The sequence below is a fragment of the Camellia sinensis genome, chromosome 6 (assembly GCF_055761805.1).
Source record: "Camellia sinensis isolate YWXY chromosome 6, ASM5576180v1, whole genome shotgun sequence".
Taxonomy (NCBI): domain Eukaryota; kingdom Viridiplantae; phylum Streptophyta; class Magnoliopsida; order Ericales; family Theaceae; genus Camellia; species Camellia sinensis.
The window spans coordinates 170,993,247-171,137,425 of NC_138966.1; the positions used below are offsets into that span (position 1 = coordinate 170,993,247).

At 36.7% G+C, this 144,179-nt stretch overlaps 5 protein-coding genes and 1 long non-coding RNA gene across 7 annotated transcripts; 4 read left to right on the forward strand and 2 right to left on the reverse strand.

Annotated features, from left to right (window-relative positions):
- Nucleotides 1–6,616: 6,616 nt before the first annotated feature.
- Nucleotides 6,617–10,965, reverse strand: LOC114311169 (uncharacterized). The gene is made up of 3 exons (XR_014333528.1): nucleotides 10,253–10,965; nucleotides 9,817–9,965; nucleotides 6,617–7,127 (listed from the first exon to the last, which is right to left on the reverse strand). It is a non-coding gene; the product is annotated as an uncharacterized LOC114311169 (long non-coding RNA).
- A 7,367-nt stretch (nucleotides 10,966–18,332) lies between these two features.
- Nucleotides 18,333–20,759, forward strand: LOC145793809 (uncharacterized). Its single transcript, XM_082876679.1, has 3 exons — nucleotides 18,333–18,660; nucleotides 18,769–19,814; nucleotides 20,121–20,759. The coding sequence occupies exons 1-3, from the start codon at nucleotides 18,333–18,335 to the stop codon at nucleotides 20,757–20,759; spliced, it is 2,013 nt and encodes a 670-aa protein (XP_082732805.1).
- On the forward strand, nucleotides 20,760–21,788 carry LOC114316623 (uncharacterized). Its single transcript, XM_082876680.1, has one exon. It carries the CDS (start codon nucleotides 20,760–20,762, stop codon nucleotides 21,786–21,788), a length of 1,029 nt encoding a protein of 342 aa, XP_082732806.1.
- A 20,748-nt stretch (nucleotides 21,789–42,536) lies between these two features.
- Nucleotides 42,537–51,995, reverse strand: LOC145789076 (chaperonin CPN60-2, mitochondrial-like). Of its 2 annotated transcripts, none has more exons than XM_082875329.1 (19): nucleotides 51,736–51,995; nucleotides 51,622–51,646; nucleotides 51,445–51,509; nucleotides 47,715–47,760; nucleotides 46,748–46,880; nucleotides 46,360–46,535; nucleotides 46,131–46,226; nucleotides 45,859–45,966; nucleotides 45,618–45,731; nucleotides 45,450–45,530; nucleotides 45,245–45,325; nucleotides 45,087–45,155; nucleotides 44,787–44,864; nucleotides 44,516–44,611; nucleotides 44,048–44,147; nucleotides 43,855–43,958; nucleotides 43,499–43,604; nucleotides 43,316–43,394; nucleotides 42,537–42,882 (listed from the first exon to the last, which is right to left on the reverse strand). In XM_082875329.1, exons 1-19 carry the CDS (start codon nucleotides 51,771–51,773, stop codon nucleotides 42,849–42,851), a joined length of 1,629 nt encoding a protein of 542 aa, XP_082731455.1. In that variant the 5' UTR covers nucleotides 51,774–51,995; the 3' UTR covers nucleotides 42,537–42,848. The 2 variants fall into 2 exon arrangements, with proteins under 2 accessions (XP_082731455.1, XP_082731454.1); XM_082875328.1 differs by having other exon boundaries at nucleotides 46,748–46,904.
- Nucleotides 51,996–56,645: 4,650 nt separating this feature from the next.
- On the forward strand, nucleotides 56,646–60,882 carry LOC114311106 (uncharacterized). Its single transcript, XM_082875330.1, has 2 exons — nucleotides 56,646–57,364; nucleotides 60,274–60,882. Exons 1-2 carry the CDS (start codon nucleotides 56,793–56,795, stop codon nucleotides 60,287–60,289), a joined length of 588 nt encoding a protein of 195 aa, XP_082731456.1. The 5' UTR covers nucleotides 56,646–56,792; the 3' UTR covers nucleotides 60,290–60,882.
- A 40,268-nt stretch (nucleotides 60,883–101,150) lies between these two features.
- On the forward strand, nucleotides 101,151–104,796 carry LOC114285384 (NADH dehydrogenase [ubiquinone] 1 alpha subcomplex subunit 13-B). The gene is made up of 3 exons (XM_028228425.2): nucleotides 101,151–101,540; nucleotides 104,039–104,110; nucleotides 104,242–104,796. Exons 1-3 carry the CDS (start codon nucleotides 101,326–101,328, stop codon nucleotides 104,384–104,386), a joined length of 432 nt encoding a protein of 143 aa, XP_028084226.1. The 5' UTR covers nucleotides 101,151–101,325; the 3' UTR covers nucleotides 104,387–104,796.
- The last annotated feature ends 39,383 nt before the right edge of the window (nucleotides 104,797–144,179 follow it).

A 144,179-nucleotide genomic window follows, 5' to 3' on the forward strand; every position in this document is an offset into this window, starting at 1 on the left:
AGGAATACAGCAAAATGATACATTTCTAAATCTGCTGGCTGACTTAACCCTCTGCAGGGGCACGTGGCAGCGGCTGGTTGGTGCTACACAAAAAGGTGGCTGAGTGACAAGACAAAACTATGACAAAGTGTGTTCAACAAGTAAGATGGCATGGGCACTTCGGTAGGCAATGATCTCGGCTAAAAGCAAGGCATCGACAAGTAAGGGAACAATGACCTCGGCTAGGAAGGACAACACTTGACTAAGCTGTGCCACACCTTGGCCTAGATGTGCCACACCTCGGTCTAGGTCGTACCACTCCGGGACAAGATCACTTAGGTGCAAAGGTAACATCTCGACCTAGATGATACACACCTCGGCCTTGGTGATGAACACCTCGGCCTAGGTAATGACATCTCGGCCAATATGTCAGGGCGAAGGTGGAGGTCAAACAAAGTGGTTCCAAGGTAATTCTAGACTGAAGACAACCTCGGCTAAACTCTCACCAAGTAAGGTACAAAACATGCTGTAACAAACGAACAAGGACAAGACTTGAAACGCAAGCTTACAAGACAGAATCACATGAATGCATATAAGTATGGTTAGGTTCGCGTGAGGGTTATTACATTAGTAAACGTGCTAGAACCTCAAAATCTTTTGGTCCAGATTTTCTAACATTTTTGTTAGAAAATAAGCCCTTAACTTTTAAAGAGGCTATGTCCAGTCCCAAGGCTCATTTATGGAAAGAAGCTGTAAACAGCAAAGTTAAATCCATCTTGCAAAATCACACTTGGGAATTGGTGGATTTGCCACCAGGTTGTAAACCTCTTGGGTACAATTGGATTTTCAAAATAAAAATGAAAGCGGATGGATCAATTGACAAATACAAGGCAAGACTTGTGGTCAAAGGTTTTAGACAAAAAGAAGGTCTTGATTACTTTGACACATACTCACCTATTACTAGAATAACATCCATTAAAATATTAATTGTTATTGCATCGTTGTACAATCTAGAAATTCATCAAATGGATGTGAAAATCGCTTTCTTAAATGGTGAGTTAAATGAAGAAATTTACATGAAACAACCAGAAGGATTTTCTGTTCCAGGAAAAGAAAAGAAAGTGTGTAAATTAGTTAAATCATTATATAGTTTAAAACAAGCTCCAAAGTAACGGCATGAGAAATTTGACAAAGCAATGATGTCAAATAGATTGAAAATTAATAAGTGTGACAAATATATTTATATTAAAAACACAAACAAAGGTTATGTCATTGTATGTCTTTATGTGAATGATATACTCATCATAGGTAGTAATAATAACATGATTAAAACTACCAAGAAAATGTTGAATAAACATTTTGACATAAAGGACATGAGGATTGCTGATGAAATTCTTGGTATGAAAATTACCAAAATATCAGAAGGTTATACTTTGTTACAATCTCATTACATTGAGAAAATACTTGACAAATTCAGCAAAGATGATGATCATCTTGTTAGAACACATGTGGATGTTAATTTGTTTCTTTCTAAGAATGTACAAGAAAGTATTTCTCAATTAGAGTATGCCCAAATTATTGGAAGCTTAATGTACTTGATGAACTGCACTCGCCCAGATATAGCTTATGCAGTAAGTAAATTAGTAGATATACGAGTAATCCAGGAGTAAAACATTGGAAAACAATTATAACGGTTTTACAATACCTTAGGTTTACTCCTAACATTGGGCTGAATTATACTAGATATCCAGCAGTACTTGAAGGGTACTGTGATGCGAACTGGATATCGGAAACTAGAGACTCAAAATCCACCAGTGAGTATGTCTTTAGTCTTGGTGGTGCGGCTGTATCTTGGAAATCTTCCAAACAGACTTACATTGCTAGGTCTACTATGGAATCAGAATTCATAGCTTTAGATAAAGTTTGAGAAAAGGCAGAATGGCTTTGCCATTTCCTTGAAGATATTCCAATGTGGCAAAAATCGGTGCCTGCTATATGCATACATTGTGATAGTCAATCAACAATAGGTAGAGCACAGAGTCATATGTATAACGGTAAGTCACGACACATTCGTCGTCGACATAACACCGTAAGACAACTACTCTCTACTAGAATTATTTCCATTGAATATGTAAAGTTTAAAGATAACATGGCAAATCCACTAACCAAAGGGTTAGCAAGAGAGTTAGTTGAGAATTCATCGAGGGAAATGGGACTTAAGCCTATTAAATAAGAGTTACCACAATGGAAACCCAATTTAGTTGATTGGAGATCCCAAGATCTAAGTTCAAAGGGACAACCGAGTTGTGTATGACTCATAAGGATCACTGGGGAGTCAAACGCCTACCCATTTCTATGAAGAAATAGTGATGTCTGCAGCGTTTTAGATTAAGTAATACTTTTAATGATTCTTATATCTAGGTATACCTAGTGGAGTATGGTAGGATACTCTTCATAAGAATCACCTATATTAGTATGAATTGGGCCGGTTCTATGAGATTTGTGAAATGATACAATTCTCTAGAACACTTATGAAAGACCAGGTTGTTCAGGGGCCAAAATGAACACAATAGTGAGAACTAAACTGTGTCTGGTAATATACTGTGTGAGTTCTATTGTCTTGGTTTACACAAACGGCTGAACAGTTCAAGATATCATGTTCACTAGTTAGCTAGTAAATCCGATAGTGTCTCACAAGGAAAGGTTCAAAACCAAAAGCTACCTATCATTTGCATAATATTTTCAATTTCTATACTCTCTGTAATTAGATCATGTTGTTACATTTTCTCTCCGTCAAATTCCATTCATGTGGGGGATTAATGGAAATCTTGGTTTTTATAGGCTTACTTTGGGCCAACTGGCCCAAAATTGAGCGGGGTTCATACGTCTTTTGAGGTGAGTCCAAAGAGATGACGTGTTCCTTTCTGCATGGCAAGTCACACGGTGAAGACGGGTCGTCAAAATCATTTATGAGTGAATGAGAACTTGACGTCGTTTTCAAGTTCGTGGAATGGACATTTAAAGAATTAAATGTGAGTTTTCTTAAAATCGGTTATCCCATATTGAAACGTTAAGAGAGCTTTTGTGAGTATATAAGCTCTTAGTGTACTAACTTGGGTTGGGCCCCAAAGGGCACCCCAAGTTTGTAGAAGGAAAGAGTTATGGACAAAGTGAACCTTAGCCCAAACCACCACACGCACGTCGCTGCCGTTCCTGCCGCTGTCCGTCTGACCAACCGGCCGTGCCGGGCGCGGTTGTGGGTCGGGTCGGTTTTAATATTAATTTTTTGGACAAAATTTATTTGAATTTTTAATGAAATCAAATTCAAAATTTGTGCCAAAAATTGAATTAATTTTCTGTCCATTTTTATCTCCTTCAGTCTGAAATTTCCAACAGGTTAACTGCTGGAATCTACTCATAGTTATTGCAGTTACACAGATAGAAACTACACAATTTGGACAGATTTGTTGAATTTTGGACTGCATCTGTTCATTCAAAATCTGCACCTGTTCGGGCATATTATTTTGCCTATAAATACCAGCATTATTCCAACAATTTGGACATCCGAAAATAATCTAAAAGTTTCATTTTGCTGTCCAGTTTTGCTCCTTTGCATAAATACTCTTCATATTAGTTTTTAGGAAAAAATTAAAGAGAGTATAGAACGCAAGGTTTTTGTTCGCCGTACAAATTGTTTGAAGTGCTACTACAATTTGTGAAGATCATTGTATTCTGGAAGATAGACGCCATTTTTTCATAAGCACCGTAGCGGGACAAATCTATCTTAAGGACAGACTATTACACACTCGACTTGATCTTTCAATATTTATTCGGTTTGGTAAAATAAATTTGGAACGTAATTTATTTATTTGTTTGATTTGTTTCAATTTATTTATTTTACACAGAAGATTTTTCCAACACTATACAGACAAGTCTATTGTGAAGAACTTCTCATCAAACAAAAGTAGAAAGTGAAATAAAAGAGCATCAGTGTTTTGGAGGTGTGGGGTTCCAAGATTTAGGGAGTAGTAGGCTAAAAGAGAATTAATATTCTTCTTTCAACTTCATAAAATTTTCCCAAGTGCTATGTTAATTTACATGTCTTGTGTATGTATGAAATGCTGGTATGCTTGGAAATGGGATGTAAGTTTAGGTGTTAGTATGAATAAGTGATGCTACCTTATATTTTCTGCTGATTTCATGATTATCACTCTTGGAAAAATATCAAACTTACTTCTATTTTAAAACTGAATGTAGGGGATGATCTTTGAGGTGTTTAGAGCATGTGAAATTTTTGGTAGCCCCTAATTAGACGTTTTTATAGTCTAAACAATTTTCTTAAACAATCTAACCCTGTGTTTCTAGAAAGCAGACCATTTTCGTGTATTTAAAAAAAAACAATTCTAGAAAAATCATCTTAGGTTGGTTCTTATGTCAAAACTTATCATTTTTAGTCCTCTTTCCAAAAAAATTTATTTGAACAAAAGTTATTGGGTAGATTGAGAGAAATGCTCATTTTCCTAAAACTGTGTCAAATCTGGACAGAATATGGCATGTGGCCTATAAATAAAAATTCTGGTTAGGTTATTGGGAATGAAAGTAAACTTATTATTCTATGTTTCAGTTAATTTTCAGAACCTAAAACGGTCCAAAAGTATTTTTACCGACCCAAGCCTTTGGCTCCTACTAATCTAAAATCTGCTAAAAATGTGTTACTTTTTGTGTTAAATGTTCCTGAGTGCTCAAAAGCATACCAAACGTTGTTTACTTTCCTTACCATACTTGTATATATTAATTTGTTATATTTCATCCCATATACTTGCCTCACATTCATGTATATTATCACAGTTAGATGTTGGTTTTGATGTTGAAATACTAGGTGAGCAAAATGGCATCTTGATATTTGAGGTTTTTTTTTTTTTTTTTTTAATTATTGTCATGCAGAATTTTGGTGTTGTTCTAAAGATAATAGATGTCTTGAAGCTAAACAAATAAAGTAGAAGTCTTCTAGGAGTCCACATTTTGGTACATGTGTTTTGGAATGGAAAACTTTCCCTTAATCACTAATTTCTTATTTTTTGTTTTGAACAACCAAGAACACTAAATTTGGAAACCCGGATTTTTTTTCTTATTAGGTTTCTTTTATAAGACAAAACATCAAATAATGTTAGGAATAACATCTGCTTGACAAATTAGAAAGCATATTTTTTTTATAGCATAACTATTTATTCTAACATTGCCAGAAAAGAACAAATAAGAATCTAAAATGTTTGATTAGTTCTCTCTTCTGTTGATTCTCTTTAGGTATTCAGATCTTCTATTCTCAGATATCATTAAATTTGGCCATGATGCAGCTGTGTTATGGCCTGAAATGTAGGATTGTTGCAGGGAGCTATTTGTGACTGCTGCATCTGATGCTGCTGTCTGCATTGCTAGAACTGTAAATCCTGCTGGAGTTGTGCAGTTGGTTGCTGCTGTTGTAGCTGGTGCAACTGGTTGCTAATATATTTTTTTGTGTATGGAGGACATATTTTGTATGGAATTATTATTTTAGGTTGGAATATATTTAATTTGTATGAAATTTGACATTAAAGTGATTTCTTCAGAGCATCTCCAACAGTGAACCAAAATTTTCACCAAATTTGAATAAAAAAAAGCCAATTTTCTCAATCTCATACGGCTTGCTCCAACCGTGCATCAAAAAGGAAGTCGTCGACCGATTGGTTGACCGGCCGATCGACCGGTGAGGCAATTATTATTTTTTTTTTACCTGTTTAAACCTTTTTGACCGATTTGAACCTACCTATTTGAAAGGGAACCGGTCGACCGGTTGGCCCATCTCAATGGTAACGCACAGTGAAATGGTGAAATCTGAAGCCTATTCTCACTTTAATGAATTTTTTGTTCCATTCTCATTTTAATACCAATTTGGTGAAACCATTAGAGCTCCAAAAAGTGACTTTTTTACCAAATTTCAAATCTGATGCAAAATTTAGTTCACCATTGGAGATGGTTTTATGGATGGTTGGAACTGAAATGGTTGAAAATTGTGAAATGATTGATAATATATGTATTGGTTTATTTATATACATGGTACATGTTGCACGGAATATATACAGGTTGTGGACAAAATAATTATAAAAAAATAAAATCATGTTTTTTGCAACTAAATAATTGGTAACCAAAAAGGAAGTAAATATTTTTAGCGACTAAATAGTTAGCAGCTAAAAAATAAAAATAAAAATAAAAATAAAATGAAAAAAACTTTTTAGCTACTAAGTATTTAGTAGCTATAAAAAAATCAGATTTTAAGTGACTAGACTTTAGTAGTTAAAAAAAAATAAAATGAAAAAAAAAGTTTAGCGACTAAAACTTTAAGTAGCGAAAATGACAATTGTTGTAGTGGTAATAAAAATGGAAGAATAGGTGCCCTCCATTCACCTTTGGAGTGCAAGGCTCTATACATTTTTCTTAGAATAGACATCTAAAATTTTAAATTTCACAATTTATATAAAAGAAATCACACTAACTAAAAGAAATTAAAAAAATTCAATAAATTTTATCCATAATGAAAGAACTAAATAAAAATAAAAAATAAAAAATAAAAAATAAATTAATAAATTCAATTTGACGGATATTTGGTACAAATAAATATTTCTTTTTATAAATAAAATTTTTGTTGGTTAAAAATGAATACTTTCAAAACACATGCCACAAAATTGTAATAATATGTCAATAGCAAAACACAAACATTTTAAATAAGCAAACTCACGTGAAAAGTCTCTAAAATATCAAAAACCCTTTAAAACATGTTTAATCACATCAAAAACCAATTAAAAAAACACATTGATAATGATTGTCTGAGCTGCTGCTACTTTGGTGCCTGTGTCTACTGCTATTCTGTTCGTTTGGTGTTTTTGTGTACCTGTGCTGTCTTGCTTTGGTGACTGAGTCGCCTACTACTACTTTGGTGCCCCTGTAACTCCTGTTCTGGTGCACTTTTGCTAACAAGTCAGCAGTATGAGAATCTGCTAATCTGGTGCATTTTGATAATCTGGTGCCTCTGTACCTGTGTGATGGTTACATAGTTGCTTATGTTTGGTGCATGTTGATAGCTTTCCAGGGATTCAAAATTCTATGGAACAGATCTAGAAAATAAAAAATAAAAAGAACATGAAAACACAAGGACAAACTAAAAAAGAAATTGAAGTTAGCTTTCAAATTTTCAAAATTAGGAAGCAGTACTTTTTTTGTTTTTCCCTATACACATTGGACAACATGTTAGCATCAAAAAAAGGTGTCTTCCAATAAAACAAAAACATGAAATATGTTCGGTAATGATGAGTTCTAAAACTAGTGTAAGGTGCACTTATTGCAAAAACAAAATCTTCTAGCCAGAAGATTTTTTTTACCAAATACATGTACCAAAGAAAAAATTAAGCAATGATAGGACTACCAACCAGTAGCCCAATCCAAAAAATAAAAAGATAAATAAATAATAAAACTTTGAATGGTTATGGTGTCACCCCAAAAATTGGTAAACTTCAAACAAGTAATGGTGATCGAAACACACAGAACCAATCCTTTGATGATTGGGTATTATGTAACATTATGCCAAACTAATTTTAAAAAAAAATTCCATATCACACTATATATAGTTGTAGTGTCCAGATGTAGTTCACATAATCAATTAATGACAAATTAGTGAACATCGATGGACACCCTCAAGAGAAATGAAACAGAGTGCTGAGCACCTAATTTCAATCTCTTTCATTTCTTTCCAGACATTCAACGGTCCCCACAATCATGCCTGTGGTGACACCTGCCATTTGTCTGGTCAAATTCTAACAGTGACAGACCACAGTAGGGGAAAAAATGGTAAATGGCATGCATCCAGCCACTCAAAAATCATGTACGAACAAATCTAAAGGAAAAAAGTTCAGTAAACCACATTAACATACTATATTTATGTGCACCACATTTGCTTGCTAAAATATGATGACGCTGTGAACTTTGAAACATGAAATGAATTTTTAATTGAAAATAGGCATAAAACGCATGAATTGTTGGTGACAGTTATAGAACTTACCCAATGTTAATATTACAAAGGGGGAAATGCAAGCTCTAATTTCATGAAGCATTATCTGAATATCTCCTAGTTAGTAACTAACATATAAAAGCACATAGAGATGTAGGGCCCATATGTAGCTCGACTAATTATTGTTGCATATTATCGGGCAAGGATGGACTCCGTGACGAGATTTCTGAATGATTGATGAGAAACCCATCCATCAATTTTCCATCTCTCCTTTTCCTTTTCCAAACTTGTAACAGTTCAAACCACAAGGTTTAAGGTAGGAACATGACTAAGTCTGGCATTTGAGCCTTTGGCCCTTGATGAGTAAGAAATTTCCAGACATTGAAAATTACACAGAATAGTTTTAGAAAATTAAAAAAGAAAAAGAAAAAGGAAGGATAAATTAAGAACCAAATTGAAGTTAGATTTCCAATTTTCAATTTTTAAAATTAAAAAGGAAGAATGATTTTTGGACGACATGCTAGCATTCAAAAATGTGTAATTCAATAAAACAAAAACATGAAAGATGTTCAGTTATGATGAGTTCTACAACTACGTTCAAATGTACTCAACAATTTTGTTCAACAAATACATGTACCAAAACAAAAATTAAGCAATAATTGGACTAGCAACCAGCAGCCCAATCCCCCGAAAAAAAAAAGAAAGAAAAAAAAAAAGAGTAAGAAAAAAAGATAAATAAATAATAAAACTTTGTATGGTTATGGTGTCACCCCAAAACATTGGTAAAACTCAAACCAAAATTATTTTAAATGCACATGGACAAGTAATGGTGATTGAAATGCATAGAATCAATCCTTTGATGATTGGGTTTTATGTGACATTATGCCAAACTACTAAAAGTTTTGTTTCTTCCTATGAAGATATATATAGTTGTAGTGTCCAGATGTAGCCCACATAATCAATTAACGGTAATTAGTGAACAACGATGGACACCCTCAAGAGATCTCTTTCATTTCTTTTCCAGACATTCAACGGTCCCCACAATCATGCCTGTGGTAGACACCTGCCATAGTCTGGTCAAATTCCAACGGGTCAGAAACCACAAAAGGAAAAAAGAAATGAAAAATGCCATACATCTGGCTACACATAAATCATGTATGAACAAATCAAATGGCAAAAAGTTCAGTAAACCACATTAACAAATTATGTTTGTGTGCATGAACACCAACCCCATTTGCTTGCCACACTGCCATAACGTGAATTTTTAATTGGAAAATAGGCATTAAACACACGAATTGCTAGAGTTGGTTTTATAACTAACCCAACATTAATATTACAAAGAGGAAATATGCAAGCTCTAATTCCATGTAGGGCCCAGATGTAGCTCGAATAATTATCAATTGCAAATTATCGGGCAACGATGGACTCCATGAAAAGATTTCTAAATGATTGATGAGAAACCCATCCATCAACTTTCCATCTCTCATTTTCCTTTTCCAAACTTGTAACAGTTACAACCACAAGGACTAAGGTAGGAACTTGACTAAGTCTGGCATTTGAGCCCTTCAGCTCTTGATGAGTAAGTACTTTCCAGACATTGAAAACTTTGTGGAATAGTTTTAAAAAATAAAAATTAAAAACAAAACAAAAGGATAAATGAAGAAAGAAATTGAAGTTATTTCTGGGTTTCCCTATTATTTTTCTTTCCCTTATTAAATAACTCTACCAATCCATGATCCAAACACAACCCAAGAAAACAATAAATCGATGAAAGATCTAGGGATTTCAATTGAGTTTACATCTGATGATGCTAGGGAAAGATCTTTATGCACTTTTGGAATACAAGCAGAGACCAAAAAAGATGAGTTCTTTTTAATGCTTTTAGCACCATAAAAGACGTTTCCTTCAGAATAAGCATTGAGAGATTGAAGGGGTTTGGAATACATAACTGCCAATTACAACAACACAGTTGCAAACATCAAATCCTTACCTTTAAAATTCTATCAAACTCAACCCTGATATTAAATGAAACACTTTCCATAAGCACTATTGCATTTTAGAAAAAAACCATTCATAAAAATGCTGCATTTTTTAGACGAAATCGTGATTTTCAAAAACTAATAATTTAATTTTATCTCAGTCTCAAACTTCAATTATAATTATTAAAAAAAAAAAAAAACTTTTTTATGTTTTATGAAAACAGAAAAACAGAAACTGAGAATGATAGGCTCTAACCTTTTCAATAAGTCTGGCACTTCCAACTAGCAGACAGCAAAGGGAACGATGGGGGTGATGGTATAGAACTTGGAAGAAAGGAGGGCGGAGGAGAGAGGCTGCAGTCGTTTATATAAGGTTGATAAGGAATGCTAGGGTTTCATGGGGGTAAGGGAGTAATTTACTAGTTTATATTTAAGATTACACTCATATTTTATATTTATATATATATTTTTATTTAAAATAAAAAAATAAATAAGTAGAGTTGAGGCAAACAGTAAATTATTCAATATTAACTTGAAATGAGTTATTAATGTATTGAAAACAGAACTGAGTTCAACTAATTTTATTTTATAATATATATATAAGTTTATTGAATCAAATATTATATTATTTAAATTTAATTTAAAACTTTAATAATTTTAAAAATATTTTTAAATTTGACTTTTTATCTCAACTATGTTTTTAATAAAACAAACACGAATAGTTTGATACATACCCAAGATGAACGTATGTTTAAATTATGATCAATATAGATAAAAATAAAAATTTTAAATTTTAAAGAATGTAATAAAAAAAAATAAAAAGAGTAATTGATTTTGTAGTGTAAATACAGATATTCAAAAAAAAATTCAAACCTTGAAGTGCAAATAGAGATATTTAACAAAATGGAGGATAAAATTAAAACCAAATTATTATGGCAGATTAACAACTTTGTTAACTGTAACTAAATCACAATACATGTAATTTTAACCTATTAGTTGATTTAAGAATAATCTTAAATAAATATTAAGTATTTACATAATACTAATTTGCATAATATTTTTTTTATATATATATAACACTAACTGATTTTATTAACACTAATTTGTTTCAAATTTTACATCTCAAATCTTTTTTAAAATGATTTTTACTTTGATATTTATATGCTCCCCTTAGGTCTTAGATTCAAATTTCATTAGGAGCAATCCCATGCTCGCGCGTTCTGTGCAAGATTTACCCAATCCACATAGAGGGTGCGCTTTGCATGAATCTTGAGATTAGTTGATATGTGTGTAAACTAATCCGAACATCTGATCATAAAAAAATAAATAATAAAAAAAAAAAAACTATGATGAGATAGAATGGTCTTGAAAGTAAATTATAAATTTCAAATCGTAAATCAAACCAATAAACATTTAGTGGGTAAAATCGATGTAAATTAAACAATTTTAACAAATTAAATAATATTTTTACATAGCCCCTGAACTTAACATATACCCAAATTAAACTTAACATGTACACACACAAAAAAAAATGGTGAGGCGGATTCTCGTTTCCTCCCTGTCAACTTTGCCCTAGCAAAAAATAATTTGAATTTTATACAGTCTCTTGGAGAGACAGTGGTAAAATCCATTCCACAACTTTATGCGAGGAAAATAAATAGTATTAAAATCATTAATCTCTCCAAAAAAATTAACAAATTTAACACAATTATATTACACTATTTTAAAATTTTATTTTTCGTAACACTTTGTCCTCATATTTTCATAACATGATAACGTTTCCATTTTTTTTTTACTTTGAAATTATGTTTTACATTTCGTTTATGTCTATATACTATTTGGTAAGTTATATATATGTATATATACTAGTAGGTGACCCTTGCAATGTATGAGAATTTATTTTTAAAATGAAAAATTAATTTTGAATCTTAATATTTTATGTGTATAAAATTTTAACAATTGAAAGTCAAATACAAACAGATTTGCTAATAGCTGATGAAAATTGTTGTCACTGTGTATGATTCTATATAAAATAAGCTCATAAAAATAATTTCTTTCAAAATTTTTTTTTTAAAAAGGTATGTTCTCAACCTAAAATCAAATTTTCATTTGTATTAATCAAATTTATCAAAAATCATAAATTCCACTTGTATCAAAATATTTTTTTTCTAAAAAAAATAAAAAAAAAATAGAAAATTCTATAATATACAAATTATGACTTGATTATAACTCATTGTGTATTATTTTAGTTATTAATCGAAAATGTATTTGCTAATTTCTTATATTTTTTGTTATGTCTAAAGTGGTGTATCGGTCTTTAATTATACTTCAAATGGTGTTTGATTATGATCTATTATAATATTTTTTTATGACAATATTTAAGTATTTTACTGCACGAAAAAGAGCTTAAAGTGGGTTAACTCAATGTAGGATTTATGCTTATATCAGTAAAATTATAACGATTCTAGTTTAAACCTGATCCGTTCATTGTTTTGGATCCGAAATTCCTTATCTTATTTGGTTGTTCATATCTTTATTCATCTTATTCTTAATTGAGTTTGGTTATTAGAGTGTCTTGGTTGCGTTCAAAACAGGTTGGAAGTTAGTTTTTCAAAATTGTTGCTGCCCAGATTTTGGCTTGTTTGCTCGAGCAAACTTTTTTGCACTCGAGCGAACTTTGAGAACTTCTAGTACCTTTGCAGGTCTGCAAAACTACTAGAAGTATGGCACTCCTCGCTCAAGCGGTGTTTCTTGCACTCGAGTGGTCTTTAGGAACTCTCAGTACTTTTGCAGGCCTACAAAAGTACTAGGAGGGTGGTGTTCTTTGCTCGGGCGGTCTCTCTTTTTGTGTATGGTTGCTCAAGTGGTGTTTTGATTGCTCGAGCGATCTGCACATATATTAGTTCCGAAAAGTCACTATTTGAGTCACTTTTTCGTACCTCTCTCTCTCTCTAAATATTTCAAAATCTCATATCTCTCTCTCTCTCTTTAGAAAACGTCTTTAAACCTCAAATACACCTTGATCTAGTGGTTTCTTAGCCCTTGTCCTTTAGAGAAAAAGGTAGAACTCACCTATAGCTTTCATTTGATCGGAACAAAGTCCATTTTCGACTTCATTGAAGTTTCAACCTTGCTCTTGCTTGTCTTCTAACTTGAGGTAAGAATTTCTCCACACTTTAGTATGATTTTTACCTTGGTTATTTGTCTTTCAAATAAGCCATAGGATTTGGAGATTTTGGGTAAAAATTTAGGTTTTGAAATCAAAAGGGGGTTTTTCAAATGGATTCATGAAAATGGTTGTGGAATTGAATATGTAGTTGAGTTGTGATAAAATTGTGGGTTTTATCAATGAAATTGATTTATAAAGAAAAAGGGATTTTGCCCTAAAATGTAAATATTTGATTTTGTAAAAGAGGAAATGAAACTGATATTGGATTTTGTGGAATTGAAATGATGATGACGGGGGAGTTAGATATGTATTATCGCTCCCATCTTGAGATTTGGAAAGTATATCTGTCACGATCCAAACCCGCCCTTATAAGTTTGGCGTCGTAACCGGCCAATAATTCGAGATTATCAAAGGCCTTCCTGTACAATCAAAAATAATCGGGCCTAGCAGAAGCAATATACGAAAATACCAATGGTCCAATGAGCTTTGCATCTATATGAATAGATATGTAACATATAAACATTAATTTACCCACATAATGATATATAACTTATAACATAATATATATACAAAACATATGCACGTGTCGAAAGTGTACATCATGATCAAAAGCTTGACAACAGCCTTCCAGGCCTAACCCCAACTCGGAGGCACTCAAACAACTAGGTAGGCTTCAAAACGATGGCTCGACTAAAGCTCCCTTCTAGACTTGTCCTCCAGAACGCTCACCTATACATATACATAAAAACAGTGAGCTAAAAGCTCAGTGAATAACATTAAAGTAAAGGGGTTGGTGAATGAATTCCTAATATAACATATTCGTAAAACAAATCATGACACAATCATTCATATCAGTCTCATATCAGAACATAACATAATAGTACATCCTACAGAACATATCACATATCGTCTTCCGACTATAGTAATTGGTTTCGGATACCGATTATACATAGATCACCACAATGAAGTGGCTAATGAGCTCTCGTATCACATATATGTCACGGACCCGCATCTACATGTTGTCCCCCATGACTTGGGACTATCTGTGGATGTCATAATAGATTCGCAAATAGGACATTCGTTCACATGATCAAAATAGCATTTCAGAAGTTGTAACTTATCAATAACAGTTAAAACATGAGTCATATCAACATATCTTTACAAAAATGTTACTCACAGTGGGCTTCCAAAACCAGTTGTTCGGTCTTCAAGTCTTAACCTACAAACACAAACATTCACAGCACAATTTCTCAATACATATTCGAGTCATTCAGTTGATTCTTAACCTTATTCGGTTAACCGTTACTTGTTCGCTCAGTTACTTCTATTCTTATTTTAATTTCTTTCATGCTTATGAGATGCTTATGGATGTAAATTACACGTGAAAACCAAGTGAAGGCTCGGAAGTCAAAAAAATAGAAAGGAAACAAAATCGAAAAAACTACCCCGTTGGACTGCACGTGCGGTGGTCTTGGCCGCATGAGCGGTAGTGAAGCAGTGTGCAATTTAAGCCAAAAGAGGTCTGGTCGCTCGAGCGGTGGCCTAGGCCACTCGAGTGGTGTGGGTGTAAAACTAGTCCGAAAATCTACTTTTGTAGTGAAACCCTTCCATTTCAAATCCAACTTCAATTTATACAAAGTAATGCCCAATACCCTTTAAAAACATGTCAAAATTAATATGTCTAACTTCATATACAAATCAGACATGCAAAACAAAACTTAATTTGTACTTAAAAATGAACAAAAACTTGACAATATGCATTTGAGGGTTCCAAGCTCAACTTCCATGGAAATTCTTGGCAAAACTCAAGAGCTATGCATGAAAAACAAGTTGCTACAAATTACTTCATGAATTGATGCCATGTATGCAAAGATTAAACATTTTCTGAGCAATAGACATACAAAGCTTCTATATAATCCATAAATCCACCTCTATATCTCATGATCTTCAAGATTAAGAGTTAGATTCTTACCAATAACCTTGAGTTTCCTCTTTCTCTTCTTCATTTCTTTTCTTTTCCTCTCACACTCTCTAGAGTTTTCTATTCCCCTCTCTCTCTCTCTCTCTCTCTCTCTGATTTGTTTCTCTTTAAAGGATAAAGTTGAGCTCAAAAATGAGCTTTAAGTCCTCTATATATAGCTAGCTCTAGGCTTAATGCAATAATGAGAGCCAAACACAACTTAATGAATCAGACGGAATCAATTTTTAATTAAAGTCCCAAATGACTCTAAAAACTCCCATTAGCGTATTCATGTACTCAATTTCAGTTTCTGAACTCATTAAGGTCGTCAATTTCAGTTCTGAAGTCATAACCCCAATAGATATTTTCCTAAATCAAACAGATATTTCCAAATTAAATCATATTAATTCATAATTACATAACGATCATCGTGACACGCATTTTGGGGCTGTTACAATATCTTTATTAGAAATTATTTATCTGTTTAAAGATATTTATTATGAGTTATCGATGAAGAATAGCTAAGATTGTTGTAGAAATTGTATGAGAATTAGGCGAATTGAAACGAATTTTTCATCCCTTTGCATTGAGCATTGTTACACACTTAACACATTGAAAAATGTTTATTGTTTAGAGAAAAACGGGTGAATACCTTGGTGAATCTGGGTAGGGAGTGTAGTTGTAGTATTAAGTTGGCTTGTGTGTCGTTGGTAAAAGTCTAGAAACCCGCGAGGATAGGTGCCAAGCCTTCCAGTTAATACCGGTAAAAATGGAAATAGGTAGTGCTTGTATTGCCTACTTGCAGACACATCCTAGAGATTCCCAATGTTGTATCCACTGCCTTATTTTCTATTGTAAAGGAAATGATTTCATGAATTGTGATATAAACTTGGCATTGAATGGTTTTGGAAAGAGATATAAAAGGTTTTGGCATAAGCATTGCATATGCATTCACCTTATGTAAGAGTATCTCTACTGGGTTTTGGCTCACCCTATGTGGAAAATCATTTTCAGGTGTTGATAATATGCCTCCGCTAAGGCCGTAGCTTGGAAGGACTTGGAACTGAGAGCTGCTTATTTTATTTTTTTTGTATTTATTTTGTTCAAGCCTAGGACTTTATTTGTATTGAGTTCAAACTCACTTTTGTTGTAACTAAGTATCATCTTGGAAAGTTGTAGCTAATAGAGCATTACTTTGTTTAACTTTTATTTCATATTGTTTACTTGTAGCACATGCTATAAATTCAGGGTTACGACTTATGAATGTATAATTGCATGTGTTACCTTTTTGTACAATGGAATCATATGAATGGAAGGGTACTTTATTTAGAACTGTATTGTTATTTAATAACTGTCTTGGGTTGAATTATAGTTATTATTTCGGGGCATTACAAAGATTGTAAGAGTTATTCACATTATACATAAAAAATCATAAATTCAAATCACAAATAGTATCCTCAAATGGAATCAGACACAAAATCTCTATAATCTTAATAATTTCAGTTCTCAAAGGAGTTCTAATTAATTATGTGACACATCATAATAATCGTAAATTTTTTATTTCAGCCAAATTATTTTTGCATATCTTTTTTGGTAGAGCTCGTGAAGGTGCATTATCAATAATATTATGAATTCAAATTTTTTATTTAAAAATTATTCAAGAAACATCAATAGGTGCCTTAAATATACACAATCATTTTCAATGAATCATTATTCTTTAATAATAGTCCACCCTATGTGTCATTTGACAATTGTCAATTTATCTTCTAAAAAGTTAACAAAAACAGTATTGAGTTCCATTATTTTAATTAATTAATATCAAATTGGACACTATACGTGTCTGTAAATCACTTCTAGAAATATGATGTCTTGCATAAAATCACAATGGATTAAATTTTTATTAATGTAATGATATTTTATACTATGATATATGTTAAAAAAGTATAATATTAATTTTAATTTAAAATAAAATTTAAATTTAAATTATTTATTTTAATAATTTTGGTCTTATCGTTTTATAAAAGTATTACTTAAATACTTATATATAATAAATTTGGTTAAATTATTTGTTTATTTTGATCATTTTACTTCTATTGTACTATAAAAGTGCAATTATCATATAATGATTTCATATGATATACATTAAATTATAAGATAATAAAATAAACACTCATTTTAATATTAAAAATAAAAATTAAATCAGAAAGAGAATTAATAATATAAAACTAAAAACGGTTCTAATTATTTATTTTTATTTATATATTTATTTAGAAAATAAAAATATGTAGAAATAAAACTACACAAAATTTATTTAAAAGATTAAATATAAATATGTTGTGATTGGATTAAGAAAAAAATACATAAATTAAATATGTAGAGTATTATTTTTTTTAAATATTCTTTTTGAATTATTCATACATATTTTATATACGTATATAAAATTTAAATGAAATATAAATGTTTTGTAATAAATAATTTAATGTTAAATAAACAATTAAATATAAATTAATATTATGACATCAATAAAATAGACAAAAAAATATAAAATATAAAGAAATTAATTTGATCCGTGCGATGCACAAAATTAAACCCATTCTGTCTTATTTATTTATTTGTATATCGAAATAATTTTTTTTTCAAATATCATAATAATTAAATTAAAATGTCAACTATATAAAAGAAATTTGATAACGACAAAACTAAATAGAAAAATATATGAAAAATAAGTATTTTTCAGATAGAGTCTATATAAAATTGGTTATTATAATTGAAATTGAGTTTATGTAGAACTTTATATATAATGAAAAAGGTATGCTGCTGTGGCTTTTTTTTTATAAAAAAAATAAGTCTTTAAAATGTGCCACCTAAGTAAAGAAAAGACGGGATTCGTGGGAGTTGCTACGTCGCTTGGGCGGTTTAGATGATCTACCTTGGTTGGTGGTGGGAGATTTCAACAAGATTTTGTTGCCTTCGAAAAATGTGGGTTTGGGAGACCGAAGCAGAGGCCAGATTGACGCCATCCAACATGCTCTTTCGGATTGTTCGTTAACTGATTTGGGATTTTTCGGGCCCTATTTTACGTGGTGCAATAATCGGCCATCTGGGTTGGTACGTGAACAATTAGATCGTGGAGTGGCTAATGATGCTTGGTTCGGCATTTTTCCGAAGGCTAGGGTGGTTCATCTCACCTGTACGACGTCGGACCACATGCCAATTCTGGTTGACTTATTGGGGTCGCAACTGTATCCGAGTGGGCAGAGGTGGAGACAACGTATCTATCGTTTTGAGGCGATATGGCTCCGTGATGGTAAGTGCGATGAGGTGGTCAAAACTAATTGGGTTTGTGCTCAAGAGGGAAGTGTGGCTGGATTACGGCTTACTGTGGAGAAGACAGGTTCTTGCTTAACCCAGTGGGGGAGGACTACGTTTGGTCATGTCCAACAGTTATTACGGTCTAAGTTGAATGAGGTGCGGCGTTTGGAGGGTCTGTCCGTGCTCTCTCGGGACGAGTATGGAAAGCGCATGCAGTTATGTCGTGAGATTGATGAACTCTTGGAGAGAGAGGAGACTTTGTGGTGCCAAAGAGCGAGAGCGAATTGACTGAAAGAAGGTGATCGGAATAACTCTTTCTTCCACTCCAAAGCGTCGCAGAGGCATAAGAAGAAGAGGATTGATGCGCTTCAAGATGATCATGATAGATGGTGGTCTAAACCGAAAGATTTGGAGCAGATTGTCGTGGGGTATTTTGCGGAGCTGTTTGATTCGAGGCAACATCGCGATATTGGGGAAGTTTTGGATTCCATTCAAGCTGTCGTTCCGCCCGAGAGGAATGTGGAGTTAGCTCGACCATATACCGCAGAGGAGGTGTCATATGCTTTATTTCAGATGTATCCTACGAAAGCCTCTGGCCCGGATGGCAAACCAGCGCTATTCTATCAACGGTTTTGGCCGATAGTTGGGGCACAAGTTACACGGGCTGTGTTGGGCGTTCTTAATGATGGCAAGGCGGTGACGGCTATGAATGACACATTTATTGTGTTAATTCCAAAAGTGAAGACACCCAAACGGATGTCTCAATTTCGGCCAATAAGCCTTTGTAATGTGGTCTACAAGCTGGTAAGCAAGGTGTTAGCCAATCGAATGAGGAAAATATTACCCGAGATTATTTCGATGAATCAAAGTGCTTTTGTGGCGGGGCAGCTCATTAGTGATAATGTGCTTGCCTCTTTTGAGATATTCCATTTTTTGAAGAATAAAAGGCATGGAAAAGAGGGACATTTCGCCTTAAAACTCGATATGAGTAAAGCATACGATCGGGGTGAATGGAGTTTCCTACGAGGGGTCATGGAGAGGATGGGTTTCAATCAACATTTTGTGGATACAATTTTGCATTGTATCTCATCAGTGTCATATTCGGTCCTTGTGAACAGGAGTCCGACGAAGAAATTTGTTCCTACAAGGGGGCTGCGACAAGGGGACCCGATCTCTCCGTATCTGTTTGTGTTGTGCGCGGAAGGTCTTTCTTCTTTAATTAAAAGAGCTGAAGGTGAGGGTAAGCTTACGAGGGTGGCGGTGTGTCGAGGTAGTCCACGGGTGTCTCATCTTTTATTTGCGGATGATAGCTTGTTGTTTGGAGCTGCGAACATGCAAGAACTAGCGGTGGTTCAAGATATATTAGGAAAATTTGAGGTAGTTTCAGGCTAGAAAATCAATCTTGAGAAATCGACTATCTATTTTAGTAAGAATGTGGGGATGGATATTCAGGCGGGTTTGCGGAATGTGATGGGGGTTGGTAATTTGGTGGATTCTGGAAAATATCTTGGGTTACCTTACATTGTGGGCCGCTCTAAATGGGGCATATTTAATTCTGTTAAAGATAGAGTTTAGACTCGGGTGAATGGGTGGAAGGAAAATTTTTTATCAGTGGATGGTAAGGAGATATTGTTTAAATCGGTGGCACAAGCTATCCCAACGTATATTATGTCCTGCTTCCAGTTGCCTGAAGGAATTTGTGAGGATATTGACTCTATGGTGCGTAACTATTGGTGGGGTGAGAGGGAGAACAAGCGGAAAATTCATTGGAAAAATTGGCGAACATTGTGTGACCCAAAATGGGTGGATGAGATGGGGTTTCGTAGCTTGAAGGCCTTTAACAAAGCATTGTTGGCCAAACAGGGGTGGAGGTTGCTTTCGGTGCCGGATTCTTTGGTGGCCAGAATTTTGAAGGCTAAGTATTACCCTCACACAACATTTCTTCAAGCTAATGTTGGGTCGAATCCCTCGTTCACATGGAGGGGCATTTTTAATGCAAGAGCGCTTTTGGAAGCGGGGTTGAGATGGCGAGTGGGGGATGGTCGGTCAATACAGATTTGGGGTGACAAGTGGGTGCTGCGGCCTCATTCTTTTCGGGTTTGTTCACCACCTTCACCACAGTTACAGGGTGCTTTGGTTAGCGACCTCATCGATGAGGATAGGCATTGTTGGGACGTCAATGTATTGCGAGAGAATCTCTTGGAGATGGACGTAGAGGCAATCCGGCAAATCCCTATTTGCTGTTATGGCATTCCCGACAAGTTGGTTTGGCACTATACGAGGAATGGGATGTTTTCGGTTCGCTCGGCGTATCATTTGTAAATGAATATTAGTGGTCGGGAGGTGCGCGGGTCTGGGTCTGGGTCTGATGTGCAGAAGGTTAGTTGGTTTTGGAAGCAAGTATGGAGCCTTCGCATTCACAATAAGATTAAGGTCTTTGCGTGGAAGTGTTGTTCCAATATTCTACCGGTTAAATCAGTTCTTCGGCAGCGGCATATATTGCAGGAGGATAGGTGTGATGGCTGTGGGGATGCAGCAGAAATGGTAATGCACTGTTTATGGGATTGTATGAGGGCACGGGAGATCTGGAATCAAAGCCCGATATCGTTTGTGCTTGATCACGGTGGTGGTGGTGACTTTATGGGTTGGGCATATGGTATTGGACGTCGGGCGGATAGTGTCACACTGGGTTTGTTTTTCGCTCTTTGCAGGGGGTTATGGTCATCGCGAAATCAAGTTCTTTTTAGTAATGTCATTCACTCGACTGCTGCGACAATTCAGATGGTGTGTGAGTTAATGCGAGATTTTGAGCGGGTTCATTCCAACGTGCGTGGGATTCCAGTGGCTCACGGAATTGTGAAGTGGAGACCGCCGATTGGAGAGATTCTTAAAGTGAACTTTGACGGGGCCATGTTCATGCGGCAGAAGGTCTGTGGGGTAGGGGTGGTGATTCGTGATCTCAATGGCATACTTATTGCAGCTTTATCGGAGCCAATTCCACAATGGATGGAGATTGATTATATTGAAGCTATTGCTGCTGTCAAGGCTTTGGATTTTGCAGCAGGGTTGGGCTTAACAAACATTCATTTGGAAGGTGATTCCCTTACTGTGGTCAAGGCTATGCGAGAGGATGGTTATCTTAATGCTTCGTTTGGTCATTTTGTACAATATGCCATTGATCGTAGTAAGCAATTTTCGAGCTTCTGTGCCTCGCACACGCGATGGAGTGGCAATGTTATGGCTCATCATCTGGCTCAAATGGCTAAGGAGGATCCGGAGAAGCAAGTTTGGATGGCTGGGGTTCCTGAGCATTTAGTGCAGGTTTTGTTGAATGATGTTCCTATTTTGTAAGGGGTCATGACCTCCACTTTCTAAAAAAAAAAAAAGTAAAGAAAAAACATTACTTTTATATATACTAATTGGTGACCCGTGCGATAATTTATTTTTAAAATGAAAATTGATTTTGATTCTTAATACTTTATGTTTAGAAAATTTTAACAATTGAAAGCCAAATACAAACAGATTTTCTAATGGTTGGTGAAATTTTTTGTTACTGTGTGTGTGATTTTATGGAAAGGGCTTATAATAACAATTTCTTTCAAAGTTAAAAAATGAAGAAGAGTGTATTCTCAACCTAAAATCAAATCCTCATTTGTGTTAATCAAATTCACCAAAAATCATAAATTCCACTTGTATCAAAAAAAGAAGAAAAAAAGAAAATTGAAAAAAAAAGGGGAAAATTCTATAATATTTAAATTATGACTTAGTTAAAACTTGTAGTGTAGTGACCCTAATTTTTCGCAAGTCATTATTATTATTCCTTTATTTTATTTTTGGCTTTATTAATTGTTTGGATATATGAGAATTTGATGTGGTATTTAATTAATTTAATGTGATATTTAATTATATATAAGTAATTCGAATATTTATATATTTTTTATATAAAAAAAGTGTTTTATATATTAATAAAATATATATCATATTTATTTATGTTATATTTATGTTGTATTTGTATTATATAATATAATATAATAGCTATTAGGTTATATAATAAGTGATTAGGTTATAATCTAAAGAAAAGAGAAAAGGGCCTTGAGAAAAGAGAGAGAGCATCACAAGGCGAGAGAGAGAGAGAGAGAGAGAGAGAGAGAGTTTAATTAGCAAAGAAAAAAAAACTGAGAGGGAGAGAAAGAGAAAAGAGAGACGATGGGGAAGAAGAGGAAAGGAGAAAATATAATAGTTAAGGTTTTGTTTTGGTGACTCCATTAATTATAACACCCCCATTTTCATGCCCAAATGGTAATGCAATAGTCATGGCTCTATAAAGTAAAACTAATAACAAATCCTCATACTTGCATTACTTGATGTAAATAGTCTTCATGTAATAATACAATTAACCCAACAACCATTAATTAAACAACAAATACCCTCAAGGGTTTTCAAGTTCCAAGGCCTGAGCCTGGTTATACAAAACGGTTATTCAAACCCATACATACAAAGCCCTTGGCTTACAATCAGAGTCACAGCAAATGAGCACATTATACTCTCAGCACATACTTCCACGCCTTCAGTTAGACGGAATCACAACATCATTTCCTGCACAAAAATCCCATAGGGTGAGCATAAATCCTAGTAGAGAATTCTTAACAAAGTATATACGTTTTACACAAGTCTCAAGGAATGGAATGCTTATGCTATGCCATGCCTTTTTGAAAATAAAACACACTTTCATCTTTTGAAAACCAATGCTCAATGATGTCATGCCATTTCAACTGCTCAACATTTATCACATTTTATTCGAGAGGCGGTAAATACAACTTTGGTAATCCCTAGGTTGGTATCTACAAGTAGACTATATAAGTACTACCAAATTGTCATTTTTACCAGTATCATCTGGAGGGCTCGACACCCATACTCTTTCATTTTTACTAGTAACATCTGGAAGGCTCGACACCTATCATTTGTCATTTTTACTAATAACAACTGGAAGGCTCGACACCTATCATCTACACTACCTGTCAAGACCTACCACCGTATTTACCCCAAAAACATTTCATGAAAACTCATTTCTTAACATTCTTTTCTCAATGCAAGTTTTTAAATCAACCGTCAAGTTCAATGTAATCAAATGAATTGATATGCCAATGCAATAATAATCAATACATTACAACAATTCTTTCATTTCTATTTATTTCACACAATACTACCATTGTGATCAAAATTCTCATTTCTCTTTTCAATGCAATTTCACAAGATGAATAAGTACTTTTATTTCAATTCATCCAAGGAATAACATAATCCCCACTTTTCAAACATTTCCAACAACCTAGTCATTTCAAGACTAAATCAACATTTTGACTAACAATTTTCAAAATGAACTACATTTCTCATGCTTCTCAAAATTTATCATTTAAACAATATAAACAAGAAATTTTCCAAACATCTCTTATTTTGACATTCAAAATAAAGATAAAAATAACAACCATGAGTTTTTAACTTCTCTTTTAAAAATTCCCAATTTGTAGGTTTTCTCACCAAAACCATCCATCTTCAAACATTTGAGAAAAAACTCACCAAAATCCTCTTTCTTCAATTAACATAGTTCAAAACTCCTAATTTGTATTTCAAAGGATTAAATAGTAAACCCACTTTGAAAATCACTCTCTTTCTTGAATCAACAACAAATCAAAGGATGATTTCGAAAATCATCTTGATCTTGTAAAAACATATATATAACTCAAAGAAAATCCCTACCTCAAGTTTGAAGAAGAAAGGAGTTGGAAATCCCAAAATCAACGACAATGAAACTCGATCTCCACTGCACACAACGTAGCTCTTGTCTAGACAACCAACTTTGATGAAGGACTTAGATCTAAATCCCAAGGGGTTTGAAGAAATCAAAGATCTTGTGAGGTTTTTGGTAGGAAATGTAGAGAGAATGAAGAGAAAATGTTTCTAGAGAGAGAGAGATATAGAAAAGTGACACTAAACCAGCACAAAAGGGGAGAAAAGAGAACAAAAATTCGGATCTACCTATCTCCCGTACGTGCGGAGCCTAATCCCACACGTTCCCGCACGTGCAGCCTCCTTCCCCCGCACCTCACCCCGCACCTGCTTATTTAGCAGTGTGCTGCCCAGCTTTCCCCTGAAATCTGTATGTGCGGCCTCACACCCGGCACGTGTGGCCCTCTCCCGCACGTGCGGCCCAAGGCCCCTACACATGTGGCCCTAACTCTCAGCCTAAAATTTCCTCAGTTTAACTCGCGATGCTCTGAACCGACCTCGGACAGCTCGACCCCTGTTAGAGCGCTACCCTTGGACCCGCCAAGGGGCGCTGCCCCCTGGACCCCCGCGAAAGGACGCTGCCCCCTCGACCCCCGACCGGCCCAGTCAAAGTGGCAAATGATAAAAGGAGGATCGAAACCAGGATCGCTACATTAATTCTTTAAATATTTCTTTGATCTTCAAAAAATAATTGTGAGTACAAAATCCACTTCTCTTGATTTATGTTTAATTCGTCTTTTTTATTTATTTATTTTTATTTATTTGATGTTAGTTTGATTTTGTATTTATATGAAGATGATAGATTGATTTTAATTATTTTGATTAGTTGTGTATGTCAGGTTTAGGGTTTTTATATGTATTTATTTTATGGTTGTAATCACACTCATGGTTATATGAAATTAAATAAACTTAGAACCCATAGATAAATTCCTTGCACTCCACCATGACTCCATGGATTGTTATTTTATTTGAGTGTTGGTGAGAAGAAGTGTATAAAAAAAAAATGAGGATTTTGAGATTTATTTGAATGCCTTAGGTTTGGCATTATTATGTTTGTTCTCATGAGTAGATGAGAGATTATGTATATATGTATATATATATATATATTGTTGCCTCGTTCTCACTAGTAGACGAGTGCTTTGATTTACGCGCGTACATATATGCTAACCACCCGGGGAGTGTGGATCAAACTCGGGACGATATCCCCGTGCAAGTTTGGCTTCGGAGCAATGTTAGGTATACGGGAGGTACATGAGATATATGTGTAGGCTGGAAGTGAAGGGCCGAAGTGGTGGAGTTAAGGTACAAAGAATTAAATATGAATTTATTGGTATAGTTTGAATTGTATTGATTTGTATATCTTGAAAAATAGTAAACGATCTCGTTAAATTACAAAATTTGGGCTAAGGCATGTATACATAATTCTAGACAACCTTTGTGTTTTAACTTTTTACTAAAAAGATCGATTAGAACTTGTAATTGGATTATCTTGGTTACAACAGTTTTTGTTCATTTTAGCAATGCAGATTTTAGATGTTGTTTTAACCCACGAAACGAGCTCATTTTTATTGATTTCTAATAATTTAAAGTAAAACATTATTCTCAACACTTTTCGTGTTTTAAACTTTTCCGAAAAAAATCATCTTAGGGTAGTTTCTTTTCGTTTTCAGCTTCAGATTTTTCGATTTAATTTTGTCTAGGCTCTTCTATTAAGTTTTTCTCTCAACCTATTCAATTTCTACTAAATTCGTTCTCATTGTCTTTTAGGAAATTTGATTCTGTACAACTTTTGTTCTTTGAGTTTTGGTCAATTCGAATTATTTAAGCATGAAACGGTGCATTTTTATACTTCTTCAACAAGTTACTTATGATTAAATTATACTAACTTTATTTTTTTGCAGAATGGTGGGTCTTACTACTTTTATGCAGGGCTGACCCACCATATTTATATTTATATTTTTATTTTGTTTATTTCATACTCAATTTTATATTTCGTTGTGTACGGGTAAGAAACTAAATGCCACCGTATCTCAGGAAACTACCCATTCGTCTCGGTGTAGATGGAATTACTTGTCTTGTCCTATAACAAGAATTAAATGTATTTTTGTTTGTGTCTGGTGGACACGTGGGTGTCAAATATTAGTACTCATACCAGTATACTTGTATACGAACCTGTTTTGTCTCTTAACATCTCGGGTGCGTTCTGTTTGAGCGCAGCCGAGCTTCCTTTGCAGGATTAGTTGAGACTATGGTGGTGAAGAGAAATAACTATAGTTGTTGGACATGTTGTTTGGACTTTTTTGTTTTCTTGAGCTTAGGATTGATAGTAGTTTATGTATTTATTATTTTTTTTATGACCTTAGTATTTTGATAATTTGGCATGGTTTGTAACTTTACATTATTTAAGTTGTTTTGATTATTTATTGTTACTTTAATGTTGGAGGTATTGGTTAGTTATGAAATTGTGGTGCATGGTTTGGTTGGCATTTTATTAGTTTTTTTTATCCCTTGTAATATTTTGAGGATGGAAATTGTATGAGGGGTTCAAGGTTAGAGAGGTGATTAGAGAGGCAAAACTATGCTAATGGTCCAATAATGGTGGAATGGCTGGAGAATGAGTAACAGCAACTATCTGGGAGTTGGAGAGTGTGTAACTGGGTGAGGGTGAAACAAATGGCTCAAAAAGAAGTGTATGACAGTACCAAAATGGGCAGCATCTTCCCCAAATCTCCAAATTCTTTCTTTGAACCTTGGGAAATGGGTCCTATTTATATGCTTTTCCTTGGTGCCAAGAGGACACCAAGTGGCCAAATAGAGAGAAGACATGTGTCCCAGAGGGTCACATGGAATATTCTACCTTGAGCCACCAGGCTGAAAGTGCCACATGTCCCTCTACATGTACTGTGTACTATCTGTTTGCCTCCACAACTACCTTTTTTGAGCCTCGACAAGTGTAGTTGCGACGGGAGTGTTTGTTTCTACACTTGCTTTCTCAGCTTGAACCTCAGCAAGTGCACTTACAGCGGTGAACCTTGCCGCTGAACTTGCCTTCTCAGTTCTGTTTGGCCAGTATATGCATTCTCAGGACTCCATTAGTCTGCTATCAAATATGTTCGTGCCCACCTCAGTGAAGTCTCCACTCTTAGCCACCTAACTACAAACTCCCCAGCTTCCCAGGTTGAAAGCCACAGCCAAGCCTGTTATCAGCCATACTGTGCCTTAGTACCAAGCCCAAGGGGGCTCCTTTAGTCCTGCCTGTGCGACTAAGGCAGGTCTGTGACCTGGGTAATGGAAATGAAGTCCCTTATGTTCGAGCTACCCTGCTCCCATCTTCACAGGATCCCCGAAGTAAACTGGTAACTCTGGGCCTACTATCAGCTTCAACCAGTAAGTCTTGGGGCCTGTTATCAGCGCCAAGTTAAATGGACTTTGGAGGGGGGCCTGCTATCAGCCCTGGGCTAGTAATGCCTTGGGGCCTGCTATCAGCACCAAGCATTAGCCTCTAATTGCAGAGGGAAACTTCTCTCAAAGGCTGCTATCACCTTGGCAGGATATTCCCTCTGCAACTTAGTTGTTGTGGTCATAGTAGCTACAGTAACCATTTCCCGCGGCAAGTTCAAATGGCAGAACCGAGAATATTAGAGATGGCGGTGCCGACATAATGCCTCCGCAACTTGGGCACTGGAAGTGATGCCTCTGCAACTTAGTTGCTTTGGTTTTCTCCTTTCCTCAGCAACTCCAGATGGTTGTGGTTCTGACATTACTTGGAATGGCGGCGGTACCGAAGATACTTGGAATGGCGGCGCTGAGACAAAGTGCCTCCGCAACTTGGCCGTCGCAAGTGTTGCCTCTGTAACTTAGTTGCGTCGGCTTTCTCTTTCCCTCAGCAACTTCACATGGCGGTGGAACCGAAAATATTAGAAATGACGGCGCTAAGGCAAAATGCCTCAGCAACTTCCCCGCCACATATGTTCCCTCCGCAATTTCACCGCTTCAGGTGTTCCCTCTGCAACTTGACTTGGGCATTTTTTCTTTGTGGAGTCCATTTAGAGCCCTGATGGATAGAACCTGCTTCGGCCCACTGTTGGCCCATTTCCCTTAGGCTTTAGCTTATGCTCCTATTTTCATTCATGGTCGCCTCTTTGGGGCGACCTTACCGCTTAGGCCTATACTTAGTTTAGGGTTTAATTTCTGACCCTCTACAGAAATTTACTTAAACCCTTTGGAGACGTGAACGTTTAGATTTTGTTGCACCCCTAGGATTTTGATGATAGAATATTGATTGGGGTTTAATCCTAATTTAATATTTAATTGTCCAAATTGTGGGGCGTGACATGTAGCATATTTTTTGGTTATTAATCAAAAAAACTCTATACTAATTCTTATATTTTTTATTATATCTAAAGTGGTGCATTGAGTCTTTAATTATACTTCAAGTGGTGTTTGATTATGATCTATTATAATAATTTTATATGACAATATTTAAGTATTTTATTATACGAAAAAAATGCTTAGAGTGGGTTGACTCAAATGTAGAATTTATGTTTATATTAGTAAGATCATAAGAGTTATATGAATTAATGCATAAAAAATTATGGGCAAATTGCACTAATAGTCCCTATAGTTTAGGACTCGTGTCACTTTAGTCTCTAACTTTTCAATTATAACACATTTGACTCTGAATTTTGAATCTTATTTCCAATAAGGACAATTGAATATACCATCGCTTAATTTCAAGGGCAAAATTGTCAATTTGATAAAATATAAACTAATTTGACAAAAATAAATGTCAAAAATATATTTTAAAAATTTTAAAAATTATTTCTACCCACCAAAGATAAAATTATGTAAAATTGATAAAAAATAATAAAAATTACATGATTAATTTTTAAAAACTAATTTTACATGATTATCATCCAAATACATAATAAAAATTAATTTGGTAAAAAAAAATGTCTAAAAGATTTATCAATTTTATATAATTTTATCTTTAGTACAATAATTTTAAAAAATTGAAAAATAATTTTTTGACATTTGTTTTGTCAAGTTAATTTATATCTTATCAAATTAACGAATTTGCCCTTGAAAAATCCACTAGTATCTTCAATTGTCCTTATTTGGAACATGATTCAAAATTCAGAGTCAAATGTGTCACAATTGAAAAATCAAGGACCAAAGTGACGCAAACCCCAAACTATAGGGACCGTTGGTGTAATTCACCAAAAAATTATAAACAGTGTCCTCAATGGAAATCAAACACAAAATCTCTATAACTTTAATAATTCAATTCTTAAAGAGATTCTGATTAATTATGTGACACATCATAATGATTGCAAATTTTTCATTCCAACCAAATTATTTTTGTATATTTTCTTACAAAACTCGTGAAGGTGCATTATCAATAATATTATAAATTCAAAATTTTTATTTTAAAATTATTCAAGAAACATCAATAGGTACCTTAAATATACACAATCATTTTCAATGAATCATTATTCTTTATTATAATACTCCACATTATTTATCATTTGGCATTTGTCAATTTATCCTCTAAAAACTTAACAAAAAATATTGAGTTCCATTATTTTAATCAAATATCAAATTGAACGCTACACGTGTATGTAAATCATTTCTAGAAATATGATGTCTAACATAAAATCACAATGAAGTTAACTTTGATTAATGTAAAATGATATATGTTACAAAATAATAATATTAAGTTTAATTTAAAGTAAAATTTTAATAATCTTAGTCTTATTGTTCTATAAAAGTGTTATTTGAATACTTATATATAATAAATACAGTTAAATTATGAGCGCTGCTATTAGCACCCCATCAATTATTTTTGACCCCCACACTTATAAATTGTAAAACCTTTAAAATTTCTTTTCTTCTCCCAAATAATACCAAAATTATCCTTGTAAAAACATTTCACTCATTCAAATGCAAACCTCCACACACCCCAAAAGCCTTTCTCCCAAAACCTTAACAAAACCAATGACGGTGGAATCTCCCAAAACCAGTGGAAAAAATTTCGGTGATTAAGAAGTTTTTTTCTCAGTTTCATTACGAGATTTGTCAATCTGCTTTATTTATTTATTATTTTCTATTATCTCTTTTCACATACACAACACAATCCACTTTCATGCTTCTCTGGCTGATTTTTTGTCATTCATCCAGAGTCTCACTATACTTGTATGCTTTCTGTGTCAGCAAAACTGGGCAGGATTTCACCCACCGGTTGACCACCCAAGGGTGGTCCAACCTTCTTTGTTTTCCTACTTTTGTTGCTGATTCAGTTATCTGTTCTCGAATAAATAAGAAATGTTTGGTTACCTATTCTTGAACAAATAAATAATGTTCGACCATGTGTTCCCAAATTTTGGTCATTTGTTCGGAGTTTAATTCTAAAAAAATGATGGACTGTTTTTATTATTTTTGCCAATTTTTTCAAGAAACTTACCTTTACAAGCCCAATCTCCTCTAAGCTAAGAACACCTTCAAAGTTATGAACCTCTTTTGAGTTTTTATTGTTATATTCCTCTTGTCTTATGGAGTTGTGGCTGTCGTAAAAACTTCTACTCATTGTTATTGTTATTGTCGAAGAAGTGTATATAATCAAATGATTGACATCGTCGCCGTTAGAATATTACAACCAAAGGATTTTTAAAGTTTTGAGGGTGTAGAGGTTTTGAAGGTGGGATTTGGGAAAGATGAATGGGTGGTGATGGAGGTGAGTGCTTTCATAAAGCCTAACTCATGATGTAGTGGATGTGTAAGCTTAATTGTGAGATGGGGTATCCCCAAATTATTCATGTCATTTTTAGTAATTTCATTTGAGGTTATTATTGTAATAAAAAAAAGAGCTATAAAATGAGGGTCTAAAATAAATGATGGGGTCCTAATAGCAGCACTCTAAATTATTTGTTGATTTGGATACTTTTAGTTCTATAGTGTTGTAAAAGTGTAATTATCATATAATGATTTTATATGATATATATTAAATTATAAGATATAAAATAAACACTTATTTTGATATTATTAAATTGGAAAGAGAATTAGTAATATAAAATTAAAAATGATTCTAATTATTTATTTTTATTTTTATTTGGATAATAAAAATATGTAGAAATAGAATTACACAAAATTTATTTAAAAGATTAAATATAAATATGTTGTGATCAAATTAAGGAGAAAACACATAAATTAATTATGTAAAGTATTGATTTTTTCTTTAACATTCTTTTTTAATTATTCATACATATTGTATATATAGGTATATAAAATAAAATAAAATTATATATATCATTATAATTAAATTATAACGATATATATGAAAAATAAATATTTCTCAAGTAGAATCTATATAAAATTTGTTATTATAATTAAAATTGAGTTTGTGTAGAATTTTCTAAATGCTAATGTGGCTTTTTTTAGAAAAAAAGTAAGCCTTTAGACTGTGTCACCTAAGCAAAAAGAAAACACTACTTATATATATATATATATATACACACTAGCAGTTGACTCGTGCAGTACACGTAATTTTTTTTTTTTAAAATATTTGATAGTACAATGTGTTTTACAAGAATAATTTTAATTTTAATTTTAATTAAATTAAAATTAAAGTATGATTTTAATTATTTATTTTGATTTTATTGGCGCTATTTTTCTATAAAATTATTTCTTGAATACTTATATATATATATATATATATATATTAATTTTAGTTAAATTATTTGTATATTTTGATAATTTTAGTTCTGTCATATTATGAAAGTGTAATTATCATATAATAATTTTGTATGATATATATTAAATTATAAATTAGTAAAATAAATACTCATTTTGACCTTAAAAATAATAGTTAAATTAGAAGAAGAATTAGTAACATATAATTAAAAGTAATTCTAACTATTTTCTTTTCTTTATATTCATTGGAAAATAAAAATATGTGGAAATAGAAATTATACAAAATTTATTAAAAAAAGTAAATATAAATATGTTATGGTTGGATTATCATATAATGATTTTATAATATATATATATATATATAAAATAACAAAAATGCATGGTGTCTCGAGAGATAGAGGCGCGAATGGCTTGAATGGTCCTCTCTATTCATAAAATACGTGTGGCCTCTCTCTTTCTCTCTCTATCCTCTCCTCTATTCAAACCAAAAACTGAAGCAGCTCTCTCTCTATTCTCTCCTCTATTCAAACCAAAAACTTAAGCAACTCTTCTCTCATCCCTCTCGAAGCAGCTCAGGCTCTCTCTTCTCTCATCCCTCTCGTCCTCTCACTCTCTCTCTCCATCGTCTTTTATCAAACCATCGGAGCCCTCCTCACCGCTGCTGTCGTCGGTGGTTTGGACTCTCATCATCTACCAGGAAAGTATCTTTGTCTCTCTCTCTCTGGTAAGTCCTGACATTGCAGTACCTAGGATTTGGATTTTGGCCTTGCAAATCAGAAATTGGGACTTTTTATATCAGTTTGGATTTGAATCTGTAAAACATAAATTGGATTTGAATTTATATATCAGTTTATATTTATAGTATCAGTTTGGATTTCAATTTGTGAATGAGAAATTGCGGTTAGTTTGTATATCAGTTTGGAATTCAATTTGTGAATGAGAAATTGGGATCAGTTTTTATATCAGTTTGTATTTATATCAAGTTGGATTTCAATTTGTGAATGAGAAATTGGGGTAAGTTTGTATATCAGTTTATGAAAAGTTTGCTGTTAATTTGATTACATATTAATGAGCATTTGTGTCATACTAAATTTGAATATAGCTGTTGTTGAAGATTTTAATTGATTACATATTGATGAGCATTTGTATCACATATGTGCTTGAGTCATTTCATGTTTATGTGTTGAATCCAGCTCTTGTTCTCTGCATGTGTCCCATTCTACCAGAAAAGGTGATCTTACCACTTATTTAAGTGCATACAAAACACACCTGATATGTGAAGTTAACAAAATTCACTTAGAAAATGGCCTCAAACCCACAGAATACATCAATGCATCAATACACACAGAATGTGTTAATAACTAAACAAAATCTTTCTGTTAGGTTTTATTCTTGGCAATCCCGTCTGACAAAACTCCTTTCAGTTGTACTTGTTTTCGCACTTTTTATTTCAGTGAGACTATGAGTGTTTAGATGCGATTCCAACCCGAATTGTGCCTTGCAGAGCAATTTGTGATGTTCTTTCATGATTGCCACTTCGCTGATTATGACGGGGATCGAGCTGCCCGGTCAGCTCGCGGGGGTCCAGGGGGCAGCGCCCCTTGGTAGGTCCAGGGCAACGCCACGGCGGGGTCGAGGGGCAGCCCCCCCGAAGCAAAATGCAAAAATGCATTCCAAGTTGCCTATCCGCTCCAGCGGACATTCCCCCGCTCGAGCGGAGAATACTGAGTTCCAGAAGTTTATTCGCCTGCAAAAATACTGGATGTTGTTTTTTCCCGCTCGAGCGGAACTTTCCGCGCTCAAGCGGCCAATTTGACGCTCGAGCGGAGATCGCGGGACAGTTTTCTATAAATACGTGTTTCAGTCCAAATCTAGGATAACTTCTCCAGATCTTCTTCTTGGATATTAAGGTTTATATCTGGGGATATTTTGCTGGTTTTCTTTGATGTTTTGATTGAGTATTCAACTCATGGTTTAAAGAGTATACATCAAAGGATTATTTGTTTATTCTACACAAAAGAGAGAGTTGTTCTTCGGTAGATTCTGAAGAATTCGAGCCTGAAGCTTTGGTGGATTCCGGAGTGGCTCATCATCAAGACAATTCTGAGGTGAAGACGGGGTTGGAAGAGACACATAGAGGTTGGTTCAATTCGGGCGTGGATTCACTAGGTAATTGAGAGTATACCTGTGTAATTCTTTTATATCTTCTTAGTGGATTGTTTTGTGGTTGTTGCCCGTGGTTTTTTTATCACAATTGGAGGTGTCCAATTGTGGTTTTTTCACATAAAATCGTTGTGTCGATTTGTCTTGATTGTTTGAATGGGATTGTTGTTTACTGCTTAAAATTGATACATAATCACAAATCAATATCTAGGAGATTTCTAGATTTTTCACTTTCTATATAGACTTTCAACAAACACATAGAATGCATCAATATAGAAACACCAAAACCATGTTTGAAACAAATTAAAGGGTCTGGAGATATGAAACAAACAGGAACAAAATCATGGACTAAGAAGATTTCAACAAATGTAAAGAAAGGTATATGTTTGAAGAATACCTCAGTAGTGACCCATGAATCAGTTGCTTCTTCGTGGGTGGAGGCCAAAATTTTCAGAGAACCTAGAGGAATTAGAGAGTGGTAGACCGTGGTTGGTGGTCAGTGGTGGTCTTCTTCGTCATCGGTGGCCACCCAGGTCGTTGTCGCCATCGTCAGGGTCAAGTCCTCTCTCTCTTTCTCTCTCTTTATCTCCTAGATACGCTGATTTGTTTTCTCTTCAGTTTTTAAGGAGTGTGAAATCTACACAGGGTTTGGTGCAAGTGGCCGACACGTGCAAGAAGGGACTACCAGCTCATTTGAGCCATTCGCGACAGACTTTATTCGAGGCCTATAGTGGAACTGATATAACAAATTATAAGATTATAAAATAAAACTCTTAATTAAATTAAAATATCAACTATATAAAAGAAATTCAACAACGACTAATCAAGAAAGAATCACATAACAACATCTAAACCCAAAAAGAAAAAATAATGAAAACATCTAAATAATAAATACAATGATCAATGTGTGAAATGATTAATCATCTTTAATATGATGTCAAAACATAAAAGAATTTACTGTTCAACAATTGAAAAAGTAACTCAAGTAGTAAATCCAAACTTTAGAGGTTTCTCGAGAGTATCATTGTTGTGCAAGTTTTTTTTCCTGTGAGTTATGATTATATAAAATAATGTAGGAAAGAAAGTATAATTTCATATAGAATAACTATAAAATTTAAACGACAAATCCATAATATAGAATAATACAAAATTGATATTGGATATAGAATAATGCATAGGAAAACAAGAAAGAAAAAAAAAAATTAGCATTAAAAAAAAAATCCTAATACCCATGAAAGAATTAAGAAGAAAAACGTGAAATCCAAAATTGGTATTGGGTTTGTGGATTATCTCAATTTACCAAATATATGGAAAATAAATATTTGTCAAATAGAATCTATATAAAATAGGTAAAGTTAGTATAATTTAAATTAGGTTTGGGTTTGTGTAGAACTCTATATGTAATTAAGAAAATACATGCTGGTGTGACTCTCTTAGAAAAAAAGTAAGCTCTTATAATGTGCTACCTAAGCATAGGAAAAATATTATTTTTAATAATATATATGCAATATATATATATATATATATATGATGTGAAAAAAGTATAATAAAATCAATTGGTAAAGTATTTTAGTATGTATAATTCTATTAGGTTTTGTTTAGAAGAAATTTTTTTAAGATTCCTCATATTAAGATTTTATAGCATAAAAGACATGAAATATTTCATAGTAATTGGGGCCCCTCAAATATTTACAAAGAAATTTTGATTGAGAGTATTTTCAAAACACAGAGAAATTTGTCTGAAATTTGTCTGTGTTTTGAAATTTCTATGATTTGCTCAATTTCTCTATATTTTTAAATTTTCTTTAAGTTTTTAAATTTCTCTAGTTTATTCACAAATTTATCTGTGTTTTGAACAAACCAAAGAAAATTAAGCTACTCAGAAACCAAAAGCAGATAGACCAGAGAAAATTGAGCTACTTACAAACCAATTTTCTCTGTGTGGTTCTAAAAAAAAATTAAACCCTATATGGGATCTTTTGTTATTTGATCCTCTCTTCTCTTTGCCTCTTTATCTCTCTCTATAAACAAAATCAAAATGGAGGCTTACCCAGAGCCCTATTACCCATTAATGTACCTAAGATATCTCCACATAGTACTCTAATTGGCAAGGGCATCACACATGTCCTCTCTCTCATATTGCCCACTTGCGTTCTCACACTTTGATCATTTTCATCAACCTTCAACCCATACCTCACCAGCCTCTTATTCTCATCTTAGCTCACAAACATCATGCTCATCTCATCCTTGCAACCTTGAAAGCCAAAAAGACTTACTCGGGTGTAATAACCCCAGTCCATAATTTGCTACTAATCCTTAAATAAGAATGCTTAATGAGTGTTTAAGATGGGATTATGTGTTAATTGTACATTTTGTGTGTTAATTGCATTCCTATCTATCTGTCGTAGGATTATCTATTTAGAATTCTGCTTTGATATGAGAGTTGAGAGCATTATCAGCATTCGAACATGAAATTGACTAGGTCAACGAGTTATTTAGAATTTTTAGAATTTTATGGTAAGTTTAATTAAAAACTGATTCAGAACTAAATAATTAGAATTAAATTAGCTTAATTAATCTTAATGACATTTAATTAAATTAAGTTAATCAAGCCTATAAAAGGCATGTATGAGCTTATGACATCATTTCTATCATCTTGTTAAGCCAAAAACGTGAGAGAGAGAGAGAGAGAGAGAGAGAGAGAGAGAGAGAGAGAAATCAAGACTTAGAAGAGGAAAACTTGAATTGAGAAGGGACAAAGGGAGAATTAGAGAGAATTTAAAAGATTAAAGGCTTGTTTGGTTTGTATCTCAAGATACAATTTTTGAGAAAAAATTTCAAAATTTTGTTTGGTTCAAATTTTTTGATTTTTTTAAAAAAAATCATTTTCTCTCTCTCATATATCAATCAATCAATTGTTCTCTCTCTTCTCTTCTTCTTAATCAGTTTTTCTCTCATACACATCTACTCTCAACTACAACAAAATATTAAATCATCCCAAACTCCCAAATTCCAAAACTATTTTCAAAATATATAACCAAACAAACTAAAAAAATTTCTAAACTCACTCCCCAATTTTTTTTAAAAAAATTTATCTCAAAACACAAACCAAACACACCTTAAGCTTTCACACCTCAAAAATTCAAGGCTTAAGGTAAGAATTCAACCATTTAATTGTGTATTTGAGTTGTCTAGTGTATGAACTCAAGAGAAATAGGAGATTAAGCATATGAATTAAGCCAAGAATGTAGAGTTGAAGATAATCCATGCATGCATGCATAATTCACCAAGTTTTGAAGTTAATTTCCAAGAATTCTTACATGCAAAAGTTTATTGTTATTAAATCATGAGAGTTCACCATGAATTCACACTTAAACACTTCATTTGTCCATGTTTTAGAAGTTTAGAATTCAAACCATTACATGCATGAAAGTAACATGAAGTATAGAGCATGAGTTTGAAAAGCTGACATGGTTTTGGGCCTTGATTTTGGGAATTAATCTTCAAATCATGTTTTTACATAAGTTTCCCAATGTTTTCTAAGTTTTGGTGCATTGAAATTGAGTTTTGAACTTGGAACACAAATTTGAAAATTCTAGAATTCTGCCTTACCGCTTGAGCGAACAAACCTTCACTCGAACGCACTTTGCGAGCTCTCAGTACTTTTGCAGACATAGCAGTTAGCTCGAGCAACCAAAGCTTCGCTCGAGCGAACTCACTTTTGTTTAGCACTTGGCTCGAGCGACCAAAAGTTAGCTCGAGCCTAAAATCACAGTATCCAATACTTTTGAAGGTCTTGCAGACCGCTCGAGTGACCAAAGTTTCGCTCGAGCGAACTGTCCTGTTTTCTGAAATTTTGCAAAGTGTTTCTAAGTGCATACATTCATCCTCATTCCATTTTATGCATCCTTAAGCCATGGTCTAGACCTCAATAAAGAGGAAATGAATTAGAAACACACTAAAAAGAAATGATCGTTCAGCATTATATGAAATATGTGTTTCAATGTATATCTGCTATGTGTTTGTGTAGGTCACGCACCACTATCCATCTGATCTGTCTCTGGAGCTATCTGTGAGTAACAACCTTGTAAAGATATGTTTAATTACAAGTATTTTCTGAATTATAATTATGCTCTGTTTCTGAATGTTATTTTCTGAATAAATGAATGGTTGTCTAGTTTTCTAAAATGTATCGTGGCATCCTTAGCATCTGTTATCTGATATCTGTGATTTGTTACTTGGTACCAGGGATATATGTGGGTTCCAATCATGGAACTATTTGTGAAGATTATGCATAATCATCTGTTTGATATGAACAGGTCTTAAAGATCATCTGCTCTGTATATGGGTCTTAATGACCATCTGCTCTATATAAGGGTCTTATATGACCATTTGTTCTGTTAGCTAATGGATGTATCACGTAGAACTAAATGCTAATATGAATATGTGTACGAATTTGTTTCTTATATGAATTTTGATTTCTGAATTTGTTATGGGACGTCATTCATTAAAAAAAAACCTTTACTCTGTTGTTATTCACTAGGCTCTAGCTCATTATTTATATTATGTATGTAGGTGATCAGGCCCGTGATTAGGCTTAAGACATCCAGTCTGGACTTTGTTTTTGCCAGCCAACCTATGTGCCTCCCGTGGAGGTTCCGAAATTGTGGTGTGATTAAGTTTTGTGATCAAGACTTAAGCTTTTGTTTTCCTTTGTTAATTTTGAACAAGTTTTCTTTATTTTGTAAATAGGGCTAAGACCCATTTTGTTTTATATATATATGTGATTACGTAAGGATGATGTGTTAATATATGTATATAAAGTTTTAAATTTCTTTGTCTCATATAAGTCTACACAGCTCAATGAACGTTGTATGTTTATATATTAATTTCGCCAGCCCCTTATTTTGTGAATCTGTTAAGAGGCCTTCGGTAATCTTAGGATTACTGGCCGGTCATGACGCTAAACTTATAGGGGCGGGTTTGGGTTTTGATATCGGGTCCCTGAACCGGTTCGAACCTGAGCTCGGCGGACTCTGCCAAGAGGTGCTTGGTACCAGGCAAGGGGTTATGGTAGTGGTCCTGGCACTTAGGGTTGATATATGACTCGATCCATTGGGAGATCCAAAAGTAGTAGTTGGATTGGAGGTTGAGCACAACGATTTTGAAGAGCACAATAGTCATACCTTGTCGGAGTAGGAAGAATTGGAGTGTATGAGATCTGAGGGACCTTGGGCTACAAAAAAAAAAATATTGTGAACCTCTCCTATTATCAAAAGTTGAAGAGTTGTGTTAGACTAAACAACCCTTTTGTTTATGGGTAATTTAGAAGTAGAATTATTTTTAATTTTTAATTTTTTTAAATAAAAAAAATTGGTAATTTTTTTTTATATAAAATTTAGTTCAATTATTTATATTTTTGAATATATAAAATATCTAAAATAATCATTAAATTGGAGAGAGAGAAAAAAGAAACAATAATCTAAAATTTAAATAATAATTCTAATTATTTATTTTAATAATTTTAATTGTATCGTTCCATAAAAAAAAGTTACTTAAATCAACACATATATTAATTTTATATAAATTATTTATATGTATTTTAATAATTTTATCTCTATCGTGTTATTTATATATATATATATATATATATATGTATGTATAATAAATTTCATAAAAATAAATATTTTTAATATTTAATTTTTTTAAAAAAGTGAAAAAGTAAAATAAAATTAATTGGTAAAATAGCTATAGTATGTATAATTCTATTAAGTTTTTGTTTATGGGTAATTTAGATTAAGTAGAAGTGTTTTATATATTAAATTTTAGAAAGAATTTTGGTAAGGATATATTGACCAGAAATTTTAATTTTAAAAAAATGAAAAAAGAAAAAAAAGAGATTATGGGAGATTAGAGAGGGAGAGAAGTTAAAAGTCAACAGTAGTTTTTTATTTATTTGATAATATTAGTCTTATCGTTTTATAAAAATGTTATTTAAATGAAATATTTACTAATAAATCGCACCTCACAAATAAGTACTCTAATTAGTCTTAAGTTTTTTCTATTGATCTGTTAAATCCTATTAATGGAGAATTTCTTTCCGTATGGTCCTATTTTTTATTTTGATAGTGTTTTGGTGGATAGCTATACCTTTTTATTAATGTAACAGGTATGATGTGATACTCCAATGTGGTAGGTATTAATATGACACTTTAAAAAAATTAAAAACTCTTTAGTGTATTTTTCTTAAATGTGACAACGTGACGGATATGATGTGACACTCTAAAACTTTTACTCCAAAAAAAATAAAAATTCTTTGGTGTGCTTTTCTCTAATGTGACAACGTGACGGGTATAATGTGATACTTCAAAAAAAATACTCCTTAGTGTATTTTTTCCTAACATGACAACGTGACAGGTACGATGTGACATTCTAAAAAAAATTAAAAACTTCTTAGTGTACTTTTCTCAAATGTGACAACGTGACGGGTATGATGTGATACTCTAAAAAAATTAAAAACTCTTTAATGTACTTTTTTCAAATGTGACATGTGACACTCTAATATGACGGGTGTGATGTGACACTCTAAAAAATTAAAAACTGTTTAATGTACTTTTTCTAAATATGACACTCGAATATGGCTGGTAAATTAGTCATTATAAATCCAAAATAACTAAATGGATCACAAGAAAAAATATAGGACTATGGATTACAAGTATAAAATATAAGACTTATTAGTCAATCTCCCTACCTAAATTAACACATAACAATTTTAAATAAATAAATTATTCATATATATTTTAATAATTTTAGCTCTATTATATTATACAAATATAAATTAAATAAATATTTATAATAATTTTAAATTATATTAAATTATGACGCAATGAAAGAAATATTCATTTGATAATTTTAACATTTCGTGCTACAAAAATATAACTTAAATAAGTATATATAATAAATTTATATGATATTAAATTATAACTTCATATTAGAAATAATTGTTATAAAATTAAAAGTGATTCTAATTATTTAAAAAATTCAATATAATTAATATTATAACTAAGATAGACATAAAAATAAGAAATAAGAAATATTTTTAATAGTTTATTTTTAAAAAAGTGAAAAAAAAAGTATAATAAAATTAATTGATAAAGTATTTTTAATATGTATAATTCTATTTGGTTTTGTTTATGGATAATTTAGATTAAGTAAAAATCTTTTAAATATTAAACTTTAAAAAGAATTTTGGTAAAATGATATATTGATGTGGCATTTTAATAAAAAAAAAAAAAAAAAGGAGAGATGTACCACATAGGAGAGAAAAATTGAAAACAAACCCTACTTTTAATAATATATATATATATATAAGAACCGCTTAGTTGTTTGAAGTTCATAATTTCTTTTCGATTTTGCCCTTTCATTTTGAATAATTTACTAATGGTGACCTATATGTTGAGTGAAGGTTTTTTCATAAATTCGCAAATATTTTTAGTCAATTATGCAACTGGTTTTTTCATAATTACGCGAACATTCTTGGTCAATGAAGAAACAAGTTTTTCTGTAATTAGTCAAACATACTTTGTAAATTATGAAACATAAATCTTTTATTTTTTAACAAATTACAAATTACAAATACACTCATAAAATTTGTTTAAAATATGAATCAATCCTATAATACTAAAAATATAACTATCGTTTGTAATAACTTTTAATTCAACACAATAAAAAAAAATTCTCCTATGCAATAATAAATTATCAAAATTATTTATTGAAAATTAAAAATCGTTAATTGACTTAATGATTTTTTTTTTCCTGAGATAGCGTACGTATGTTAATGTAGTTAGATTACAACTAAAAGACCACCGTTGCTCCATCAACTCGAACCCTTAACCTCCTACTCATTATTATATCCTAAAATGTAATTACTAGGCCATTGGATCACACCCCAATGTCTAGCATGATTTATTTATTAACAAAATGATTAACTGAAATTTTTTCATCTCATTAAAAATTATTAATTTACTTAATGATTTACTTGTTAATAAGATTGATAATTTGTTATGCGAATATGATTTATGTATTAATAAAATTAATCATTTGTATATATATATGTATTTTCTTTTACTTTTATTATTAGTTCAATGAATTATCTTAATAATTTTTTTTTTAGATAGAAGAATTATCTAAGTATTTATTTTATATTTATCTATTGAGAAAAACTACCCACCATATTTTTTTTATAATAAATTAGTAAGGAATACATCATTAGGTGTATAACAAATTAAAAAATAATACATATCATATTATATATCTAATGATTTATTCTGTTCAATTTCATAAGATAATATTTCAATTTTAAAAAAATTATCAAAATATAAAACTTAAATATACCGCTATAATATTAATATTGTAAACGGCCTTTTCAAACTAGTATATATAGCATATTAATTTACCGATCAGTTTAATTTACCCAAAAATTAAATTATTTCTCAATTGCCAATTATGCAAGAGTGGTATTTCTTATCCAACAAAATATGGTGCTGATCCTTCCTCAAACTTGCTTTTGTATCCTACAAATAATCTCTCACTATGTTTACATTTTAAGTTTGGCTCCACAAATGAATGGCAATAGGCGAAAACGCTAATGCTTATTTTTCAAGTGTGGAAAACAATGTCAGGATCAGTGCGCCATAATCAACTACGATCTTCAAAAATCCATGCCGCCCATGCTTCCACCTATTTGCCGGAACTTCCTTCTTATCCTTGGGAAGTTCAACGCCAAATGTCTTTGGTTGGCATTAGCACGCTGCAAGCAAGGTAACCATAAGGATAAGACATAAACGTCTTTTTTTCACCAGAAAACGATTTTTAATGTTTGGTTGCAACCTTAAAACTAATATACTAATAAATGTATTATTGGTGATGATGGCAACAACAGCGAGGGGGGCAGTGATGATGGGGATGGTTGTGGTGGTGAGGTGGAGGTGGTAAGATCATAGTTGGTGGTGGTAGTGACAATAGGGGTGGTTGTGGAGGTGGGGAGAAGGTGGAAAGATTTTAGCCAGTGATGGGGGTGGTGGTCTGGAAAATGTTTTTTGTTATTTCATTTTTTGTGTCCCAAACATCTAAACATGTAGAAAATATTTTCTAAAACACGTATCCTGCCGAAAGAAACTGAGCACAAATGTAGAGCCAAAATCCTAGAAAATCAAAACCCATGAAAGAGTTCTTCAACTTACCTGCTTGCCACGCTCAAAGCGGTCGTTATTACTTTCAATGGGTCAATAATTCCAGCCTTCACCATATCTACATATTCACCTGATCGTGCAACAGAAACAGAAGCTAATCATTTTACTACAAGCTGAAAATAACATTCGCAGTCATGTGGTGAAACAAGATGATATGCAAGGTGGTCTACGGACCTTTGGCTGCATCATACCCAAGATGAGGGTTGTCTTGCTCCAATAGCTTCCTGACAACAACAGACCCCTCAACTCCAGCATTCGAAGCTATTGTATGCACAGGCATCTGCAATGGAATTGAACCGTTTGTATGGAAAATTGGTTGGTATTCAAAGCTGCTATCTTTTGATTACAGGTTTGAAGCAAGAAGAGGCTCATTAGTTTGCGATAATACAAAATGAGTGATCTAGAAATGGCTGCTTTTGAGTATTTCAATGAGACCCACAACACACGGAAAAATAAATAAATGAATAAATAAAAAATAATTCTAAAAGACCTTTCGGTTTATTAATGGTTATAAACGAAAACTTTCAGACCTTTAGTGCATTCTGAATAATTTGAACACCAATCTTCTGATCAAAGTTGGCTGTTGGCAGTTTGTCCAACTCTTTTGATGCGTAAAGAAGAGCGACTCCGCCACCTGTAAACAAAGTGTTTTTTGTCAATCTTTTTATCCATTTACGATAAACTAGAGATTCAGAGAACGACAATTAAAATGAAGCTCCCTACCCGGTACAATTCCTTCCTCTAGTGCTGCCTTTGTGGCAGTTAGAGCATCTGTTACTCTGTCTTTCTTCTCACCAACTTCAGCTTCACTTGCTCCTCCAATCTGTGCAATCAAACAAACAAGTTTATAATTGTGTTTATCATGGGTACTGCTTCACTTGCAATGATAACAGCATATGAGAATTAGAAACTTGATTGGTTGCGTTTTTGTTTTCATATTGTGTTTTCTGAAAAAATTGTTTTCAGGAATTTTTTTGAAAACAACCCATTTTTACGGAAACACCAAAAAGATGTTCTCGAAATTTTTTTAAAATGGTCTTTGCACAAAAATGAAAACAATGGAGGTTTTCGAACTTTTCATTGTTTTTGTTCCTGAAAACACAAAATCAAAACAAAAAACAAAAGCAAAAACAAAACCAAACAAGCAGGCACTTAGCTAGCCTGAGAAGTTTGCATGGTAGTGAGGCAGACCTTCAATACCGCAACACCACCAGAAAGCTTAGCTAATCTCTCTTGCAACTTCTCCTTGTCATAATCAGAAGTGCTCAAATCAATTGCCGACCTAATCTGTAATTACAAATGTAGGTAGCATAATGAAGTTAGGATCAGAAGAATTTTTTTATTTTTTACTTTTTTGCTATTGCTTTTCAATTAAGTAATGATCAATCAATCACCAATAGTTCAAGAATAAACTCAACAGGCAAATAGGGCTTCACATTTCGAAGAATGAAGCAACATATACCTGTTCACATCTCTCTTCCAAGGCCTCTTTGTCACCAGCACCGTCAATAACAACTGTGTCATGATCGGTTATTATGGCCTAAAACAACCAGCATCTTAATTACACGAAGAATATATAAAAGAAAAATGTGACGTTGAGCCGACATTACTATAGCTCTTTTCTTTTTCTTTTTTTTCTTTTCTTTTTTTTCTTTTCTTGGTAATTTGGTATCTGCCCTAAGGACCGACTTATCCAGGGGACCAAAGTTGAAAAAAACAAAATAAAAAGATATTCCTCTTCAAAGTGGTAGTAGAGTTTTACCTTTTTACATGAGCCAAGCATATCTAAATCCACATTCTCCAGATTCATACCAAGTTCTTCAGTTATAAGCTAAAAGGCACAAGATAGATGCATTAATTTAAGGAGTCATGCAATACAACATTGTGAATAAGAAAACATAAATAGGACAATGAACCTACGTTGCCTCCCGTGAGAACGGCAAGATCCTGCAGACTGGCCTTCTTGTTCTCCTCAAACCCAGGAACAGTTATGGCACAAAACTATAGAGATACGAAATACACGTAATAAACATCTAAAAGGGACAAACAATTTAAAGGAGAAACTAAGAAAAGAACAAAAAAACAAAAACCACTCCATCAAAATCCAATTAGACAACGCAAAAACCTTGATTCCATCACAAAGCTTATCTAGATTAAGACTTGCTGGATTTGCCATATCCGTAACAATCAACAGGGGCCTTTGTCTCTGAATACAGACAAAACAGTCTTGTCATTTAAAAATTGTATGGAACGAAAGATCCTTGAGGAATTTAATGGCTAACAAGCTTATTACCTTCAACGCCAACTCTATTACTTTCACAATGGCATTTATACTTGAGATTTTCTTCTCATAAAATAAAATTAGAGGATCTTCTAATTCGCGCCAGTATAAATGATAACTGTAAGGCTGAAGTGAAAATTATTAAGCTGGTGAAATGTACACAATTAGCAACATATTTTCTTGATTGTGTGTGTCATGACAAGAAAAACCAATATGCTCGAAAGTCAAATTACAATGATACAAAAGTACTTACACGTTGGTGGCACTTCAGGTTGGTGATGAAATAATGGAACCTGTAATCCCTGTAATCCAATTTCATCCCCTTGACAACTTCCAATTCATTATACAATGTCTTACCATCCTGCAAGAGTTTATGTAGTCAGGCCTATGACCTGAGGATAGGACTTGGAACAGAAAAATGACTAACCCCTACATAAAACTGGACCAAAGTATGTTATAGGCTCTAGCTAGACCACAAGCAGTAATCATTAACATGACAAGACCAAGATGTCAACATGAACATACTGCAATTGTGATGGCTCCCTCCTTGCCAACTTTCTCCATAGCCTTTGCTATCAGCTCACCAATTTCTCTTTCCCCATTTGCAGATGTTGTCCCAACCTATTGGAGTATATTTTTACCAGTGACCACGCAAATCAGAATTTGAACTACTTGCTATTATAGTTTCTTTAGCACTTGTGCTTCTTATCAGCATGTCAATTATAATTACAATAATTTCAATTTAGTAACAAACCTGTGCTATTTCTTCGGATGTGCTAATCATCCGCGCCCTGCTCTTCAAATTTGTAACCACAGCATTAACTGCCATACGGATGCCACGTTGTAGGTCCTTTTCATTCATTCCAGCTGCAAGTGATTTGCAACCTTCAATAAGTATTGCTCGGGTAAGGACTGTTGCACATGTGGTACCTGAAAGCCCACCGGGTGTTCAGTTCTATATGGTTAGGACATCATAACTATACATAAGAGTAGAATGAAATTGATTTAATGGCCATTGCTGTTTTGTCCAATATACAAAGGAACAATTTGAAATCTTTCACCAAGAAGCCTCAATCAGGTAGTCTACAATTTGAAATATCTCATGATGCTTCCATCAATGCTGCTATGAAAGAAAACCTTACCATCACGTGCTACACCATTGACTAAATATGCAATATTGCGTACAAGGCTTGACCCAATACCCTTGAACTTGTCCTTGAACTTAATGCTGCCCGCTACAATGACACCTTTTCTCACTTTGGAAGAACCATAGCTCTGTTCAATCACCACATTGCGACCCTTAAAGCAGCAAAAGCAAATAACTATATTTATCAACGACATTTATAAGACCATACTAAAAGGGGGTAAAGAATGCAAGAGAAGAAAAAAGGAGCCAGACAACTGTTCTCTCTTTGCATTGAAGTAATAAGACAGATATGTTGACATATAAATAATAAAGTTACACCTTCTCTAACAGCTTTAGCTTTTAGATGGATTAATGGTCAATAAGAGCTTAGTCTTTTAGATGAGTTAGTAATAAACAGTTCATTAAAATATATGAAATAGAGGCCACCATATGACTCTTTCGATTATAAATAACAAAACTCAAACCTGGCAGGCCAATCAAACTATCATTAACTGGTTACACATCTCAGGCTCTTGGGTTTATAGCCTCCCAACAAAAAAGAATTTGTTTTTATAGATTTCTAGCCCCTTCACATTCCAATAGTCGACACAAGATCAGGTACTATAAACGTACAGCCAGATAAAGTCAATAATTACAACAAAAATATATGAAAATACAGAACCCCGTTCAAAGAATTAAACTTTCTGTCATTTTATGCTCAACATTTTGCAGTAACATTTACAAAAGGTGCGAGATTTAAGAAGGGATAGTATACTAAAAATTGCATGCTTACTATCGTAGATCAATATGAACCAAAATGCAACCACCCAAAGTTTGCTTTTTGATTTATGTCATGAACAAAAAAGCTATCGAAAACAGATCTTTGGAATAATCCAATTCCATATCAATTTCTATACAAGAGTAAAGTAATCAAAACATATTCAAAGAGACAAATGAAATTAAATGCAGGGCTGGAAGAGTACCTTTGGGCCCATGGTTACTCCAACAGCATCGGCGATTTCTTCAACGCCCCTTGTTAATGTACACTAAGCCTAACCCACTAACCTAACCCACTACATCCACCCCACTAAACCTAACACACTTACCATCTCCACTACCACCCACCACCTCCACTACCATCCACTACCACCACTCACTTACCTCACACCTCTCCTATATAATAGCTTGTAACATACAAATCAATATACATCAATCTTGTAATATACACAATCAATAAATAATACATCATTATTTTAACATGGTATCAGAGCTAGGTTAGGAACCTAGTATTTTTCGTTCCACCGGCGGGCGGCAATCTCGCCTTGGCCGCCCGCCGGACAAATCCAAATTTTCTAATTTCTCGCTCTGCAGACAGCTCTATTTCCCTTTTCACTGACCACGGCTCTGCTTTATCTTCTCAGCCACCACCACCACCCCATTACTCTCATCATGGTTATCCTCCACAACAGCCTGGTTATTATTCATCATCCGAGCCTCCAGTCAATGTCCAACATGTGGCTCGTGAAGATGAAGCTAATCCGTGGTCACCATCGTCCCCATATGCCCACCTGTCGTGCTTGATTCATCAACTTCAAACGACTGCCCATCTATGAACAACCCATCAGCAGGAACTCGGTCTCCGATCTTCAAGAAAACCACATCTCCCACCACAATTTGAAACACTGAAACCTGTTGCCTTCAGCCTCGCTCTCTCCGTCGCTGGTAGCCGATTCCACTTGGGTTTCCACGTGCACGACACCACCAATCCGGCCGTTTCCGTCAACCACGGTCTTCTTCGCTGGACCTCCTTGTTCCCCCAACGAACCCTGGCCGTTCATCACAGCCTTCTCAATATCGGCTGTTCTTGTCTGATTCATCAGCCATCGCTCTCGCCGTTGTCCACGGCCACGACACCACCCTTCCGATCTCTCTCGACGACATGCTCGTCAACTGTGAGGCACCTTCCATCCACCACACCAAACCGTGGTCTCTCTCTCTCGAACCGCTGAGACTTCATCGCCAAGAAGTTAAAAATGATTCATCTTGAGCAATCTGGATGGGGTGAGAAGCCCATAAGAACCATAAACCTTACGCATGTTATTGTTATTACCCAGACGCCGAGACGGAATGAAAGGGCTACATGATCCATACGCAAACCCACAACTGGGCACAATCTCTTTGCTATCCATCTCTGCTCTCTCTCTCTAATCAATTATCAGTCAAGATACACAAGATACACATTAACAAAAGACCAAACCCAGCTCTCTCTCTCTAACAGAGCTCTCTCACTCTCTCGGCACCTCTCTCTCAGACTTCCTCCTTTATGTTATTTTTTATTTCCACCACCTTCCTTTCTTTTTTTTTAAAACCAATATTTTTTGAACAACCAACCCAACAAACCATGTGCTGGTTTTACCAATTCCTCCTTTATTTTATTTTTTATTTCCACCACCTCCTTTTCTTTTTTTTTTTTTTAAACCCATCTTTTTGAACAACCAACCCCAAAAACCATGTGCTGGTTTTACCAACTCCATGGACCACCCTACACCCAAATCCCTGACTATTTCATATTTTCTTACTCTCATGGCTGGCATCGTCCATTATCACTTTCTTTTATTTTATTTTATCTTTTTTTTTTTTTCATTAAAAAAAAAAAAAAAAAAACAAAAAAACAAAAACAAAAAAAAAACAAAACAAACAAACAAAACAAAAACAAAAAAACACCCATAACCATTTACAAATTTGCACGACAAATCATATTTTATTCATCTCAGGGATTCACCCCGATCACACTTACACACACACACAAAAAAAAAAAAAAAAAAAAAAAAAAAATTACAAACTGTGGATTTTTCTTCTCTACTCTGCCGCCGGTCTCTTCTTCTTGCCTCCGTCCTGGGCGGCCCTTGACGGTGTTGCCTCCGTGCTTCCCACTCTACTGGGCACGATCACTACTCCCTGCTCCTCCACTGCAGCATATGGCGGCCCTCCAAATCGGAACATCACGGTGGCCTTCCGCTTCAGCTCCTTGTTTTCTGCCCTTAGCACGCTTATCTCTGCTCGCGCATCCTTATACATGCGTTGGAGCAGAGCCAGCTGGGCGTTTAATTGCTGCACCTCATTTGTCCTACTCTGCAGCCGGTGCGACAAGTTTGTGACCGCCGTCATGGACTCCACACATGCCTTCAAAGTATACTGATTGGCCTCCACATCCGTCTGCACCGCCATTTTTTGCTCCACAGACCGCATCGGAAAGTTCAGCGGAGCAAACCCAGCGGTGTTTGGTTGAGGTTCACTGGCCACCGCATCAGTTCTCTCTCCTGTGGACTCGTTCAGGTCGGGAAAGAGAGTGAGCAGCCCACGGGACGACGAAGCCATTTTCTGGGCAACAGAGTATTACAGAGTCTCTCTATCAGAAACGGCAGAGTTTTTCAGCGAATTTCGCAGGTTTTTTTGCTTCTGCCTCGGCCTCAGGCTCTGTCTTGGTTAAATAGCCGAGGCAGCCACGCGCATCGCGCGCCTCTTCTCGCCGACAAACTGGCACGCCTTTTCATGGCACGCCTTTTGATGCATTCGGGCACGCCTTTTGATGACACGCCTTTTGAGGGTGCGGGCACACCTTTTGAGGGCACGACTTTTGAGGGCTCGATATCTACATCCATGTATATCTTTTGGGCAGCCTATCTCCACACTCATCCAGTGTCTTCTACACCGGTCAGCTTTATCAATCCCTTTGTTTCAACCTCAAATAGGTTTCTATCTTCACACCTCTTTGAGTTTGAGGGGGGGTTATATACAGTATCATGTATAAGTCGCTCATGGCGCACTCCCTAAGTCGCCCCCTTGGTGCACCATCACAACCTCTTGCTACATCGGTCCGACATGACCCCGTAAACTGTCCTGCTACATCGGTCCGACATGACCCCGTAAACTGTCTTCTACAACGGTCCGACATGACCCCGTAAACTGTCCTGCTACATCGGTCCGACATGACCCCGTAAACTGTCCTGCTACAACGGTCCGACATGACCCCGTAAACTGTCTTCTACATCGGTCCGACATGACCCCGTAAACTGTCTTCTACATCGGTCCGACATGACCCCATAAACTGTCTTCTACAACGGTCTGACACGACCACACAGTGTCTGCTTCAACGGTCCGACATGACCCCGTAAACTGTCTGCTACAACGGTCTGACACGACCATACCGTGTCTCCTACATCGGTCCGACATGACCCCGTAAACTGTCTTCTACATCGGTCCGACATGACCCCATAAACTGTCTTCTACAACGGTCTGACACGACCATACAGTGTCTGCTTCAACGGTCCGACATGACCCCGTAAACTGTCTGCTACAACGGTCTGACACGACCATACCGTGTCTCCTATCCTGTTTTATTTTATTTATCAGTTTATTTTTTCTGTTTTGTAACTCTCTCCAAACTCAAGTTGGTTTGTGTCTAACCTCCTTGAGTTTGAGGGGGGCTGTTAATGTATACTAAGCCTAACCCACTAACCTAACCCACTACATCCACCCCACTAAACCTAACACACTTACCATCTCCACTACCACCCACCACCTCCACTACCATCCACTACCACCACTCACTTACCTCACACCTCTCCTATATAATAGCTTGTAACATACAAATCAATATACATCAATCTTGTAATATACACAATCAATAAATAATACATCATTATTTTAACACCCCTTATCACCAAGTTGTAGTTTTCGGCTGCATAGTTTCTGCTCCAACTCAATCCACCACCAATCTGCATCCCACAAAACACCCAATACATATATACATATATATAGAGAGAGAAAGAAATTATATTCTGAAAAAACCATTGTCAACACAAATGTACAGATCTGAGTGACAATCACCTGGTGGGTGGTGTTCCTGGCAGCACTGTGAATCAATAAAAAGCAAGACTTTGATTAGGAAAAGACAACCCAACAAAGAGATTGAAAGATAGAGGGTGAGATTGGTGCACTTACCGGGCTTTGGAGGCAAGGTTTGCTGCAAAGCGGTACATGGTTTTTCTGGGTTTGCAAAAATGGGAGTGTTGGAGTAGGAAAGGGACACAGATTTTGCAAAGCAGAAGTTGTTAGTGTACTGTAAAGAGAGAGAGAGAGAGAGAGAGAGAGAGAGAGGCCAACAATGGAGGCCCAGCTAGAGTGGACAGAGCAGTTATGAAGAGAGGAGAGAAGGCTCTAGATACAGATACAGCAGCTTAGATTGTTAAACTTCACATGACACGACCCATCTATACTATATCTATATATATATATATATAGTGCATAAACACTTTCAAACTCTTCACCTGTGTTTGATTAGAGATTTTGAAAAAACAAAATTGGAAAAGAAAAAAAATGTGTAAATATTTCTAAATTTTTTTTTAAAAAAATTCAATTAAACATAACGTTAATACTAAATTGTCAGATAATCTCTTTTACGTGGCATTATGTGGAGTTTTCTTTACCTATTTTTCTAATTTTTAATTATTTTTTAAAATAAACAAAATAAAAAAAAATTAAAAATCAAATATATAAATAAAAACATTAATAAACTTTATCTCTATCTCTTCAATTAAAACATTGATAATTAACAAATTTGATCTTTATCTCTTCAATTAATATTTTTCTTAATTAACAAATTTGATCTCTATCTCTATCTCTTCTTTTTTTATAAAATGTTTATTTTATTTATTTTTATGTTACATTTTCAAATTAGATTTGATATCTATCTTTTTACTGTATCTAAATATAGTAATATTCCTCTCTCATTTCTCTACATTCCTCTCCACTTCTAATAAAATAAAATAAAAATATTTAAAATCTTCAATTAATGTTATATTGACTGTTTATATATATATATATATATATACATAATTTATGATTGTAAAAGTTGAATGAATGGAATTCCTCTCCGCTTCTAATAAAAAAATCATTTTTTTATTTAAAATCTTCAATCTCAATGTTATATTGACTTTTATATATATAGATATATGATTTACAATTGTAAGAGTTGTATGAATGGAAATAAGCCATATTATTGATGCAATTTCTATATAATTTGTTGATTGAACATTTTATTTGTACATCTCATTTTGCATAATTGAAGTTGTTCGAAAGGAATTGTGGCATTTTGGTAAAGCTTTGAGACATAAGTTTTGAGGTCTCAAGTTTTACACTCCTCAGGGCCAATTCTCAGGAATTTGGTGCAGTGATCTTAAGACAGCTTCCTGAATGTTGCTCGACGAACCATATCCAAGGCTTGGGTGTGGGATTGAATCTCGACAGTTGTACTGTCTGACTTAAATGGTGTGCGCGTTGTGGAGTCAGTGCACACTCCTGAAATTTGGTCGTCGACTTACTTCGGTTAAACCGACATTAGGTAGTTGATTCGGCAGGGGACAGGCTTGGAAAGTTTACTCGTTAACCAAAAAAAAATTGTTCGGAAGTATATTATCAAATCTTTTATTTTTCTTTTTTTTACTTCCTCGAGACTTATAAATGTTGAATTTTTTGAATGATCATTTTTTTTTTTGTTGCCAAAAATGATTTATTCAAGAAGTTTGACTCATATTTCATGACTTTTTGTGTGTGTGCACGCGCGAGCAATGAATTTGATGTATTTGTTTCCCTATTTCAAGTTGTACATTTTAAATGTAAAGTGAATCGTTGGGTTTGTGTTTGTTTTTTTTTGTAATGTATTTTTAGATATGTTTGTAATGCACATCTTTCACTTGGCATAAAAGCCTCGTGTCTTTCTCTATAAGAGATAGAGCTTGAGAGAAGATAAATTGAAAGTTCTTCCCATTCAAAAAAAAATACATGAGATATTTGAAAAAAAAAAATTAGAAAATCGATATTTTAAATTTTTATTTTGCAATGCACGTTTTTCACTTCATATATTTATAATATCACATAAAAATCTCATGTCTCACTCTCTAAGAGACAAAACTTGAGAGAAAAGAAATTGAAAGATGTTCACATTCAAGGTAAATGCATAAGATATTTTTAAAAAATAATTTACAATATTGAAACTTTTATTATTATTATAATTGATATTAGTTTTATAAAGCGAATATAAATTAATACACACTACAGTCCATGTATCTATCTAAATGTAGTTTTCTCTCAAAAAGTTTTAAAAGTCTATTTCTAAATTCTCATAATTTTTAAAATTTTTATTCCTAAATGGTAACTCTCTTTAATTGTCTTTCATGTTTTCTATTTTCCTTTATTTTTTAATTATAAAAATTAATTTCATGACTTATGGATACAGATTTGAATTTCAAAGTCATCCTCCCTATAGATAAACATATAAAAACTGATAAATAATTAATTTCATGACTTTTGGATACAGATTTGAATTTCAAAGTTATCCTCCCTATAGATAAACATATAAAAACTAAGATACAGATAAAAATTAAATAATTAATTTCATAACTTATAGATAAATATTTGAATTTTAAAGTTTCTCCTCATAGATAAACATATAAAAATTTATAAATAATTTATAAAAACTAATTTCATGGTTTACAAATAAAGATAAACATTAAATAATTTATTTAAAAAAATTAAAATAATAAAATTTAAAATTAAAAAAAAAATGTCGAGCCCTATTTAGTTCCATCTCTGTCTTCACGTGTGTTGTACCCATGATTTTAAATAATAATATCAGAATATGTAATATATAATATCGATGATATGGTGATATATCGGCCCATATTGAAAAAATCTATTAGGTAATTGCTAATACGATACGTCAGAGTGGATATTTAAAACCCTGGTTATACCCTATGTATATGCGTGTTTGATGTCTCATATCTTCCAGTTTAAAAGTTGCTTTGTATTGCATCAGATCATGAGCTTCATTATAATATTATATATTAATAAAAAAAAAATTTATAACTTATTATTAAAAAAAATTATTATATTAAAATAGCAAACAAACATCCTCAACAGAGAGGTCCCTATGGAGAACCAAACCAGTGTTCCAGTAGCCCTTCTCAACCTTGAGAAGACGACTGAAGAGGAAGATCACCTGATCCGCAGCACCAAAAAAATAAAAAGCTCTGATTTTGTCAACGAGACAAACATGGACTGTGAAGTGTCTAAAGAGGGTCTCCCTCCCCATGGATCTGCTGACCTGGGATCTATTACCCTTCCGCCTCCCAAATCCTTCGAGGATGCACTGAACCAGTCCAGACAAGGTGACTATATTTTTGATAATCGACTCGAAATCCTCTCCTCTGATGAAGAGGACACTGACACTGATGGTCAACATGAAATCCAACACTCCTACTCCGACCAGTTGGGTGTCCCTAAAGTATCCTTACCTAAGAAACTGTTGGATAAAATTCAACAACCGTGGAGAAATGCTTTGATTATCAGACTTATGGGTAAGGCCATTGGGTATAAAATGCTCTGTAACCGTGTAAAGAATATTTGGGGTCTGCAGGGTGAATTTAACGCTATCGATTTAGGGAACAATTACCTTCTTTTTAAATTTTCTGACCAAGCAGACTGTACTCATGTGTTCACGGCTGGACCATGGGTGATCATGGATCATTATTTAAAAGTGCGAAGATGGGAGTCGAATTTCAAACCATCGGGAAGCCTTTCAAACCACAATCGATGTTTGGGTTCGGTTTTCAAAACTTCCGATTGAATATTATCAGGAAAAAGTCCTCTTTGATATCGCCAAAGCTATAGGAAAGCCACTGAAGATCGACTGGACTACGGCCATGGCGACGAGGGGTAAATTCGCTCGTGTCTGTATAGAAATGGATCTCAGTCAACCACTGCAACCAAAATTTATTTTGGAAGATCGATATTACAACATCGAATATGAATCTCTCCATTCTTTTTGCTTTCTTTGTGGTAGAATAGATCACAGAAAAGAGGCTTGCCGTTTCAGACATACCATCGTCCAACCGGCGGCGAATAATATAGCCGTTTCCGGTGATGGTACCGCTGACAAACCCATGACAGACGACCATTTACAATTTGGGACAGGAGAGACGGATCCATTTGGCCCATGGATGCTTGCCAAGAAAAAGGGTAGAAGACCAATCCAGCCCAAGCGGGCCCCCAACCTGTCTGGCCCAGTTTCTAAGGACAACAAATTCAAAGCCTTGGAGGAGGACCCAGTTAATTCTGAGACTTCCCAAAGGGGCAGGGAAACTAACAGATCGGGTTCTTCGAAAGAGCAAAGCTAGCCCATTAAGGTGCCAAGCCCAACCCAACCCAACCCAATGACCCTAAAGGCAAAGAGAAGGTAGGGTTCAACCCCTCCCAACCAATGGATTCCACTGCACACTTTCTACATCACACTTCACCGCAAAATCTTGAAGTCAGTACACCATATCTTCCTATCGAAGCCAGGGCAAATCCCCCTCACTGTGATCAAGCTTTGGTCTCTTCATCCTCTGCAAACACACTATCCATTCAGAGTCCATCTGACATCCCCTTTCCAAGGTCTATAGATCTAGCTATGGTCGAAGCTATACCCTCTCCAACCCCCTCTGTTACCCCATTCACAACTCACACCCTACTTCACAACCCTTCGGAGCTTCAAGAAAAAGCTAGTGACCCACCTGATCCGGGAGAAGCTCAACATGGACCAGGAGCCGACTGAACAGATGACCGAGGTGGAAGACCACCAGAATCAGACCAGTGCGATGGCCCTGTTATTAGGGCCAGAGACAGAAGTTGCTCACCTAGTCGCTTTCGCTTGGTGGATAGAACAGATTCGCATGACAATCGTGCTAAGTTGGGAGGGGCTCAACCTACAACTAGTCCACTCGATTCAGATGGCTTCAATGAGGTCAGAAGCAGACGATCGGTGGCGGATTCGCAGCATCGTTAAAGATCTGGTGTCTGACTCCCCTCTAACTTACCCATCTATGGATTTGCTACGTCTTTTATTCTAGAACTTCCAGGGAGCCGGCAACAACAATTTCAAGCGCAACCTCATTGACATTATTAGAACCCACAAGCCTGAAATTCTAGTTTTGTTGGAAACTAAGGTTCCTTTCAGTAAAATGGGCAATTTCTTCAATCGATTGGGCTTCACAGCCTCAACTATTGTTGACCCTGTTGGTCGTGTGGGGGGGATATGGATTGTATGGGATACAAGCCAAGTTACTGTGCGTGCGTCCTCTGCCACTTCTCAAGCCATCCATGCGACTATCCATAAAGCTGACTATGATGAATGGATCTTAGCTGCTGTGTATGCTCGCCCTTCTCTTGTTATGAGAGACCAGCTCTGGGATAATCTAGAAGATGTGGCTGGCACTATGGGGAAGCCTTGGTTAGTCGCAGGGGACTTCAATGATTTTGTTACTCAGAGAGAAAGAAGGAGCTTCACCTCCAGAAATTCTACTGTCCGAAATCAGAAATTCCTAGACAGAGTCAACAATTGCAACTTAATGGATCTGGGGAGTTCTGGTCCTAGTATGACATGGACTAATAACCGAAAAGGGCTTGCCAACACAATGGAACGCCTAGATAGGGCTATGCAACTCGGAATGGAGAACCATGTTCCCAGAGGCCACTGTCCGAATCCTCCCCAGAACATACTCAGACCATTCCCGCCTTCTGGTTTACACTCAAGGTATGCATCAACTCAACCCCCTTAATAGGCCTTTTCGATTTGAAGCTGCCTGGATGACACACCCAGGTCTCATTGATGTTATTAATTCTTCGTGGACTAGTATGAACCATAACCTCATTGATTCCACTACTGTCTTTGCCTGTAAAGTTAAAGAATGGAACAGAGAGGTCTTTGGTAATATTTTTAAAAAGAAAAGACACCTTTTGGCCCATATTGAAGGCATCCAAAAATGTTTAGCTAACAATTTTTCTCATAGTCTCCTTAGTCTTGAGAAAGAACTCGTTATTCAATACAATTCTACTCTGTATCAAGAAGAAATTCCGTGGTTCCAGAAAGCTAGATCTAAACACATTCTGCTAGGGGACAGAAATACTAGGTATTTTCATATCTCCACTATTGCTAAGCGAAGAAAAAATAAAATTAATGCTCTTAAGGATCAATCTGGTAACTGGTTTACTGATTCTGTTGGTATTAAAGGTATAATTCTTGATTATTTTCAGAATCTATTTAGTTCTAGCCCTATAATTCATCTGGATCATTGGAATAATATTTCTCATAATCATTTCACTCCTGAAGACAATGCTAGATTAACTCAACCTATGTCTAACTCTGAGATCTAGAGAGCTGTTAAAGATATAGGTGCCTTTAAAGCCCCTCGCAAAGATGGCATTCAAGCCATTTTCTATCACAAATATTGGCATCTTGTGGCTCAATCTGTGTGTGACTTTGTGAATAATTGTTTCCTTTCTAAACAGATCCCTACTATCATTAATGAGACTCTTATTGTGCTTATTCCTAAAGTTAACAATCCCGAGTCTATTAGACAATTCAGACCCATTAGTTTATGTAATGTCTCTTATAAAATCATTACAAAAATTATTGTAGGTAGAATCTGACCTCTTCTTGATAATCTGGTTAGTCCCAACCAAAGTAGCTTTATCCCTGGTAGGAGTACCACTGATAATATTATCATCACTCAGGAAATCTTGCATTCCTTAAGACATAAGAAAGGTAAAACAGGTGGTATGATCTTCAAGATTGATTTAGAAAAAGCTTATGATCGTTTGTCTTGGGATTTCATCAAAGATACCTTAATTGATTTCAAACTGAATGATTCCTGGATTGAGTTAATCATGAGCTGTGTCTCTAATAAGCATTCTTCTATCCTTTGGAATGGTGAACTTATTGAGGGCATTCATAATGGGAGAGGGCTTTGTCAGGGTAACCCCCTTTCTCTCTACCTTTTTATGCTCTGTATGGAGAGATTATCCAATATGATCAACACTAAAGTGAGAGAAGGCTCTTGGAAAGGCATTAAGGCGTCTAAAGCCAGCCCTCCATTATCCCATCTGTTTTTTGCAGACGACCTCATCCTTTTTGCCCAAGCAGACCACATGAACTGTGATACAATTTTTAAGGTTCTTTCTGAATTTTGTGCAGTTTCTGGTCAAACTATTAATCATGCCAAGTCTAAGCTCTTTGTCTCTCCCAATAGCCATCGAAATTTTGCTAAGTCCCTTAGCATCCATAGTGATATTCCCCTAATGCAGGATCTGGGCAAATACCTTGGTTCCCCCTTACTTAATAAGAGAGTCACTAAGGCCACTTTCAGTGAAATTCTGGAGAAGATGAAAACCAAATTGGCAGGTTAGAAAACCCAAACTCTTAACTTAGCAGGCAGAGCCACCCTTGTTCAAGCTGTCACATCTGCCATCCCTTCCTACACCATGCAAACTATGGAACTTCCTAGACACACCTGTGATGAGATTGATAAGCTCAATAGAAAATTTCTTTGGGGGGACACTGAAACTCATAAAAAAGTCCATCTAGTTAACTGGGAAAGTGTTTGCAGCAGTAAATCTGAGGGTGGTTTAGGTATTAGAAGGGCTCGGGACCATAACGCTGCTTTTCTTACTAAACTGGGGTGGGAATTTTTGAGTGATAGATCAAAACTTTGGTGCCAAATACTTCACTCCAAATATTTGCACCATCATAGCTTCTTTAGTTGGCCACAGAATTCTCAAGCTTCCCACATTTGGAGAGGCATTTGCAAAACCAGGGAAACTCTTAGATGTGGGGTTAAATGGGTGGTTGGTAATGGTGAAACTATTTCCCTTTGGAATGACTGGTGGTGTGGTTCTAAACCCTTAGCCCTAACAAATAACAACTACCCAACCAATGACTTTGATAAAGTTAAGCCAATCTTGGATGTGGATGGTAATTGGAACATGGATAGCCTTGCAACTCTTGTTACTCCTTATGATCTCTCTGAAATTGTTAGAATTTACAGGCCCAATTTTGTAACATTTCCTGATACTCCTTCTTGGAGTGGATCTAATCGTGGTAAATTCTCTACTAACTCTGCTTTTCAGCTTATTACTAATCCTGTTGTGGATGGCAGGGATTGGCTTTGGATCTGGAAACTCAAACTCCCTCATAAATTGAAAATTTTCCTTTGGCTTATCCTAAAAGGCAGATTGCTAACCAATCACATGCGCCTTGTGAGAAATTTGTCCTCTTCAGATTTGTGTCCTAGATGTGGACACTTTAGTGAAGACATGTTGCACCTTCTTAGAGACTATGCTCACTCTAAGGCACTCTGGATTCACATTCAAAATCAATCTTGGTAGGAGGAAGGAGCAACACTGCCCTTGTTTGTTAGGTGTCCTTTAACTCAAAGAGCAAAATAGAAATGGCTGGCACAAAATGGTTTTTGATATTTGTTGTTACACTCTGGCAGATCTGGAAGGATCGAAATCAAATGGTCTTTGGTCAACTTATGAGTCCAATTCATACCAATCTTAAGCTCATCAGGGATTATGTGCATGAAATTAATGAGGCTTTTCAATCTCCTCTTCACCCTCAATTTTCTTTACCTAAGCTAATCAAATGGTGTTTTCCTACTGTAGGCACTTTGAAGCTTAACACAGATGGCAGTTCAAAGGGGGTTCCAGGTCAAGCAGGTTATGGAGGCCTCTTGCGGGATGATATAGGCATTTGGATATGGGGCTACTATGGAAATTTGGGACACTGAACATGCTTGGAAGCAGAGATTTGGGCCATCTACCGTGGGCTCACCATCTTGTTCCAGAAAGGGCTGACCAATGTGACTCACCATCTTGTTCCAGAAAGGGCTGACCAATGTGGTAATTGAAACAGATTCTGAGCAAGCTATGCTTCAGATTCAACAAGGGCCAAACCCAAACTCTCCTCTCAAGGCCCTCATTGAAGATGCCAAATTCCTCCTTCAGAGATGCCACTGTTTAATCCTCCACACCTTAAGAGAAGGCAACAAAGTGGCAGATAGATTAGTTGATTTAGGTATAGCCCAAGCTGAGCATGTAAAAATCCTTGAGGATCCTCTTATGGAGGCCACAACTCTCCTCATTGAAGATATGACTGGAACGGCTAGTATGAGGGAGTAATCCTCTGTTTGTATTTTTGAACTCCTTCTTCTTGTCTGTTTTCATCTTTTCCTTTGAATCAAAATATATATATATATATATATATATATAAAATGGGTGAATTATTTAGGGTTGACTCTAACATTTTCGGGACCACATAAGGCCCCTTACACGTCTAAAAAGAAAAAGTTGTAAGTATGATCAAATATTTTAAAAATAAAAAGTGAACACTTAATAATTAAAGTTGAAGTAATAGATAAAAAGTGAACACTTAATACACTTAAACATCACACTTTTTGTATTTTTAATTATAAAATTGCTAATTAAACTTACATAATTTAACTTATTAACTAAATCATTTTCAATGGATTAACTTGTTAAGATTAAAATTTTGTTATTTTTTTTTAAAATATATTGACTAATAACTAAATTAAATTTTTGATTTTTTTTAATAAAAAATTAAAAACACCAAATTAATAATTAAATTTGCTTTGGGTGAGATGAGAGAAAATTACCTTATGAATTCTATAAAACTAGAAAATCACATGATATTAAATTCTAGTTTTTTAACTTTATACAACACTAATTTACAAATAAAATTTGTATTTATGAGGGGATTCATTCTGTTTGGTTTTAGTTTTTAGAATTCACTTTATAGAAAATTTTATTTATTTGTTTTTCATATTTATTTGTTTGTATTGAATTTTTTTAATATTTTAAATAAATGTTTTTAATTTTTAGACATATCTAATATAAATACACTTAAAAAGTATAATATTTGTAAAAATATAAAAACTTTAAAAGATTCACTAAATACGAAAAATACAAAAAAAGAAAAAAAACGAAAATTCAGTATGTTTTATATTTTTGTGTATTTATTAATTTTTTAAAATAATTTTTCATAAATATTTTACTATTTAGATACATCTAAATAAGGTGCATCTAAAAAAGTAAAAAAATAACTTAAAATATTCACTAAAAACAAAAAAATACGAAAAGTAAAAAAACTCAATTTTTAAAAAACTGAATTCAAAAAACAGAAACCAAACATATTGAATATTGTTTTAATTTTTCTTTACATTCAATAAAATTTTATCCCGTGCATAGCATAAGTTTTATGTTAGTCTATGTATAACCAATTGTAGTTATTTTGCCAAAAACCTCCAAATATTTATTGTAGTTATTTGGTCAAAAACCTCCAAATATTTATTCTTAAATTCTCATAATTGTAAAACTTTCTTTTTCCTAACGTGACAACCTTTTTTGATTGTCTTTCATGTTTTCTATTTTCTTCCATTTTCTATTTATTTGATTAATTAAAATGAAAATTAATTTCATTACTTATGGATAAAGATTTTAATTTCAAAATTCCTTCATATAAATTAAAATATAAAAACTGATAAATAGTTTATGAAAATTAATTTTATAGTCTACAGATAAAGATAAAAATTAAATAATTAATTTAAAAAATGAATTTCATAACTTATAGATAATCTAAAATTTCTTCTCATAAACAAACATATAAAAATTGATAAATAACTTATAAAAATTAATTTCACGGCCTACAGATAAAGATAAAGGTTAAATAATTGATTTAAAAAAAAATGAAATTACTCCTTTTTTGCCCCTTCATTTTATACTTTAATTAATTTCATTATAAATAAACACATAAAAATTCATAAATAATTTATGAAAATTTATTTCATGACCTATAGATTAAAAAAAATTAAAAAAATAATTTCATGACTTATAAGTAAATAAACATATAAAAATTAATAAATAATTTATAAAAATTAATTTTGTGGTCTTACAGATAAAGATAAAGATTAAATAATTGATTTATAAAAATTAACATAATAAAATTTAGATAAAGATATGATTTATTAATCTACATATCTATCAAAAATATATATATCTAAATCTTTATTTTGATTTACTCATATATTTTTTTCTCCTTCTATCACATGTTATTATTTTTTATTTTGAATTTTTTATCTTATGAAACGTCATTATCTATAATTTCTTATCCCCTCTTAAATTCTTAACCTTCTCTTGATAATTTCTATTATTCGTCATTATCTACCAAGTGATAAAGATAAAAAAAAAAAACAGAAAAAGAAATTGGTCAGCTCTAAATAAGAAAATTATTAATAATAAAATAATGAAGATTGCATGGGAAGAGGCAGCGCAAAAATCTCACGAAATTAATTTTCATCATTATACTTATTTAAGGTAATAATTTAATGTTCTTTCTTTTAGTTGTTAAAAATAGTTTGCTTTAGATCATTGTTATGTGTTTTCTTTTTTTCTCTTTTGTTTTTTTATAAGGCTGCCATTTGTTATAATATTTCTTCAATTTCAACTCTAAATTCTCTCTTTGAAATTTTTGTTTTTTCAATAATAAAGTTTAGAATCGATTTCTTACTAAATTTGTTTTCTTGGTGCTTATTTTATTTAAGAATCAAGATGAGTAAAACTTTCATATGATATATGAAATTAATGAATATAATACAAAGATAGTAGGGAAATACTATATATTTGTTGATATCTCTTTGTTATTATTAGTTGATTTGCTAGATTATATAGAGCCCATATGATTTAATTCAATATCCATGACTTTAGTTGCATTCGACCATTTTTTTGGTTGAGTAACCTATGTAATTTTTTTGTTAGTATATGATAATTAAAGCTATCATTTGTTATATTTCTTCAAATATAATCCAAATAATTTTTTATAATTTTTTTATAAATAAAATGGATTAAAACTATTTTCTTATATAATTTTTATAATCTTACAAAGTTCTTATCTTGATTATTTTTTTTAAAATATTGTAGGAAATATGCAAGTATTATTTAAACTATGGAAAAAAAAATGATTATAGAGAAGGATTTATACTTTGATATGATATGCATGTGTCATTGATAGAGTAGATCAAAGATAGAGAGTTGCTAACCGGATCAATTAATGATTTGTTTGAGAAGTTCTTTTTATAAGTAAGGTAACAAACTTAAATTAAATTTTTTTAAAAACTACTTATAAATTATAATTAAAAGTTGAGATTATAATTTGGTCCCACAATAATAATATAAACCACTAATTTAAAAGTCTAAGTAAATTTATGATAATTTTTATGAGTTTATAGGATTTCTCTCTTTTATTGTGTTTTATTTTATTTTTTTGCATGACATTATAGTTTGATACAAATTATTTATGTTATCAAGTAATTGTGATACTATTATTCCCAATAATCTTTATAATTAACAAATTTTTATGCATATCAAATTTTATTGTGAAATTTTGTGGGTCAATTATTGTCAACATCATGGTTTGCGTTATTAAGACATAATTCAAGTTTAAAATGATTTATTTATCACACAAAATGTATATGGTGGGGCTGGGCATAAGGTTATCCGAACCGCACAATCCGTCCAATCTGAATCGATTAGCATACAAATGTGTGGTTTTGCAGACACAATGTGGGTGGATGCAATTTGGAATATGACATGATTGCGGGTTGTGGGCGGGTTGCGAGTTTAACCCGCACCCGCAAGAACCCGCCCGCACTTAGACTTCTTTTTTTTTTTTAAAAAAAAAAAAACCTAGACCGTTGTTATTTTATTATTGCATTTTGAATGAATATAAAGGTTAATGAAGAATTACTTTTAGGTAAACTTAGGATTTTGAATGATTTTATGTTAATTTTATTTGTTGGCTGTATAATTTATAAAAGCCAATCACAATTTGTGTGAATGGAATTCCTCTCCGCTTCTAATTAAAAAAATTATTATTTTTATTTGAAATCTTCAATCTCAATGTTATATTGACTTATATATATATATATATATATATATATGATTTACGATTGTAAGAGTTGTATGAATGGAAACAAGCCATATTGTTGATGTGATTTCTATATAATTTGTTGATTAAACATTTTATTTGTACATCTCATTTTGCATAATTGATCAGTTGTTCAGAACCTAAGGAATTGTGGCACTTTGGTCAAGCTTTGGGGCATAAGCTCTGAGGTCTCGGGTTCTACACTCCTCAGGGCCAAGTCCCACGAATTTGGTGCAATGATCTTAGGACAACTCTCTAAGTGCTACTGGACGAACCATATCCAAGGCTTGGGTGTGGGGTTAAATCTCGACAGCTACACTGTCTGACTTAAATGGTGTGTGCATTGTGGAGTCAGTGCATACTCCTGAGGTTTGCCCCTCGTCCTGCTCCGGTTAAACCGACATTAGGTAGTTGATTCGGAAGTCAGCGGAGGACAAGCTTGGACAGTTTACTCGTTAACCAAAAAAAAGTTGTTCGGAAGTTTATTATCAAATCTTTTATTTTTCTTTTTTTACTTCCACGAGACTCATAAATGTTGAATTTTTTGAACGATCATAAATTTTTTTTTTCAAAAATGATTTATTCAAGAAGTTTGACTCATATTTCATGACTTTTTTTTTTGTGTGTGTGTGTGTGCGCGCGCGTGTGTATGAGCGATAAATTTGATGTAAATTTTTTTTCCCTATTTCAAATTGTACATTTTAAATGTAAAGTGAATCGTTGTGTTTGTGTTTGTTTTTTTTGTAATGTATTTTTAGATATGTTTGTAATGCACGTCTTTCACTTTACATAAAGGCCTCATGTCTTTCTCTATAAGAGATAAAGCTTGAGAGAAGATAAATTGAAAGTTCTTCCTGTTAGGTTTTATTCTTGACAACCTCGTTTGACAAAACTCCTTTAAGTTGTATTTGTTTTCGTACTTTTTATTTCAGTGAGGCTATGAATGTTTAGATGCGAATTCAACCCGAATTGTGCCTTGCAGAAAAGTTTGTGGTGTTAATACTTTCAAGATTGCCACTTCGCTGATTATGACGGGGATCGAGCTGGTGCGTGGCTCGAGCGAAGCCACTTATGGAAAACAAGCGTTTTTGGTTCCTCGCTCGAGCGAGAGAGTCTTCGCTCGAGCGAGCTTCGCAGTTCCAAATTTCTATAAGTACGGGTTTCTGTCAGATTTTAGGATTACTTCTTTAGATCTTAGGATTACTTCTCCAGATCTTCTTTTTGGGTTCTAGGGTTTATATCTGGGGATATTTTGCTAGTTTTCTTTGATGTTTTGATTGAGTATTCAACTCATGGTTTAAAGAGTATACATTAAGGATTATTTGTTTGTTCTACACAGAAGAGAGAGTTGTTCTTCGGTGGATTCTGAAGAATTCGAGCCTGAAGCTTTGGTAGATTCTGGAGTGGCTCATCGTCAAGACAATTTCGAGGTGAAGACGGGGTTGGAAGAGACACATAGAGATTGGTTCAATTCGGGTGTGGATTCGCTAGGTAATTGAGAGTATACCTGTGTAATTCCTTTATATCTTCTTAGTGGATTGTTTTGTGGCTGTTGCCCGTGATTTTTTTATCACAATTGCAGGTGTCCAATTGTGGTTTTTTCACGTAAAATCGTTGTGTCGATTTGTCTTGATTGTTTGATTGAGATTGTTATATACTGCTTAAAATTGATACATAATCACAAATCAACATCTAAGGGATTTCTAGTTTTTTCAATTGGTATCAGAGCGGGTTGCTCGTTTGTTTTTTAAAAATTTTGAGCGAGATCTTGTTTGATTTGTGATAATGGATTCAAGTCGTGAGGGAAATTGTATGGTTTGACCACCCTTACTTGACGGATCCAATTATTCTTTTTGGAAAATTCGGATGAGATCGTTTTTGAAATCTATTGATGAAAAAGTTTGGCAATCTGTCATGTATGGGTGGACCGAACCAACGATGACCGTTGATAGAGTAACTTTTCCCAAACCAATTGATAAGTGGGACACAATTGATTACCAAAATAGTAGCTGGAATAGTAAAGCTATCAATTCTCTCTTTTGCGCTGCCACACCTGAAGAGTTTAGTAGTATTTGCAATTGTGAAGTCGCAAAAGAGGCTTAGGATATCTTATAAACTATTCATGAGGGCACTCCTTCTGTTAAATGCTCAAAACTTCAAAGGCTCACGTCTAGTTTCGAAAACCTTTCAATGAAAGAAAGTGAGACCTTTGATAAATTTTATGCGAAGTTGAGTGACATTGTAAATTCCAGCTTCAATTTAGGTAAAAATGTAACGCCCTCAAAATAAAACATTAAACCCATCAATATAGACATACATTGATATATATATAAAAGCTTCACATTCTTCTATTCAACAGAGTTTCATTACAAAAAGTATTACATGTTAACAACAAAAGCAAATGCCCTAAAGGCTTACAGCTTTCCAAGCTAACACTTGATTACAACAAAAGAGTACTAACTCATTTACACATTAAGCCCTTGGCTTGAATATACATGTAATACATCAAAAGGGAAAAGAAAACAAAAGTCTGCCCGCCTCTAGCCTCCCAAGCTACGTCCTTGGAGGTGGCATGCTACCTACACCTGAAAATGATGTTCCCATATAGGGTGAGCCACAGCCCAGCAGAAATATACTAAACCAACTATGAGCAATGACTAAAAGATTAGCAATTGATAGATGGCCAACACCGATACATCCGCATATATCACGTCACAATTTCATAACATACGAGTCTATGTCACTTTCCATTTTCCATCCTTATTTAATAGATAAGCATACTAGCTATATCAACACATCAACAGATAAACATCTTACGCATCAATAGATAAGCATATAAGTTGTATCCATACTTCACTAGACAAGCATATGAGCTGTATCTACACTTCACTAGACAAGCATATGAGCTGTATTTACACTTCTCAAAGATAAGCCTATGAGCTGTATCTTCACTTCTCTAGACAAGCATATGAGCTGTGTCTACGGAGTTCATCCCCCATCTCCTCCAATCCTATCCGGTTTAGAGGTACATCCCCCATCTTCCCCTAAACCGCGGAGTACATCCCCCATCTCCTCCTCTACACACAAAGCATATAAACACAAAGGTTCTATACACAATCAATCAATACATAAAATTAATGTATTCAATCCACCGTCATACTCTATGACACATTCAATCGATTAGTTTTAGTTTGCCTAATCATCATGCATTGTCTACAACAATCACGACTATCCTCCACCGATAGCCCAAAGCAGTTATTTCTAAACAGAAAATAAATGCACAAATGGATATTAAATCAACATTCCAACTAGGTGAGTGATAAATAATCCAACTACACCCTTCTTATCCCATGACTTCCCAAATCAATTCCTCATTTCTCATAATTAATTATGCAAATTAATTAACCAATGTAATTAGGGCATTTTCCATAATTTACATTACAACCCTTAGGTTCCATTTTCATTAATGTCTTAACATTAATTTCACATTTTCCATGCCAAACATGCATCTAGGTTTGATATAGTTAAAACCCCAACTCTTGTAAATTTACACAAAAGCCCCCAAACTTTCACAAATTACTAAACCAACCCCAACATCTCAAAATACTAAAATTTAAAGACAAAGCTCATAAAGGGGAGTAGGATATCCCTACCTCAAAGTTTGAGCTCCAATGGAGATGAAGACCAAAACCAAAATGCTTCAAATTTCGAAATTTTCAGATTAAAATGTAGCCCTTGACGATCAACACAACTTTCGTAAAGACCAAAAGTGAGCAAACAACTCCTACTAGATCAAATCTAAGAGAGAAGGGCCGATTTTAGAGTAAGAAGCTCTGAAAATGGCTTTTTAGGAAAGTAAGAGAGAGAAAAGATCTTGAAAAAGTGATCCAAAAGTCAGATCTCGGATTTATATAAAAGTCGCCCCGCTCGAGCGTCAAACTCCCCGCTCGAGCGTCACTCACGGACTCCCGCTCGAGCGGCGGATACACACTCCCAGAACTTTTGCAGACAGGTCTCCCGCTCGAGCTTCCAACTCCCCGCTCGAGCGGCACTCACACAATCCCGCTCGAGCGGCCAATTCCACGCTCGAGCGTCGAACACTGCACAGGAAATACTGGGTGGGTGAAACTCCCGCTCGAGCACCAAAACCCCCCCTCGAGCGGACAGGTCAAAATCTCGGCAACTAGTTTTGGTTTCTAATCTCAACCAACCTGTAACAAATCTGCCCAACACATCCTATAACTCAAATACAAAGTAAGGAAGGATGTACACCAGGTAATAATCAACTACTATTATCCACAGACACATGTCCGGATCACTGTACAACAAGGGTAAACCCGGGATCGCTATAGAAAAAATATCAGAATCCAAAGTTGTGGAAAAAATTTTGAGATCCTTGCCCGATCAGTTCCAACCAAAAGTTACGGCTATTAAGGAGGCTCAAGATGTTGACAACCTTAAGCTGGATCACTTGGTTGGAAATCTCCAAACTTATGAAGCACATAGGAATTTAAAAAAGAAACAAAAAGATACTATTGCTTATAGTAGTGCTCATAGAGTTGAAGAGGATTCTGATGAGGATTGTGAGATAGATTCCAAGATTACGGATGCTTTTATAAAACAATTTAAAAAATCTTTTCTGAAAAAGAATCCTAAATTTTTGGAATCTACTCATACTCATAAATCTAAAGGCAAAGATAAACTCAAAATTAATCCTATAGCCAAGAAGGAGAAAGGTAAGATACAAGGGAACTCTAAAAGAGTCCAATGCTATGAATGCCAAGGATTTGGCCACTTTGCTTCAGAATGCCCCACTCGTTTGAGGAAGAGGAAAGCCCTCGCTATCACTTGGGATGATGAATCAGAATCTGATAAAGATGAAAGTGACAATGAAGATCAAGGTGAAGAGGGACATAAACAATTCCTTGCTTTCATGGCGGCTTCTCAAACTGAAGGACGAACAGAGTATCCGAAGAGGCCGGTTGAGAATGCCACTGATGATGAATCCTCGGGAAGTGATGATGAAGAGCTTGAGCAAGCTTATGAAAAGTTGTATAAGGAATCTCTTAACTAATCCAAATTGAATGACAAACTCACTACGAAGCTCAAAGTATGTGAAAGTGAGAATGTCAAATTAAAGAAAGAGATGTCTGAGGCTAGGAATGATGCCCTTAAGATTTCTAATGATCGACAAGCTCTTTGTGCAAAACTCTTGACTTGTGAGACAGAGAGGAATGAGCTACAACAAATCTATGCAATGTATGAAGAAAAAATTGAAACTCTCGAGATGTCTCAAGTTGCTTTGGAAGAACTAATGATCAAAAAAGAGGAAGAGCTCAAGTGTGAAATGGCTACCATTGGTCTTTGGAACAGGGGATCAAAGACTTTGGACAATATTATTGGGTCTCAACAAATTTGTTCTGACAAGAGTGGCATTGGCTTTGGTGGTAAGAAAGAACAAAAACAGAGTGCTTCCACATCCCATTATACAAGAACTCAAGGAAAGGGAGAACAAAAACTTCAACATAAGGATGGACTTCTCAAACCTCCTAGAGTTGGTAAGGTAAAAGAAAAGAAGGTATACCCTGTTTTTATTTGTCATCATTGTGGTATGCATGGTCATATTCGCCCTTATTGTTATAAGTTGCATATGAGAGTGTATTTGCTTACACCTAGAAATAGGAAGTTGGAAACCATGTCGAGACAAGTTCCCATTGAAAGGGAAGGGAACCACAATGTCAAGACACCACCTAAGAACCGCCATTCTCAAAACTTTGTTCATACTAAAGCAGTTTGGGTGAGAGAACTTGACTTATGTTAATTTGTTTTGTCGTTTTTAGTTTTTGGGTTTCTGTATGTTTTTTTTGAGTCATTTTGTGTGTGCGTGTTCGTTCTCTGTCTTGCTTTGTTTAAAAAAAACAAAAAACAAAAAAACTCAAAAAGATTTTCTTAGTATGGTTTTGCAAACTTGAAATTTTTGAATGGTCCTTAGTGCATATTGGAATTGATGATAATATCCATTACATGTTAATATGTGTGTACTTTCTGTGGTCATTACTCATTTTGAAGTGTGTGTTCTTTGATTAGTATGTCTCATTCTGTACACACTCTTGGATTAGCAAATATCGGAGTCTTCTGCCTTAGTGATTATTTTTTTATGGACTTCTGTCATTGTATCTTTTGCTTTTCTAGAGGAATTGACCTATACTAGCATATCGTGGGTGATGTTGAGTCTTTTAACCACCTTCCATCTTTTTGTATTTCCATTGCTTTCCCCTCTATTCTTTGGAGTCCAGCCATGAGGAAAAGGCTACCTCAGAGTCACCAACCAGGTTATCCTTATTATTTCCATGCTTCTCTGGTTCGGTTTCCATACTCTTGAGCGTGTCAGCTGCCAATGAGTGTGCAAAAGAAAGAAAAAATGTGAAAAAGAAAGAACAAAAAAATGTGCAAAAGAAAGAAAAGTAAAAGATGTGAAAAAAAATAAAATAAAGAATTCATTGATTGAGGGGGAGCCTCTGCCTTTACTCACCAAATACCCCTTGATTCCTAGTGGTTTGACTTTTCTTTGTTGTGCTTAGATTCTCTTGTCGGAGGTCAAACTTTCAAATCACTACTAGGATTGAATCTAGTGTTTGTCGAACTCCAAGAGTCACATACACACTTTTATCATGGGATCTATGCTTTTCACATAATGCATTACTTTCTTTCACGAGGAATCTTCTATAGATTGTGCACATTGTGCCATCAAGTAATTGTGTTTCTTGGATAGTCTTATGTGTTTTAAGGTACTAATCTGAAATTCCTTACTTACTCTACCATATTATTTTTGTCGTTTGCTTTTTGTTCACTGTTTTCAGTGTTTGTGGTTGCTTTTAGTGAGGGGGAGTTTGGTTTATCATTGCAAGAGTTTGTTAGCATGAACACTTTGATCATCATGTCATTGCTTGTGTGGTTTCTGATATTGGTTTAGTTGTTTGAGCTTCCTTTGTCAATTCATGACAAAAAGGGGGAGTGATGTTGTAAGGTGCATGTGTCTTAGGATTTCATGTATTCATGTCTTAGGATTTCAAGTTTTCATGCCATGGGTCAGTGGGGTGCATGTGTCTTAGGTTTCATCTATTCGTGCTACATGTTTTTAAAATCTCCAAGTCGCATTTATTTGTCATATGTTTATTGTTTTTTTCCTATACTCTTGTGGGACTAATAGTTGTTTTGGAGAGGGTGGCACTAATAACTGTTTTGCAGATTATGACCTTGAGAAAGAAGTTGGCTTTTGTTGGCTGTAATGGGTTGGGGTGTTTAGGATTTTATTTGTTAGGTGTGTTTTGTCACGGCATTGCCGAAGGGGGGGGATTGTTAGGTTTTATTCTTGGCAACCCCGTTTGACAAAACTCCTTTAAGTTGTATTTGTTTTCGCATTTTTTATTTCAGTAAGGCAATGAGTGTTTAGATGCGAATCCAACCCAAATTGTGCCTTGCAGAAAAGTTTGTGATGTTAATACTTTCAAGATTGCCACTTCACTGATTATGACGGGGATCGAGCTGCCCGGTCAACTCGCAGGGGTCGAGGGGGCAGCGCCCCTTGGCAGGTCTGGGGCAGCGCCACGGCAGGGTCGAGGGGCAGTGCCCCCCGAAGCAAAATGCAAAATTACATTCAAAGTTGCATGTCCGCCCTTGCTCGCTCGAGCGAAGGCTGTGTCTGGCAAAAAACCTGAAAGAGATGAATGTACGCTCGAGCGAATGGTGCGTGGCTCGAGCGAAACCACTTATGGAAAACACGCGTTTTTGGTTCCTCGCTCGAGCGAGAGAGTCTTCGCTCTAGCAAGCTTCGCAATTCTAGATTTCTATAAGTACGGGTTTCTGTCAGATTTTAGGATTACTTCTTTAGATCTTAGGATTACTTCTCCAGATCTTCTTCTTGGGTTCTAGGGTTTATATCTGGGGATATTTTGCTAGTTTTCTTTGATGTTTTGATTAAGTATTCAATTCATAGTTTAAAGAGTATACATTAAAGGATTATATGTTTGTTCTACACAAAAGAGATAGTTATTCTTCGGTGGATTCTAAAGAATTCGAGACTGAAGCTTTGGTGGATTCCGGAGTGGCTCATCGTCAAGACAATTCTGAGGTGAAGACGGGGTTGGAAGAGACACATAGAGGTTGGTTCAATTCGGAGGTGGATTCGCTATGTAATTGAGAGTTTACCTATGTAATTCCTTTATATCTTCTTAGTGGATTGTTTTGTGGCTGTTGGCCGTGGTTTTTTTATCACAATTGGAGGTGTCCAATTGTGGTTTTTTCACGTAAAATCGTTATGTCGATTTGTCTTGATTGTTTGATTGGGATTGTTATATACTGCTTAAAATTGATACATAATCACAAATCAACATATAGGGGATTTCTAGTTTTTTCACTTCCCATTCAAAAAAAAAAAAAAAAAAAAATACATGAGATATTTGAAAAAAATAAATTAAAAAATCTATATTTAAAATTTTTATTTTACAATGCGCGTTTTTCACTTCATATATTCATAATATCACATAAAAATCTCATGTCTCACTCTATAAGAGACAAACCTTGAGAGAGAAGAAATTGAAAGATCGTTCACATTCAAGATAAATGCATGAGATATTTAAAAAAAGTAAGTTACAATATTGAAACTTTTTTCTATTATTATAATTGATATTAGTTTTATAAAGCGAATATAAATTAGTACACACTACAGTCCATGTATCTATCTATCTATCTATACTTCTATACTATCTATCTATCTCTATCTATATCTATATCTATATCTATATCTAAGCAAATGTTGTTTTCTCTCAAAAAGTTTTAAAAGTCTATTTCTAAATTCTTATAATTTTAAAAATATTTATTTCCTACGTGGTGACCCTCTTTAATTGTCTTTCATGTTTTATATTTTTCTTTATTTTTTAATTATAAAATTTAATTTCATGACTTATGGATACAGATTTGAATTTCAAAGTTATCCTGCCTATAGATAAACATATAAAAACTTATAAATAATTAATTTCATGACTTATGGATGCAGATTTGAATTTCAAAGTTATCCTTCCTATAAATAAACATATAAAAACTGATAAATAGTTTATGAAAATTAATTTTATGGTCTACAGATAAAGATAAAAATTAAATAATTAATTTCATAACTTATAGATAAATATTTGAATTTTAAAGTGTCTCCCCATAGATAAACATATAAAAAATTATAAAAACTAATTTCATGGTTTACAAATAAAGAAAAAGATTAAATAATTTATTTAGAAAATTAAAATAATAAAATTAAAAAAAGGCATTACATTGTTCCATCTCTGTCTCCACGTGTGTTATACCCATGGTTTTAAATAACACTATCAGAATATGTAATATATAGTATCAATGATACGATCATATATCGACCGATATCAAAAATTAACAAACAACATCAATTGATATATCAATAAATAACAATATTAAAAAGTCAAAAATCCATTACGTAACACCTACTACGATAAGAGTGGATATTTAAAACCCTGGTTATACCCTATGTATATGTGTGTTTGATGTCTCTTATCTTCCAGTTTAAAAGTTGCTTTGTATTGCATCAGATCATGAGCTTCATTATAATATTATATATTAATAAAAAAATATTTTTATAACTTATTATTAAAAAAATTATTATAAAATGGGTGAATTATTCTTATTTGGTAACTATTTTGTTTTCAGTTTATATTTACAAAAATTTTAAAAATTGTCATAAAAACTTATTTGATAATTTTTTTAGTTTATAAATGGTTGTATCAGTTTATAAATTTGAAAAAAAAACGTAAACTCAAACGTTGATTTTTAAATGAAATTTTTTTTAATTATTATTATTTTTAATATATAATGTATATGATCCCATTGTTATAAAGCGAACTGCCACATGAGGCCTCTTCCACGGCTAAAAAGAAAAAGTTGTAATCAAAAGATTATGTAATTTCTTATTTTTAAAATATTTGATCATACTTACAAATAGATTACTTCCATATATATATATATATATATATAATTATTAAAATTTATTTAAATATATAACAAAGTTTTCAATAAAAAAAATCAAAATAATTAAAGTTGAAGTAATAGATAAAAAGTGAACAAGCTATACACTTAAACAGGGTGATTATTCAGTACTCTCGGAGTATGGACACGTGGTGTTCCATAAGGTTTTGATTGGTGGAGAGACACAAGGGCCCATGATTTATGTTGGACATGGGGGGACAACATGGGGCTAATTAATTGCTGATTGGTTTGGAGTATGGACACGTGGTGCTCCGGGAGTATTGAATAATTTCCCCACTTAAACATCACACTTTTTGTATTTTTAATTATAAAATTGCTAATCAAATTTACATAATTCAACTTATTAACTAAATCATTTTCAATGGATTAACTTGCGAAGATTAAAATTTTGTTATTTTTTTAAAACATGTTGACTAATAACAAAATTAATTTTTTGATTTTCTATTTAAAAAAATTAAAAACACCAAATTAATAATTAAATTTTCTTTGGATGAGATGAGAGAAAATTAACTTATGAATTATATAAAACTGGAAAATCACATGATATTAAATTCTATTTTTTTAACTTTATACAACACTAATTTACAAATAAAATTTGTATTTATGAGGGGATTCACTCTGTTTGGTTTCACTTTTCAGAAAATTTTACTTCTTTATTTTTCATATTTTTTGTTTTTACTGATTTTTTTGAAAAATATTTTACATAATTTTTTTTTAAAATTTTTAGACACATCTAATATAAATACACTTAAAAAGTATAATATTTGTAAAAAAAAAACTTTAAAAGATTCACTAAAAACCAAAAATACAAAGATTCACTAACCTAAGGGGTTGTAGTATTGTGGTAAGGCCTTGGGGTTTAAGCCCCAAGGTCACAAGTTCAATTCTCTCTTTGGACCAATCTCCTGGGCGAAGCATTGTTGGTTAGGAGGTTGGACCTCAAGTTGTCTAGTCAGCACATGGTGTGGGTTCAATATTCCCCCGCTGTGCGAGTCCTGACTTAAGCGGAGCTTATCTTGGGAGGTCGGGGCAAGTTCTCAAGTTATAGTCTCCTCGCTCGGAACGGCTAACAGAACATCTCGGTGATCTCTGTAAGGGGCGCTGCCTTGGACCTGCGGGAGAATAGAGAGGATTTTCCTATAACCAAAAAAAAAAAAAAAAAAAAAAAAAACCAAAAATATAAAAAAAAATACAAAAATTCAGTACATTTTTCATATTTTTGTGTATTTATTAATTTTTTAAAATAATTTTTCATAAATATTTTACTATTTAGATACATCTAAGTAAGGTACATCTAAAAAAGTAAAAAAAAAAAGTAAAATTTTAAAAATATTCACTAAAAATAAAAAAAAAATATATGAAAAAATAAAAAACTCAATTTTTAGAAAATTGAATTCAAAAATCAGAAACCAAACATATTGAATATTATTTTAATTTTTCATTACATTCAATAAAAATTTATCCTGTGCATAGCACAAGTTTTATGCGAGTCTATGTATAACCAATTGTAGTTGTTTTGTCAAAAGTCTCCAAATATTTATTCCTAAATTTTCATAATTGTAAAACTCTCTTTTTCCTGACAACCTTCTTTGATTGTCTTTCATGTTTTTTACATTCCTTCATTTTCTATTTGTTTGATTAATTAAAATGAAAAGGGCAAATTACACAAATAGTCCCTATAGTTTGAGACTTGTGTCACTTTGGTCCCTGACTTTTCAATTGTGACACATTTGACCCTGAATTTTGAATCTTGTTCCAAATAAGGACAATTGAATATATAATAAGATTTTTCAAGGGTAAAATTGTCAATTTGATAAAATATAAACTAATTTGACAAAAATAAATATCAAACAAATATTTTTGAATTTTAAAAAATTATTTCTACCTACTAAAAATAAAATTATATAAAATTGATAAATCTTTTAGACATTTATTTATTTTTTTTACCAAATTAATTTTTATTATGTATTTGGATGATGATCATGTAAAATTAATTTAAAAAAATTAATCATGTAATTTTTATTAATTTTACATAATTTTATCATTGGTGGATAAAAATAATTTTAAAAAAATTAAAAATATTTTTTTAACATTTATTTTTGTCAAATTAGTTTATATTTTATCAAATTGACGATTTTACCCTTGAAAAATCTAATGATATTTTCAATTGTCCTTATTTGGAACAAAATTCAAAATTCAGGGTCAAATGTGTCACAATTGAAAAGTCAGGGATCAAAGTGACACAAGTCCTAAACTATAGGGACTATTAGTGTAATTAGCCCAAATGAAAATTATTTCATTGCTTGTGGGTAAAGATTTTAATTTCAAAATTCCTCCATATAGATTAACATATAAAAAATGATAAATAGTTTATGAATATTAATTTTATAGTCTACAGATAAAGATAAAAATTAAATAATTAATTTAAAAAAATGAATTTCATAACTTATAGATAATCTAAAATTTATTCTCATAAATAAACATATAAAAATTGATAAATAATTTATAAAAATTAATTTCATGGCCTACAGAAAAAGATAAAGGTTAAATAATTGATTTTAAAAAAAATGTAATTACTCCTTTTCCCCTCTTTCATTTTGTACTTTAATTAATTTCATTATAGATAAACATATAAAAATTCATAAATAATTTATGAAAATTTATTTCATGACCTATATTGATAAAAAAAATATATTATTTAAATAATTTAAAAAATTAATTTCGTGGCCTTACAGATAAAGATAAAGATTAAATAATTGATTTATAAAAAATTAAAATAACAAAATTTAGATAAAGATATCATTTATTAATCTATATATATATATATATATATATCTAAATCTCTATTTTGATTTACTTATATTTTTCTTTCTCATTCTATCATATATTATCATTTTTGTGTAACGCCCTTAAAATAATACATAAAACCCCACATTCTTGACATGCATTGATATAAGAGAAATAAACACTTTTCCATTCATCAGAGTAGTCCTTACAAATATATTACATGTTGACAACAAAAGTAAATGCCCAACGGCTTACAACTTTCCAAGCCAACACTTGGTTACACAAAAGAGAGTACTAACTCATATCATATTAAGCCATTGGCCTGAATTTACATGTAATACAACAAAAGATGACAAAACAACAAAAAAAGAGTCTTCAACTCCCAAAACCTTCCAAGCTATGTCCTTGGAGGTGGCATATCACCTGGACCTGAAAATGATGTCCCATATAGGGTGAGCCACAGCCTAGTAGACTAAACCAAATATAAGCAATGACTAAAACAATAGCATTTGATAGATGGTTAACACTTATAAACCAGTTATATCACAATACAGTTCCATGACACTTGTGTCCATGTTACATTCCATTTTTCTTTACTTATCTGGATCATTTCATATACATGGCTTAGAACCTAACCAAACAATTCAAGGAGACTATAACTCATATACACACACTTCCATATTTCACAATAGATACACATATTTGCTGTATCAATGTCATATTAAAACACTCTCATATTTCACAATAGATACACATATTTGCTGTATCAATACTTCAATTTAATACACATATTTGCTGTATTAATGGAGTCCATCCCCTATCTCCTCCCAAATAGGTTTGAGAGTCCATCCCCTATCTTCCCTCAAACCATGGAGTACATCCCCTATCTCCTCCCACACAATACACACATTCCAAGTATATAAACAGTTATCATATACAGGGATCACTTAATACCCTTATTTAATGTATTATTCCAACCGCCATATTCGATGACATAATCAATGTGATTAGTTTCAATTTTCCCTAATCAACATACAGTGTCTACAACAATCAAGACTATCCTCCACCGATAGCCCAAAACACTTATTTCTAAACAGATAATAAATGCATCAACAGATATAATATCAATAATTTCATTGGTGAGTAATTAACTTATCCAACCCACCATACAACTTTATAATTCTCCAATTCAATTTCATAATCCCACAAATTAATTATTCAAATTAATTTATCACATAACTAGGGTATTTTTCCCTAATTTACAATAACAACCCTAAGGTTCATTTTCATCAATAATACAACAATAATTCCATTTCTCAATGTCTTACACACATATGGGTTTTATTATTTGAAAATCCCTCTTTTATAAATTACACAATAACCCTAACTTTTTCCAAAATTACCCAACATCACCAACTAATCAAAATGCCCAAAATTAAAGACAAAACTCATAAGATGGAGTAGAGTATCCCTACCTCAAAATTAGAAGCCCAAAGGAGAAGATGGTGAACACCCGAAATGCTCCAAGTCCACAACTTTTCAGATTAAAACGAAGCCCAAGCCACCCTCTATCTTTCTTACAAAGGACTAAGGGTAGAAACACACTAAAACTAGATGAATCCCTAGAGGGAAGGTGTGTAGAGAGTGAGAGAGCTCGAATCTAGGGTTTACAAAACAAAAGAGATGAAAAAGTGAAGTGTTTATCCGCTGCTACCTACTGATATAACACAGGCTCGCTCGAGCGTAGGATTGGTCGCTCGAGCGACCAGACACAAAGAACTCTCGCTCGTGCGTAGAAAGCCTCGCTTGAGCCAAGAATGCGAAACTTCAAGTCTGCAATCCAGAAGCACGCTCAAGCGACAGAATTCTCGCTCGAGCGAAGAAACTCAAAACAAACACTTCGCTCGCTCGAGTGAAGAAAAGCTCGCTTGAGCGAAGAATTGCAACCTTCAGGTCTAGAACCAGACGCAGACGTAAGCTCGAGTGAAGGACTTCTCACTTGAGCCACCAGATACAAAACTCAACTCTCGCTCGAGCGAAGGAACCCTGGCTCGAGCGAAGGATCTAAAACACATATCTCGCTTGAGCGACAAAGGGCTCACTCGAGCGAATGACCAAAATTCCGGACAGCAACCATTTGCTCCCAATCATACCCAACCTGAAACAAACCTGCCCAACACATCCTATAACTCAAAAATAAGGAATTAAAGGATGACATCAAGATATATACAACAACAAGCTCCACAGAACCTAAGTCCGGATACAACAACCAAATGTGGAAAGACCGAGATCGCTATATTTTGTATTTTGAATTTTTTATCTTATGAAATGTCATTATCTATAACTTCTTATCCCCTCTTAAATTCTTAACATTCTCTTGATAATTTTTATTATTCGTCATTATATACCAAGTGATAAAGATAAAAAATAAAAGATTAAAAGAAATTGGTCGGCTCTGAATGAGAAAATTATTAATAATAAAATAATGCAGGTTGCATGGGAGGAGGTAAAACAAAAATCTCACAAAATTAATTTTCATCACTATATTTATTTAAGGTAATAATTTGATATTCTTTCTTTTAGTTGTAAAAAATAGTTTGCTTTAGATCATTGTTATGGCTCTTTTTTTTTTTTCTTCTCTAAGGCCGTCATTTGTTATAGTATTTTTTCAATTTCATCTCTAAATTCTCTCTTTGAAATTTTTGTTTTTTCAATAATAAATTTTAGAATCGACTTCTTACCAAATTTGTTTTCTTGGTGCTTATTCTATTTAAGGATCGAGACGAGTAAAACTTTCATATGATAAATGAAATTAATGAATATAATACAAACATGGTAGAGAAGTACTATATATTTGTTGATATCTCTTTATTATTATTAGTTGATTTGCTAGATTATATAAAGCTCATACGATTTAATTCAATATCCATGACTTTAGTTGCATTTGACTATTTTTTTGGTTGAGTAACCTATGTAATTTTTTTGTTAGTATATGATGATTAAAGATATCATTTGTTATATTTTTTTCAAATATAATTCAAATAATTTTTTATCATTTTTTTATAAATAAAATGGATTAAAACTATTTTCTTATACAATTTTTATAATCTTACAAAGTTCTTATCTTGATTAATTTTTTAAAAATACTATAGAAACTATGCAAGTATTATTCAAACCTTGGAGAAAATGATTATAGAGAAAGGATTTATACTTTAATATGATATGTATGTTTCATTGATAGAGGAGATCAAAGATAAAGAGTTACTAACATGATTAAGTAATGATTTGCTTGAGAGATTCTTTTTATGAGCAAGGTAACAAACTTAAATTAAAAAAATTTAAAAATTACTTATAAATTATAATTAAAAATTGAGATTATAATTTGGTCCCACAATAATAATATACACCACTAATTTAAAAGTCTAAGTAAATTTATGATAATTTTTATGAGTTTATAGGATTTCTCTCTTTTATTGTATTTTATTTTATTTTTTTGCATGGCATTATAGTTTGATACAAGTTATTTACGTTATCAAGTGATTGTGATACTATTATTCTCAATAACCTTTATAATTAACAAAATTTTATGCATATCAAATTTATTGTGGAATTTTGTGGGTTAATTATTGTTAACATCATGGTTTGCGTTATTAAGACATAATTCAAGATTAAGATGATTTATTTATCACACAAAATGTATATGGTAGGTCTGGGTATAAAGTTATCCGGACCGCACAACCCGCACTGATTCGCATACCAATGGACAGTTTCGCAGATACAATACAAACAGATGCGATTTGAAATATGTGCTAATTAAAAAAAGGTGTACTTTTTAAAACTCGATAGAAATTCCTGTAATTCTAAAAAAAAAAAAAAATAATGTTAGAAACTTCAAGAAAATTATTAATTTTTTAATCAAACACTCACATTCCACACCAATATGAATATTTAGTAAAAAATCTAATAATTTTAATGACTTTATAATTTATATAATAAGTAAAATTATAATTTTAAAACGACAATAATATATATAAATTAATATACTAATCCGTGTGGCACTGTTTTATTGGGGTTTCTATTTCTAGTATTTTTCATAGGAAAAAAAAAAAAAAGCGCTCCGGGTGGTCCTTCATCAGGTTATTAAGAGTATCTCCAACCATACTTTCTAAAATGCCTTCTCAAAGTACACAGAAAACTAAGAAAGTAAAATATTATCTGTAAGCTTTTATCTCTCTAGAATGGGAGGCTCTCTACCTTAGGTAGGTTTTCTAGGTCTTTAACCTAGTTCTTCTCTCTGGTTTTTTCCACTGTCTTGTATACATCTTTCCTTTCTATTTTTTTCTCTCTTTCTGAGTCCCCTTACGGTGCTTCGACTGATTCTGTGTTTGGGTTTGTTGTTCAGTCTCTACACCTCTTTCCTCTCCACTGTTTTCTCCTTCCACCATATCCCCCCTTATTTCCACCTTACAGTTTTGTGTCCTCTGTTTTGCGTTGCGAAGATGGGTACGTCAAACTCTGCCCCAGGTCTGGAGTTCATTACACTTGAAGATGGAGTTGGCTGTAGTGATGTAGTGTCTCACCGCTGCCTGATAGGGAAGATTCTCGCTCCAAAGCAGCTCAACATCCCAACTGTCTCGTCCATTGTCAAAGGAGCTTGGAAGACGAGAGCCTCCTTTTCAATCGCACCGTGGAATGACAATCTTTTCCTCTTCACTTTCGAGGATGCAGAGGATCGACTGTGGGTGCTTCAAGAGGCACCGTGGTCTATCATAGGCAACCTGATGATTCTCCAACCCTTGCAGAAAGGAACTCCGGTTACTGCTTTGGAATTTCTGTGGAGCCCTTTCTGGGTTCAAGTTCATGGCCTCCCTCCCGAGAAACTGACCAAGGCTAATGGGGAGTTGATTGGTAACGGATTGGTCGCCTTATTCGGGTAGAAGCATACTGTGAAGGTCTGTTGTTTTATCAAAATTTTCTCCGAATCCGTGTGGAACTCGATATCTCCAAACCCCTCCCACGTGGTTTCTTTCTCCAGCATAATGATTCTCTTCAAGCGGTCTCCTCCAACCCCTGAATTTCTTTCAAGTTTGAAAAGATATCTGATTTTTGTTTTGATTGTGGGAGAATAGGCCATGATAGGAAGGCTTGCAAATTTGTCACTCGAGAGGAAGGAATGAGGTCTGGGTATGGGCTGGATTTGCGGACTGGTATAGCCCGGAGCACTGGACTACCAGTGGAATACTACAAACAACGTGTGGATGAGATGGATATTAGGCTCAGACCTCTATTGAATCGGTTTAGAGAACAGCCTGCTGGTATGTCCGCTCATAGGGCACACCTACGGTGGCGCGTGGTTTAGAAGGTGGTGAGGACGAGGTTGGCCAGTCTGGTGCAGGACAAGTACATGGTAAACCTGTACAATTGATAGAGCATGTCCCTGGTACCAGTGTGGAGATCGTGGAGAAGTGGGGGCGTGAGAAGGACATTACAGAGGTGCTCAAGAATTCGGACATTTCGGATGCTCAAGGGCGTGCTATGCAGAATATAGATGCACATTATCCTATAGGTAATGACAATCCTATTCCTTCTGGGTCTAGTCTGAAGGAACCTCCTCCAAACGAAGCAAGTAATAGCCTGGGGGAGCCCAAGGCCCCTAGTGGGCCCCATTATTTTGTTACCGAGCCAGTTGAGCTTCCACTATGCCCAGCCATAAGACAACCTTGATTCAAACCAGCTCCAGCCCAATTGGGATTGAAGAGCTTAGTCTTTCCTCAAGCCCAACCAGCACTGATTTGAAGACTATAGTGATTGATGAGTGTATGGCTACTGTCTTTAATAGTCTGACTTTAAAACGTAAGGCCCAGGAGGAGATTGAGTGCGTAGGTAGACTGCCTAAATTGCTCAAAGGCTCTGAGGTTTCCATTGATGCTTTTACAACTAGGGCTCTCTTTGTATCTTATTCTTCCTTACCATTTGCGCTCAGAATTCATCTCTTGTTAGAGGTCGGGGCAAGATGGGAACATGTAAAGCTAAAAAAGGGTTACAAGGTGACTTATATGAAGTTAAAGTGGTCACAGCAGAGTCTTCTTTTCCATCCCGGTTGACAGCCTATTCATCTACAGAGGCTGATGAATGTTGTTCACAAGTTCCTAGTACATATCCTCTTGCTAATGCTGATGATGTGGGTGAATGGGCTTTGGCGGCTGGCCCTAAACAGCCCCAATCATCATGTTGATTTTGAGCTGGAACTGTCAAGGGTTGGGGCGATCGCTGACAGTCCAGATCCTCCGAGGGCTGGTTTCAACCCATCGTCCCAAAGTGGTCTTTCTAATGGAAACTAAGAATAAATCCGTGTCACTGGAGAGGATTTGGAGATGTCTCCACTTCACAAATCATTGTTATGTCGAACCGGAAGGTCTTTCAGGGGGGTTAGCTCTATGGTGGATGGATGATATTCTGCTGGATGATAGGCACAAATCGAGGAACATGATTAGAGCAGTCATTTCTACTTCTAGTTTTTCATCTTCCTGGGCAATCTCATTTGTGTATGCTCCTCCGCAAAGGTCACTCCGTAGAAACTTCTGGGTTCAGTGTAGACAGATGGCTCTAGCTAATAACTATCCTTGGGTTTGCATTGGTGATTTTAATGAGATTGGTCTGATTGGAGAGAAATAAGGGGGAACCGAATGCCGAATGACCCAACTTCAATTTTTCCTAGAACTGTTATCTGATTGTGCTCTTTTGGATTTGGAATTTAAGGGCTACCCTTTTACTTGGTTGAATAATCAGAGAGGGGTTCATAATGTGAGGGAAAGATTAGATCGGGTTGTTGCGAATGTAGAGTGGAGAACTCTTTTTCCTTGCGCCCAAGTGTTTCATGAGCTTCAAATTGGGTCTGATCATTGCCCTGTAGTGCTTAATTGTTATGTTCCTCTTAAAAGGGTTCCCAGGATTTTTAAGTTTGAGACAATGTGGTCTACTAGCCCATTATGTGAAGAAGTGATTCGTACAAAGTGGGATGAACCTCATATAGGCTCCCCTATGTACCAACTGCTCCAGAAGCTTAAACTGTGTAGGAAAAGTCTTAAAGCTTGGAGTACAGAACACTTTGGCAACAATCAAATCCAAATTTCTCGCCTAAAGTCGGAATTGGAAACTCTTCAAGCACAATCATTTTTGGATGACAATTTGAGGAATCAGATGCATGTAAAAGCTGATCTTGAAGTGCTTCTTGCGAGGGAGGAAATGTTCTATCACCAACGATCCCGAATATGTTGGCTTAATTTTGGGGATAAGAACACTAACGTTTTTCATTCATCTATGATTCAACGAAGGTAGAGGAATCAGATTCTTCAACTCCAAATAGAGGATGAGACTTGGCTTTCTTCAGACACTGAGGTTAATCATCATATGTATGGCTTTTTCACCAATCTATTCACTAGTGTTGGCCAGAGAGATTTTGGGGAGGCCTTATCAGTGGTTGAGCCAGTAATTTCGGATGTCATGAATTGCCAATTGACTGCCTCAATCTGTGATGAAGAAATTAAAGGGGCTGTTTTTCAGCTTGGAGCCCTTAAATCGCCCGAGCCAGATGGTTTTCCAGGTTTTTTCTATCAGACATATTGGGATGCTGTGGGCAATCAGGTGTGCAAAACGGTGAAAAGTTTATTTTTGGGAGGTCATTTGCTCAAGGAACTTAGTCAGACAAATTTAGTCCTTCTACCTAAAGTTGTTAACCCGATAAAATTTTCTCAATTTTGCCCTATCAGTTTGTGTAATTTTAGCATGAAGATCATTACAAAAATCCTGGCTAATAGACTAAAAAAAATTCTGAAGGGTCTTATCTCTCCGAACCATTCTGCTTTTGTTCCCGGACGCTTGATTTAGGATAACATCATTGTAGCCCATGAGGCTTTCCATTTTTTGAAGCTAAAGAAGAAAGGGTCGTTCGGGCACATGGCCGTTAAACTTGATTTCAACAAAGCCTATGATCGTGTTGAATGGGATTTCCTATCTGCACTCTTGCAAAAGATGGGATTTCATACTGTTTGGATCCGGTGGGTCATGGAATGTGTGACTACGGTCACTTTCTCAATTTTTGCGAATGGAGAAAAGCGGGCTTCTATAATTCCGACTCGTGGACTTCGTCAAGGTGACCCTTTATGCCCGTACTTGTTTATTTTGGTGGCAATGTGCTCTCCAAACTTTTAACTCGGAGTCTTTGTAATAACCTGTTTTCGGGTTTTAAGTTAGCTAGGCATTGCCCTACCTTGTCCCACATTCTTTTTGCGGATGATGTGCTCCTCTTTCTTAAAGCAGATGTTGAAGAATGCACTCATATACTAGCTATTCTCAAGATCTACTGTGAAGCCTCGGGTCAGTTGGTAAATTTTGAGAAATCTAGTGTCCAGTTTTTAGCAAACACTCCTGCCACTGTTAGCTCCTCTATCTGCAATGCGGCTGGCCTAAGTGTGTCTCATCCTAATTCGAAGTACTTAGGCTTACCATCTTTTTGGGGGCGATCTAAAGCGGAAGCCTATGAGTATCTTATTGAGCGGATCCTATCCAAATTGCAAGGTTGGAAACAAAATTTGTTGTCCCAAGCTGGGAAGGAGATCTTGATTAAGGTGGTGGTTCAAGCCATCCCATCTTATGCCATGGCGTGCTTTGCCTTTCCTAAAAAATTCTGTGACAAACTTAATGCTTACATTCGAAATTTTTGGTGGAGGGGAGATCCAGAAGGGAAGGGGATTAATTGGTTGAATTGGGGTCATATGACTTTGCTAAAACATCAAGGAGGTATGGGTTTTAGAGACTTTAATTCTTTCAATTTGGCTCTTTTAGCTCGGCAAGGTTAGCGATTATTGAAGTATCCAAACTCGTTTTGTGCTCACCTGCTAAAAGCAATTTATTTCCCCAACACTTCCTTCTTACACGCTACCAGAGGAAGGAGAGCGTCGTGGGCATGGGCAAGTCTAATTCAGGGCCGTCAACTGCTTCAAGAGGGTGTTCATTGGCAAGTGAACGATGGAGCTACCATTAATTTCTGGGATGACAAATGGATTCCTTCAATTCCTGGGTTCAAAGTTCTCTCATCGAAACCTACGGGGTTTGGGATTCAACATGTTCAGGATGTTATTGATGCCCACTCAAGGAGCTGGAGGATTGAATCTTTGACAAACCTGGTGTCTGAAGCCGAAGTCGAAGCTATTAGATTAATCCCAATTGCTATGGACAACACAACTGACTCCCTTGTTTGGCATTTTGAGTCCAAAGACGAGTATTCGGTGCGATCAGATTATTCCACAGCTTTAACTAAGGTGAGCAGGGGTTTTTCTTCCCCTCCTTCTTCCTCTTTCCAGCCTCCTAAAAAATTTTGGAAGTTGCTGTGGGCTTTAAAGGTTCCTCCCAAACTCAAAAATTTTTGGTGGCGGGTGTGCAACAATGGGCTCGCTACTAAAGTAAATTTGTATCGGAGGCGGTGTGCTCCTTCGAATCTTTGCCCGATTTGCTAAAAGTTTCCAGAAACTATTGAACATCTTCTTTTTGGATGTGACTGGGTCCGAGCAGTTTGGTTTGGTTGTGATCTCAGGTTCCCTATTGTTGACGGTCCTAGCTGCTCGGTTCTTCGTTGGTCTTGTAATTTGTTAGAATAACTTCATTCTGTTCATGAGTGGGAAAATCTTCTTATCTTTGTTGTGTGGATTGGGTGGTATATTTGGAAAGACCGAAACAACTTGGTTTTCAACCATCATCCTATAGAGCCCTCCTCGACGTTATATCGAGCTCCAGTGGCGAAGGAGGAGTTCGACTCAGCTACTGCTTCTGGGGCTGTGAGGCAACACCAAAGTCTGCTGGATTGTCTTCCAAGGGTGGCCGGCTAGCAAGCCCCCAGCTCCGGGTCCTTCAAAATTAACTGTGATGTGGCTATCAAAAAGGGTTCTCATTCGGCTTCAACTGCGATACTTCTGCGAGATGAAAGGGGTAACTTGATTGATGGACATACGCAAAGCTGGAAGGTCAGTTCCTCTTTGCAAGGCGAAGCTTTAGCTTGCAGGAGTGCATGTCAATTAGCGGTGGCTTGTAACATTAACTCAGTAAAGATCGAAGGGGACAACAAAGATGTTATCAGCTTGTGTGTTTCCGAATACGCCCCACCGTGGGAGTGTGGAGCTATTTTCAAGGACATCAAGAGATTGGCGACTCAGGGGCACTTCTCCTTTCATTGGAGTCCTTGAACAGCCAACAAAGCTGCGCATTGAGTGGCCCAAGCTTCCCTCTATGGTCGTCTCCCTCTTAATTGGGTGGGATAGCCACCAGCTACCTTGGAGTTCTTGCTTAATGCCTCTTAGCTTGTCTCTTCTTGTTGCTGTTTTGTTTCTTACTTTCTTGTGTTCAAAAAAAAAAAAAATACACAGAAAACTACATTCTTTATTTTGCCTGACTAGTTTAGCTAGTGTACACTCCAACCATACTCTTTATTTTAGTTAACCAATCAATCTAACTTAACTAATTTTTAAAAGAAATCTATTATAAACATTAATAAATAAATAAATAATCTTTTTATGACATGCTACATATATTGACGTGGCATTGGCAAATATTTATTCATTTAAAATATATAATTAAATTATTTATAAAAAAAATATTTTCAAACAATCATATTATCTCAATGGTCATATTTTCAAATGGTAATATTCTCTCAAAGGACATATTTTCAAACGGTAATATTCTCTAACGGACATATTCCTAACGGTCATATATGTTTGTTTATAAAAAGGATTTGCTCTTTCATTTTTACCAATTTGAACTATATTTCTCAGCTTCATTCGTTTTTTAATTACCATGGCTCGCAATACCATGAAAATGATTCTTAATGACTTTGACGGTGATGATGAATTGCAGCTAATAACGATAGCTGCAATGGAAGAAGAGCGACTCAATAGAGAAAGATGTTCAAGAAAACATAGTGGTTCCATTGAAGGCCATGCAGTTATTTATTGCAATCGAGTTCAAGGCCATGAGAGACTTTATCAAGACTACTTCTCAGAAATAGCTATATATCATGCCCATTTATTCAGGAGGAGATTCTGGATGAATTGATCTCTCTTTCTTCATATTCTATTTACGGTGGAAGCATACGATCATATTTTGTCCAAAAAACAGATGCTGTTGGAATCATTAGTTTGTCTTCCCTTCAAAAAATGACAGCTGTTATGAGGATGCTCGCTTATAGAGTAGCAGCAGATTCGGTGGGTATATAGCGATCCCGATTTTTCCCCGACCTTCATTGTGTCCCGGACTTGGGTTCCGTGGTTGAATATTGTATCCCTGTCTTGTTTTTCCCCCTTGACTCATTGTATTTGAGTTTTGGAACTTGTTGGGTGAGTTTGGAACAAGTTGGTTGTTAGTTGGTATAAATGTTTGTTGCCCAGATTTTGGTCTCTTCGCTCGAGCGAGCTTTGAGTAGTTTACTTCTTCGCTAGAGCGAGGCTTCTTGCGCTCGAGCGAGAATTGAGAGTCCTCAGGTTTTTTTCCCAGATGCAGCTTTTTTGGGAAAATGAATTGCTTCGCTCGAGCGAGACTTTTTGCGCTCGAGCGAGCCTTGTGAAATTGTTTCTTCGCTCGAGCGAGACTTCTTGCGCTTGAGCGTGCGTCTATGTTTGTGGTAGACCTGAAACTTTGCATTGTGTGCTTGAACAACGTTTCTTACGCTCGAGTGAGGTCATTTGTTGTATCTAGTCGCTCGAGCGACAACTCCTTCGCTCGAGCGAAGACCGCGTATAGTAGTTCGTAATAGAGATATTTTACACCACTTTTGATCTTCTTTTTCCCTAAAAACCCTAACCCAGCACCTCCTCTCTCTAAAACTCTCTCTCTTTCTCTCTCTCTCTCTCTACAAATACTCCATGATCTAGGGCCTTTCTACCCTACTTCTTTTGTTAAAAAGATAGAGTATAGCGTGAGCTTCCATTTGATCCAAAAAATGTGGAGTTTGGTCATCTTCAAGGTTTCTTCCTTCTTCTCCTTTGAGCTTCTATACTCGAGGTAGGGATATTGTACTCTTTAATATAAGCTTTAACATAGATATTTGTTATTTTGTATAAATGGTGGGATTTGGGAAGATTTGTGTAAAAGTTAAGGTTTGGGCTCTAAACTAAAAGAAGGGTTTTCATGTTGATTTACAAAGTAACCTTGGGGGGGGGGGGGAGGGGGGTTTGTGTATGAGATTCATTATTGCTGAAATGGAGAGATTTAGACCTATGGGTTGATGTTTTGGAATAGGGAAAAAATTGCCCTAAGTTGAGTTGAAATAACTATTTGTGTAAATAATGAAATTGGTTTGGAAATTATGAAATTTGGGAAAAATGTGTTTGGATGGTGTAGTTTGGTTTAATAAATCACACACCTATGAAAAGTTGATAATTTATCTGCTGATAGATTTGTTTATCTGTTTAGAAAATATCTATTTTGGGCTATCGATGGAGAATAGCTATGATTGTTGTAGAAACTGTATGAGGACTAGGTAAATCGGAACCAGTCATATGAATAGTGTCATTGAATATGGCGGATTGATTAAATTATTGAATATGTGAATTTTGGTAGTCATTGTATATGACATGCTTTTAAAAACATTGTATATGTATCATTGTTTGGGAGGAGATAGAGGATATACTCCATTGTTTGGGAGGAGATAGGGGGACTCTATTGATAATTAAGTTGGCCGGAGTGTACAGGGTGAAAGTTCCAAAATTACACATATATGGGTGCCGGTTCCCTAAGATGTGATTCTGTAAAATGGCAAGAAAATGGAAGTGTTGAATAATGTTTGTTATTAAAGTGTTGATAAATGAGTTGTAGTCTCGTTTTGAATTGTTTAGACAACAATGAACTATGTCAATGAATTGATTTGGATGAAATACAGATGTCGATATTGATTGGTCATGAAAGAGGTGTAAGTTGATTTACTAGTATTGAACATTTATCTGATGCTGTTAGCTTAGTTAATTCTCATATATTGATTAGCATATCTCTACTGGGCTTTGACTCACCCTACTTGGGAAACCATTTTCAGGTATAGGTGACATGCCACCTCCAAGGACATAGCTTGGGAGGCTTAGGGGCTGAAGGCTCCACTTTTGTGATTTCATTTTGTATTGAATGTTTATTCAAGTCGAGGGCTTTACTTGTATAGAGACTAGACTCTTCTTTTGTTGTAATCAAGCGAAGTCTTGGAAAGATGTAAGCACCTAAGGCATTTATTTTGTTGTTCTCAATTAGGGTTACATGTTATAGTTTCAAGATGAACATTTATGAAAGTGTAATGCATGTGACAGCTGTTTGTAATATTAACTCTGATGAATGAAAATATAACATTTCTATTATGTCTATAGATCTTGCGAATGATTGATTATATCATATTTTAAGGGTGTGACAACTTGGTATTAGAGCGTACCGGGTTTGAATACTTTGGGTACGTGGGAAGTGGTTAGTACTACATTGGGTTTGTCTCATTTGTTAGAGACTTAAGTATGAGTGATTATGTGCTTATATGATAACATGTTTATGTGACTATATAGGTATGGGATTTAATTTCTAGGATGTTGATCGGGTCCATGGGTTTCTGGGAGTCCTGTTGGAAAGGCACTTGATCACTACTGTTTCTAACTGGAACTTTAGCAATGCCACGGGACGGTCATTATCCGGAAATGAAGTTTGTATGCGCTTATGTGATTATATGCTTATGTGGAGTGAATTACTGTTGTCCATCGTATTAGGACGTGAGTGAGATAGCTTCGACACATTTGTAAATGTGTTAATCTCTTTGTTACCTTTGTTAGGATGTCAGGACGAGGTCGTGGTGGTAGGCACGGTAGGCCTAGGAGGCATGAGATGCCTATACCGGATGAAATTCCAGCGCAGGAGGAGGGAGTTGGTCAGGCCAACGTGGCCGAGCCAGTAGGTCAACAGGCCATGGGTGCCTTAGCCCGTGAAATGATAGGAGCATTGAGGGAATCTATGGACATTCTCAGGGCTGAGAATCAAGTCCAGGCCCAAGTAGCTGAGGCAGGGCCGTCTTTTCTGAAGAGGGAGTTCTTCCGGTCGAATCTGGATGAGTTTTTGGGTGATCCTAAGGAGCCATTAAAGGCTGATGAGTGGCTTGAACAGATGACGAAAACATTTGAGATGCTCGGCATCGAAGACGGAGGTTTGAGGGTGACCTTGGCATCCTTCCAGCTGAAGGAAGACGTAGGTCAGTGGTTGAAGTATGCGCGAGGGCGCATTGAAGAGACTTGGGAGGCCTTTGTTAAAGCTTTCCAGGACAAGTACTTACCTGCTACAGTGAGGGAGAAGTTGAGGGATCAGTTTTCTCAGCTCAAACAGTTGAATACACCAATGGCTGAGTTTGAGGCTACCTTTACTAGCTTGTCTAGGTTTGCACCGGAGTTAGTGGCAATCGAAGAGCGCCGTTGTTTGGAGTTCGAGAAGAAATTGAGGACTGGGCTCATGTTTCGAGTTACCGGGTCCATGATTAGGGATTATGGGCGGCTTGTGGAGGCTGCAGCCCATCTTGAGACTATTATGTATGCGGAGGAGGAGAGGATGACGGGCTCCAGAAAGAGCTAAGATGGTCAGGGAGACGGTAAGAGGCAGAGGGGCTCTAACCCTCAGTAGTCCCAGGGAGCGCATTCGAGATCCACCTTTCTAAGGCTGAGTTCGAGTACTGGGAGAGGCAGTCAGGGAGACATCATTTGTTACAAATGTGGTCAGTTGGGCCACAAGTCTCCAGCTTGCCCACAGAGGGGAGGAGAGCAGCGAGCAGCTTCCTCTTCGGCTCGTTCTTAGGGCCAGAGTCAGGGCAGAGGCCAACTGCTCACTTGTTATCAGTGTGGGTAGGCGAGGCACTTGAAGAGGTTTTGCCTGCGGTTGGGTGGCACACCTGGTGCGTTTGGTTCGAGGCAGACACAGAATCACTAGCCAGCACAGTCAGTACAGGCCTCAAGGGCCAATCAAGGAGCCTCTTCGGCTCAATCAGTGCAGCAGTCTTATGCTCTGAGGGGTGAGCAGGTAGATCAGAGACCTACGGGGTGCGTATATGCTGTTACAGTGCTAGATCTTGTACCAGCTCCATCTGCTGTGAGAGGTACCTTTTTGTTTGCAACTCAGTTGCTAATGTGTTAATTGATACAGGTGCATCCTATTCCTTTGTATCTTTTGCATTTGCATCAATTTTGGGGTTGGAGTTGGCACAGTTAGCATCTCCTATTTGTGTTGTATCACCTATTGGGGGCGAGATAGTTTTGAAACAGGGGTGTCGGGGTTGTGATATAGAGGTCGCCGATCATCGACTTCCCTTTTCTTTTGTGTTGATGGATATCACTGGTTTTGATGTAATTTTGGGTATAGACTGGTTATCATCATACCGGGCTGTTATAGATTGCTACTGTCAGAGAGTTACTGTATGTACCTTGAGCGGTGATTGTTTTCATTTCTTAGGGGATCGGGTTGGTAGAGTTTTACCACCGGTGTATGATCTATTCGGGCGGAGTGAGCTTAGTTGTCTTCTCGCTAGCTTTATGAGTAGTGAATGTGATGAGGCCCGGGTTGAGTTGCCAAGAGTGGTTTGTGAGTACTCGGACGTTTTTCCCGATGATCTTATTAGTTTACCACCCCACCGAGAAATCGAGTTCTCTATTGATCTAGTGCCTGGAACAACACCAATATCTATGGCACCGTATCGTTTTGCACCAGCTGAGTTGAGTGAGTTGAAGATTCAACTCCAGAAATTACTAGATAAGGGCTTCATTCACCCTAGTACTTCGCCTTGGGGAACACCGACCCTCTTTGCTAAAAAGAAAGATGGGGCCTTGAGACTTTGTATCGATTACCGAAAGTTGAACCGGGTTACAGTTAAGAACAAGTATCCTATGTCTCGTATAGATGACCTGTTTGATTAGTTGAAAGGGTCTCCTCTATTTCTCTAAGATAGACTTGAGATCAAGTTACCATCAGCTGACGTCGGCACATGTACGCAAAACACACAAAAAAGAAAGAAAAATCACAAAATGGATGGACACGAGATACAGGGTTCGAACCCCTGACTTCAGGCCTGGCCTCCGAGTCCTCAACCATTGAGCCACGCCACTCTTATGACAAAATATTCAAATAAATATATATATACTATGCAAGACATATATATACATAAAACCAAAACAAACCAAAAGAAACACTCGATGTGGGGTTCGAACCCCTGACCTTGGGCTTAGGCTCTCTGAATCCTCAACCCACTGGGATAAACCACTGAACCCAAGCCACACCTGCGACCCAAATGTTCAAACAAATATATATATTACATAGTTATACCATATATATACATATATGCATACACAATTCTCCCGCGTCTCTCTCTTCTTTTTGATATCCACGCCTGACACGCGGCTTGCTTTTGCGTCATTCGCCGACAAAAGTAGGCCTCGAACGACGCTCGCCTTGGCTCTCTCACTCTTTGTCTTCTTGTTTTCAGCTTCTTCTCTTCATCCTTCTTCTTAATCTCTTCAGCCTTCCTCTGCTTCTTCCTCATTCTCTTCCATCTCCTTCATCTTCTCCTCTTCCGTCTTCTTCTTCTTCTTCTTCTTCTTCGAGAGTTCTGATAGAGGCTACCCAAAACTCAGTCTGCTCTCTGCTATTTTTCTCTAGAGTCTCATTTCTTTTACACCTCTCACCACATATCCATGGCTTCCTCATCCCGTCCTCTTACTCTGTTTCCGGATCTAAACGATTCCATAAACTCTTCTGGTTCAGGGCCGAGTGCCCCTACTCCCACTCTTTCTATCATTCCTCTTCCTGACCTTCCTGTGTTGTTGATTGAGCAAATAATGGCTGCTCAATCCGACAAAGAAGCCAACCACTTCACATTGAGGTCCTACATAGAGACAGTGGCGGCGGTGACTAACTTGTCTCACCGACTGCAGGCCAGGACGAGTGAAGTACACCAGGTTAGCGCCCAACTCTCTCTACTCCAGCGCATGTACAAAGATGCGCGGGCAGAGATTTGTGCATTGAAGGCTGAAAACAAGGAGTTGAAATGGCAAACCACCACCATGGCCAGATTTGGGGCTCCCTTATACTTCGCCTTTGATGGCTGGCGGGGAGCCGACTCTCTCGGCGGAAGCACTGTGGTAGTTCTCGGCGAAGTAATGGAGTAGGACCTTCGAGGGTCAACGACAAAAAGAGGAAGAGCTCGGCAGTAGAGTCGACTAAGTGAAGTTGGCGTGTGGCCGTCACCGGAGAAGAAAAAAGAACAAGATCCCCCTTTTTTTTTCTTTGTTTTTTTTTTTTTTGGTATATATAGGTCTTTTTTTTTTTTTTTGGAGTGGGCAAATATAGCTTCAACTCTTTTTTTTTTTGTTTGTATTTTCTATTTTTTTTTGTCTCTGTAATCAAGAGGTCATCCTCTGTAATCAATAAAATCAGTTTCGTTTTGCACATTCAATGGTGTGACTAGCATATCACTTTGAGTGTGAAAACAATTTTGTTTGATTGAGTTGGAGAATGGTTGAATTTTGAACCCTGAATTGGACATTGATCCATACTAACTTAAATAAAAACAAAACTGATTCAATGTAAGAAAAAAAAAATGAAGTAAAACAATCCAAACACATTTATACACTGACTGGTATGAATACACTGACTGGTATGAAAGGAACACATTTATATACATTGACTGGTATGAATACCCTGACTGGTATAAAATGAACATACTTATATATACTGACTGGTATGAATACACACTTATATACACTGACTGGTATGAATACTCTGACTGGTATAAATACACTGACTGGTATGAATATACACTCATATACACTGACGAGTTGACTCGAGTGTGGAGAAAACAGAATCTCTAACACGATTACACCCTTACTTCATTACCCTGAATTTTTTTCTTGATTTTTTTTTGGTAAAAATGTTTTGATTAGCATGAGAGTTAGATTAGCATACTTATTCCATTTTCTGTTTCAAATCGTGTAACCTAAACTGTGAGCACTGAAGATTTTCCCTTTTCAAATCCAAAGAATGGTCAACGTTTTGCAAAAAATGGAACAATTTTCGAGAAAAATTAGTCAGCTTTATTCAAATTAATCAAAACCTATTTTTGCAAATGGCCACTACTCAACTAATGTGGAATCAACCATTGGGGTGCATAGTCCCAAACCAGATAATCAAAGGTGATATCCGAACCAAGTCAATCCGAACCGAATGAAGCCGAGCAGAATTGGACCGAACCGAACCAAGTTAAATCGAACCAATTGAACTGAGCAGAACGAAGATACACCAATCAAACACAGATAGGACAACCAAGTCGACTAAAGATACACCAATCAAACATGGACGAAATGAATGAGTTAACAAAAATTATTGGGGCCGAATTTCAAGATGAAGCTACCTACGTATCCTCAAGATAGGAATCAGGCCATCGTAGTTCCGGCCAAGGTTCACTCGGCTATTGACACTCTCCTTTTGTGTTCTAACTTTTGCCAAAGCCGCCCTTTTGGGTTTTCAACCTTGCGAGCTTTCCATTTTTTTTATTTTTTTATTTATTTTTTCATTTTTTCATTTTTTTTTCATCATTTTTTTTATTTTCTTTTGAGTTTCTATTTTTTTTTTTGTTTTTTTGATCTAACTTTTGCATGGGTCACCCTTCCGAGTTTTTAGCCCAGTGAGCCTCTCAAGGGTTACTTTTATTTTAACTTGTCCATGTTGATTGGGTGTGAAATCTCTAGGCCATCTATAAGAACGACTGCTACATTTGACCAGTAGATATGATGATGTAGGGACTAGGCTAATTGGGTCTGAATTTGCCCCTAGTGTTGCCCCTAGTGTAGTGGATAGGAACTTGACTGTCCTTCAATAATAAAATTCATTCTCTCAAATTCTGGGTTTTGCCTTTCTGGGCGGTCTTCATTGGGAAACGATTCAATTTTAACTCTTTGATCACATCCCACCTTTTGCCCCTAGTTCAAGGGTTGCTTTAAATCCAAATCACATCTAACCTTCTTGCCCCTAGTTCAAGGGTTGTTTCTAATCTGAACCACAGGCCCTACATAGTTCTGGCTAAGGTTCACTTGAGTATTGACACTCTCCTTTTACGCTCTAACTTTTGCCAAAGCCGCCATTTCGGGTTTTCAACCTTGCGAGCTTTTCATTTTTCATTTTTTTTTTTTTTTTTTTTGTGCTCTAACTTTTGCCTGGGTCGTCCTTCCGGGTTTTCAGCCCAGCGAGCCTCTCAAGAGTGGTACCTTATTGCCCCTAGTTCAAGGGCTATCTCCATTTTAACTATGCAAGCCTCACACTTTTGCCCCTAGTTCAAGGGCTATTTCAAATCTGAATCACATTCGACCTTATTGCCCCTAGTTGAAAGGCTACCTCCATTTGAATCACATAATGGCCCCTAGTTTATGGGCTATTTCCAATTCGGCTACGCAGGCCTTACACTTTGATTGATCATTGAATACTTCGAATCAAGGTTTGAAAGCTAAGGACCTAAAGAGGTCAGACCTCGAGTCAAGAGGGATCCTATGCTGTATAATCAATTCCAGGCATGGCTTTGTAGGACCACGCAAAAACAGTTTTTGAAATCTTTTCACAAAGTGACAAATCACTCGTACTCTTATGAAGACAAGATAGAACCAATTTGGACCAAGTCAGGATCCTTCTCAGTACCCACATTAACAAAAATAATTTTATTCATTAAAGGCTTAGCACACCTCTCTTCCTCTCAATTGATCAAAATTTGCAAATCCTGAGGAAATTCTTTCTCTTTGTTTTTATCGGAGTTTTGGAAAATTTTTTAAAAAACTTTGGTCAATGCAATGATTTAAAGGCATAGAGAAGTAGGCAGACTCTATGGCATTTTTTTATATTTATTTTTTTCATTAATTTTTTTTTGAAAAGAAACTATGAATCAACAATGACAACAGACTCAAAAGAAAATGACAAAGAAGACCTAGACAGGACAGAAATGTCTAGGTTAGCACTCTCGAAATCAACAGACTCATAAGTCATAACATTCCGAAATGCATGTAAATACTATTATTGAATCTCGGAATGCATCATTCTTTGAACATATGTTTCCTAATAAAACTAGACAAGGGATTAGTACTAATAAAAGATTTTATGATACTATTACTAGTCATGATCAAGAACAAGATTAAAAACAAGTGCAAGAGTTAGATGAAAATGAGAAAAAGGAACCTAGGCATAGTAAACGTGCTAGAACCTCAAAATCTTTTGGTCCAGATTTTCTAACTTTTTTGTTAGAAAATGAGCCTTTAACTTTCAAAGAAGCTATTTCTAGTCCTGAATCTCCTTTATGGAAATATGCTATAGATAGTGAAGTTGAATCCATCTTCCAAAATCGCACTTGAGAATTGGTGGATCTGCCACTAAGTTGTAAACCTCTTGGGTACAAGTAGATTTTCAAGAGAAAAATGAAAGTGAATGGATCAATCGACAAATACAAGGCAAGACTTGTTGTCAAAGGATATGGACAAAAAGAAGGTCTTGACTATTTTGACACATACTCACTAGTTATTAGGATAACATCCATTCGAATGCTAATTGTCATTGCATCTTTGAACAATTTAGAAATTCATCAAATGGATGTGAAAACAGCTCTCTTAAATGGTGATGTTAGGTTTTTATTCTTGGCAATCCCGTTTGACAAAACTCATTTCAGTTGTAATTGTATTCGATCTTTTATTTCAGTCAGACTGAGTTTTAGATGCAAATCCAACCCGAATTGTGCCTTGCAGAGATGTTTCAGAAGTTAATTCGTTCATGATTGCCACTTCGCAGACAAAACTTCTTATTATTATTATTATTATTATTATTATTATTATTATTATTATTATATGTAAATAAGTATTTAGAGAATAAAATCTATGGACTAAATATATTTTGAATATGACGGGATTGATCCACTCCGTTCTAATTTATATGAGACTTACACCTTATATTATAATTAATAATGGGAGAATTACATCAGTGGAGAATAAAAATATATATTTATAAAAGGTAAAAGATTTTAATTGTTAATATTTATAATATTTATTATTTTTTTATAATTTTTTTTATTCATAACTATCACAGGATTTTAATAGGAATACTTATTCATAAATCCTTCCTCATTTACTTATGTTTCATTTAGTCTAAATTATTTTTTTAGGTTCCATTACATCTTGTGTGTCACATTTTTTTTTTTGATCAGCAAAACGAAACTTTATTGATGAAAGAAAGCCATTACAGCAAAACATCGAAGCATCAATAAAGAGCAAGTGCAACAAGCATCATAGCATTACAAACCCATCCCAACTAAGTTGGCACCGACTTGAACGCCCAATCATATGCTAGCACCTCAAGTTTGGTGAGAAACCAAATAAAGAAACAAAAACCAACCCAATAACAAGACTATCAGCACCTAGTAGCAAACACCACTACGACCCTTCCTCACCCCATTAGTATCTGATATGTTGCAGGTTTGTGGATGACATATTACCAAAATTTCTTTAATAATAATAGGGTGGAGCGTGTATTAATGTTTTATAATGTGAACATTCACATTGTCAAATTTATTTAAGGGTTAATTAGAAAAAAAAAAACCCCAAGGTTTCACTCGTTTTACATTTTAAACCTCAATGTTTCAATTTTCACAAATTAAATCCTGTAATTCCATCCATGTTTCAGCGTGACCCCCCTGTCCATCTCCTCCTTTTGTGTAAAGAAACGGAGAATCATCAATTTTGTCCATCACACCCTTCTTCATTTTCTACACCATTCCACCTCTCCACCTTCACAATAATATAGTCCAGATCCTCTACTATCCCATCCTCACTGCTCAACCTAGCCTTTCGGTGACCCATGTCCCCCCTCGGGCAACCTCAACCCTCACCAATTGTTATTGTATGGCCTTAAGATACATGTTAAAAAACTTCAAAAATGTTATATATTATGCATGAAAGGGAGTGGAAATAAATAATGTACAGTACTTTCGATTTAAAATTACACATTAATAAGACAAGCAGTTCTACTAACATGGAAAAGGAACATAGAATGATCTACAGAAGCTGATGTGGCTTCTTTCAACATGTAACTGAAAATAAATAAGTAAATAAAAACACAACCGCATGCCTTCTGTGAATAGGTATATGTTCCATGTATGTGTTATTGGTATTACTTTACATTGTGTTGGGTTGAGAGATTTGGAGAGGAATTTGGAAAGAAAAAGGAAAAAATTGTGTAAAATTAGATGAAATGTAGATATATTCTATTCACATTTCACCTACCTTTTCTATTTCACTTTCCAAATTCCTCTTCAAATTACTCAACCAAACACAACATTAAAATAAATATATAGAGTATATAAATTGAACCTATTTGAATAAATAAAAAAATTGGTAAACTAAAGTTTCTGGGGAATTGACTTTGTAAATATATTTTTTAATTTTTTCTATAAAAATACATACAAAAATGTATAATGAATGTGTTAACTTATTGATTATCTAATCAAATGCTCATAAATATATTTACTAATTTATTACAGTGTAAATAGAAACACATTGGTGTTACACGTATCAATTAGTATACCAATTAGTTAGGGGTGATCATAATCCGTCCAACCCGACCAATCCAATCTAACCGGACTGATTTTGGACGGATGCATCTCTCTTGGCAAACGGATACAGATGAAATATTTCGAAATTTGCTAATAGAGTTCAGATGGCAGATCAACCATCTCGCATCTGCATGAACTTGATTCGCCTGTAGATGAAGTTCAAAACAAAAATAAAAAGGAATTGCTAAAAAGTAACAACATAGAATACAAATAATAAAATATATATTTTTGTAAAAATAAAAAATAATACCTTAAAAATATGCATGTATGGTGCCATGGATTATTATAGACAAATAATACATATTTTTTTCAAATTACTAATTATTGAAAATTGTAAAAGTAATGAATTATAATTCAAAAAAATGATCAAAATTTGTAAAATTTCTGGGGTGTGGTGGATGGCTGGAAGAATGCTTTGCCTAGCAATGGACGCTGGCTACCTGTGGAGAGCCAAAAAGAGAATTGGCAAAATGCCTTCTCAGTTGCAGAGCGCGTTGGAGCTTCGAAATTCAGCTTCAATAGGCAAAATGCCTAATTCTCCCCTTTTGGCTCTTGCGTTGGAGATGCTCTAAGGCTCCGTTTCATATGTTCACTTGGTTAATTGGAAAATGTTTTGGATCACTAATCTCTTGAGCTCTAAAACCAACTCTGATGAATTCGTAGTGGGCTTCACCCACTGTGATGTGATGTTTTGATCTTGATTTTTTTTTCTTCATTGCCATGTCATTAGTACTGCATTAGAGTACCAAAATTAATACTCTGAATCATTGTTGTGGTTAATTTGGTCCTGTAGAATAAAATTGATTATTTTAATTAAATAAGATAAAATATCACATATAAATTATAATTATTTTATTTTTTTCATAAAAATTAAAAAAATTTATTCCAAGCGATTTTTTAATCCCAATTAAAATAGTTAAAAAATTATTTTTTCCCCCGTAAAAATAAAAAAAACTATTCCAAACGGAATTTTTTTAATCTTAAATTAAAATAGTTAAAAAGCCTTAAAAGAAGGTTAATAAACACGTGTCTCGTCCAGATTGCAGCTCCCATTCCTCTGATCGAGATTCTACACCGTAACTCCCCTGCGACCGCACTCTTCCTTCGATCCATTTCTGAATCACCCATCATCTCTCTCGATCAGTCGCAACTGTACCGAAGAAGAACCAGACCCCAGAGAAAGAAGAAGATGACTGAGGCCACGATAAGGAACAAACCGGGCATGGCGAGCGTGAAGGACATGCCCATAGTGCAGGACGGTCCGCCGCCGGGCGGCTTCGCTCCGGTCCGGTTCGCCCGGCGGATCCCCAACAAGGGTCCCAGCGCCGTCGCCATTTTTCTCACCACTTTCGGCGTCTTCTCTTGGGGCATGTACCAGGTCGGCAAGGGCAACAAGATCCGAAGGTCCGAATTTCCATCATCGTCTCTCTCTCTCTCTCTCTCTCTCTCTATATATATATATATATATTGTTTTATGTGTGTCTCATTGGATTGTATGCATGTATTGTGTGTATTTGATTTTGACTATAGTTATTGAAATGGGTGTTACTGATTTGGCATATCAAGATTGAGACTTGAGCTTGTAAATTTGGGTTTTTGCTAATTTTATGGAATGAGCCCTAGAAATGGGGGAAAAAATATATTGCTGATTTTGACTTTAACTGTTTCCATTTCTTACACTCCGTTTGGATTGAGTGGTTTGGTGAGAAAAGAAAAAAGAAACGAGAGAATGAGATTTCTCACTATGTCTTTGGACGATTAATGAGGTGGGTAATGGTGAGAAATTGTGAGAAAGCTAAATCACACCGAGGTATGTTTTGTTTCTCGCTAAAAGTGGTGATATTTGGTGAGAAACCAAGCTTCTTTTCCTTGAAAGGGGATTTGGTGGGTTGGAGCCCCCTCGTTACGCTATGTTTGGTTGGAGGATTTGGGGAGGGATTTGGAAAGGGATAGAGAAAATGTGTGTGAAATTGGGTGAAATATAGGTATATTTTATTCACGTTTCACCAACCTTTTGTCATTTTTCTTTGCAAATCTCTCCTCAAATCTCCCAACCAAACACAGCATAAGTGACATTTTTTTTTGGGGGGTGGAATGCTGATCTCTGTGTAGGAATCTTTATGTTAATTAGGGTGGCATGTGCAAAAGTGATGAGAAACTAGGACCATGTTCTTTTACATTGTAGAGTGGCAAGAGAGTTATGGGACTTGAGCTTCTTGATATTTTGGATGTCTTAGGCTTTTTCCGGAGTGGTGAAATTCATGCATGTGTGGAGGGGCAGGTGTGTGGGGAAGAGATTCAAGAAGAAGAGCATGGCTTTGTTGATGATTAGACTGAACCTGGATCAATTTCTTGACTTCGTGTATGATTTAGTTTGTAAGGTGCATATGGTTTTGTTGGGTCCTTTGTGGCTCGAGTTTAGGTTTAACGCAATGGTAAAATCTTGGCCTAATAACCTTGAGGTTATGGGTTCAAGTCTCAGGGCAGCCACTTTGTGCACTATGCCAAAGGTTAGGTGTGTACCTAATCTTTCCCCCCCAAACACACATTAATGTGTACTATTTGGGCGTTGTTTTTATATTTAATTGCTTTGTTTGATGAATATTGAATGATTGTTGACTTGCTGTTTGGTTTTCTTTTGGAGGGCCATATTCTCCACACCCCCACCCGCGCCGCCATCCCCCATGGCGAGTTAGCCTCCTCCTTTCCCTTTTTTATGCATTTTATTTCCTTTAATTTTTTGTTTTATTATATTCATGGCTTTTGTAGTTTGTAGATCACTGTTGTACAGAACAAATGCCCTGTGTGCATCAGTGATTTATTTTATTTTTTCAATAGCCAAAGTTCTCTCTCTGCTTGGCATCTTTCAGAAGGTTCTAAACCTCACTTCGGAGCATCCGGGAGATAAATACAAAGATATATCTTATTATGCATGCTTTAATAACCCTTACCTAATGTAGTGTTGCTATAGTTTTTATTATTATCTATTATTTAGTTTTTTTAGTTTTTTTTTTTTCTCTTCCCTTCAGTGAAGTATTCTGAATTCTGATTGCATCCATTGCTAGATGCATCTTTCTTAAATTTGATTGTGTCCACTGGTAGATGCACCTATCTTGAATGAAATTCAATTTTTGGTCTAATCAAATACCCAATACTTCACTTGTGAAGGTGTTAGGCTGTACTTATAAATGAAGTTGCAGCAAAGGTGCTACTTCTTTGGTGTTTCAGGAATCATTCTCCATTTGTGCTGGGGTACCTTGACACCATAATACCTATCTATTTTATGATGAACCGATCGCCTATCATGGAAAGATTGAAAATGCTGTGAGGCTGCTCTCCTTATAGAAGGCATCAATTGCCTTGAAGAGTTTGAGACCAATGGGCTGATCAAAAAAAAAAAAAAGTTTGAGCATAATGGATATGATTTTAAGCTTTTCTAACAAGATGGTCCCACACACCAATGGTAGAGGCATTTAGTTTGTGTTGCTTATGTATATATTTGATATGTAGCTATCTAGAAAATAGCTGTGTTTTATATTTCAGGGAAGGTACACTTCTTAATTTAGGCTGCAAGTTTGGTAGATGGCCCGTCCTGATTACTTTTCATCTTCTACTCATAGTAGACACTCTCGAGTCTAGTATTGGCAGGGAGGGAATGGAACTATGACGGTCTGTTAGAGTTTTCCCGGAAGCTGCTGTTCTGCTTCATTAGTTTTGTAACTTTGCTACGATTGTACGAAACAAGTTCAAAAGGTGGTGAAAGTATATCTGTTAGGTTATTGTGCTTGCCATTGCCAATTTCTAATCGTCAAAATACTTCTTCCTATTGTCACTCCTTTTCATTGGGGATAATTAATAAAGTCATTCATGTATGATATGCTCATAATATCTCATTTATTTAGGGAGCTTAAGGAAGAAAAATATGCTGCGCGCAAAGCTATACTGCCCATGCTTCAAGCTGAAGAGGATGAAAGGTAATCTTCTTTTCAGTGTATCTATCCTTCCAACCCATCCCCATCATATTCAACTAACTGCACTAACTTGAACACCTTTCTTTTCCTTGTATGTGTGTTTTATTTTATTTATTTTTTATTTTTTATTTTAGATTTGTGAAAGAGTGGAAGAAGTATCTTGAAGAAGAGGCAAGAATAATGAAGGATGTGCCCGGGTGGAAAGTTGGTGAAAGTGTCTATAACTCTGGAAGATGGATGCCTCCTGCAACCGGTGAGCTCCGTCCTGATGTCTGGTAAGATGTTTGGTGTGTTTTGAACACAGAAAGTCGTGCATTGTTAGCCGCCAAAAGCTGGTCTGTTTCCCTTCTTGCGAGTTTGTTGGTCTCCTTGACATTATCCTCCTTCAAGGTGAATAAAAATGTTTTTGAAAAACTCTGTTCACATGTGATGAAATGATAAAGCACTACTCTCTTATTAATACCATTGTCTACTTTTCTATTTACCTTAAAAAAGTTTAGGATTATGGAACCTTGTTTGTGCCATATTTTATGCGAAAATGGTGTGATGATGATGATAAATCTTCTTTTGTCTACATACCGCTGGGAAGCTGAGACAATTGTGTGTTTGCTCTTTAGTTGTGATTAATAAGGAGTTTTATTTGGTAGCAAATTTTCAACTACCAAATTGATCTTGATACTTTCCTTCAATAATGCATGTCGATGCCATCTATGAGTTATGTTTATTAGGGGTGATCATAGTTTTCAATCTTGAAGCAAAAAATTGAAACAATCGAGGCAGAGAAAACAAAATGGTAAGATAAAGATGATATATCATTTAGAGGCATGAGAGATAAGCCAGAGAGTGACTGAGTTCTAGTAGTTTTAACTAGATTTTGATGAAGTGAGTTTATAAGTTATTACACAATTGTAACCCAGTCATTCATCTTAGTCCGCTTCGCATTATTGTTGCTAATATAAAAACCATCCGGCCTTGCAACCAGTAACACTTCAAATTTGGTTGTTGATCAACTTGACAATAGTTGATGGACAGTCTGCTGTTGTAAAAATCAAAGACTCTGCTTGGAACCCCAATAGAAGTGGCAGAAGTAGAGAGTGTTTCCAATGAAATTGCGATCGAATTTCCAATAAAGTTCCTGACCAGTTGTCAGGATATGTGTACCCAGATCGTTATTTTTAGATTGTCAACAAACTTGCAATGGTGAGGGAGTGTTTGGGACCTCGCTAATTACATGCATCTCAACTGAGGGGGTGATTCTATCTCCATTCATCTCAGCTTAGCCGGTGAGGCTATCTTCATGCACACAGTGTGTTGCAAACAAAGTTAGATGCCAAGATAAGAAACAGAAGGGACAGTTTGGTCATTGTGAAACTGATATTGTCAAAATTATGTTGATATTATTTAATGTACTTTGCTTCCTTCCTTAGAATCTATGTGGATTTTGGTTGTTCATGTTTGGTTACTAGAATCTATGTAGATTTTGGTAATTCATGTTTGATTACTAGTATTTATGTGGATCACCTCTCTTTTTCAAGTAAATTACACGTTGCATTTTTGTACTTTACATCAAATTTTACCTTCATCTCTTATTTTTCAATTGTAACAGTCAATCCCTTACACTTAATTTCCTAACGGAAATTGTCATATGACCATTCCATGAGCCAGCTTTTATATATAAAAAAAAAATTTGTAATTTCTTTTTTATTCTCTATTTTTTCACTGTATTCTCTCACTATTGTGAAAGGGATGAGGGTGGTGAGTTTAGAAAATACAGTACAAAGAAAAAATAACAATGTGAAAAATAAAGAAGTAGAAAAGAGAAGCAAAAAATATAGTAAAGAGAGAAAATAATAATGGGAAAAATAAAGAAGTAAAAAAGAAAGCAAAGCTGAAAATATGTCTCGTATGATATTTACATGACAATTTCAATTAGAAAATTTAACACCAAAATGAAAGGGTGACAATGCAACTTATTTTGGCAAAGTACATTTTGCTCCCAAGTGTAAAGGGTTGATTGGTACAATGAAAAAAATAAGAATTTAAAGTGAGGCTTAGGCCTCGTTTGTGAATAGGTTATTTTAGTAACTTTTTGACTTTTAGGTTAAAATATGAGGAAAAAAAAAATAGTATGTTTTGGGTGATCTTTTGACTTTTTACGAAAAAATGTGTAAAAAATAGAGAGAAAATGAAATCTTTGACTTTTTAATATAAGTTATAAGTTTTTTGATTTTTTAAATAATTTTTTGACTAAAATATTAACTTGTCAAACGAGGTCTTAATATAAAATATAGAGATGCAAAGTGTAATTATGTGACCTTGTTTGTGCCATATTTTAGGCGAAAGGTTGTGATGGCGATGCTTTCAACCACCCCTGCTATGGCATTGATAAACCAAATCAATAATTTATACAGAACATAAAATCTATGGCTAATATTCATTTATGGAGTAGACTCACAATCATATTATTAGAATTTTGATCCGGATCTTATGATTTTACGATTTATTTGAGTACAATCGATTCGGATCGTGTAAAAAATTTCTTATAAGTAAGATCTTTTGCTCCTGGTAATGGAATCTTATAGGATTGTAGAATTCTGATCCGAATCCGATCCTATCCGATTCAATTTACAAGTTTTGTTTTGTATGACATATTTTATTGTAAATTTTATGTTTGTTGTCTAAATACCAATTTATGTGGTCAAAATAAATAATAAAAATTAAGTAGTATTGAATCAAATAGATTAAGAAAAACAATCTAAGAAACAAACATTCAAATATTGTGGTAATTTAAGAAAATTAACTAGTCGGAAAAACAAATTTAGCTTTAGCGGAGGCTAAGGAGGATAAGATGATTGCAACTTTATTCCAATTTTTGGAGAGATTATTTTTGTGACTCAAATCCGCTCGCTCCACCAGGGATGCTAACGACAAACTTTATCATTCAGTTAAGCTGCTCTTTTGAATTCTTAATCTATTTTCATATCTAACTTTGTTAAATATTTTTTCTTCACTTTTTATGCATTATTGTAGATTGTAAAGTATTTTGTTATAAAATTCTTCTTCTTCACCTTCTTTTTTGATGAAATACAAAACTTTTACCATCGAGTTTTTTACTGTATCATATTATATGTACATTTTACATGGAGTATTATATTTTTTTATAATATCTTCACTACTTTTAATAGAATATAGGCTCATTTTATCTATACTTTTTAAGAAATATTTATTTAAATTAAATTATGTGAGACCATGAAATATCCTCCTACATGGATTGTAGAGACCCAACGAAGAGATGAACTTGGTCCTGGTATACCTGCAAAGACGAGCATGATCGGCGCCACCCAACCGGGGTAGCCGGCCGGAGGCACTCCGATGGTGAAGTTAGTCCTCTGTTAAGCAGAATGAAAGTTTAGAAAGAGTAGAGTGATTGGTGTGTAGTGTAGGGAAAGAGAACATACCTTCCACTTGGGATGCCCCCCCTTTATATAGATGGGGGGTGTGATATTTATTTGGGCTGGACCCTTGTAGGCTTTGTTTGGGTTAGACCCAATAAGCTTGTATCTATATTTTTCTGGCTCCCACAATTGCCCCAAAACTTTCATTGCTTGAGGTAGAAGGAATGAGAGTTTTTTCCTACCAAGTTACGCCGTTCAAATAGTTGTTAGGTTTTTGATAAAGAACACTTTGGATAAATAAATAAAATGTATGAATGAATGACGGCATATATGCTCAAATATATGTATAAATGTACGTATGTCTTGAATGTATGTATAAATGTATATATGTCGATCATAGGATGAGGGGGGTGAGCTAAAACCCAGAAAGGAATACAAACAAATCATAACGATGGGCCACGGTATTGTTACCCCCGGGCAAGGGCTGTAGGCCGCGGTATTATAATCCCGGGCAAGGGTGTAATATATTGTCGAGTGCAAAGATTGCTTCCAAATATGGACTTTCGTGCCGAGCTAGAAATATTTCTATGCGCCGAGCACGGAAATGATTACCAGAACCAAATAAGACAGATTAAATAAAGTAGATATATCAGCCAAAAAATGGACCACGGTATTATTACCCCCGGGTAAGGGTGTAGGCCGCGGTATTCTAACCTCTGGGTGTAGGTGTAGGCCGCAGTATTTTAACCTCCGGGTGTAGGTATAGGCCGCGGCATTCTAACCTCCGGGTGTAGGTGTAGGCCGCAATATTTTAACCTCTGGGCATAGGTATAGGCCGCGGTATTCTAACCCCCGGGCATGGGTGTAGGCCTTTACTGATGGTGCTCCATGCTGAGTGCGAAGATTACGCTGTATTCGGAGACTTTTACTGACTTTAAGTGGCGACCGAGTGCCAATATGGCAAGGACTTTGAATAATGCATCCTGTATCGAATAAGGTGGACGTTTTAATCACCAATAATGTTGCTCCGCTTATATGGAATTGCCAAGTAGATATTGGGCCAACTATTTAATTGCCGAGTTGCTCGGTTTGCGTTTTGTCCAAGGTAGACTTGCCCCATTGTTTTAGAATGACAGGTGTTAGTCGGAAGGAACATAGATTCCCATTGCCCTATGTTGCAGGGAAAATTCGGCTTTGGTAAAATGACGGCGAACAACAATATGCGAACTGCTGACTACCAGATGCGAATTGCCGACTGCCAAGTGTGTAATGTATTGCCCCAAAACTGGCGCTTGCTTGGGGCGGTGTGAAAAGGAGCGGGAGTGTGTAACTCAAGTAAATGTTGTAATGTTTGTACCAAGTTGGCCGAGTATGCATGCATATCAAAGGTGCCGAGATGATATTGCCGAGTAAATTTGATGCACTGCCGAGTAACTAGTGTCAAAACATCGGTGTCTTTCATATATAATGTGATTTTGCCGAAAAGTTGGTCAGCTACACTTGGGTCGGTGATTGTGCTGATCTTTTGGTCGGTGATTTTTCTTGGCTTCGCGGTGTGTCATGTACTGGAGCTGGATTTACTAAAAACTTGGCTGACAATGGTTGCCAATTTATTGAAGTTGAGATTCTTATGGAAGTTGAGATTCTTGTTCAACGTATATTTGCCCCATTGCTTTTGAATAAGATTGTTTATTCGGAAGGAATAAAATTGACTTGGGTCAAAATTGCCAAGTAGGCCGATAACAATTTGAAACGGATTCCGTGCCCCTGTTCGGTGCCGTGGCAAAATCGGAATGAAGTCGAGACAAAGTAGGGTGTTTAGTGATATGCGAAGTGAGCCATTGCGCTCAATTTTTTGAATAAATTCTATAATAATTTTTTTTTGAGCTGAATTTGCAAATTCTGGCTGTACGGATGGACCTAGAATGTGTTAGATAGCTGGAAAGGACTATTGGATCGCTGTGATCAAACTCCTGATGGCGTAATTATAGCCAAAATGGATTTAACGGCTTAGCTCACCAAGTTGTAACGCAACTGCGAAGCACATGGTTATTTCTTCACATATTGTTGGATCGTCTTCTCCAGCGAAAGAATTCGATTTTCTGGGTAAACTCTGAGCGGCCCATACGGCTTCGTTTGAGCTCCGATTTTGACGCAGTTTGTTGTGTTGGACTCGTCTCAATGAGTACTTCACGTTGGTATGGGCAAAACTTGAGTTTGACAGTTTTGAAAATTTCAGTTGTCGGAAAATGTGAGCCGTATCGCAATTTTCGACATACTTTGGTTACTTCTTGACTTCTCGGGTTGGTGGGTTTGGACTCTTTGAGCTGATATGAATCCTGTGGTATATTCAGATGTGGATTTCGGCAAACCGAGATGATAGTTCTATGCCGAGATATTAGTGCCGAATAAGTCACAAAGTTGCCGAATATTGTTGTGGAACAATATTAATGTCAAAGAATGTGTCGAATAAGAAATGTTGCGAGCCGAATAACGTAGATAACGGAGCGGGATTGTCCGATGCTGACGTATGGGCAGCCGAGTAGTTTTGTACGAGGTATGGCACCACGGAGCAACTTTGTCGCTTTGCTGGGAAATTTGCTATGAATCTCGACACTGGCAAAGTGCACATGCAATGGCTTAAATGCCGAATAACTCTTGCCGAAATGATTTGGTCGCCGTCTTCTTTGTCTTCGCCGAGAGCTTGGTTGGAAATGATTACTCATTAGCTCTTTGCTTATGCCGAAAATATTTCTTTATACCTTGGTATCTTTATTTTGGCAACGTGGTCGATTGGCTATTTGATGTTGCCGAATAATTTAATTAGAGTGCTAGCGCCGAACTTCGAAGGCAGAGATGAACTGGCAAGTTGATGGGCCCATGGTGATGCCGAGTAAATAATATTGCGAAGTGAGATTGAAGCAAGTCAGCCATTTGTTAGGCAATGTAACATTAGATTGCCATTGTCCCATTTCGGTGACTGATCAGTTGCCGAATTGGAGTTGGAAGGAGATGCATAAAGGCTGAATATTATCATTTGTGGTGACGGTGTTGTAATCACTTCGTGTGGCATCAACATTTGGCCGAGCTACATGCGTTTAAACAACCTCTGATTTGCCGACATCCTTTCTTGGGTGGTTTGTCAAGAACACTCTGGAGAGAGGAGTTGATTGTCTATCTAAACTTACTTAGTTGAGATGGGTGCAAAGTGATTGCCAAACTAATGAAGCTGGGATGACATCGACCGAGTTGATTGATCTTGACGCTGAGTTGATAATACCATCATTTTTAGAAAACTCGATGTCGAGGTGACGAAAATTCGGGTTTGGTTTGAAGTATGGGTTGGCCTTTATAATTCCGTCAGCGCCGAACTTGTTGCATTCAACGAAGTGGAGGGCCCCGATCTTGGTGGGTAATTTCTTGGTGCTTTACTTTGCCAAAAACCTTGCTAATAGATAAAATAAAGACCCACTGTAATCATGAGATGCACGTTGCCTTTAAGCCGTGGTATGGAGATGGCAGCGTTGCCGAGCAGATAGGATGCGTAAGTGCTAGTTTTACGTGCGTTTGGCAGTGTGTGTTCGGTGTTGTCTTCTCGGCATTGTTGTTCAAAAGGGCATCGTACAAAGGGACAGGTAATTGGAACGGCTGGTGAACGCATAATGGCTTAGTACAAAGATCCATGTGTGGTCATGCCAAGTAGCCTTCTGCAAGGTTCGCCGCAGCTAGACTGGGTTGAAGAAATGCCGAGTTGTGTTGCAACGACGGGGAACTTGGGGAGTGTAGTGATACCGAGAAAGATGGAAGAGCTGCCGAACATGGTTTGCTAAACAACCTTTGTTGGAATACTTATGATTCTAGTGTCAACCCGGCTGTCGGCCAGACTTCTTTACGCATGCAACTTGTTTAGTTTTGCCGAGATTTTGGTCGGCATCAAAATGAGTCGTTCATGACAAATGAATTCTTATGTATGTATATATATATATATATATATATAGAGAGAGAGAGAGAGAGAGAGAGAGAGAGAGAGAGAGAGATTTCCTCAGACTAGCACAAATTATGAAGTAAAAACCTTAAAAATTGTTTTATAATAACTCATGGCCCTGTTTATGTTAGTTTTGTCTAGAGAAAGAAAAAGTGAAAAAGTGAAGGCCAATTTTGTTTTTAACATAGGTACACAGCTATGTTAACAATCAACTGCAAGGTAAGTGTTGAGAAACAAAGAATAAACAGATAAATGGTAGACTACATATGAATTTGGCCGAGCAGTCCCATTTGTAATGCCGACAAGATGTTGTTACCAAGAAAAGTATGAAATCCATTTTTAGAGAGAATGAAAATGTAAAAGAAAATCCACATAATATGTGCCGACTACTCTTCTCAGAATATCGAGATAGATATTAAACAAATGTTTCGACCAAATCTATAAGCATAAATTCAGAAATGAGATTTAGAATAACAAGAGAGTTGACAAACAACGCAATAAAGAGTTGCTGTTGCTGAGTTGGTTGATAGACAAGCCAAATAAAGTGCCGAATTAAATGAGCCTTTCAGTTTTAATAGTTTACTCCGATCTCATTTCGATCCTGCTGAGAAGATAGTGGTGCCAAATATCTTGATTAATAAACTTTTAGAGAGAGAAAGTAAAGACCTAATTGTGGATTCCATAAAAATTGTTAGTATAGACATATGTATATCTCAAGAATTAATTATAAAATAAACTCCTTTGAGGCAAAAACTAAATAAACAATCCTGGGGTGGGTTTGACTGAGCAACCCTTTTGATAATGCTGAAAAGAGGCTCCCACAAACATAATCTGAAACCCATTTTTAGGGAGAGAAAATGAAGATGCAAAAGTAAATTCATGAGCACTATTTTATTATAACACTTTTCATCAAGATTTACCATGAAAAAAGAAAAGAGATTCCATGGAGTTTGTCAGTACACACAGATATATGTCTACAATTCAAGAATCGATTTTACAGTAATTTTATGATATGTTTCATCAGAGAGAAAATTCAAAGCTTGGTTGTGGCTCGTGATAACCATCAAAGTGTTGTAGAGTGTTTACTTACAGTAACATGTTTGTTGTGTTCTTCGTTGATCTCATTCAGTCTTTCCCACAGACGGCGCCAATTGTGAAACCATGAAATATCCTCCCACATGGATTGTAGAGACCCAATGAAGAGATGAACTTGGTCCTGGTATATCTGCAAAGACGAGCATGATCGGCGCCACCCAACCGGGGTAGCCGACCGGAGGCGCTCCGATGGTGAAGTCAGTCCTCTGTTAAGCAGAATGAAAGTCTAGAAAGAGTAGAGTGATTGGTGTGTAGTGTAGGGAAAGAGAACATACATTCCACTTGGGATGCCCCCCCTTTATATAGATGGGGGGTGTGATATTTATTTGGATTGGACCCTTGTAGGCTTTGTTTGGGTTAGGCCCAATAAGCTTGTATCTATATTTTTCTGGCTCTCACAAATTATTATGTAATTTGTCTTTTTCGATAGAATCTTATAATCCTCGATGTAATTCTACGATCCGATCCTATAAACACCTCAAATCCAACGATCTAACGTAGGATCCCGATTTTAACAACCTTGCTCACAATAAGAATATTAAATTTAATCCATTAATTTAAAATTCTGAATTAGATTATGAGATTTTTTTTCTAATTCCTTAAAACTTTTTCATTGATAAATCTTCTTTTGTTGTAGTTTGCTTCCTGGACTCATAAAATCAAATCACCCTAAAGGTATTCTAATTTACTACATCCTTACTTCTTTCAAACTTATCAAAGGTTCAAAATAAAAAAATAATAAAAAAATAAAGAAGAAGAAGTAGTATGCGATAAAAAATTACTAACCAAAAAAAAAAAAGTAGTAGTAGTTAATGATCAAATATAACAGAAAGAACAATTGTTATAAATATTTATCATCCAGTTTTACATTACTAATTTGAGAGATTCAGGCAAACAATGAACATTAAACTCTATTCTCATTTGATATTAGTCATTGCCAACTAAATTTCTTCAGCCAAGTAAGCTTATCATCACTAAAGTAAAACCGTCTTCGCTCACTAACCAATAGCACTTGCCTTTGTCGCGACAGATATAACCCTCAATTGGAGCACTAAAAACGTTGGTTTTTGCCCCATTGCATGTTGCAGAAGAAAAGTGGATTTCAAATGACATTGATCTTGAAATGCCACTTAAAATCCTCGCCAACACAAAGGGAGTGTACCTAAAAATTATCTTCTTTCGATTGGCAACGAATGACTAGTTGTTGAGAGTCGTCCTTGAATCCATTGATGATGTGGACCTTGTACGTTAAACCAAAAACTCAATATTTCTCTTCATAAGCAATCCAAGTATACTCAAAAGGCAGTAGCTTTGGTCCAGTCTAAGATCGGACTGGACTGTATTGTTGAGCCCGTGAGAGCCCACCACGGGTCCCGTTTTGATAATCCGAACTGTTCAATGTGTATAACTCGTCGAGTATTATATGCCTGTAAAAAATCACGTTGATCAGATATCGATAGCTATGTGAAGAAAACAATTTTTTATGAATCGTTAATTTTTTCCTTGTCCATTGTTTTATACAAAACTGATTTGATCACATAGCTATTGATATCCGATTAACGTGATTTTTTATAGGCATATAGTACTCGACGAGTTCTACTCATTGAACGGTTCAGATTATCAAAACAAATCCAAAAAATAGGTCCTATAAACTAGACTGGACAGGTCCAGTTTTAATCTCAACTTGAGACAAGCTGGACCCTACTCAAAAATAATAAAAATTGCAACTGTCTCTCCTCACAGAAGAATATGTTCCCAAGTGGACGCGAACTCTGAAAGGAAGGAGGAACCTAAATATATAAATTGGAACTAAAAATTTTCTCTCTGTGAAATGCTCTTCAATGGAAGTGATGCTATTTGGATCCTCTGATTATGCGTCTCTCTCCTCCTTTTCTCCTCTCCAACGCAAACAGAAACCCCAATTTCTCTCCCAAGGTAATTCACAAGAAAACAGCACCACGCAAAACTCTGAAATTCGTTTTCTATATCTTTTTTCGTTTGTTTTCTCGGTAACCAAACAGAGCTAATTAAATTAAAATGTGAATTTGTGTTTATGCGTTTGCTTGATTAGCCAGACAGACAGCTTACCTGTAATTTGGTATGTACCTTAGGACTTCATATCTAAATAGGAGGTGAAAATTCTGAATCCGATTTCTGTCTGTTTTCTTGGTAACCAAACAGAGCGTTGCTGGCTGTGAATGAAATAAACTTAAGATGCGTATTGGGTTTATGCTTTTACTTGATAGAAGGGGTGATAAACGAACCAAATAGTTCGAGCTTGACTTGTGCCCGTTCCTTAAAAAACAAACTATGTTTAAACACATTTACAACATTTAGAATTTGTTAAAGATTTCAAACTAAATTTGAACAGTCAATTGCTTGATCAATTCTGTTCCATAAGTCTAAAATTATATAAAAATATCAAACTGCTCGAGCTCATCTCAACAAAAACTCGTTTGAAATCAGCTAAAAAGTTTAATGAACAAAACTTGAACAAATTTTGACACTCATTAAAGTAATCAAACCAAGTTAGTTAAGGTACAGAGAAAATGCATTGCGTAATGAACCAATGAACACCAGAGAAGAGACATGTATATCCTTTATTTATTTATTATTTTCAACAATTTATATTCATGGCTTGTATAGTTTGTAGATTACTGCTATACAGAACAAATGCCCTGTGTGCATCAGTGATTTTGTTTTATTTTTTCTATAGCCAAAGTTCTCTCTATGCTTGGCATCCTTGAGAAGGTTCTAAGCCTCATTTCCGCAGCCTCTGTGAGATAAATCTAAAGATATATCTTATTATGCTCTAATAACCCTTACCTAATGTAGTGTTGCTATAGGAAAATTATTATTATAATTTTTTTGGTTAAGTATTATTATTATTATTTTAGTTTTTTTTCCCCTTCGTTTCAGTGAAGTATTCTGAATTCTGCTTGCATCCATTGTTAGATGCATCTATCTTAAATTTGATTGTGTCCACTGCTAGATGCACCGATCTTGAATGAAATTCAATTCTTGGTCTAATCAAATACCCAATACTCCATTTCCTGCTACTTTTTGGTGTCACTATATATACAAATCTGATGCTTCAATCCATGAAATTGTGTTTAACAACATTTTGAGCGAGTAAGGTTCTCCATTTCATTACCGATTTTCTGCATGAAGATATTTGTATGGATGGCTTCAATCAGGATGAACTCGGCATCATGGGTTTGGGAACATGAAGCTGACAAATGATGCTTTTCCCTTAAAGTTAACTCATGGAGTTGACAAAATTCACTCCACTCATGAAAGGTGTTAGGCTGAACTATAAATGAAGTTGCAGCAAAGGTGTTGCTTCTTTGGTGTTTCAGGAATCATTCCCCGTCTGAGCTGGGGGTAACTTGATGTCATAATACCTCTCTATTTTGTGATAAACCAATTGCCTATCATGAAAAGATTGAAAATGCTGTGAGGCTTCTCTCTTTATAGAGGGCATCAACTGCCTTGAAGTGTTTGAGCATAATGGGCCGATCAAAAAAAAAAAAAATATATATATATATAAAAAGAAGAAGAAAAGTTTGAGCATAATGGATTTGATTTTAAGCTTTTCTAACAAGATGGTCACACACATCCAATCAGATAGAGGCATTTAGGATGTGTTACTTGTGTATATATTTGATATGTAGCTATCCAGAAAATACACTCTGGTTTATCTTTCAGGGAAGGTACACTTCTTAATTTAGGCGGCAGTTTTGGTAGATGGCCTGCCCTGATTACTTTTAATCTTCTACTCATTGGAGATGCTCTCAAGTCTAGTAGTGGCAGGGAGGGAATGGCACGATGATGGTCTAGTAGAGTTTGCCTGGAAGCTGCTGCTCCACTTCATTAGTTTTGTAACTTTGCTAGGATTGTACGAAACAAGTTCAAAAGGTGGTAAAGTATATCTGTTAGGTTATCATGCTTGCCACTGCCAATTTCCTATTATCTCATTTATTTAGGGAGCTTAAGGAAGAAAAATATGCTGTGTGCAAAGCTATACTGCCCATACTTCAAGCTGAAGAGGATGAAAGGTAATCTTATTTTTAGTGTGTCACTCCTTCCAACCAATCCCCATCCTATTCAACTAACTGCACTAACTTGAACACCTTTTTTTTTTTCCCTTGTATGTGTGTTTTATTTTATTTATTTTAGATTTGTGAAAGAGTGGAAGTAAGTATCTTGAAGAAGAGGCGAGAATAATGAAGGATGTGCCTAGGTGGAAAGTTGGTGAATGTGTCTATAACTTTGGAAGATGGATGCCTCCTGCAACCGGGGAGCTCAATCCTGACGTCTAGTAAGATGTTTGGTGTGTTTTGAACACAAACAGTCATGCGTTGTTAGCCGTCAAAAGCTGATGTTTTTGAAAACAAAAAAAATATGGAAAACAAAAAATTTTAATCTTCTGAAAAGTGAATCCTGAAAATCCAAACCAAACAAGTTGATGTTTTTGAAAAACTCTGTTCACATGTGATGAAATGATGAAGCACTACTGTCACGACTCGAACCTGCCCCATGTGGGTTAAGGACGTAACCGACCAGTAATCCTGAAATTACCTACGGCCTCAAATCAAAATAGACATAACCCAACAGAGTAAAGGGGGCCGAACGGAAGCAATAATCAAAAACTTTGTCCATAGAGCCGTGCTTATATGTACTTTAAAATAAACCATACTCATATATGTTAATAACCCACGTCAAAAGTACAGTACCATAAAATTCTTTTCAAACAAGATCATCCAACTAAGTCAACCCATGACAGACTATTTACAAATATACATAAAGTCCTTGCCAGCAAGACAAAATATAGTTACATAACAAAATGGCAAGGATAGGTCTCGTGCGTGAGACACAAGGCTGACTTTCTCAAAACTCATGTTGTTCCTGGCAGACTTCACTGGGGTTGGGTTTGGACTTCCCTCGGCTCACCTACAAACACATGAATGAGCGTGAGCGATAGCCTAGTGAATAATATCAAATACAGAAGTCATATAGACAATATGTAAGACAACATACTCCAAACGGCCTTGGGCCCAATTCATATTCCTACTTAACATATGTACATTTATGCAAGGTTTAGATCGAGTGACTGTAGTCCCAAACATACTGGCCTTTGGCCCAATCAGATTTCCATTGATGTCAAAACGGCCTTCGGCCCGTTCATCTATGTTAGAACGGCCTTCGGCCCATTCATTTACGTTAAAACGACCTTAGGTCTGTTCACTTATGTCAAAACGGCCTTCGACCCACTCATTCATGTCGAAAGGTCCTTCGGTTCATTCATTTCTATCAAAACGACCTTCGGTCCATTCATTTCTATCAAAACGACCTTCGGTCCATAATCCTAATTAGCAACTCATAAAGCTTATAAGGGAAATGACAATTGGACATTGACAAGCTTTCAAATATCGATATTACTCATAGTGATCGGCTTGTGGATTCGCCCTGGAGCTTGACTCTACATATTCCATGAACACAAAAGGGTCATTATCAATTCAACCCGTTCTTCAATTTACGTATTCCTCTTTAGGCTTTATTCTTATCTCATTAACTCATTTACAATGCTTAACACATGCCTAAGAGTGCTTACAAGTGAAAGAGAACGGAAAACAAAACACAGAACGAGCATATAAAATTTCAGAGAGTAGGGTCCCCGCTCGAGCTTGGACTCCCCCGCTCGAGCGAACCCAAGAGGCCTGCAAAAGTACTGGTTACTTCAAAATTAAGCTCGAGCGTGAGTTAGGGCGCTCGAGCAGAAGGCCTGTTTACAAAAACTCCCCGCTCGAGCGTGAGATATACCGCTCGAGCGTAAATCCATTTCTGCAAAAAGTGCTGGGAGCACGATTTCTCCGCTCAAGCGGCCCTTCCCCCGCTCGAGCGGCAGCCAAAATTCTGGAAATTCCAGGTTGTGTTCTTGAGCTTCAAATCGATTTTGCAGCTACATTACTTGCATGCAATGGCTTAAATCTCAAATATAATTATACTAACATGATGCAAACCCCAATTCACAACCCAATGAAGCTCAATTCACAATTAATTCACATACATGCCCCAATCTCCCATCAAACTCATTCTAACATAACAAATTCATACATTCAAGCCCATGTCTTCATAATTTGTACATGCATGTGACGAATTAGCCACGTTCTCAACTTAGATGCACAATTGGTGATCAAAACATGAGTTTCAACTACAATTTACATGGATCATACCGCTTTGAGCTCAAAACATGCAATATTCAAGACAATCACACACATGCATGCATATATGGGTCTTCATTATAACAAATTCAACTCAATTTCCTTGTGGTCAAACAATCCCATGCTCTAGACCCTCTTTCAACCTTGAATTCACAAAATGATAGTTAAAAATTTACATGAACTACTCACCAAGGAGTTTAATCTTCACAATCTATGGCAATTCTTGTGTTATCTTCAAGGCATTCAAGAATCAAGAGCAAAACTTAGATTTTTCTCCTCTCCCTCTCTCTAATAGCCGGCCCTCCTCTTCTCTTAGAGTTGATCAGCCCAAAATCAATGTAAAGGGAAGGAATTGGTTTTTAATAAGGTTTATAATAGCTCATCTCACATATTATTTCAACATAAAATAATTGGGTACTCAATTCATCAATTAAACCAATTTAATCTGACCTGAATCAATTTTCAATCAAATTTCACTGTAGGCTCTAAAAATTATGCCAACCATAATGGCGTAATCAATTTCGGGTTCTGTGGCCGATAGGGCCTTCAATTTAATTCCCAAAGTAGTTTACTCAAACAGATGTTCCTACAGTGAACAGATAGAATTGCAAAAGCACATATATTCACATAATGGCACATAAAATCATGTTGAACACATAATCATATTTAAATTAAGGACCAATTAGCATACTACGGGGCAGGGGTATCATAGTTTTCCCTTCTTTAGGAAGTTTGGTCCTCCAAACTTAATTTACCTTCGTCGGGAAACAAATGTGGATAGCATAGACACATTTTCTCTTCTTTTTCCCATGTAGCATCTGTCCCATAGTATTCCTTCCATTCCATTTTCACCATTGGAATGGATTTGTTTCTCAATTCTTTCACTTGTCGGTCAACAATCCTTTCTGGCCATTCAGCATATTCCATATTTTCATCAATAGCAACCTGGTGATAATCAATCACATGCAACGGGTCTCGGAGGTAACCCCTCAACATTGACACATGAAACACATTATGGATTTGCTCGAATCCCGGTGGCAAGGCAACTCTATAAGCAACTGGACCGAGTCTCTCCAAAATCTGGAACGACCCAATGTAACGGGGCGACAACTTGCCCTTTTTCCTAAATCTGACTTGGCCTTTCATCGGAGAAATACGGATGAACACATGGTCACCAACCTCATACTCAAGAGGTCTTCTTTGAATGTCTGCATAATTCTTTTGTCGGTCCTGAGCTGTTTTGAGCCTTTGACGAATAGTCTTGATTTTCTCAGAAGTGTCTTGTACAATTTCTGGCCCAAGCAAAGCTCTATCCCCGACCTCTGTCCAATAGATAGGTGATCTACACCTCCTACCATACAAAGCCTCGTATGGTGCCATACCAATGCTGAAGTGGAAGCTGTTATTATAAGCAAATTCTGCAAGTGGCAAATAATCTTCCCAACTCCCCTGAAAATCCAAAGCACACATGCAAAGCATATCTTCCAAAGTTTGAATCGTTCGTTCTGATTGCCCGTCTGTTTGTGGGTGAAATGCAGTACTGAACCTTAGTTCTGTTTCCACAGCTTCCTGCAAACTCTTCCACAGCTTCCTGCAAACTCTTCCACAATCTAGACACAAATTTTGGATCTCTATCCAATACAATAGATACTGGAACTCCGTGTAAACGGACAATCTCATCAACGTAAATGGTAGCCAATCTATAAGTAGTAAATGTAGTTTTGACAGGCAGAAAATGTGCAGACTTAGTCAGTCTATCAACTACAACCCAAACAGAATCCATATCTCGAGAAGTCCGAGATAGGCCAACAACGAAATCCATAGTCACATGTTCCCATTTCCATTCAGGAATAGGGAGAGGTTGAAGTAGGCTGCCTGGTTTCTGATGTTCAGCCTTAACTTGCTGACATTGAAGGCACTTGGACACATGTTCTGCAATCTCTTTCTTCATTTTAGGCCACCAATAGGTTTGTTTCAAATCCCGATACATTTTATTGTTACCCGGATGCATAGCAAATACGGACCTGTGGGCTTTATCTAAAACCCTCTTCTTTAGCTCAGGGATATCTGGGACACATATTCGGTTCCGAAATTTCAACACTTCATTCTCAATGCTAAATTCTGCTTTTGGACTTGTCTCAAATTCATCAACTACCTTTCTGAGGAACTCATCCTCTTTCTGTTTCTGCTTGATTTCATCAACAATTGCCGGCTCGGCTGTAATGGCGGCTATCAATCCGCCCTGTTCACATACTACTACTTCAATTTCAGACTTTTCAAAGTCTTGCAAAATCTCCCTTTGTTCAGTAAGCAAACAAGCCATACTCCCTGTTGATTTTCTGCTCAAGGCATCAGCTACTTTATTAGCTTTCCCGGGATGATACTGAATCTCTAGATCGTAGTCTTTTATCAGTTCTAGCCACCTTCTCTGACGCATATTCAACTCTTTCTGCGTGAAGAAGTATTTCAAGCTCTTATGATCCGTGTAGACTTCACACTTTGCCCCATACAAATAATGCCGCCAGATTTTCAAAGCAAAAACGACTGCGGCCAATTCAAGGTCATGTGTTGGGTAGTTCTTCTCGTGTGGCCTCAACTGTCGGGAGGCGTAAGCAATAACCTTTCTGTTCTGCATTAACACACAACCCAAACCCTTATAAGATGCATCACTAAAAATTACGAAATTTTCCGTACCTGAAGGTAGTGTCAAAATTGGTGCAGTGGTCAATTTTGTCTTCAATTCATGAAAGAATGATTCTCTTTCATTATTTCACTCAAATGGTTGTCCTTTACGTGTCAGTTGGGTAAGAGGCACTGCTAATTTCGAAAAGTCCTTCACAAACCTCCTGTAGTACCCAGCCAAGCCCATGAAGCTGCGAACTTCTGTCACATTGGTCGGTGTAGGCCAATTCACAATTGCCTCTATCTTCTGCGAGTCCACTAAAATTCCTTCCTTGTTGATCACGTGCCCTAAGAAAACAACCTTATCCAACCAAAACTCACATTTCTTTAATTTAGCAAATAGTTTTTTTTCCCGAAGTATTTGTAAAACAGTCCTCAAATGATGTTCATGTTTAAGTCTATCTTTAGAGTATATCAAAATATCATCGATGAAGACTACAACAAACTCATCAAGGTAGGTTTTAAAAATTCTATTCATTAAGTCCATAAATGCTGCCGGAGCATTAGTCACTCCAAATGGCATAACAAGAAACTCAAAATGACCATACCTCGTTCTGAATGCGGCTTTCTCAACATCCTCTGCCTTAACTTTCAGCTGATGATACCCGGATCTCAAATCAATCTTAGAAAACACCTGTGATCCCTGCAACTGGTCAAATAAGTTGTCAATATGGGGTAAGAGATATTTGTTCTTTATCGTTACCTTGTTCAATTCCCGGTAATCAATGCACAGGCGCAAAGTACCATCATTCTTCTTTACAAATAACACTGGTGCACCCCAAGACGAAGTGCTAGGCCGGATAAACCCTTTATCAAGAAGGTCTTGCAACTGTTCCTTTAATTCTTTCATTTCGGCAGTAGCCATTCTGTAGGGAGTTTTAGAAATAGGCTGGGTGCCTGGCATAGTTTCAATGGTGAACTCGATCTCCCTGTCTACCAATTCCCCTGGTAATTCATTCGGAAACACATTCGGAAATTCTCTAACAATAGGAATATTATTCAATTCAACATTCTCAGATTATTCAGACAACACATAGCACAAATAACCCTGGCACCCTTTCCTAATCAGTTTACATGCTTTCATTGCGGATATCAAATAAGGTGGAGGCACTACCCCATTACCCACAAACACAATCTCTTTTTGTTCTGGTAGGTTAAATACAACCCTTTTTGTCACACAGCCTATGGTGGCACAGTACTTGGTCAACCAGTCCATGCCCAAAATTACATCAAAATGTCTAAAGTTCAAGGGCAACAAATCTACATATAGGGTAGCATCCTCTCGATATTCATGTCACAAAACCGATATATATAATCACATAACACAGATTCCCCCGATGGAGCAGACACACATAACAAATATGGCAATAACTCTAGGGGTCTATTCAGTCTAGATGCAAATGTATATGTCACAAATGAGTGCGTTGATCTAGAATCAATTAATACAAAGGCATCTTGATTACATATTGAAATAGTACCTGAGACAACGGCATTGGCATTCCGTGTATCGCCCGGAACAAGTGCAAAGACTCTCCCCTGTCTCACTGTATCCCAGTAGTAGCAGATTTCAAAGTGTTCCCCGGCTTCGGAATCGATGCAGTGGAACTAGCTGCTAGTTTCCCACTGTTCTGATTACATTCTCGGGCTATGTGCCCTTGCTTCCTACATTTGAAACAGGCTCCCGATGCACGGTAACAGACTCCACGGTGCCTTTTGCTACAAATGTTGCACATGGGAGCTGTGTCTCGGGAAGAACTTGAAGTAGTTGAGGAGCCCGTGTTTTGCTTTTTCAGAAATTTCTTCTTCGAAAAGAAGCCTTGCCTTTTATTGCCCTTCCATTCTGTTGTTGGCTTAGCTTGTCTAGCTATGTTAGCCCCTGATATGATGGCCCTATCTAGCACCCCAATGTAGGTCTCCAGCTTTAGGACATTCACCTTTTCTAGGATGTCACTGCGGAGTCCACCTTCAAAATGTCTTGCCTTCTTATAGTCTATGTCAATTACATGTGGGGCAAACCTGACCAATTCAGTGAATTTGGCCTCATACTCAAGTACAGTCATGCTGTCTTGCTTGAGTTCCATGAACTCTGCCACTTTCCTATCCTGGACACACTGAGGGAAGTACTTGTCATAGAATATTTCTAGAAACTTTACCCAGTCAACATCCCTATGATTTTCTCGCATCAACATCCACCATCTTCTTGCTTCGTCTTCTAGCATAAAAGTGGCTAGAAGCACTTTCTGAGTCTCTGAACAGGGGAACACTTCAAATAATTGCTCAATGCCGAGGACCCACGTTTCGGCTTTCAACGGATCTAACCCCCCATGAAACTGTGGTGGTTTCATCTTCTTGAATTCCTTAGTGAGAGCTATAATCCGGTCATCATTCTGATGATCTGGCACGGGTGGTGCCGGAGGTGGAGGTGGCAGGTGTGGTTGCTGCCACTGTTGTTGCCACTCCTGTTGCTGTCTCAAAGCTTCTGCCATTTCCTGTATCAGTCTTTCCATCCTGTCCATTCTGGCAGTTGAGGATTCTTCTATTTCATCCCCTCTGGTTCTCACCATCTGATTAAACTTGCATTATATTTTACACAAAAGGTACACAAATATGCGTGTAACAAGGAGCATACATATTCAGGTAATTTGCAATGCAAGTAATTCACAACTCATAACTTATAGTTGTTCATATCAAGACATTTAAGCATATAATCAACGCTTCCTAATTCATATTTATTACATGAATGCATCCTAGATCTTATCTAGACACTTATTGCTCTTTTTGGACAAGTGTGTGAGTTATTAACTCGTGCTCTAATACCACTCTGTCACGACCTGAACCCGCCCCCTGTGGGCTAAGGACGTAACCGACCAGTAATCCTGAGATTACTTACGGCCTCAAACCAAAATAGACATAACCCAACAGAGTAAAGGGGCCCGAACGGAAGCAATAATCAAAAACTTTGTCCATAGAGCCGTGCTTATATGCACTTCAAAACAAACCATACTCATATATGTTAATAACCCACGTCAAAAGTACAGTACCATAAAATTCTTTTCAAACAGGATCATCCAACTAAGTCAACCCATGACAGACTATTTACGAATATACATAAAGTCCTTGCTAGCAAGACAAAATATAGTTACATAACAAAATGGCAAGGATAGGTCTCGTGCGTGAGACATAAGGCTGACTTTCTCAAAACTCATGTTGTTCCTGGCAGATTTCACTGGGGCTGGGTTTGGACTTCCCACGGCTCACCTACAAACACATGAATGAGCGTGAGCGATAGGCCAGTGAATAATATCAAATACAGAAGTCATATAGACAATATGTAAGACAACATACTCCAAACGGCCTTGGGCCCAATTCATATTCCTACTTAACATATGTACATTTATGCAAGGTTTAGATCGAGTAACTGTAGTCCCAAACATACTGGCCTTTGGCCCAATCAGATTTCCATTGATGTGAAAACGGCCTTCGGCCCGTTCATCTATGTCAGAATGGCCTTCGGCCCATTCATTTACGTCAAAACGACCTTAGGTCCGTTCACTTATGTCAAAACGGCCACTCATTCATGTCGAAACGACCTTCGGTCCATTCATTTCTATCAAAACGACCTTCGGTCCACAATCCCAATTAGCAACTCATAAAGCTTATAAGGGAAATAACAATTGGACATTGACAAGCTTTCAAATATTGATGTTACTCACAGTGATCGGCTTGTGGATTCGCCCTGGAGCTTGACCCTACACATTCCATGAACACAAAAGGGTCATTATCAATTCAACCCGTTCTTCAATTTACGTATTCCTCTTTAGGCTTTATTCTTATCTCATTAACTCATTTACAATGCTTAACACATGCCTAAGAGTGCTTACAAGTGAAAGAGAACGGAAAACAAAACACAGAACGAGCATATAAAATTTCAGAGAGTAGGGTCCCCGCTCGAGCTTGGACTCCCCCGCTCGAGCGAACCCAAGAGGCCTGCAAAAGTACTGGTTACTTCAAAATTAAGCTCGAGCGTGAGTTAGGGCGCTCGAGCAGAAGGCCTGTTTACAAAAACTCCCCGCTCGAGCATGAGATATACCGCTCGAGCGTAAATCCATTTCTACAAAAAGTGCTGGGAGCACGATTTCTCCGCTCGAGCGGCCCTTCCCCCGCTCGAGCGGCAGCCAAAATTTTGGAAATTCCAGGTTGTGTTCTTGAGCTTCAAATCGATTTTGCAGCTACATTACTTGCATGCAATGGCTTAAATCTCAAATATAATCATACTAACATGATGCAAACCCCAATTCACAACCCAATGAAGCTCAATTCACAATTAATTCACATGCATGCCCCAATCTCCCATCAAACTCATTCTAACATAACAAATTCATACATTCAAGTCCATGTCTTCATAATTTGTACATGCATGTGACGAATTAGCCACGTTCTCAACTTAGATGCACAATTGGTGATCAAAACATGAGTTTCAACTACAATTTACATGGATCATACCCCTTTGAGCTCAAAACATGCAATATTCAAGACAATCACACACATGCATGCATATATGGGTCTCTATTATAACAAATTCAACTCAATTTCCTTGTGGTCAAACAATCCCATGCTCTAGACCCTCTTTCAACCTTGAATTCACAAAATGATAGTTAAAAATTTACATGAACTACTCACCAAGGAGTTTAATCTTCACAATCTATGGCAATTCTTGTGTTATCTTCAAGGCATTCAAGAATCAAGAGCAAAACTTAGATTTTTCTCCCCTCCCTCTCTCTAATAGCCGGCCCTCCTCTTCTCTTAGAGTTGATCAGCCCAAAATCAATGTAAAGGGAAGGAATTGGTTTTTAATAAGGTTTATAATAGCTCATCTCACATATTATTTCAACATAAAATAATTGGGTACTCAATTCATCAATTAAACCAATTTAATCTGACCTGAATCAAATTTCAATCAAATTTCATTGTAGGCTCTAAAAATTATGCCAATCATAATGGTGTAATCAATTTCGGGTTCTGTGGCCGATAGGGCCTTCAATTTAATTCCCAAAGTAGTTTACTCAAACAGATGTTCCTACAGTGAACAAATAGAATTGCAAAATCACATATATTCACATAATGGCACATAAAATCATGTTGAACACATAATCATATTTAAATTAAGGACCAATTAGCATACTACGGGGCAAGGGTATCATAGTCTTCCCTTCTTTAGGAAGGTTGGTCCTCCAAACTTAATTTACCTTCGTCGGGAAACAAATGTGGATATGTAGACACCCCATTTTTGACCGACCTTAAGACTCAGACGTCACCAGTTGAGCGCTCGGTGATATTGCATATTATGCTTGTTCAGAAGTTTCAGAGTCGTGGCCGTGAGCCCTGCCTCCGGACTTCCGAACCCTCTTCTGTGCCTTGCCTCAGTTTGCGAACCAGACTCGGCTTTCTCTGTTTCTTTTCCTGAGGGAAGGGAGAGGTCCCGTAGACCATCTCTCAGTGGCCGTAGGCTATGTTTTGTGGTCGTAGGCCATTTTGCCTATTTCGGAGCCCGGTTTTCGGTTTTCGGAGCCATCAGGTCGTATGCCTCAGTTTGGGACCACTTAACCATCTCCATTTGCTCTGATTTTTTTTAGCATGCATCTTATTTACTCCCTTTCAAGGGACACTGGGGTCTGAGAAACCCACTTCGTGGCCGAACGCCACTTTCGGTGCTTAACAGGCAATTTTCGGGACCCCGAACTGCGTGTTTCGGCCCCCGAGCATTCATTTTGCATCGGTTTTCGTTCATTTTTGGCAGGTGCCTCTGTTTCATCACCAGGAAGGTCACTGGAGGGTGGGAGGCCAGCAATTATCTTAGCAACCAGTTATATTCCATTTTCGCCCTCCGGCGCCCGTTTTTCTCACTTCCGAGCCAATGTTAAACACGTTGAGGACACTTTCTTCAACCCCAAACTACATATTTGTGTTGTACATACATGGGAGGACCCTAAAAGTTGGTGGCCGGCCAGAAACTCCAATTGAACCTTTTGAACCCCTCCTAAAAATGGCTTGTTCTCTCTCCTGTTTTAGAATTTCCAAATTGGAACCACAGGGTTGTGAAGAGGAGACCTGGGAGGCCACCTTTTTGTGGTGGCCGGCCACTAAAGCAAGTTGACCTTTTTGACCCCTAGCCGGCCGGCTAGGGGAGGTGGCCGGCCGGCCACCTGTAAGTCCAAAAGGTGGCCGGCCATGTTCCTTGCAAGTGGCACTTTACAGCTGTATAGCTGTTTCCCCCAGAAAATATCTCAATCCGGGGGATATTTTGTGGGGGAAAGCCTTGGTCCTTTTTCCCCCACCCTTTCCTTCCATGCTCCCCCTCCTTTTGGTCCTTATAACCAGCTGCAAGCATTGGTATTGAGGGTTAGAAAAATTCATCTTCAAGCTTGGTATACAAAATCCTCCTCCATCCCTCTCATTTCCTTAAAAACCTCCAAGTCCAACACCACCATTTCTTCTACACCACCAACCCCCACCCTTCCATCCTCCATTCCAGAAGTTTGAAGGTGTTCTCCAAGGCCTAAGGGTGCTACAAACTCAAGCCAAGAGTTGCTAAAGACTTGTCTTCAAGGGTGAGTTTCATTTCCCCTTTCTTGGGTCCATTTCTTGTATCATTTGTAAGCCATACATGCTTGTTGTTTTGAACTCCGGCCCTAACTGAAAGTGGCCTTATTTTGAGCTCATTTTCTTGTTTCATTAAGGGCTCAACCCTGTTTGAGCAGCCCATCTTGCACTTGCTTCAATATCTTCCTCGAATGCCATTTTCTCGCATGCTTTGGCAGCCCATTATGCTTCCATTTTTGGGCATTTTACAGAACTAAAAATAGGCTTATTTTGAGCCCCTCTTCAACATTGAAGAAGGGCTCAACACTGTTTGAGACCTCCATGCTATACTTGCCTTTATATCCCTCTTTGGTCCCCATTTTTTGCATGTTTTGGTAGCCTATTATGCTTCGGTTTTTGGCCTTTTTACAGTACTAAAAATAGTCTTATTTTGGCCCATTCTTCATGTTTCATTAAGGTTCTTTGGCCGTTTGTGGAATATTTTGTAGACTTTGTGTTATAGCCACTTTTGAGCCTCATTTTGCATTGCATTTCTAGCATGTTTGTATACTGTTTTGGGGTTTTTATAGTTCTGTAAATATGCATATTTTTGGTCCCTCTTCAATGTTGTAGAAGAGAATTTTTCAGTTTGGGCTTTGCATATACCACTTGCCTCTTTGGCCACCTTTTGGCCCATTTTCTTGCATAAGAGCTTAGCCATATCTATGTTTGTTTTTAGGGTTTTTACAGTTCTGTAAAGTGGCTTATTTTGGGCCCCTCTTCAATGTTGTTGAAGGGCCCTAACCTGTTTGGGGTCAGCGGCTGTGAGTTGCTTCATAACCTCATATTTAGGGCCATTTTTGCATGCCATTGTTGCCCTACCTTTGCTGGCTGTTTGGCCATAATTTGTACTAGTAAAATGCTTATTTTGAGGCTGCCTTGCTTCTGTCTTTTCATCTCATATACCAATTATGCATGCTTTGTATAGCTGTAAGCCATTTTATGTACCTAATGTTGCATTTCGATTTAATTCCATGCATCGGGTGTGTTTTCGCCTCATTTCGGGGCTGTTTTCCCCCACATTTCAGTGCAGAAATGCCATTAGCATGTTTGCATATCATTTTCCATGCTATTGCATTGCGTATGCCATTGCCTCGGTTTGCGTGCCCGTGTGCACGCATTTCGAGGCACTTCATTTTCATCCATCGGCCTCTTATGTGAGTGTGGCTGAGGCTCTCTCATGTTAGTTTAAGTCCATGTGGCATTCTATATGCCATTTTAGCCATATTGCATTGCGTATGCCATTGCCTCGGTTTGCGTGCCCGTATGCACGCATTTCGAGACACTTCATTTTCATCCATCGGCCTCTTATGCGAGTGTGGCTGAGGCTCTCTCATGTTAGTGTAAGCCCATATCATATTTCCATGTCATTTGCATTGCGTATGTCATTTTCTCGGTTTGCGTGCCCGTGTGCACGCATTTTGAGGCATCTCATTTTCATAGCATTATGCATGCTAGGCTGTGTCTTAGTTGCATTCATGCATATCATGCATATTGCATCGTGTTCGGGATAGGAGTTAGCTCGGGCACGGGAAACGAGGTGCGTTTCGTACTCCGAGTGACGGAACGTGTCTCCATCCCCAGTCACCGACACTCCGGATTATCCATGATGGAGTTAGGTTCTTGTTGTGTGTACACGTGCATTCATTCTATATTAAGTTGCACATTTCGACTCCTCGACCATCATGCATCGGTATGCGTGATTGGTGGCACGAGGATCGAGGCATGCATATATCTGTGAAAATACATTGCCATGCCCCTTTCCTGCTCTCTGTTGCAGCAAAATGAAGAATCAGCAACTTTTTGGAGTTTGGCGCGCATTTTAAGAAAATGTGTAAACTGAGGCTAATTGGGGCATCCTAGTGGATTTCCGCGCAAGGCAGCCCAAACATACATCATTCATCAGAAGCAAGGCAGTCCCTGGCTTGCACGCCAGTTTTACAGCTTTCTTAGTTAATTTGATTAATTAATTAGGAATTTGTACATTATTTGGACTGTAACATTCTTTTATTCGGGACTGTATATTTATTTGGACCCTCTGCGCGAGGGCAATACTATAATAAGTGTGCGTGTGTGTGTTGTATGTCTTCCAACCCCACGTCTTTCTCCCTTTTATTTACCAGCTTATGATGGTTAGATTAGGGCATATTTCAATTAGCATACAGTATGATAGCATGTTTGCATTCATTCATCTGTTTTGCGTGCACCGGGCTCGGCGCATCATACTAACTGCATTGTACTTTCAATTCCAAATTGAATACATGATAGTTGTAGCATTTCACATGCCATGTTTAGAATAGCCGAGCCTGCTATAGTTGCATTTTGCATGTGCTGCATTAGGCATTTCTGTATACTTAGGATCATGCATGATTTCTAATGTGGTTTCCATTTTGGCTTGGAGTACTCGGTGAGTTTTATGCTTTAGCATCCTTGCATGCGTGTGAGTGACTGCCATGAATAGCATGCTTACCATGAGGCTATATGCTTATGTGATATAATTGCCTGAATGCCTGTGGGTGAAGGTTGGGTTACTTAAATTGGAACAAATCATTGACTGTGAGTTTTAAGCCCACTAGATAGTGGCAAAACCATTGTTTCCTAAGCCCACCTGCGGGTGGCAAAATCTGCATTTTAAGCCTACTTGCGAGTAGCAAACCATCTTTCAAAAACAAACATGAAATGTTTTGTTCCAATTCGGGCGACCCAGTCTATACTTATATGCTGTGCGCATCACATAGTAACCTAGGCTAATAACCGGAATAAGAACACACAAAGTTTTCAAAAATAGATATCATGATTAGTAGAGGCCGATCTTTGATCGGGCGAGCGGGGGTGCTCACGAAGTGACCTTCCCCAATCGTACCCAAGTTCCCGAGCCGAGGTAACTTTGGTGATGACGGACATGTGGCCTTTGGCACCGAGTCAGGGTTTCCTAAATTTCCCATTAAAAAACATTTAGGTGGCGACTCTGTATCTGGCAAAGCAGTCCATGTTTGGCACTTCTTTCAAAAAAATCTGTTTTTCTCAAAACGATTTGCCGGATTTGGACTCTTTGGTTCAGACTTAGAACCGTGACAAATTTGAGAGTCCTGAGCTGTAGTGACCCCAAATGAACAGAACGGGAGCTCGTCTCTCCCGGGGCGTTCGGGGACGTCTACAGTTTCTGGCTGGCGACTCCGCTGGGGATTTAGAGAACTTGACTCGAACTCATGATATCTGTTTTTGACTACACTTGTGTGTTTCTTTGCATTGCATGTGCATTGGTGCGCCTAGGATACCGTGTTTGCCATCTGCTATTCCTGAACGGTTTGCCGGAGGCTTGTCTTGTCAAGGCATGACCATAAGGCTGATCGGTTGTGGGCTCTGCCAGTATGGGAACACAAACCCCGGTTTTACCGAGGCACCCTTTTGACCATTCGACCTAGTGCATATTCGGAATCCATAGTGACCATTCCAAACTAGGACAGATTGCTTACCCGATATAGGTTGTTTGAAACCGCTGCGTGCGTAGTGAAACCCTAACTCTTGACAAAATAGGACAGGGAAACCCTACCCCAACATAGGGGTGTTTTGGCTCTCATTTGCTTGTTATGTGCTTTTAGAGTGTGCCTCTACAGGAATGCATGTAACAATCTGCAAATCTGAGTATCAGGCCTGAGGGCATCACTATTTAGGGAAACAGTTTTACCCGAGGGTATCAGATTTGAGTCAGATTTTTGGGGCAGAATTCAGTAGAGAGCACACTCATTCAAATAGGCTCATATCTGTTCAGGTGAAATCAGGCTGAGATGCTGCATGTTTCCCCTTTTGCTAGGTAGTCTTGGAACTATAGCTTCAGAAGGATCCGATATCCCCCGGGTACATTGGATCCGTGTCGATAGACTTTGTCAGGTCGAAAATTCAGTTCAAGGGCAAATCAGTGTTCCTTCGCTGAGGTAAGGCAAAGGAGGGCCAGATAGCGTTCATTTTGTTCATCTGATTCGACAGTCACCAGTCACATCATCAGCAGACCCGTGATGACACAAGGTTCGGAAGAATTTGTGGCCGTGATAGCAGCGCTAAATCAGGGAATTGCAATGCAGGACAAGACCAGTGCTGAAACACAATGCCCATCTGGGGTATCTGTTTTGTATCCAGCTTCGGGACCCCAGCCGAACTTTGACCCCTACCAGCTGAAGATTTGCAGGGTCCAGATCCCCGAGAAAGGTTGACTCAAGCTCGAGTTTCCATAACCCCGGTGTAGCCGCCTGAGAGGCTTCCTCTTTCTGATGTTAATGAATTCAATCCGACTGCAGTGAAAATTGTGAACCTTGAGAAGCAATTCAAAAGGGCACAGGGCTTTAACTCCATTCACGACATTGAGGATTGGTCCACCGAGGTTGCCGTAAGGCTCCCAGCCGAGAGTACCAATGCTGGTGGTAGCACTATTTCCAAACCTGTTGAAGTCAACACAGTCGCCATAGCCGACCCTTTTGCCAAGGCCAGCCTACAAATAGCCAGCCCAGCCCGAGCTCAGGGTAGATTTTTCACCCCGCTCCATATGAGCCTAACCAGGGCATTCAAAGTTCTGATGGAAAGAGGGCACCTCAAACCCCTTAATCCACAACCTTCGCCAAATCCACTCCCTGCCAGACATAACCCCAGCAAATACTGTGTATATCATCAACAGCGCGGCCATGGCACCGATGGTTGCTACCGCCTTCGTCATGAGATCCAGAATCTCATTGACAACCGGACAATAGTTCCACCTCAAAACCCCAAGGACCAAGTACGTCATCCACATCTCAACCTCAGCCAAACACTGCCACCCACCTACAACCCCAGTATATACACCCCGACCCATATACTCAAACCCGAGATGTTTATCCCGGAAAGCATGGGCTTAAGCACGATGGATGCACTTGAACCCCAATCATCTCAAACCCGTGAGCCCACGACTTCTGAGCTGAAGAGAATGATCGAAGATCTTCAGAGAACTGTGATAGGTTTGGCCTCCGGGACATCGGCTCCGTCATCAACCACATCACATGCCAGGGAGTTCATGTCAAAAGGCTCCCCAATTTTGGAACGGGCTATATTTGAGGAATGCCAATCCCTTGGCAAAGTGGAGGCGAGTGGAAGGAACGAGGTAGGGGTGGACATGGATCCTCATAAACATCTTCTGTTGGCTGTTGAGGCTTTGAAAGCCGAGGGACTGAACAAAGAGCAAGTGTTCGCAGTCTTTGCAAAAACTGTGGACGACATTTTCGCCACTCAAGTTGGGGGCAGTTTGAATCAAGGGGCAAGCCGGGAGAAGGGTCGTTGTATCAGAAACGTTCCTTTCGGCTATAATCCTGCACTCGGAAAAGATCAGCAAACCAGGCCAGCACCTGCTAATCCCCCTGCTGGTGCGTCCAGCAAAAATCCACAAACCTTGAAGTACCAACCCCGAGGTCGGAGGGTTTTCCATGCCCTCTATATGCCTTTTTCCAAAGCTCTCCAAATCCTTATTGGGCAAGGCCATCTCAAACCCCTTGAGCCTCGGCCTCTCCCGAACCCTCTTCCGGCTACACATGATGCTACCTAGTACTGCGCGTACCACCAGCAAACAGGCCATACTACCGACGACTGCTTTCGTCTGCGCCATGATGTACAAGATCTGTTTGACAACGGGGTCATCCCCGCACCAGGTCCAGCAAAGCCTATCGGCACTTGATCAGTGAATTTTGGGGATAATGTGACGTGATTAGGGGGGATGAACCACCTGCGGGCAGCACTCAGTTTCCTCCAGATGTGACGTGTGGCACGCACTGTTTTGAGCATTTGTGAATACTAGTTTTTGTAGCTTCTGACTTGGGTGTTGAGTCAGTTCTATGGTTTTGTTTTGAGTCTATCTCTTCGTTTTGAGTCGGTCTTTTTGATTAAGGGTCTGCCTTGTTGTATCGAGTCAGTCCTGTTTTGTTAGAGTCGGGTGATTCCGGGGGTATTACTTCGGATATCACTATTTTGTTTTGTGTTTGTCCTTTTGTTTTCTTTTGAGTCTGTTTCTGCCAGGGAGCTAGTTGTGCCGACAGATTTGAATGAAACAGTAGTGGTTTTTCACGCTCTTGTGTTCGCCTCGGCCGTGTGCCAATTGTGCCAGAAAGTTTGAATGAAATGGCAGTACTTTTCGCCTACTCTTCTGCACCCCAAAATCATTGCATTGACCTAAGTTTTTCAAAACCTTTTTTAAACACTACGGTGAAAACGAAGAGGAAGGAATTCCTTGGGATTTGCAAAACTTTGATCATTTGAGAGAAAGAGAGGCGTGCCAAGCCCTTAATGAATGGAATCATGCTTGTTAGCGTGAGTACTAAGAAGGACCCTGGCTTGATCCAGACTGGTTTTACACTATCTTCAGCACGAGCGATTTGTCGCTTTCTTAAACATTTTCAAAAAACAAAATGTTTTGCGCGGTCCTGCGAAGACCTGTGTGGAATCGCTCTTGGGATTGTGCAGCCTAGGATCGCTCTCAGCCTCGAGACTCAACCCCTTTGCTTCCAAACCTTGCACTTGAATTCAGAAGGTTCAACGGTCAACTACGATGTGAGGTCTGTGTGGCCAGATTTGAAGCAGCCCTTGAACAAGAGGCCAGGAAAGTCGGATCAAGAAGATCAGAAGATCAGAAGAAGCTTGCAAAGCTAGAACAGAGGTACCCTTTGAACTAGGGGCAAAGACGTCAGATGTGCTCGAAAAGCCGAAGATGAATCCTCTTGGAAAACAACAGCCACTCTTCTGGATACGGATGGCTTCGAGATCCTAAAACCATTTGGCATGGACTTGATACACTTTTACCCATTGAGAGGCTCACTGGGCCGAAAACCCGGAAAGGGCAACCCAGGCAAAAGTTAAAAAAAAAAAAAGATATATACAAAAAGAAAAAAAAAAAAGAAAAAAAAAAAAGAAAAGAGAAAAAAAAGAAAAAAAGAAAAAAAAAGTAAAAAAAAGAAAAAAAAAGAAAAATGCAAAAAAAAAAGAAGAAGAGAAAAAAACACAAAAATTGAAAAGAAGAAAAACATAGCTTGCAAGGTTGAAAACCCGCAAAGGGCGGCCTTGGCAAAAGTTAGAGCGCAAAAAGGAGAGGTTAATACCCGAGTGTACCTTAACCCCGAACTACGTAAAGCTTGATTCCCATCTTTGGGATACGTAGGCAACTTCATTCTGAAGTCCAGCCGTAAAACACTTCAAATTCGATCGTGTCCATGCGATGGTTTTGGTCATCTTTGCCTTCTCTGTATCCGAGAGTCGGGTTGTGTTCGTCGCTCTGAGGACTGCCTACAATGCGCCGCGGTGCCATCCAAACAAGGGGCAACTTTCCGTTGCCATTCGAAGCGCTGTGGTGCTATCCAAACAAGGGGCAACTTTCCGTTGCCATTCAGTGCGCCGTGGCGCCGTTCAAACAAGGGGCAACTTTCCATTGCCATTCAATGCGCCGCGGTGCCGTTCAAACAAGGGGCAACTTTCCGTTGCCATGCAGTTCCCCTCAAGCAAGGGGCAATTTTCCATCGAATCCGAGGTTGCGAATCTCAAGAGTAGGTTCCGTGCTCGTTGAGCAGTGGCCGTGTACGAAATAGTTTTTGAGAATTTTTAATAAAGTTGACTAATTTTCTCTCAAAAATTATTTCATTTTTCCAAAAACTGGACCATTTCTTGGACCCTAAAAAGGGAAAGTTTTTAGTGCTCACAGCCTAACTTGCATGATTTCAAATCAGAAAATCGAACAAGCGCGTTAATCTAATTCTCATTTTGATCAAAATTGTTTTAGAAAGCCAAAACAAAAAATGGTCAAAATGATGAACTATGGGCACAGTTGAGTCAGGTGTTCTGTCTTTTCCCCTTTGTCAAAATACTTGTCGGAAAGGGCACTATACTTGTCGGAAAGGGCACCGTATTCGCCAGAAAAGGGCACAACAAAGGGCAGAAAGCTCTCACGTCCTCCAACCAACGAGGTATCAAGCCAAGTGCGAAGCACGAACTAGAATGGGGCAAGATATTCCACTCCATTGTCTGGACAGATCTTATCACGTCCAAACTTCCCAACAAAGCATCATCAACTGATGTTAGCTGCAGATTTGCTACACACCCAGTTGTAGCGCAACCTTTCCGTGGGAGGAAGTCACTAGCTGTGAGCGGAAGAAAGAGAATCTAGCAGAGTGCTAGGGGCACGAGCCCACAATTTATTGTTTATCCATCAACCACGCAGGGGAGGGATGAAAAATGAGAGATCGAAGAATAGAGAGATGTGCGATGAGAGGAAAAGTGAGAAGAGGGCTTTTTCAGAAAAACAGAGCTTGAGGGCCGAGTGATGTGAGAACCACAAATGAGAAAGGGTGGGAAACACTACCCGGTGAAACAGGCTCCCTGTGCACGTCTGAATGTCGTGTCTTTTTGTTTTATCTCGATTTTTGTTTTAAGTCGTTTCGAGTGTTACTCGATGTGTTTAGGTTGTTTGCCTTTTGTTTCCCGTTGTTGAGTCGTATTGCGTTGTGTTCAGTTGTAGGCTCAATACCCGGTCGAGAACCCATTTATTAATTTCAAAATAAAATCGTTTTGCGCTCTGAGTGCCGTGCCGTTCTCCACATCTGTGCAAAACAAGATTCATTCTTTCATAAAATCACAGCATTCAACCCAGGTCATGTGAGAACAGTAGAACCAGGACCTATCTGAAGCTATATATGGTTCCGGACTGCAAAGCAAAAGCAAAAGAGAAAATCTCGGGTATCTAAGTTTGTTTCAACTTCTACAGGTTCCGTTTTGCGTCCTGTCTTTTCAGATCAGATTGTCTGTTCAGAATGAGCTGTGTGCCGAATAAACCAAATACTGTGTTATGAGCTGCGTGTTCAGAATGAGCAGTGTGCTGATATGAGCTGTGTGTTCAAATTGAACAGATTCCTTTGTTGACTGTTCCACTGTCTCAAGCCAGAATAGCGATCAGAAGTGCTCTCCCCGAGTACCATTCCCCGTCAGAGTTATCTTGGCTTTTGTTTGTAATGAGGGAAAGTTGTGAATATGATAAAAAAGAAACGCGACATCCGTGGCTTTTACATGTAGAGATTACCTTTTGTCAGCAAGAAATCATTTTACCATTCTTCCACTCGCGTGGGACGCATTCGGATTTCGTATCCACCTTTTCTCCTTTCACGTGAAACGTATTAGGATGTGACGTTTACCTGGTTAAAACCTTCCCTCTCTTCGTATGAAATACGTTGAGATATGCCTGTTGGTTACACCATTGTTATTCTCCCCGGTTAAAACCTTCCCTCTCTCCGTATGAAATACGTTGAGATACGCCTGTTGGTTACACCATTGTTATTCTCCCCGGTTAAAACCTTCCCTTTCTCCGTATGAAATACGTTGAGATACGCCTGTTGGTAACACCATTGTTATTCTCCCCGGTTAAAACCTTCCCTCTCTCCGTATGAAATACGTTGAGCTACGCCTGTTGGTTACACCATTGTTATTCTCCCTGGTTAAAACCTTCCCTCTCTCCGTATGAAATACGTTGAGATATGCCTGTTGGTTACACCATTGTTATTCTCCCTGGTTAAAAGCTTCCCTATCTCCGTATGAAATACGTTGAGATATGCCTGTTGGTTATACCATTGTTATTCTCCCTGGTTAAAACCTTCCCTCTCTCCGTATGAAATACGTTGAGATATGCTTGTTGGTTACACCATTGTTATTCTCCTCAGTTAAAACCTTCCCTCTCTCCGTATGAAATAAGTTGAGATATGCCTGTTGGTTACACCATTGTTATTCTCCCCGGTTAAAACCTTCCCTCTCTCCGTATGAAATACGTTGAGATACACCTGTTGGTTACACCATTGTTATTCTCCCCGGTTAAAACATTCCCTCTCTCCGTATGAAATACGTTGAGATACGCCTGTTGGTTACACCATTGTTTTTTCTCCCTGGTTAAAACCTTCCCTCTCTCCGTATGAAATATGTTGAGATATGTCTGTTGGTTACACCATTGTTATTCTCCCTGGTTAAAACCTTCCCTCTCTCCGTATGAAATACGTTGAGATATGCCTGTTGGTTACACCATTGTTATTCTCCCCGGTTAAAACCATCCCTCTCTCCGTATGCAATACGTTGAGATACGCCTGTTGGTTACGCCATTGTTATTCTCCCCGGTTAAAACCTTCCCTCTCTCCGTATGAAATACGTTGAGATATGCCTGTTGGTTACACCATTGTTATTCTCCCCGGTTAAAACATTCCCTCTCTCCGTATGAAATACATTGAGATACGCCTGTTGGTTGCACCATTGTTATTCTCCCTGGTTAAAACCTTCCCTCTCTCCGTATGAAATACGTTGAGATATGCCTGTTGGTTATACCATTGTTATTCTCCCTGGTTAAAACCTTCCCTCTCTCCGTATGAAATACGTTGAGATATGCCTGTTGGTTACACCATTGTTATTCTCCCCAGTTAAAACCTTCCCTCTCTCCGTATGAAATACGTTGAGATATGCCTGTTGGTTACACCATTGTTATTCTCCCCGGTTAAAACCTTCCCTCTCTCCCTATGAAATACGTTGAGATACGCCTGTTGGTTACACCATTGTTATTCTCCCCAGTTAAAACATTCCCTCTCTCCGTATGAAATACGTTGAGATACGCCTGTTGGTTACACCATTGTTTTTTCTCCCTGGTTAAAACCTTCCCTCTCTCCGTATGAAATACGTTGAGGTATGCCTGTTGGTTACACCATTGTTATTCTCCCCGGTTAAAACCTTCCCTCTCTCCGTATGAAATACGTTGAGATACGCCTGTTGCTTACACCATTGTTATTCTCTCCGGTTAAAACCTTCCCTCTCTCCGTATGAAATACGTTGAGATATGCCTGTTGGTTACACCGTTGTTATTCTCCCCGGTTAAAACCTTCCCTCTCTCTGTATGACATACGTTGAGATATGCCTGTTGGTTACACCATTGTTATTCTCCCCGGTTAAAACCTTCCCTCTGTCCGTATGAAATACGTTGAGATACGCCCATTGGTTACACCATTGTTATTCTCCCCGGTTAAAACCTTCCCTCTCTCCGTATGAAATACGTTGAGATACGCCTGTTGGTTACACCATTGTTATTCTCCCCGGTTAAAACCTTCCCTCTCTCCGTGTGAAATACGTTGAGATACGCCTGTTGGTTACACCATTGTTATTCTCCCTGGTTAAAACCTTCCCTCTCTCCGTATGAAATACGTTGAGATACGCTTGTTGGTTACACCATTGTTTTTTCTCCCTGGTTAAAACCTTCCCTCTCTCCGTATGAAATACGTTGAGATATGCCTGTTGGTTACACCATTGTTATTCTCCCTGGTTAAAACCTTCCCTCTCTCCGTATGAAATACGTTGAGATACGCCTGTTGGTTACCCCATTGTTATTCTCCCCGGTTAAAACCTTCCCTCTCTCCGTATGAAATACGTTGAGATACGCCTGTTGGTTACACCATTGTTATTCTCCCCGGTTAAAACCTTCCCTCTCTCCGTATGAAATACGTTGAGATACGCCTGTTGGTTACACCATTGTTATTCTCCCTGGTTAAAACCTTCCCTCTCTTCGTATGAAATACGTTGAGATGCGCCTCTTGGTTACACCATTATTTTTTCTCCCCGGTTAAAACCTTCTCCCTCTCCGTATGAGATGTACTTAGGTATGCCCGCTGGTTACACCACCTTCGCACCTTTCGCGTGAAACGTGTTAGGATTTCGTGTTCATTTTCCTGCAGTCGCGTGGATCGCGTTTGAATTTGATAGTTCCATCTTTCCGCCTTTCGCGTGAGACGCGTTAGGTCGCTGATTCACTGGGTTAGAAACATCAGGACGCGTGAAGCGCAAGCCCGAGCGGTTTCGGACCTCTTCTCACGATTTCAACGTAGTTTGAGTGTCCCATTCCTCACACGATTTCAGCGTGTTTGGAATTTATCGTAGGTTGCGTTGTGTACGCACCTGGGTGGTTGTTTTGAGGCCTCCTCTCCCAATTTCAGCGTGGTTTGGGTGTCCTGTTCCTTACGCGATTTCAACGTGTTTGGAACTTATCTTAGGTTGCGTAGAACGCGCTCATGATTGATTTTCTTTGTTCTGCCTCTACTCACGAATCCAGCGTGGTTGGAATATGTCGCCCTTTGCATCTGTTGTACTCTCTGTTGCATCGCATCTATTATCTATTGCATCACATCTGTTACATCCATTGCATCGTATCTGTTTTACTGTCTGGTCTAGGAGACCTTAAATCCCCTGGTCTAAGGAGAGCTTAAATCCTGCATCATCATTTACGCTGTTTTGCGCATCGTACTTGCATTTCTTCGCACTATCTTGTGCACTCCCGGTCTAGGAGACCTTAAATCCTCTAAAGGTGCAATTCCTTTGGTGTTTGTCGTGCCCGAACGACTTCCGGTGGTCTGGTATAGCCACCTGCCTGTGTTTGCGGTGAGTTCCTAGGAGACCAACTGAGACGGTGGAAACTAGAGTTCGAATGGCTTATGCCTAGAACGCAATGGTTCGGGATTTCCGAGACTAAAGTCTGGTTTAAATACACAGGGGTTTATCCTCGGCTTGAAAACTGTATGGTAGCCCCATAGATTGAGATAGCATCTGTATGCACCTCAATTCTGGATACTGATCCAACCTAGTCTGTCACCTTGTCGGAGAATAGGGAAAGCTGCGACCATGGTCAGGGAGAAAAGTAGTACCTGTGGTTCAACTGAGAAGAAGCGGGAGACCCCCAGCAGCATGAGGTAAGTCATTGCCAATGCCCCTGTGAGGTACCTTCATTTCCTAGCTATTACATTGCATTTCAAGTTATTACATTATAGTGCATTGCATGAATCCCCAATTGTCAAATCGGCTTCGCGTAGCGTATGAGTCCAACTTTCAAATCGGCTTCGCGTAGCGTATAAGTCCAACTTTCAAAACCGGCTTCGTGTAGCGTATAAGTCCAACTTTCAAATCGGCTTCGCGTAGCGTATAAGTCCAACTTTCAAATCGGCTTTGCGTAGCGTATAAGTCCAACTTTCAAACCGGCTTCGCGTAGCGTATAGGTCCAATCTTCAAAATTTTTCTGCATATCATTTTGCATCTTGCCCCCTGCCTGCGGGCACATTTCTGTTTATCTTGTACGTTTGTCTAAGTCTTCGGCCTTGTCAAAAATGGGTCGTCTCTGGGCTTTGACATTCACTCCCGTCATTCTTATGACTTCCGAGTTCTGTCAAAGAGGGGCAACTGTAGACACCCCATTTTTGACCGACCTTAAGACTCAGACGTCACCAGTTGAGCGCTCGGTGATACTGCATATTATGCTCGTTCAGAAGTTTCAGAGTCGTGGCCGTGAGCCCTGCCTCCAGACTTCCGAACCCTCTTCTGTGCCTTGCCTCAGTTTGCGAACCAGACTCGGTTTTCTCTGTTTCTTTTCCTGAGGGGAGGGAGAGGTCCCGTAGACCATCTCTCAGTGGCCGTAGGCTACGTTTTGTGATCGTAGGCCATTTTGCCCATTTTAGAGCCCTGTTTTCGGTTTTCGGTTTTCGAAGCCGTCAGGTCGTATGCCTCGGTTCGGGACCGCTTAACCATCTCCATTTGCTCTGATTTTTTTTGGCATGCATCTTATTTACTCCCTTTGAAGGGACACTGGGGTCTGAGAAACCCACTTCGTGGCCGAACGCCACTTTCGGTGCTTAACAGGCAATTTTCGGGACCCCGAACTGCGTGTTTCGGCCCCCGAGCATTCGTTTTGCATCGGTTTTCATTCATTTTTGGCAGGTGCCTCTGTTTCATCACCAGGAAGGTCACTGGAGGGTGGGAGGCCAGCAATTATCTTAGCAACCAGTTATATTCCATTTTCGCCCTCCGGCGCTCGTTTTTCTCACTTCCGAGCCAATGTTGAACACCTTGAGGGCACTTTCTTCAACCCCAAACTACATATTTGTGTTGTACATACATGGGAGGACCCTAAAAGTTGGTGGCCGGCCAGAAACTCCAATTGAACCTTTTGAACCCCTCCTAAAAATGGCTTGTTCTCTCTCCTGTTGTAGAGTTTCCAAATTGGAACCGCTGGGTTGTGAAGAGGAGACCTGGGAGGCCACCTTTTTGTGGTGGCCGGCCACTAAAGCAAGTTGACCTTTTTGACCCCTAGCCGGCCGGCTAGGGGAGGTGGCCGGCCGGCCACCTGTAAGTCCAAAAGGTGGCCGGCCATGTTCCTTGCAAGTGGCACTTTACAGCTGTATAGCTGTTTCCCCCATAAAATATCTCAATCTGGGGGATATTTTGTGGGGGAAAGCCTTGGTCCTTTTTCCCCCACCCTTTCCTTCCATGCTCCCCCTCCTTTTGGTCCTTATAACCAGCTGCAAGCATTGGTATTGAGGGTTAGAAAAATTCATCTTCAAGCTTGGTATAAAAAATCCTCCTCCATCCCTCTCATTTCCTTAAAAACCTCCAAGTCCAACACCACCATTTCTTCTACACCACCAACCCCCACCCTTCCATCCGCCATTCTAGAAGTTTGAAGGTGTTCTCCAAGGCCTAAGGGTGCTACAAACTCAAGCCAAGAGTTGCTAAAGACTTGTCTTCAAGGGTGAGTTTCATTTCCCCTTTCTTGGGTCCATTTCTGGTATCATTTGTAAGCCATACATGCTTGTTTTTTTGAACTCCGGCCCTAACTGAAAGTGGCCTTCTTTTGAGCTCATTTTCTTGTTTCATTAAGGGCTCAACCCTGTTTGAGCCCCCTATCTTGCACTTGCTTCAATATCTTCCTCGAATGCCATTTTCTCGCATGCTTTGGCAGCCCATTATGCTTCCATTTTTGGGCATTTTACAGAACTAAAAATAGGCTTATTTTGAGCCCCTCTTCAACATTGAAGAAGGGCTCAACACTGTTTGAGACCTCCATGCTATACTTGCCTTTATATCCCTCTTTGGTCCCCATTTTTTGCATGTTTTGGTAGCCTATTATGTTTCGGTTTTTGGCCTTTTTACAGTACTAAAAATAGTCTTATTTTGGCCCATTCTTCATGTTTCATTAAGGTTCTTTGGCCGTTTGTGGAATATTTTGTAGACTTTGTGTTATAGCCACTTTTGAGCCTCATTTTGCATTGCATTTCTAGCATGTTTTTATACTGTTTTGGGGTTTTTATAGTTCTGTAAATATGCATATTTTTGGTCCCTCTTCAATGTTGTAGAAGAGAATTTTTCAGTTTGGGCTTTGCATATACCACTTGCCTCTTTGGCCACCTTTTGGCCCATTTTCTTGCGTAAGAGCTTAGCCATATCTATGTTTGTTTTTAGGGTTTTTACAGTTCTGTAAAGTGGCTTATTTTGGGCCCCTCTTCAATGTTGTTGAAGGGCCCTAACCTGTTTGGGGTCAGCGGCTGTGAGTTGCTTCATAACCTCATATTTAGGGCCATTTTTGCATGCCATTGTTGCCCTACCTTTGCTGGCTGTTTGGCCATAATTTGTACTAGTAAAATGCTTATTTTGAGGCTGCCTTGCTTCTGTCTTTTCATCTCATGTACCAATTATGCATGCTTTGTATAGCTGTAAGCCATTTTATGTACCTAATGTTGCATTTCGGTTTAATTCCATGCATCGGGTGTGTTTTCGCCTCATTTCGGGGCTGTTTTCCCCCACATTTCAGTGCAGAAATTCCATTAGCATGTTTGCATATCATTTTCCATGCTATTGCATTGCGTATGCCATTGCCTCGGTTTGCGTGTCCGTGTGCACGCATTTCGAGGCACTTCATTTTCATCCATCGGCCTCTTATGTGAGTGTGGCTGAGGCTCTCTCATGTTAGTGTAAGTCCATGTGGCATTCTATATGCCATTTTAGCCATATTGCATTGCATATGCCATTGCCTCAGTTTGCGTGCCCGTGTGCACGCATTTCGAGGCACTTCATTTTCATCCATCGGCCTCTTATGCGAGTGTGGCTGAGGCTCTCTCATGTTAGTGTAAGCCCATATCATATTTCCATGTCATTTGCATTGCGTATGTCATTTTCTCGGTTTGCGTGCCCGTGTGCACGCATTTTGAGGCATCTCA

Bases quoted from the DNA above. Each gene is read 5' to 3' on its own strand.
- LOC145793809 (XM_082876679.1), top strand. From the start codon at position 18,333: ATGCCAATTCTGGTTGACTTATTGGGGTCGCAACTGTATCCGAGTGGG. The intron at 18,661-18,768 runs GTGAGATTGATG...TCCACTCCAAAG, and splicing joins AAAGCGCATGCAGTTATGTC to CGTCGCAGAGGCATAAGAAG. The intron at 19,815-20,120 runs GTAGTTTCAGGC...TCCTGCTTCCAG, and splicing joins ATATATTAGGAAAATTTGAG to TTGCCTGAAGGAATTTGTGA.
- LOC114316623 (XM_082876680.1), top strand. From the start codon at position 20,760: ATGAATATTAGTGGTCGGGAGGTGCGCGGGTCTGGGTCTGGGTCTGAT.
- LOC145789076 (XM_082875328.1), bottom strand. From the start codon at position 51,773: ATGTACCGCTTTGCAGCAAACCTTGCCTCCAAAGCCCG. The intron at 51,510-51,621 runs GTGATTGTCACT...TGTGGGATGCAG, and splicing joins CCAGGAACACCACCCACCAG to ATTGGTGGTGGATTGAGTTG. The intron at 43,605-43,854 runs GTCTGAAAGTTT...ATTCCATTGCAG, and splicing joins TTATTCAGAATGCACTAAAG to ATGCCTGTGCATACAATAGC.
- LOC114311106 (XM_082875330.1), top strand. From the start codon at position 56,793: ATGGGCAATTTCTTCAATCGATTGGGCTTCACAGCCTCAACTATTGTT.
- LOC114285384 (XM_028228425.2), top strand. From the start codon at position 101,326: ATGACTGAGGCCACGATAAGGAACAAACCGGGCATGGCGAGCGTGAAG. The intron at 101,541-104,038 runs GTCCGAATTTCC...TCATTTATTTAG, and splicing joins AAGGGCAACAAGATCCGAAG to GGAGCTTAAGGAAGAAAAAT. The intron at 104,111-104,241 runs GTAATCTTCTTT...TTTTTATTTTAG, and splicing joins CAAGCTGAAGAGGATGAAAG to ATTTGTGAAAGAGTGGAAGA.